Source organism: Girardinichthys multiradiatus, chromosome 20 (assembly GCF_021462225.1).
Source record: "Girardinichthys multiradiatus isolate DD_20200921_A chromosome 20, DD_fGirMul_XY1, whole genome shotgun sequence".
Taxonomy (NCBI): domain Eukaryota; kingdom Metazoa; phylum Chordata; class Actinopteri; order Cyprinodontiformes; family Goodeidae; genus Girardinichthys; species Girardinichthys multiradiatus.
Window position 1 is genome coordinate 32,910,261 of NC_061812.1, and position 141,833 is coordinate 33,052,093.

At 40.7% G+C, this 141,833-nt stretch overlaps 11 protein-coding genes across 18 annotated transcripts; 5 read left to right on the forward strand and 6 right to left on the reverse strand.

Annotated features, from left to right (window-relative positions):
• Positions 1 to 1,030: 1,030 nt before the first annotated feature.
• Positions 1,031 to 6,869, forward strand: lhfpl5a (LHFPL tetraspan subfamily member 5a). The gene is made up of 3 exons (XM_047348236.1): positions 1,031 to 2,159; positions 3,668 to 3,904; positions 4,377 to 6,869. Exons 1-3 carry the CDS (start codon positions 1,757 to 1,759, stop codon positions 4,382 to 4,384), a joined length of 648 nt encoding a protein of 215 aa, XP_047204192.1. The 5' UTR covers positions 1,031 to 1,756; the 3' UTR covers positions 4,385 to 6,869.
• On the reverse strand, positions 5,975 to 28,804 carry srpk1b (SRSF protein kinase 1b). 4 transcript variants are annotated; one of them, XM_047348230.1, is made up of 16 exons: positions 28,741 to 28,804; positions 27,437 to 27,491; positions 16,310 to 16,437; positions 15,166 to 15,274; positions 14,440 to 14,527; positions 13,551 to 13,638; positions 13,307 to 13,413; positions 13,002 to 13,167; positions 12,339 to 12,364; positions 12,026 to 12,245; positions 11,005 to 11,427; positions 10,261 to 10,355; positions 9,933 to 10,040; positions 8,978 to 9,047; positions 7,533 to 7,625; positions 5,975 to 7,304 (listed from the first exon to the last, which is right to left on the reverse strand). In XM_047348230.1, exons 1-16 carry the CDS (start codon positions 28,787 to 28,789, stop codon positions 7,120 to 7,122), a joined length of 2,010 nt encoding a protein of 669 aa, XP_047204186.1. In that variant the 5' UTR covers positions 28,790 to 28,804; the 3' UTR covers positions 5,975 to 7,119. The 4 variants fall into 4 exon arrangements, with proteins under 4 accessions (XP_047204186.1, XP_047204188.1, XP_047204187.1 ...); XM_047348232.1 differs by lacking the exon at positions 28,741 to 28,804 and adding an exon at positions 28,093 to 28,178; XM_047348231.1 differs by lacking the exons at positions 27,437 to 27,491; positions 28,741 to 28,804 and adding an exon at positions 24,568 to 24,653.
• A 1,445-nt stretch (positions 28,805 to 30,249) lies between these two features.
• On the reverse strand, positions 30,250 to 57,877 carry mapk14b (mitogen-activated protein kinase 14b). 2 transcript variants are annotated; one of them, XM_047348234.1, is made up of 12 exons: positions 57,429 to 57,877; positions 50,039 to 50,168; positions 45,423 to 45,481; positions 40,390 to 40,501; positions 39,824 to 39,853; positions 39,689 to 39,736; positions 39,490 to 39,604; positions 39,205 to 39,276; positions 34,292 to 34,371; positions 33,781 to 33,859; positions 32,864 to 33,037; positions 30,250 to 32,785 (listed from the first exon to the last, which is right to left on the reverse strand). In XM_047348234.1, exons 1-12 carry the CDS (start codon positions 57,545 to 57,547, stop codon positions 32,721 to 32,723), a joined length of 1,083 nt encoding a protein of 360 aa, XP_047204190.1. In that variant the 5' UTR covers positions 57,548 to 57,877; the 3' UTR covers positions 30,250 to 32,720. The 2 variants fall into 2 exon arrangements, with proteins under 2 accessions (XP_047204190.1, XP_047204191.1); XM_047348235.1 differs by lacking the exon at positions 34,292 to 34,371 and adding an exon at positions 34,740 to 34,819.
• A 1,966-nt stretch (positions 57,878 to 59,843) lies between these two features.
• On the reverse strand, positions 59,844 to 64,964 carry tmem167b (transmembrane protein 167B). The gene is made up of 3 exons (XM_047346598.1): positions 64,808 to 64,964; positions 63,213 to 63,344; positions 59,844 to 61,613 (listed from the first exon to the last, which is right to left on the reverse strand). The coding sequence occupies exons 1-3, from the start codon at positions 64,815 to 64,817 to the stop codon at positions 61,531 to 61,533; spliced, it is 225 nt and encodes a 74-aa protein (XP_047202554.1). The 5' UTR covers positions 64,818 to 64,964; the 3' UTR covers positions 59,844 to 61,530.
• Positions 64,965 to 67,901: 2,937 nt separating this feature from the next.
• Positions 67,902 to 73,173, forward strand: si:ch211-160o17.6 (protein FAM107B). Its single transcript, XM_047346285.1, is given in 6 exon segments — positions 67,902 to 68,023; positions 68,754 to 68,787; positions 68,955 to 69,114; positions 70,871 to 71,015; positions 71,100 to 71,140; positions 71,142 to 73,173. Coding segments are annotated over 6 exon segments (453 nt in total). The 5' UTR covers positions 67,902 to 67,999; the 3' UTR covers positions 71,191 to 73,173.
• Positions 72,128 to 77,458, reverse strand: b3galt6 (UDP-Gal:betaGal beta 1,3-galactosyltransferase polypeptide 6). The gene is made up of 2 exons (XM_047346284.1): positions 77,152 to 77,458; positions 72,128 to 76,064 (listed from the first exon to the last, which is right to left on the reverse strand). The coding sequence occupies exon 2, from the start codon at positions 76,058 to 76,060 to the stop codon at positions 75,041 to 75,043; it is 1,020 nt and encodes a 339-aa protein (XP_047202240.1). The 5' UTR covers positions 76,061 to 76,064; positions 77,152 to 77,458; the 3' UTR covers positions 72,128 to 75,040.
• Positions 77,459 to 78,725: 1,267 nt separating this feature from the next.
• On the forward strand, positions 78,726 to 96,292 carry LOC124856776 (dnaJ homolog subfamily C member 16-like). Its single transcript, XM_047347596.1, has 15 exons — positions 78,726 to 79,101; positions 79,284 to 79,350; positions 79,474 to 79,619; positions 84,808 to 84,983; positions 85,518 to 85,702; positions 85,864 to 85,968; positions 88,334 to 88,492; positions 88,634 to 88,764; positions 90,750 to 90,927; positions 91,114 to 91,296; positions 91,415 to 91,491; positions 91,772 to 91,852; positions 91,986 to 92,081; positions 93,442 to 93,612; positions 93,714 to 96,292. Exons 1-15 carry the CDS (start codon positions 78,869 to 78,871, stop codon positions 94,192 to 94,194), a joined length of 2,469 nt encoding a protein of 822 aa, XP_047203552.1. The 5' UTR covers positions 78,726 to 78,868; the 3' UTR covers positions 94,195 to 96,292.
• A 375-nt stretch (positions 96,293 to 96,667) lies between these two features.
• cdab (cytidine deaminase b) lies at positions 96,668 to 101,549 on the reverse strand. Its single transcript, XM_047347597.1, has 4 exons — positions 101,227 to 101,549; positions 100,479 to 100,590; positions 98,899 to 98,956; positions 96,668 to 97,130 (listed from the first exon to the last, which is right to left on the reverse strand). Exons 1-4 carry the CDS (start codon positions 101,411 to 101,413, stop codon positions 97,023 to 97,025), a joined length of 465 nt encoding a protein of 154 aa, XP_047203553.1. The 5' UTR covers positions 101,414 to 101,549; the 3' UTR covers positions 96,668 to 97,022.
• An 822-nt stretch (positions 101,550 to 102,371) lies between these two features.
• On the reverse strand, positions 102,372 to 109,439 carry LOC124857116 (trypsin-like). Of its 2 annotated transcripts, none has more exons than XM_047348238.1 (6): positions 109,318 to 109,439; positions 108,127 to 108,195; positions 107,865 to 108,015; positions 107,527 to 107,668; positions 103,366 to 103,617; positions 102,372 to 102,852 (listed from the first exon to the last, which is right to left on the reverse strand). In XM_047348238.1, the coding sequence occupies exons 2-6, from the start codon at positions 108,185 to 108,187 to the stop codon at positions 102,703 to 102,705; spliced, it is 756 nt and encodes a 251-aa protein (XP_047204194.1). In that variant the 5' UTR covers positions 108,188 to 108,195; positions 109,318 to 109,439; the 3' UTR covers positions 102,372 to 102,702. The 2 variants fall into 2 exon arrangements, with proteins under 2 accessions (XP_047204194.1, XP_047204195.1); XM_047348239.1 differs by having other exon boundaries at positions 108,127 to 108,198; positions 109,318 to 109,379.
• A 2,504-nt stretch (positions 109,440 to 111,943) lies between these two features.
• LOC124857236 (trypsin-like) lies at positions 111,944 to 121,586 on the forward strand. Of its 3 annotated transcripts, none has more exons than XM_047348417.1 (5): positions 111,944 to 112,213; positions 114,255 to 114,414; positions 116,924 to 117,065; positions 117,170 to 117,436; positions 119,446 to 121,586. In XM_047348417.1, the coding sequence occupies exons 1-5, from the start codon at positions 112,036 to 112,038 to the stop codon at positions 119,617 to 119,619; spliced, it is 921 nt and encodes a 306-aa protein (XP_047204373.1). In that variant the 5' UTR covers positions 111,944 to 112,035; the 3' UTR covers positions 119,620 to 121,586. The 3 variants fall into 3 exon arrangements, with proteins under 3 accessions (XP_047204373.1, XP_047204374.1, XP_047204376.1); XM_047348418.1 differs by having other exon boundaries at positions 114,255 to 114,378; XM_047348420.1 differs by having other exon boundaries at positions 114,255 to 114,378; positions 117,005 to 117,065.
• A 4,415-nt stretch (positions 121,587 to 126,001) lies between these two features.
• Positions 126,002 to 129,429, forward strand: camk2n1 (calcium/calmodulin dependent protein kinase II inhibitor 1). The gene is made up of 2 exons (XM_047346448.1): positions 126,002 to 126,899; positions 127,612 to 129,429. Exons 1-2 carry the CDS (start codon positions 126,731 to 126,733, stop codon positions 127,683 to 127,685), a joined length of 243 nt encoding a protein of 80 aa, XP_047202404.1. The 5' UTR covers positions 126,002 to 126,730; the 3' UTR covers positions 127,686 to 129,429.
• Positions 129,430 to 141,833: the final 12,404 nt, after the last annotated feature.

The window sequence follows — 141,833 nt, forward strand, 5'->3', positions numbered from 1 at the left end:
TTTGTATCTGCAGTGCCTTGATTGGTTTCTTTGAAAACCTCTGGAAATAAAGCTGAAAACCTTTTACAACATGTTACTGCCCAGCTCTTGTCTGCACTTTGGTCTGCCCGCAAACCACATTATGACAGTTTTAGGCAGGTGTGAAAAAATGCTGTAAACAAAGAATGCTTTCAAAAATGGAAGAGATCATGTATCTTCATCAATCAACAACATGCAGTGAGTGAACAAAAGACAAATCTAAATCAAATCAATATTTAGTGTGACCACCCTTTGCCTTCAAAACAGCATCAATTCTTCTAGGTATACTTTCACACAGTTTTTGAATGAAGTCGTCTGGTAGGTTGTTCCAAACATCTTGGAGAACTAACCACAGATCTTCTGTGGATGGAGGCTTTCTCACATCCTTCTGTCTCTTCATGTAATCTCAGACACACTCAATGATGTTGAGATCAGGTCTCTCTGGGGGCCATACCATCACTTCCAGTAAGTCTTGTTCTTCTTTACGCTGATGATAGTTCTTAATGACTTTGGCTGTATGTTTGGGTTCCCTCACTTAGCATTTTATAAATTCATAAAAATAAACAATCATCATTTAAATTTCTGAAAACACTCTTTGTTTACAGCATTTTTTCACACCTGCCTAAAACATTTGCACAGTACTGTACGTTTTGTCACCAAAAATGAGTCCCATGTCTTAACATGCTATTAAACATGGTATTAATATAGTAGAAATATTTGGGGTAAAATATGGCCTAGGAAAAAAAAAAGAAAAGGAAAGAACTGGACAAAGGTAATTTGGTGAAGTAGACACCAGTTTTATAGCTCCATCTAGTGGCTGACTGTGATACTAACAGAATCCTTTTCAATCTTTTAATTAACAGCAAATAAAAAGCGGAAGAATTAAGCCCTTTCTCTTCCCAAGTGGTCATTTCACTGAATTTGAACAACTTATATTCACTTAATAACTTAATACTCATTAAAATTAGATCTAAACATACTCAGTAAGAATAGGGAGATCTTGGCCTGTGTGAAAACAGTTCAGGATCCTGTTTCGACTCTTTTATTTTTGCTCATTTAATTCATATTTCTAATGGGTGTCAATTTGAATTGTTAAAGGATGCTTTGCTTCCACAGCACCTGGCCAGCTCACAAACACAATCCCTGAAAAATGTAGCTACTGTTTATCAGAAAGTCCTTGGGGAAAACGTGAGACCAGTTGTAAAATAAAATAAAGTCCGAATAAAATTGGAGGTGGTAGTGTTTTTTTTTTGTTTTTTTTTGTATAAGGTTATTTAAAGAATCTGATTAGCCATCCGTTGCTAAAATGTCCACCAATATTAATAAAATGTGTTAGGCGGCTGGTGGTGCTGGAGGTAAACCACTGGGCACGCTTCCACGGCCTGCGTGTCTCACTCTTCAGCGGATCGTTTAACCATTAATCATTCATTATGTGAAGACCACAGCCTCCCTGGGGAGAAACCCAACAACTAACAGAACCTACAGTCTCCGCATTAGGCCCAGTGATAAACCCGCCGCTACCGCAGCCCATCCGGTGGTTTTCAGGGACTCATCGCCTCTGCAGGGCAGATGAATCAGAGAGTATCTTATAGACTGTTTTCAGCACCGGGAGCTGTCCGTGGTTTTGAATCCTGTTAAGGCAAGATGAGAGGCGTCTTGGGATCGTACAATCAAACCAGGAGATTCATTTGAAGGGGGATTTAAACGTAACTGTTGGAAGAACAAGGAACAGTTCAGCATGCTCCCTGCTCATGAAGCGGCCAAGATCTACCACACCAACTATGTGCGCAACGCCCGGGCCGTGGGCGTCATGTGGCAGGTGTTCACCATCACCTTCGCAGTCATCACGGTGGTGGTGTTCATCCAGCCCTACTGGATCGGGGACAGCGTGAACACGCCGCAGGCCGGGTACTTCGGCCTTTTCCATTACTGCATCGGGAACGCGCTCACATCGGAGCTCACCTGCAAGGGGAGCGCACTGGACTTTGGCTCCATCCCATCCGGGGCCTTCAAGACGGCCATGTTCTTCGTGGGGATCTCCATGCTGCTGATCGTGGGGAGCATCGTCTGCTTCAGCCTCTTCTTCTTCTGCAACGCCGGGAGCGTCTACAAGATCTGTGCCTGGATGCAGCTGGCCTCCAGTGAGCGTTAGATCAAAGTTTGTCTCCAGCTCTATGATTTATTCTTGAAGCAGCTGATGTTGTAAACAGATGAACGGTACAGAGAGTGCGTTGCTTTCCCAGCTTTGCACATCCAGAAGCTGAAACTGTTGTCCAAGCCTTACAGTTATAACAGCTAAACTTAGATTTATTGTAGGATAATGACATAACATTGGCTCAGTGGTGCTAGAGTTAATCAAACCGTGAAAAATGTGTAAAAGGGTCTGAATTTAAAACCAGTATCTGGCAGTTTAGATGGCTGCCTCCTACAGACGCACAATCAGAAGTGAAACATGAGTGTGGCCTGGAAACATGATGCAGCTTGTGAACAGATGTACCTGCGAGAGAAAGGACTAGCCTGTAATGAAACAAGTAATGAGAGTAAAACTGAAGGTGTGCTGTTCCACGCTTCACTCTCGCTTTTCAGACCCAACACATCCACTGGGTTTCTTGTTTTTGCTGAAACACTGAATTTAGAAGTGTTAATGAGCAGCCTGTGATGTGGGCTGAATACATTAAACATTGCTAACTTAATGACAGATTGACCTAAATTAACCCTTGATTTAACAGAAATAAATAAATCACTTATTATTCTGAGATGTTGTCTGTTAAAAGTCTTGGTATTAGGAAGAAACATAAAATAAGCTGAGGACCTCTGAGTGTTAACATTAAAGTGTTTGTAAGCTTCAGATCTCAGACGTGTGAGATTTGGGTTTTACCTCATCATCTTAAGGAGAGATTGCACAAACCTGGCTGCCTGTCTGCAGAGTTAATAATAGATAACCAGGTTCGGCTTCCTCTGCTTCAGAGTTGCCAAGCAACTTAATATTGAGTGTTTGGGTATGTATATTTCTCTGGTCACATCCCTTCTTGTGGCTCCCTGCTTTATTATTGGCAACTGAAGAGGATAGTTTGCTATGCTGCCAGCACAGTGTTATCATTAAGTACCAATCATAGAGCGCTCAGAGAGAAATTTCACATTCTCTACATTTTGAATATCAATTTTCACATCTTGTCACTGATTCTTAGTTGGTTTTAGATCTGAACTTTGACTAGGCCATTCTGTTAATTAATGTTTTCTAACAAACTCCTGAGGCCATCACAGGACTGCTGTATTACCAATGTGATAGAAATACACACAGGTGGACTCTATTTATGAAATAGCTATTTTCTAAAGGCAGTTGGTTCCACTGAATTAATATTAAGTGCATCAGCGAAAGGGGGACTGAAAAAAACACTTTCCTTGTAAAAAGGTTTAAAAATAATGTATTATTTTCACCCACTTCAAAATGATCAAAATCTTTGTGTTGGTTGATCACAGAAAGTCCTAATAATATTGTGTGTGGTTGTAACTAAAACCTCAAGGCGTGTGAATCCTTCTGCAAGGCATTATAAGCACAGAAAGTCTTTCTCTCAAATTGTTTCAAACACAACAAATGAACACACGTTTTGTAAAGCTTCAAAATTCAACCACCTCTCCCACCTCTCAGGTACATGCATGGTGATCGGCTGCATGATCTATCCTGATGGCTGGGACTCAGAGGAAGTGAAGCGCATGTGTGGTCAGCGGACTGACAAATACACCCTGGGTAACTGCACGGTGCGCTGGGCCTACATCCTGGCCATCATCAGCATCATGGACTCACTCATCCTCTCTTTTCTGGCCTTCAGCCTGGGCAGCCGGCAGGACAAACTGCTGCCCGAAGACTTCCAGGTGGAGGAAAAGGGTAAGAAGATAGACGAATGGTGGGAAAATGCAGAGAAAGGAGGGGTATGGCTTCAGGGTTTTAAAATATATAAAGGAAAATAGATGGAAAGAGTCTGAGGAGGAATGACTTAAAATGATTCAGGTAGCTGCAAAACTGTTTTTTAAGTTTTGGTTGTAAATTCCTGAATAATCTTTACTTCTACCCTGAAAAAAGAAGGTAAGAACCACAGCATCCAGGAGGAATAGTCCAATTAAGATTAAATTTAGTACATATACATGTAGAGCCAAGCCAGTACCAGAGGGCTTAGCTGAACCTTTCTATCTAGCTACTTGACCTGAAGCATAACCTTTTCTTTGTGCTATATAATGCATTGATGCAGTAAGGTTGTTAAGGGCTTTTGTATTATGTTATAAATGATAAAACTCCTGATCCATCGACTAAAATGAATAAATCTGAGCTGACATGTCCAATTTTTTTCTCTTCACAACAGATATGTAAATCCCTGATGGAGGAGAGAGAAGATGCAACCAAGTCAACAACATTGAAATGAACTCCAAGGGCTCATGGCAGTAATTGGTAGCCTTGGTGTAAAACCTTCCAAAAACGACTCCAACAGAGTTCAGAGTTTCACTTTCCTCCGGCTTCAGTACAGCCTTGACTTCATTACTTTAAGGGATTTGATTATAATTTTATGTAAGCTGATGACAGTGGAGACTTCCAGTTAAGGCCAAAATTATTCATACCCCTGGCAGATTTTAAATTATTTTCATTTAACCAAGAAATTTCTTTCGCCATCTCTCAAAATATGATAAAACAATGTAAACGAAAGAAAAAAGTATTTTTGAACCCTCCTAAATATTTATTGGCCTTACACTAATCAAACCTTCCTTATAATTACTGGTCCGATATTTGCACGTTTCCACCTATGTTTAGAGGATTTCCCTTTGGTGATGAGCTTCAAGTCTTTAAGGATGGAAGGTCTCCTGGCCATCACCCTAAGCTTTAACTCCCTCCAGATTTCTTTTAAAAATCAGATCCAAGTCTAGACTCCGTCGGGCCACTCTAAAATGTAAACATTATTTCTAGAAAAAAGAAATGAATTGGTAAGATTAATTTAATCATAATCTCAGAAGGATATGAATAATGTGGGCAAAATAAGGTTTGTTTGTTTTTTTACCCTACACATAAAATACGATGTAGATTTGATTTTTCACCGGTTTTACAGTGTCCTACAAACATATTCACAGCTTTTGAATAAAACATTTTTTCATTCAAGAATCACAAATTTCAATGCATTTTATTAAAATGTTATACTGCTAAACAAAGTCACACACAACTGTAAAGGGGAAGGAAAATTGTACTTGGTGTCCAAATGTTTTTACAAATAAAAGCAGACGGGCCAGGATAAAAGCTGTTAAGTTTAAAGCAGATTTAGGTTAGAAATCAGAATCTCAGGCTTTAAACATCCCATGAAGCACTGTTAAAGCCATCATCTGATAATGGAAAGATGTGGCTGGGCAAAGAGAGCATTAATCAGAGAAGCAGCGAAGAGGCCCTTAGTAGCTCTGGAGGAGGTACAGATCCGCAGTTCCGGAAAGAAACTTTGACAAGAAAAAGTTCTGCACCCCACAAATATGAGCTTTATGAAAAACAAACAAAGTTGATTAGATTTTGCTGGCTCAGCTTTTTTAGATGTGCAAAGTTGGTAGAGACCTAGCTAAATATACTTGCAGCTGTAGTACTGACTCCAGACAGGCCGAATACAAATGAGCACCAAACTAATCAGATTTTTACTTGTAAAAACCGTCTGGTTTTAAAAAAAAATCATATTCTCTCCACATGACAATGTACTACTACTACGTTTGGTTAGTCTAACATTACACCTCACCACAAACTACACTCAGGTTTGTTTTTTTAATTTCACAAGATGACAACAAATTTCTAAGATTTCAGCAAGGAAAGGACACATCCTTTCAAATGCCCGTTTTACCTAAAATCGTATTGTAGATATATAAAAAAATGCTTTTTAAAACTTTCTGTAATTTGATATTAAGGAATTACGAAAAACCTTCAATTTGCCAGGCAAACTAATTTGGAAAAGTGTTTATTCTTATAATATACAGGGAGAAATAAAGAAAGATGGAAGACATGGACATAAGAAACTTGCATTAAAAATGTATGACAACTGTGAAGAAAGTCCAACCAATAAAACAATATCTGCAATTAGTACAATCTTGTATTAAACCAGCACATTCATGGGAAAATGAAAGTCTTGTACAGTTGGAGCTAAATTTGTTGCCTGATCACAAAGAACAAAATGTTTTTTTAAGCCCTTCAGGTAAAGCCTCCTTTGCTACTCGCTACCTTGTTCAGAACTTGCATTAAGCCAAACTCTTTGGTACAACATTCTGTACACTGGATGCTTATCCGTGTGTGGTTTGGTTGGACTGTCCAAGTATGACAGTGTTTATGAAACCGTCTGCAGAGCGGTCCATCCAGGAGAAAAACAATCCGTGTTCACACCCTTATACCAAATGCCGAGAGAAAATGTAAAATAATGCAGAATGTTGACAAAGAAAATGAATCTGGTTGTCAAGAGGGTATTCCTGGACACTGCATTAAAAGGTCTGGTTTCTAACCCTGTGGAGCTGTTTGTCTAAAAATTTACAAAATTTTTTTTTTTCTGTCCTTTTTGTTGATGGAGACGATACATCTTACGATGACAGTTCTTAAGGTTAACTGGTTCATTTTTCAGCTAATAAGAACTGTGCAGAAAATCACTCTGAACACAAAGTTTTAGGCCGAAGGAGAAGAACCTGGCGCATGATGATTGGCAAAGATTTGGCTCAACAGTGAACTATACAACGCCCTGTAGCTTTAATGGCCTAATGGCTTACTTTCAGATAGCATCTTACGCTTCTGGTCGCGGAGGAAAAGTGCAAATTTCAGTTCTTGAAGAGAAAAATGTGCACCAACGATGAGGCTGCGGTCAGAAAAAAAGAAAATAAATGCTAATTCATTCTAAGTACAAGGAGGGAGCATTACTGAAGGTTTTCCAATTAGTGAAATCCAGAACGGGACAAAGCCTTGACAGTGTTCCTCTCCGTCATTTGGATGTGTGAAGGTAGCCTCATACACAGCAGTACAGGCACGATGAGGATCCTGGGTGCAGACATGAGTGCATTTGCTGGCTGGGTTCTTTCACACTATAAAAGGGTAGCGGTGTGCAACCTTTAGGATGTGAGCCACGGATGGGAGAGGCATTGGGCTGCTGTGGCTCTCCTTTCAGGCACCAGGTCCAGCATGGGCAGCAGGAAGCTGCTGAATGAGTGGGCCTCCTCCTTGGACCACTCGTACTTGTCCACCAAGACGTCGAACAGACCCCACGGCTTCAGCTTGGTGATGTGCCGCAGGTCGCCTAGGAGAAACAGGTTTCATAAGTCTGGTTAAAGAGCCCAATCTCAGACCAACACCAAATAGCTGCACTTCATTTAATTTGCAGGTTCTGTCCTGAACCAAGCAGATGGCTGCTCCCTCGAGCCCTCACACGTTTAGCCTGAAACACTATCTTTTCAAAAAATACCTGAGAATATTTCAAAGTGAAACAGGATGAAGCTGACAGCTGGCGGAAGCCAGGTGTGTTTACCTTTCTTGGTGAAAAACTCCTTGGAGTATTTGCCTGCCACAATCAGCTTCCGAGGAACCTTGCCAAGCAGCTCGATGATGAGCGCTATGTGATCTGCAGGAAGCAGGGGGACAGGAACACATGGTGAAGAATCACAGAGACACAGACAGAAGCGCATACATGACAAAAAATTTGCAATAAAGATGAAATAATCACACCTCTTTAACTTTTCCACTTTTTGCTACATCCACAAAGCCAAAAATATATTTTAGGGGACTTTTACATGAGATCAACACAAAATAAAACATAATTGTGTAAGAAAAAAGGACACAAGGTTTCCAACAGAGAAGGATGCTTGCAGGTAATCTGGCACCAGAACCACTGCTCAGACGGATTGATCCAGGCCTGATCCCCCTTCGTTTTTTGGCTGCAGAAAGGTAATGTTTTAATTCACCGGAAATGTTTCCTAATTTAATGTTTGTAAAGATCCAACCTAGTCTCATCTTGTGTTTTCTTCACGCCTAAAACTTTGTGTGTTTCTTCCTTTATGTCCAGTTGGGCTTCCAAGTCATCCAGAGTGGAAAACCAACCAACCACCTGGGCTAAATAAGACAGCTAGTAATCCCCTTGCACAGAACGACCTTCTTGCCAGGTCCAACAGTTGTTGGGCAGACATTCACATCGTCAGCGGAGCTCAGAAACGAGACGGTCAGAGTTGCAGGAGAGATCTAGCCGGGTTCCCAGAAAGGCGACACAAGATCCCAGCCAAAAATAAGATGCTTTGGTTAGGACTGTTTTCTGAGTGGGAAGCGGCTGGATCTAAAGGGGTTCCTCCTTTGATTGCACCTTATGTTTCTCTCTCTGAAACTCTCCCCTAAAATTTACCTTAGTTAACATAAAACTTCCAACTATGTGCAAAATCCTTTAAAAAAATAGAAGAGAGCCCAACCAACCAACTCTTGGTAATGCAAGACTTCTTATTATCTAAATAAAAGCATTCATTTCCCTCACACATTTCTCCTTACATAGTTGTGAGATCATGTTTATTTCTTTGACTAAAGAATCACTAAGGTTGAACATCAGTGTAATTACTAGTTAGTAACCCTAAGAGTTAGTTCGTTCTTTTAGTGACAATCTCCAATTATCAAACCTTTTCAATTGAAAACTTAATTTCCCTTCATAATTACATTCTACTTTGTGTTGGTCTATCACATAAAGTCCCAATAAAATATACTAGAGCATGTTGTTGCAACTGACAAAATATAACAAAAAAGGGGTAAAAAAATACTTTTGCAAAGTACTTTCTGTAGGAAAGAAAAGACTACACCTTAAAGATTAAATACATTTTCACATTAATGTTTTCTTCCAGTCACATCTTTAAATACGTTAATATTTCAGGTCCTGGATTGAATCCAGTTCTGACACTTCAGCCAGATTGTCATTTGTAAAGGAACTCCAGAACCAACCTTCATCTCTGGAGTAGTCCTCTCCAGAGTGGGGTTCAAACAGATAATCTCCGGTAGCGAGCTCGAAGGCCTGTCGAAAAAACACATCTAAAATTACGGAGGACTTAATTACAGTAATATGAGTGAAGGCTATTATGTTTTTGCCTCTCTACAAATCTTGCAATCTAAATAATCAGAGGTGTCACTAAATAATGCTACATGTCAAAATCAGCTGTTGTTGCGTGAAGTGGTGACAGCCTGTCGATATAATGACAGGTTGTGACAACGATGAGCCCCTGCTGTTGGCTCATCGCTGGAGGACATCGTTCCAGGTGTAGGATAGCCGCAACGCCCCCTATGTCCCGGTTAAAAGCCGTGTGGGCTCGCTTTCTAATCACCCCTGTCTCTGTGATGCTACGCTGATGTCTGTTGTTTTCCATGCAGATGATTTTGGCCCTTTCCCAATCCATAATGTGGTTTTCCTATTTGCAGTGGTCCCGTTTGCGGTGTCAGTCTGTCATTATATCGACAGGCTCAGGCCTCAGGGAACAACAGCTGATTTTGACACATCACATGCCACCTAGTGACACCTCTGATGAAGACGTAGGTCTCCGCTGAAACATGTCAGGTATGTCCTCAAAGACCAAAGTGTTATGTCTAATTACAAAAAGAACCTAAAGACTATACTATATACAGACACAATGAACTTCAGTGAAATAATTATGTCTTTCTATAAAGGAAACAGAGATATAAAGCTACATTTCCTTTAGAATCAATGAAGATGAGGCATTTTTTCATACTCTACTTTAATCAGTCTATCTAGGAAAATGTATTTAATAAAGCATGACTTCCTGTTTCTCTAGAGTATAAAATAGGAAATAAACTATAAAATCACAAAAGTCAAAGCTAGACAGCTGCACTAAGAGTGGCATCCAAGTCAGAGTGCCCATATAGCAGTCCTGCGTTTGGGTTTTACCATGCAGGCTGTGCTCCAGATGTCTGCTGGAGTACTGTAACCAGCTCCGATCAGAACCTCAAGCGAACGGTATTGCCGTGTCTGGATGTCGTCTGTGAAATGTTTGTGCTGCAGAAACAATGTTGAGGTTTTAGTAAAACTCACAGATCCCAATATGAAGAAATGAGAACCACAGACATGTTGAGGTATATTTAAAGAATGGCTTGATCTCAGACATCCAAATAAAGCCTCTGACGACTTACTTGATCAAGACCGACCCATAGAGCCCCACCCACTAACAGCCATGAGTAGTTGACTTGTTGTTGATGGGTGCATCTTTTTTACTCACCACCCAGCAGGCATTGCCAAGGTCAGCGATCTTGACCTGCAGTTTGTCGGCGTTAAGAGGGTCCAGGGGGTCCACTAACATACTGCCTGCTGAACCTGGCAAAGAGGGGAGTCAGGAAACAGGCAAAAAAACACATGAGACTGGCACTGAATCATCTCTAACACCACAGATTACATAAAACAACACATCCAGGCATTTTCCTGGAGCATCGAGAGGAAGCTGTTGCTGCAATGTGTTTATAGTTTGCAGCAGGAGTCCATTATAAAGTTGGAAACGGAGAACATGATTTAATGTGTGAAGAGAAATAAAATGCAGTATTCTCACTGGAACGAGTTGTTCTGACTCAGTTTCAACACACTGTTTAGAACCTCAAACATTTTACTGTGTTTGACCACATCTGTGTTGCAGTTTGGTTCAAATCTGCATTATACATTATGCGACGTAACATTTCTTTGTTTTGTTTTTTTAGAGAAAATAAAAATACAGCATATTTCATGCTAAATTCTTTATATTCACATAACTTATCAAAGTCTAATAGTGTCATTTTCCATGTACATTGAGCAGATATTATGTGAGGGATTGAACTTGAGACATTTAAAATGTTTAATAAACAATAAATAATTGCCAGTAAAACTCAGTTTCAATGTGGAAATTCTGCACAAATAATTTTAATTTCATTGTAAATCCTCTAAGTTTATTAAATCACATTAAAAAGGGGAAACCAGTATTTGTTCTGTAACTAACCACTCTGGTTGTCCTCTTCTTCACTCCCCCCTTTGTTCTCCACTTGAGTGTCCATGTCCTCCATCTTCTTCCTCTCTCCTTCTCCGTCGTTTCGCTCCACAGTGACATCTGGGCTGAGTGAAGCAGGGAGCTGCTGCAGCCTGGGCTCGGGTTCTCCGGCTGAGGTGTGGCTGGTTTCATCCTTCTCTTTGTTACATAACGTGTCTGGAGTCTCTGCATTGTTTTCGGGTTGGTTCGCGTTCTGTTGGTCCTCCTGTTCCTCTGCAGACTGCTTGGTCCCATGCGTTTCTGAACTGTCCTTGCTCTCAGGTATGGAGGAATGGCCGTTGCAGTTGATTTCCATTCGGTTCTCATCCCCAGATGTTCCCTCTGCCTTTTTGCCATTTTGAGGTGTCAGAAGGGGCTGCTCGTCGGGAATGGAGTCTGCCGCAAAAACAGGCTGGATTTACCTCAGTTTGATTCAGTCATTTCAAAATACTTTCATTATTATGCTAAGCGACAGATCAACACAAAATGGTACATAAAGCTGATGTTGAAGAAATCAATACAGACTTCTCAAAATTGTAAAAGAAAAATTATAAACATTGTAGTATGCAATTCTATTTAGCCGCCTTTACTCTAATACCCCTAAATAAACTCCAGTTTAACTCCAGCGGGAGAGGAAAAAGATAGAAATATAGCAGATAGAAAAAACAAGTCTGGATTTCCAAATACTTTCCATACTTTGTTTTCTTTTCCCAGGGGCGGGCGGAAAGAAGGAAGGAAGGAAATGGGATAGGGAATAATCTGGAATGCAAATATTTGACCCTTCGTTACTTTTTTCCATACCGATCCAAACCTGTGAATTACCCACATAAAATTATGGATGTTTCCCAACTCCCTAGACGCCCCTTTTTAGCCAATAAAACGTTTCTTTGAACTTAAGCAAAGTAGATCACAAATGTCTTCTCAGACTCCTGAAGCTGTCAGAAGGGCTGATGCGCAAGATTCAAAGACAAGAACAGGTTTTAATGGCATTCACCTGAGCTCCTATTGTTAGCCACATCTTGCAGCGTTGAAGAGGTAGGAAGGACAGCCGAAGACGTATCTTCATTAGTCTCTGTCTCCTCATCATCATCTTCCTCTGCACCATCAGGCATCGCTCCTCCCTCCATCTCCTGAATCCTCTTCTCCAGCAGCTCTGCCTGCTTCTTTTGCTTTTTCTTCATCTTCTTTTTCTTGTTCTTTGACATTTTGGCAATCTAAGAATGAAGAACACGACATTGTAATCCGAACATATTTAATTCCCTGAGTCCTTATAAAAATTCTCAAATCACAAGAAATGGAAGACTTACGGTTTTGGGTGCTGGAGCTGTGCTCACTGTAGGAGATGGGAAATATCACAGGATAATAATTAGTGATAGGCAGCAAATTCACAGCATTAGTATTTTGTTCTGGTGGCTGAGATTACACCGGTTTTCCTAACAGACTGCCTCTGTAGAGGCACTGTGCTCAGCAGGAGTCTCATAAATTTCTTGGAGCGAGCTGATAGCAGCCAAAACCGATCCAGTGGTGACTCATGGAGACACGCAGCGCAGCTCGCTGCTTTTATTAGAAACAGCTTAGTCAAAACACTAGATCACAACACAGTATCATCAAATGCAGCACAAGTGATTATACCAAAGAAGTGTTCGCGTTATACGCCTGTCTGTAAATAAATACAAACTACACACTTTCTTAAAAACCACAGAATATACTTTAATGTCTGTTTAAATTTTATGTAAAAAAACAACAAAACATTAAAAGCAACGTTCTTTAGGCGCTTAGCGATCCAAAGTTTTAATTATCCACCAGGAGAAAGAACACTGACCGATCAAATTAAATGTATTAGTAGTAAAAGATATAACTTAACCTTAATTTAATGGTAGCGTAGTGTCTTGCTAAAAGAAAACTAGTTGGAAAAGAGAAGCACTCCAATCCAGATTTCTGTTCATGTGTAGAACATAAGAAATTGCTACCTGCAGATCCAGATGGAGGTGGACCACCAGACTTCTGCCATTGTGTGGCCTCAGCAGCCATCTTCTTAATGTAGGGCTCATTGACGGTCAGCAGAATGTTTTCAGGTTTGACGTCTGTATGGATGATCTTACACTTGGTGTGGAGGTAGTCGAGGCCCTGCAGAACCTACAGACAGGTCGGACCATAAAGAAGAAGGATCGTCTGGGTTAAATGTATTCAAGTGTAGCTTAAGCGAATAAGTCAGGTGTGATTAGTTAAATGGTGTGTAATGAACAACCCCGTTTTCTGGTTTGGAGTGCTCTACCTGTCGTATGATGCTTTTCACACAAGGTTGAGGCAGGCCTTGATAATTTGATTTTATAATCCACTTCAGAAGGTGGTAGCCCAGAACCTCAAAGACCATACATACATCTGAAGAAATCTAGGTCAAGGAAACCTCTGGTATAATATTAACAGTTGGCACAAAAAAACTAGCAATTTGCAGCCTTTTGTTTTCCCTAACATTTAGCAACTTTTTATCATCAAGCATTTTCCTGAGGAGAGGATACGAGTTCCATTCATGCCAGAAATTTTGAAGTCGTCGAGCAGCTGCACCACCTTCTCTCTGCTGGGGTCTCTGGGATCTGTGTTTCTCACCTGGAAAACATCAACAGTGATCAGGAATGTGGGAACTTAATCAAGTGGAGTATAGGTGAAAGTATTTTAGGGTGAAAGTATAACTTGACTTAACTCTTCACATATATTGTATAAAAAGACATATGCCTTATTTTTCCTCACTAACATTAAATCAGATTATTATTTTTCTTGTTTTAGGTCAGTTCCAAAACTCTGCCTCTGTTTTCCTTAAGCAAATTTGTAACTAATTTGTTGGTATAATTAGGAGCACTGTACATCTGGAAGACCCATTTGTGCCTAAGATTTAACTTCTTAGCTCAGATGTAGCTTCAGTGTTTCCACATGATGCTCTTTACTCGTGATGCCATCTATTTTAAGAATAGCACCAGTAGCCCCAGCAGAAAAAACATCCACACATCATGATACTGCCACCCCCGTACTTCACAATTGGGATGGTAGTTTCAGGCTTGGAAGCTTTCCCCTTTTTTCTCCAAATGTATCGATGGTCTTTATGGCCAAACACTGGAACTTTACTTTCATTAGACAACAGGACATGTCTTCAAATACTAAGCTATTTGTCCCTGTTTGTATTTGCAAACTGTAATCTGGCTTTTTATTTTGCTTTTAGAGTCATGACACTGAGTGGCCTTTTAGCCCATGTCAGTTTAGGATCAGAGTCATCTACTGATGGCTGAACATTGCCATATTGTTCATACTTGCAAGATTGATTCTTTTGATTTGATGTCAGACAGTGAGGAAAATGTTATGTTTGTTTTTATACTATATATTAAACACTTATGTATATGTACATATGAGCCTTACAGATTTGAGTAGCTTGATTTCATCCAGAGCCGTCTCTGTGTAATGTTCAGCACTTTTTACAACCTTCATGGCCACAAAGCGCTTCTCCCTGGGAATTACAAAAACTCGTATGACATATGTATCAAATGATAACATTACAAACATTTTCAGACAACCACTTTTTCAACAGAGTTGGAATAAAGTGACACATGTAGCTAAAATGCAGGTGAAACTAGTACTAAGAGAATATTGTCTTTGCCCATATAAAAACAGAGAAAGTTGCAGGTACAAACTATTAGCACCTCTGATGGTTTGGATCTCATTAACCTGGGAACATTTGGTACTGAACAACTTCTACTTGTGAAAACATATCTTTTGTGTCATTTCTAAAATAACAATAAGTGAATCCTACCGGTTTTCCAACCTGCAGCCAGAACACGCTCAGCTTAGATGCAACATAATTTCCAGGTCTAAAGCTCTAACCTCTGAGAAGCACTGCACTGACAGTAGCTGGCAGAATGGGTCGCCACTGCAGCGCCTTGTTTCCCCGCTGCCAGCTTACCGTTCGTCCCATAAACCAAAATCAGGTCTTTCGTGTAAATTTGAAAGAACTGTTTACAAATAAATCCTGAAGCAACTATGCTAATATGCAGCAGATACAGGGAACAATAGTTAAAAAAAAAAGCCTTCTATATTCAGATAGCTTAAATCTCAGGCAGCCAAACTCAAACTGAAGAGCGGACTTACTGGATGTCCCAGGCCAGCCACACGGTGGAGAAGTGACCCCAACCCAGCTTACGGATCACATGGTACCTCCCACTGAACAGGTCACCAATCTTCACATGATGATATCCACCTGACCAAATACATACACAAAGATGAAGATGAGGTGAAACACTGTGGGGGTATTCATAAACATTCAGGGGCCTGGTATCTAGCTTATATTAAGAGTCCAAATAATTTTTAAAGTATAAGTTTAAAAAACTAGGATCCATTTAAATAAAAATTTTAAAATCCAGTCCAGCGTGAATTTATGGCCAATGTCTCCACTTTGGACAGGCTTTAAATATAGAAGCTGGAAAAAACAAACTGCCAGGAAGGAAGGATAAAGGATACAAGAAAAGAAGGAATGTAGGACACAAGGATGGGAGGAAAGAAGGACACAGATGGAATGAAGGAAGGACACAAGGAAGGAATGACAGAAGGAAAGAGGGAAAGACACAGAAAGAAAGAAGTAAAACCAGAAAGAAGAAAGGAGGTGAAGAAGGAGAGACTTGAGAAAGAATGGGCAAAACAAAGCAAAACAAAGGAGGGAGGGAGAAAGACAGGAAGGATGACAGCTCACAAAGTTTAGATAATTGGACAGGAAATAGTCATTAATACAAATGTTTGACAATTCATTACTTTCCTCCATATTAATTCAGACCTAGACATTGTCGAAATCAAATTCCAGATTGCGTAGGAACCATGTTAAACTGGACTGTTTAGGTTAACTGTGTTAACCAGTGTTTGGCAAAAACACTTTCTTTTCTACAGCGTGGTACTTTCACAAACACTATTCTGAGCACAAATCCTCCTACTGTCTTATTGTGAAAAAATCTGAAAAGTAAATCAACAGCCCAGAAACATTAAAAGGACAAAAAACAAGAGAGAGAGGTTGTGTAAGGCAGACTGAAGCAGAGCAAAACTGAGATGATTCAAAGTTATTTGACCAAAAGCAGGTAAAAACAACAGAGGAGTAAAACTTTAAGCTGCTCTGTGGTATAAACATCAAGAACTAGCATAAATCTACAAATAAAGACTTAAAATTGATTCTACCAGTCAAGCAGCTTTATCCAAAACAAACAGATAGGCCACAGATATGATATCTGAAGAACAAGAGAGGACCTACCCCTGCAGTAATCGTTAGGATCCTCCTGTTCATCGTCATCCGAGCCCAGGATCTCCTCATCCTGCTCTGGAAGGGGAGAGTCCGCTTGACCATGCTGAGAGGCCCCTCCGCGACCATGAGGCTCTGGTCTGATTGGACGACAACAAACAGACGTAATGTTAGGGATGCAGAGACGAACAGTGGAAGGTCTGGACCATCAGTGACGGAGATAATACAGAAATACATTAAAGTATGCACCAACAGAGGCTCCTTAACTAACTGTAGTTAGTAAAAATCAGGTAAAACAGACACAAATGAACTCTGGTGAACTTGATATCTGCAGCTCTCACTTTTTCCACACATGCAAGATGAAAATCAAGACAGCAGTGGGAAGTATGATGTAGACAGTCTTAGTTTACACAAAAAACATTATTGATCTAAGCAGTGCATTACTAACGGGAATGGGGAAAAAATACCTGTTTATGTGAAAATAAGAATAGTATACTGTAATCACACTTGTACACTTTAATGACTACCTAAGTATTAGAAAATAAATGCCTACTTAAATAATCCAACATCACGGCTCCTGTGTTAAAAAAAATAAATAAATAAATAAATTGAGCTTCATTACATTAACTGTACAGAGGGGTAGCTATGGTCGATTTCACGTTGCTTTAAAACAGCAAGTATGAAAAAGTAGAACTGCTTATAGTGCAAAATAAATACTAAAACTAATTCCAACCCCCAAAATGAAGTCTGAAGTAAACAATGTCATTAAGTACTAACACAAACCCAATTTATATCCTTTGTCCAACAACTTTGTAGTTTTTGTACAGACATGACATGAATGTAAATGTTTGTCAAAGCTTATAACTTCTTGGTGCTGTCCGTGGTGCCATGTTAACAAGAAAGATCCATCTCCATCTCTCAATATAAAAATAAAGTTCTTGAAACAACAAGGCCATTGTCAGGCTCCCTCAGCCTTTAACAAAACGACTAGTTGAGCTGACCGCAACCTGCAACAACATGGACCTGCTTTAATAAAGCCGCCATCACAGATCCAGCGAGCAACATCAGCCTTGAAGTTCCAACTAGGTAACCAAATCCTCCTCCAAATTTGAACACAGATGCCGCGGTGACTGCAAGAACCTCTCATGACCAGCTTGGAAGTGTTTTCTGAAATAGGCTTTAAAAATAGCAACACCACAGAGTTACAATTACTGTTCTAAGATAATCCTGAAGAAAAAAGTACAATTTAATATTTTCACAAGGCTGGTTCAACTCAAAACAAATTGTTGCTTGTTTTTTTTGTTTTTTGTCTTCGTTTAAAGTTAAAAGGCCCAAAGAAATCCAGCATTTGTGGGTAATATTCCTAAGAAAAGTTAAAACCATTTAAAACCATTCTTTTTTGTGCACATAAGCCACTTGGATAAAAATTAAAACACCTACAGTAATAGTAAACAAGAAACAGTTTAAAATCAGAACAAGAACTAGGTTGTCAAGGTTCCCCTCAACAACAACCATAACAGAGCACTTGGATCATCAAACATTTTTAAACTATTTCTCATCTCAATGTGCAATTTTGCCAATCTGTACCTACATGAGATTTAATGGTTAAGATTTATGCTCGTCTTGGACCTTGAAGGGTCCAGAATGACTGAAATTAATGCCTAAAACGCAGAATTTCTGTAGGTTATGAATTCCAATTCTCATTGAAGTCTCGCTTAAAACATTAACCTTTAATATATTTTCAGTACATTCAATTCAGCATGTAAAAATTGTTAGCAACTGCTTTGAAGTATCTTAAAAATCAATAGGGTACAACATCTACACCACTGTAATTATAAAACACCCTTTAATGTTCAACTTCAAAATGAATTAAAAACAGGAAGTGCTTTTATTTTGAAGAACTGTTGGTCACTGTATAATGTAGATTTCACCTGTAACCCCTGCTCTGAAACCGTTCATCCTTTTACTATATAGCACATTACACAAGGCTGACAGACTTTTCTCGGATTAGTTGGAGATTATTACGAAACAGGGAACTAAAGCTGCACATAAAATCTTAAAAGTACGCAAGAAATTAAAAAATAAAGAGATTATATATAATATATATATACACAGGGACAAGTATTTAAATGGTATGCACATAACCAGCTTACTTTCACTGCTGATTAGATGACATAAAGATTGTTCAAGAGACTCTAGTCCCAGACCTCAAGTTCGAGTCGAGTCTAGAGTCTTTAGAGTCCAAGTCAAGACTGAAGTCTTTGCTTTTGCTGTTTAAACGTGACTCAAATGTAAGTCAAGTCAGAAGATTATGTACAGATGATAAAGCAACCAGTCTGGCCGAACAATTTGTCAACATGTTTTAATAGTTTAAGTTTTAATAGACCAAATATCGCCAAGTCAACCGCCTAAACTCCCCCGTCCCTCAGCATCTACAGTATGACAGCAACCACCACTTATTAGATCTCGCAACAAGTTATAAAACAAACTCAACTAAACGGGTTAGGTCTTCCTGAATTCCTGCTGGGAGGCTGAAGTGACTTCCTGACTTCCTTAAGTCAGGACATGATGTCAACAATAGCCACTGTGAGTGGGAGGGGCGCTGTCCTTGCAGTGGAGGACAGCACACCTCTGCAGGGCGGAAGCAGAAGATAAATCATGGCGATACTCTGAAGTAACAGAACTATTCTGCATAAAACATGACCTCCCTGTTCATTCAGACTTAAAGCAGAATTGCATTTATTGTTTCTGAAACATGGAACAGTCTAAATTTTATTCAGAATTTGAAAAAGGTCAAAATAAAACATCCATTCTAAACTAGGACCAACAGTAAATTATTTATAAAAAAGGACAGACATCTGATGCCAAAACCACATGATTGTGTATTTCCAAGTCATGTATGAGTTATGTAAGAGTTTTTAATCACCTGTTATTTTCAATACAATAAGTAGAGAGTTCAATGCCCTCTAATAACAACACAAGACAACAGGATACTTCAAGGACTTCTGAAACACTGGAGATACCTGCGCCCGTCTTGCTCTCTCTGACTGTCAAGGCATGAAGGGTGTAACAGCTCTTCAAATCCCTGCAACAATACATATCCTACCTGCAAGATGCACGGATGCCCATGGGATGGGAGGCGAGGAGGAGGACCGCGGAGTGAAAGTACTGAAACAGCCTCTCACTCCATCCGCCAGAAGAGAAAAATACGAGGGAGGTTCGGAAGTGGTAAAATGGAGAGGAGGCAGCAAAAACGATCAGTGCTGATGACTAAAAAGCTGAGCAAATATACTAAGAAGACAGAAGAGAAGGAGGAGAAGACAGAGAGGAGAAGAGTGGAAAGACGAGCGAGGAGAGGAGATGTGGTGAGACTGTGCTGCAGACCGAGTCCTGGACTGCAGGCTCCCACTACATGTGCCGTGATTCTTGCTCACTTTCTGCGCGCTCTCAGTTACTGTCTCTCCATTGCTCTGTCTGACCGAGAACTCTCCTTGGCTGTCGTCAGCCTCTGGCCCCACCCCCCTCTCACTGACAGCTGGAAGGTGATTGGGAGAAAGAGCCTAGCACTGCATTGCAGGTGAGGTGCGACAGTGATGCCCCTCCTAATCTGACCAAAACACCATTCTCCTTTGCCCCCACACAGTCCATCACCACCAACAACCTGAATCCATGGCCTTTATTACCTAAATGAGCATGACATATACATTTATTGTCCAATCAGGATCCAGAGCAGGCTCTTCAAACCATGATAGGGCCTACATAACGTGTTACCGTTTCACCTTAGAAATATCTTGAAACGTTTTTTAGAATGAATCCTCCAACTTTCCATGACAAAGCCGATGCACATGTACCTCAAAGAACAACACAATCAACAGCCACTACAGCAAACTATAAAACATACAGTATTTGACTTTTAAGCATCTAACCCCTGTAATGAAGGCTGTAATACTCATCAGCTGTCTCTGATCTGGTCCTACTATAAAAACATAACACACAGAACCTGTTGGCCCCCCTTCACAAAGATGTGTAAAAAGCCTGAAGTAAACTAAATATTCTTTATAAGAGGATTTGAGGAAGAAAACTTTAATGCGAGTACATTTATTTTTTGGGGGAAAAGCCTGTTATGAAATACATCTTAACAAAAATCACTTGTGGCACACGTTGGTACCCTCCTTTTGGCAACTTGTACAAAACTTATTCTTTTAAAAGATTTTTCACAGTTGGAGTATTTTAACTATTCCTCTTTGCACAATCTCTCCAGATAATCCAGACACCTGGGTCTTCTCCTCAGCTCACCTCACAGGTTGTCTATTTGACTTAGTCAATGACTGAAACGGCTATGTAGGAAGTGCTGGTTTTGGGTCTTTTTGATTTGGCCTACTAAAAACATTCGAGGTTTTCTGGGAAAGCCCATCAGATTTTAGTTTAAAATGTCCTAGTATTTTAAAGAGGTTTTTTTTTTTTTATGCCCTGCACTCTAATAAGGTTCATTTGAAAGAAAACAGCCATCATAGACCACCTACATATTCAAATAGTTTCATTTCGAAATTCTATACTTTTCCAAACACAAATTTCTAGATTAGGTAGATAGGTAGGACAAAAACCAATGATTTTTTTCTGGAATGCCACTCTTTGGTGCATTTCTCTAACAATGAGCTTTACCTTACTGTGTGAGGAATTGCACAAAGTCACTGATTAATAAATAGAAGTTCATAGAAATTGATTAACTTAAAAAAGTATAAATAAATAGAAAAATCTTCAGTTTTATTTATATCTAGGATTTATATCTTGGAAGCCAAGAGCTTGGCGATTGCTGTCTGTATGTGTGTGTTTCAGGCTGTTACACACACAGGCTCTTTGTAGTGACCAGATGTTGCCTCTCTCCTCATTTTAACCTTGACCATACTGCATTTCCTCTTTGCTATAAACTTAATATCAACTAAAGGCACAGGCATTAACCATTAGAACTAACAGACAATTAGTTTTTTTTTTTTTCCCCACCTCAGTTTCTGTTATGCCTGCACCGAGCCTGCTGCAGGCAGGGCGTGAGTAAAAGATATGAAGAGAGCAGAGATAAGCAGACGAGCAGCATCTTAATGCATTCTATCATTTCTAACGTTTGCACTACAACCATCATATTGGTAACTATAGCCATAATAACTGCACATACACTGCTCAAAAAAATAAAGGGAACACTCAAATAACAGTTCCTAGATCTGAATGAATGAAATATTCTCATTGAATAATTTGTTCTGTACAAACCTGAATGTGCTGACAACAAAATCACACAAAAATCATCAATGGAAATGGAATGTATTAACCAATGGAGGCCTGGATTTGGAGTCACACACAAAATTAAAGTGGAAAAACAGGCTGATCCAACTTTGATGTAATGTCCTTAAAACAAGTCAAAATGAGGCTCAGTATTGTGTGTGGCCTCCATGTTCCTGTATGACCTCCCTACAACGCCTGGACATGCTCCTGATGAGACAGTGGATGGTCTCCTGAGGGATCTCCTCCCAGACCTGGAATAAAGCATCCGCCAACTCATGGACAGTCTGTGGTGTAACGTTGGTGGATGGAGCGAGACATGATGTCCCAGATGTGCTCAATCGGATTCAGGTCTGGGGAACAGGCGGGCCAGTCCATAGCTTCAATGTCTTCATCTTGCAGGAACTGCTGACACACTCCAGCCACATGAGGTCTAGCATTGTCTTGCATTAGGAGGAACCCAGGGCGAACCTCACCAGCATATGGTCTCACAAGGGGTCCGAGGATCTCATCTCGGTACCTAATGGTAGTCAGGCTACCTCTGGTGAGCCCATGGAGAGAAATGCCACCCCACACCATTACTGACCCACTGCCAAACTGGTCATGCTGAAGGATGTTGCAGGCAGCAGATCGCTCTCCATGGTGTCTCCAGACTCTGTCACATCTGTCACATGTGCTCAGTGTGAACATGCTTTCATCTGTGAAGAGCACAGGGCGCCAGTGGTGAATTTGCCAATCCTGGTGTTCTCTGGCAAATGCCAAGCGTCCTGCACGGTGTTGGGCTGTGAGCACAACCCCCATTTGTGGACATTGGGTCCTCATACCATCCTCATGGAGTTGGTTTCTAACCATTTGTGCAGACACATGTACATTTGTGGCCTGCTGGAGGTCATTTTGCAGGGCTCTGGCAGTGCTCCTCCTGTTCCTCCTTGCACAAAGGCGGAGGTAGCGGTCCAGCTGCTGGGTTGTTGCCCTCCTACGGCCTCCTCCATGTCTCCTGGTGTACTGGCCTGTCTCCTGGTAGTGCCTCCAGGCTCTGGACACTACGCTGACAGACACAGCAAACCTTCTTGCCACAGCTTGCATTGATGTGCCATCCTGGATGAGCTGCACTACCTGAGCCACTTGTGTGGGTTGTAGAGTCCGTCTCATGCTACCACGAGTGTGAAAGAACCACCAACATTCAAAAGTGACCAAAACATCAGCCAGAAAGCATATGTACTGAGAAGTGGTCTGTGGTCCCCACCTGCAGAACCACTCCTTTATTGAGTGTGTCTTGCTAATCGCCAAAGATTTCCCCCTGTTGTCTATTTCATTTGAACAACATCATGTGAAATTGATTGTCAATCAGTGTTGCTTCCTAAGTGGACAGTTTGATTTCACAGAAGTTTGATTTACTTGGAGTTATATTGTGTTGATTAAGTGTTCCCTTTATGTTTTTTGAGCAGTGTATGTCATCTATAATTTGAGCTGGCAGAGATTTTATCAGCTGACTTAGATTAAATAAAAACTTTGTGTGAGCAGAGACTGCATCAGAGAATAAAAATATGTAAAAAGCCAGTAAAGACCAGGACAAGAGCTAAACATTGTACTAACTGGAACTTGGCATCATCAAGAGTTTATCTTGTAAGAAAAATATGATGAATGGAAGAGAAGTTCATGTTGGGGCGTGAATTTAGTTCAGAATCTTTAGGTGGTGGACTACTAAAACAAATTGATTCAGTTTTAACCTGTATGAATTAAACTTAGGACAGGTTCTTGTTAAAACTGAACTTAAACTTGGAGCTGTCAAGCCTAACGAAGGACAATGTGATGAAATTAACTCGCAAGCGCAACCTCGTGACATGGCCACAACTCAGGAACACATGTGACATAACGGCGTGTTTCGGTATCTCCTGCTTCCCAGCAAGTGCATTGTCTCCAGCCGTTTTGGCCAGGCTTGGATCCCTGATGCAGAATAAAACAAGGGTGCAGAAGAAGACATTGCTCCTGACGATAGATCTGGGCCAAAAAGACTGCTGTCCCAGCTCTCCCCCAACAAATAAAATCAATACAAAATACTTGACACGCAGAATGAAGGTGCAATGCACACAAAATGGAAATACAGGTAGCAGTAAATTATTTCACTATAGCATTCCAATCCTGACTGGAGGAATCAAAAAGGCTCAAAACAACATTATGAAAACTTAAAAAATCTGAATTAATTTCTATGTCCTCAACTAGCATTGTACTGAGACTCATTGCTCTGTTGAAGCATTCCTTAGTTCACAAAAACAACAGTTCTTTCTTAGACACGGCTTAAAAACCGCAAACCAGTTTTTACTGCCCGAAGTCACCCCAAAAAAGCTAAAAGAAAATCAGCAGACACATATTACTATATTTCTACCATGAACTGGACAGGAAAGGGAGAGGGAGTTGCTGTGAAACCTACAGTGTAAGAATATAGTGCTGAGGTGGGCTGCCGATGAGAAGAGAGATGATGGGTTACGTAATGAACCATAGCTACAGCTGGGAGAGAAGCAGTAGAGATGAAAGTAAACAACAGAGAGCAACAGCACTGGTAAAATCTCTGCATCATACAGGCTGCTCCTGCTCATTCTCCTGAGCTGAAATGCATTAACAGAAATTTGATTCAAAGCCAGAAAGTTACAGAAACAGGTGGTTTAATATCCCAGTGATGCAAAACAAACAACAAAAAGCTCAGAGTGAATATGCGAAAGACAATTAAAATATGTTCTTTGAAAAGCTGGAGGCGCAAATCCACAAGGGACATGATCAGTCCTTTTCTCCCACACTAAGCAGAATATACAAGCAGATAATCAGGTGCTCAGTGAAGTTGAAGCAATCTGCAAATGATACATCGTCCTATTAATAAGTGAGTCAGGCCTGGAGTTGGCTAATACCATCACCACAGTTTTAACAAGAAAAATGAAAACCAAGTTACAATTTTAAACTTCTTGACTGGTTTCTTCTCTAAATGCACACAGACAAATACTCACTTGCATGTTAGACCACTGGCAAGTTTCACCACAGCTATATTGATGGAGAAGATCCAGTCCAAGAGCCACATGACAAAGAAGACACAAGATTCCCGTTTTTCGCTTAAAACACTGACCAGTAAGGCCAAAATTAGGTGATGGAAAATCTCTCTCGACTCACAGTTGTGACCAGGTCTGCACTACACCCCCTTCGATCTTTAAATGCACTGTGGCTGCTGAGTCCCTCTCACCACAGCAGACACAAAAAGAGTGAGTGACACAAGAGAGTGAGAGGGAAGGAGCAGGGGCAGTGAAAGGCTGTGCAGGAGACTGGAAAATGCTAGGCTGCTTCCCAGCTATTCAAAAAGTAAAAGAAAAACACAGGAAACCTTTTCACTTTAAACTGCAACGCAATCACGGTTTCACATGTAACATTTGGCAGCGTGGTGAAAAGCAAGTCAGTCTAAAAGAGGGAATATTGTTTTAGAAAGTTATAAATCCAAAAGTACAGCAGGATGCTTTAAGGTGTTTTCTGGGCTCCACAAGATTCTCCATCCAGGTACGCAGAATCAGTTTGCTGGGTGTTCTAGTTGTGTTGCCTTAAAAAAGCTGAAACATGTACTACACTCTGAGAGACATCTCACCATTAAATCTAAACAAAGAGCCCCATTACTGGTACTATGTGCTTCACTTATCCTCTTGTGATGTTTTATCTGTCACTAAACATAATCAGCAAAAAAGCCAAACCTGCCGCACTAGTAAAACAAGTGCATTCAATAAATTAGAATAGCATTGAAAAATGTATGTACTTCAGTAATTAAAATCTAAAACTTAAAACACATAAACAGAGTGATTGAATAAGTTTTGGTTAATTTTGATGAAATATGGCTTACAGCTATGAAAACCAGAACTCGGCTTCTTGGAAAACCTGAACATTACAGAAACAATCATAACCAGACGGCTGACTTGATAATGGTGCAGGAAACAGTCTCAACACCCTCAACAAGAAGGGGAAGCCTCATAACGTCAAGGGTAAAGAAGTTGTTCAGCTAAAAGCAAACATTTTAATGGAAAGTTTAGTGAAAGGAAAAAAGTGTGGTACAAAAAGGCACACAAGGCTAACAACAGCTTTGAGAGGATTGTGAAGGAAAGTCCATTCAAGAATTTGGGGGAGATTCAGAAGTCGTGGACTGAACCAGAGATAGAGGCGCAGGCACCTTACTTGGTCCAGTGAGAAAAGGTAATGGATTGTTGCTTGTTGGTCCGAAGTTGTCTTTCCAGATGAAAGTAAATTTTGCATTTCATGTGGAAATCAAGGTCTCAGATTCTGGAGGAATAATAGAGAAGCACAGAACTCAAGTTGTTTGAGAAGTTTAAGCGGATGTGGGAAACGTCTTATCTTGGTGTTGGCCCACAGTGTTTTATCAAATCCAAGGTCAGCAAAGCCAGGATGCTGATTTTCTTTTTCAGCAGGACTTGACAACTACCCATGCTGCCAATAGTACGAATACCTGGTTTAATGTAGAGCTGAAACAACTAATCCATTTAATCGATTAAAATCGATTATTAAAATTGTTGTCAACTAATTTATTCATCGATTAGTTGCTTTGTAATCACGTTTTGCCGTATGCGGTCTATTTTTGAACACAATCTGTTACATTTGTGGCCAATGTGTGTGGCAGTAATGAGCCATTGAACGCTGTGATCTACCATTGGAGCAGTAGAAGAAGAAATCAGCTAATAGTTGGCCTTGTTTTGCATGACGTTCCACGCGCATGGATCAATACGCGGCACAAAAACCTTTGCACTGAGCAAGATGGCGGAGCACGAAAAGATACAGAAGGGGGACAAGTGAGAAAACAGAAGGAAAAATAACACGAACAAAGACATTGAAAGTATGGGAGCACTTCACCCTAGATGCAGGAAAAAGACGAGTGACAGGCAAGATATGCAAAAACGATCTTGCATGGCACGGAAGCACGACTTCGCTACATTAACATCTGAGACGAAAGCATGTCGGAGTTGAATACCATACAAATGAATACTCATTGTATGGTATTCTACCCTGTTTTTGTATTTTATTCCTAAAAATGAACATATTTTACACTGTTGAGCTCATTTGTTCCTTCCTAAACTGAGTTAAATAAATTGTGGTGAACTGCACAATTCTCTTGTGTTTTCCTTTTTCGTAATGAAAATGTGTTCTTAACTTATTTGGGGAAATAAAGGCTAATAAAACTTAATAATAAAAACCGATTAATTGATTAATCGTAAAAAGTAATCGACGGATTATTAAAATTTGTCTATTATTAAAATAATCGTTAGTTGCAGCCCTAGTTTAATCAACATGGTATCAGTGCTTGGTTGGCCAGCAAACTGACCTGATCTAATAGTCAAGTAATAAAGCAACCTTAGTAGAGCCACAGGTGGATCACCTCCATGACAAGCTGCATTAATGCAGTAAGTCATGCAAAAGGAGTGCCAAACAAGCACTTAGTGCATCTACTTTACAGCACCAAGACATACTTTTCCACAGGCTAGCAAATCTGTATTAAAAATCTATTTTGTTTATTGGAAATGTGTAACATTTCGTGAGAAACAGAATTTGGGGTTTTTATTATCTGTAAGCCATAATTTTTAAAATGAACACACTGTTGAAATATATCACACTTTGTGTAATGAATCTACATCAGTTTAACTTAGTGAACTGAGTCCCTGAAATAAAGCCACTTTTCCATATCATGGCATCTATTTTTTGAGATGCACCCGAGTTTCCCTGCTAACTCCTTTGTGATCACGGCGCTTTCTAAAACATCCTGCTCTGTGTCTCCAGAACAGAATAAAGAAACCAGTCATGTGAAAAGAAGGTAAATAGGAACTTTCTGGTTACTTTTTGCCAGGTTTCCTCGGCTTCGTCCTCTTCTTCCTCGCTTGTATCGCGAGAACTAAAAAGCAGAAAGAAAACAGGTCTGAGACAAAATCATGTTGTGTTTGTGTGACAAGGATAACACGACTCTGCGTATGTTCGGAGCTGTAAAGCCTGATATCAGTGAAAATACCCTTGAATACTCTGAGATGTAAAAAAAACGAACAATGACGGCTAAAATAAGCAACTATATAGTAAGCAAATTATTTAGCTTTGCGGTGTATTATGGGTAGTTTTAATTTAGCTGCTAATAGCAACTTTGAGCATTTCGCTATGAAAATAATTCTCACAAAATTAGTCATATTTGTTATTCAGAAGCTTGTGAGTGCATGACTTATTTTTTTTCACCTCCCAGACAACAAGGGCAAAATGTTTCAGCACAAACTGTCCACAGTGTGAAGCTAATGTTATAAAGCTAAAGCTAACATAATGTTACCGCTGAGAAAACACATCAGAGCGCATGGTCCACTTTTACTCTACACCGGTTCTTACATGCTTTGTTTTATCTCCTCTGACACCATTCATACAGCAAGTAATCAGCGCTAAGTGTCCAATGATAATGGGTTGTGAGTAACAGGTTCAGAATGTAAAAAGCATTTTGGTTTGGTTAGCAACGTTACCTTTCCTTTCCATGCTGAACAACCAGGCAAGTGCTGCGTTCAGTGGCAGTTGGAAATGTGGGGACCGTGTGAAGTGCGCGTACTTGGTTTAAAAGAATATGCTGTGTAGAGTATGGGCTGTAGAGGGCGCTGTGTTGTGAAACTTTCTATTCCTTGTTAATTAAACGCAGGTCCTAATTTCCTAATTTTCTTCGGTTTGGATTCTTCTTTTGCTTTGTTTTTTAAATAGGCGATATATGAGTTTAGTTGGTCATTTAAACCCTTTTCTTTCTGGTTGTTTCCCGACATTTACGGTGGGATGTTTTCGTACCGATCATGCCAACCGACGATTTACGGTAAAATGTCCTATAACTAACAGTTGAAGGTCGCTTAGAGGGGGTCATAATCTGCCACAGCCTACTTCAATAGGTCAACTGGGGACCAGAACCAATAATAATAATATACAATTTAATTAAACGCGAGATTTGGGGATTATCATTATTTTCCCACAACGGCTTATGAAATGTACAACGAAAAATACTGGTAAACAATGGTTCGAAATGGATGGCTTACAGATGCGTAATGGGCCAGGGGGCGAACTGACCCGAAGCCAATTATTCTTATTTTTACTTGTATCAATTTCATTTAGTTTTTACATGTATCATTTACCTCTCGAATCCTTGTTGTTCAAATTTGCTGTGCTTTGGTCCTCTCTCATTGTAAAATACTGGCTATTTTCAGGTTTACAACGGGTTACAACGCTGTGGAAGATTTTGGCCTAGTCTTCTATCCAGAATGATTCTAATTCAGTTACATTGAAGGGTTGTTTAGCAATAACACCCTTAAGCCATGCCACAGCACACATTTTGATCAGACTTAAGCCCAGACTTAGAACCATTCCGAGCTGGTCTAGCTGATGTGTTGCAGATGATTGTTTTGCTGCAAAAGGCAAGTGCGTTTAAAGTTGGGACCAGTAATTGGACTGACAATTCTCTCTCAGAACTTCCTGGTAAGGAGCAGAACTGGTTTCGTAGGCAAATGCTCAGGTCCTGAAGAGGCACGGCACCCCAAGACCTACTACTGCCACCATGTCTGACTATTATGTTATTGTAAAAGAAGCAGATGAAAGAGGATACCAACCTTCCAACAAGTTCCCCAAGTGTGTCACCATTCCACCAAATATTTTCCCAAAACACTTGGCGCTCATCATAATTTACTTGGCTAATGTCAGGTGGGCCCTTGTGTTCTTAAGGTCAGCAGTGGTTTGTACCTTGGCACGCTCCCATGGATGCAATGTTTGCTCAAGCCAGCTTCCCATCAATTTCAACCAGTTCCTGTTTCCTTGCTGAAGAAAAGCATCCCCACAGCATGAGGCTGCCACCACCATGTTTTACTGTGAGAATGCTGTGTTCAGTGTGATGTAGTGTTTTGCATAATAACCAAAAAGTAGTTTTTGCATCATCTAAGTAGTTTATTTTTCCACATTTGCCACGTCCTTTGCACGGCTTGTTGCAAACTGCAAACACTTTTAAATAACATTTACCAGATTATCCTGTTAAATTTTAAATAAAGAAAAATAAGATGAAGACTAGTGATCAACCAAGTACCCACATATAGCCTTATTTTGAATTAATTTGTATGACAGAACAGCAGACCATCTTTGCCCAAATTATAAATTAAACTACAACTGAGCCTAAAATAACATCAGCAGTACTCATTACACTTGCATGCAATTAATTTCCGAATTCTACTTTGTCTGGTGGAAAATTAGTTTCTATAAAAAGGATTCATGTCCAATTAGAAGAGACCAAGAAGGTGCTGAGTGCAGCAGAGGAACGTATTAAAGATACCATCAGTCGCGCGAATCACTGAGGCATCATTATGTATTTAACACCTTTAAAGCTGAGAGGTACTTAGCTACAATGCCAATATCAATAAAATATACATTAAAAAAAGAATATGATTTCACTGCTGGAAATGTTCCCGTGGTGCTCTAAACGGTGGTAGAATGCCCTTTTGTTCACTTAATATCAGAAATGTCCTTTGTAAAAATGTAAGTGTGGTGTGGAAATATAAATGCATTCATACACAGAATTAAATCTCAAACGCTCTGAAAGAGAGAAAATTAGGTTATGCTTCCCCCATGTGGCAAATTAACCACCAAACATCAACCCAATATTACAGCTTTGAAAAATAGTAGCCTTTATTTTCTGATGGTTTTGTATTTACAGATAGCATGGCCTTGCTTTCTCGGTACATTGGGTGAAGAACTCAGTAAAAAATACATGAACACATCTCAGGCAAAGCAAGCAAACCAAGTTAACATATGACATTGGGACCTGGAGAAAATAAAGGTCTTAATCTGATCGATGCAAATGTGTAAAAATGACAGTGGGACTTCAGGATCTAGTAGGTAAACATCTACTCATGTGCCCTGCTTGAATATTCCAATGTATGAACATTTCCGGTGCTTGTAATCCTTGTAACAAAGAGAAAAAAAAACACTCAACCCTATATAAATCACTGACATTGAAAGTTGATTCAACATGCAGAGTAAAATAACGCATCAGAAAAAATAAACACTACATGAACCAAACAGAGGAAAGTGAAAGAGATATGCAACTATGGTTGGATGACAAAGCCAGAGCAACTGTGGTACAACTTGTACAACTGGAAAATGTTTTCCAGCTTCAAAAACTGAATTCTTCACTGTAGTGGACTACAGGATGCTGTAAGCAGTGACTCTGAAAAGTACTCGTATACCTGGGACTTTGTTTTTATCTTACCCCATTATAACCACAACCTTCAATGTGTTTTATCAAGATGTGACAGACCAACACAAAGCAGTGCATAATTGTGCACAGAGCAAGAGATCATGTAGCAAACAGATGGAAGAAGGTTCTCCGGTCAGACCGGACCAAAGTAGGACTACATGGAAAATGTTATGCATAGTCAAAAGCAAACACTGAACATTACTCTGAACGCATCACCCCATGGCAAAACATGGTGGTGACAGCTGGTCAAAATTAATGGGAAGACGGATGTAACTATATATATATGACTAATGTGGATGAAAGGATGTTAGGAGCTGCGAAAGTGTCAAAACCCAGGTGAAGGTTCCCCTTTCAACAGGACCCTGAACACTTAGCAAGAGTTCCAATGAACTGACTGATCAAAGGATATTAATATGTAAGAAAGAATAAAGAAAATACATTCAAAACCACCTCTTTCTGCTTCACAATTATGCAATACTGTGTTGATCCATCAAACAAAATTCTTATTACAATACAGAAAATTGTATTGTCGTAATGTAACAAGATGCGAGAAAGTTAAAGGGGTATAGACACATTTTCAAGGCTCCAGATTTTTGAAAACGGTTTTTGTAAAGAGGACAATCATACTGAGAACACAACCAATTATAACATCCATACACTTTAGACTACTTAGCTCTCTCTGTCTGCTCAGATACACATGCTGTAACTGCAGTCCCTGTGGCCAATGAGGGGGAGGGGAAATCAGACATTTGATGATGCTTTTGGATACTGTCACAAGAGGCTCTCTATAAATAACAAAACAACCCTAAAATCTGACAAATAACATTCTCTTTTACATTGATATACAAACAACATAACAGGAGGATCATAAATAAAGAGCAAACTGGTGCCCAGAAACATTCAACACAAAATAAATGCAATATTGTTTATAAAATGCAATATGATTAAATTACAGCGTCAGCCGATGTTCTCATGGGGAACATCAGATGTGAATAAATTACGAAGCCAACCCTGTCTTCATCATGCTGCTGTGGAGCGTTCTGACCGCTAAAACATTCATTTTGGAGCTGAAGAAGTATTATGAATTGATGAGGAGAAAACAAAGATATGCATTTGATAAATATGCAATGCTCTCATAAGTTTTAAAAAAGAACCAAGTCTACAAAACCAAGAACTAATATAAAACCTAGAACAGCTTTTTTACCTTGTCAAAGTGAAATAATCTTATATATTTCCCCTCATATTCTGTACATACATGGTATAAATTACATACATTATCAACTTAGGCCATTTTAAGATGAACTCTGATAATCAAGTTCATACTGTTGAAGGGATTGGTTAAGTGTCTAGGAGTATTCTGATATGGTAATTATGCCTAAAATACTTATGTACAAATACTGTTTGCTGTAATATCTACACACAAATATTTACCTAATATTTGGAGGAGAAAAACTAATTTAAAAAATTTGTCCCCAGTTGTGCTAACTCCTAAGTATTAAAATGTATAAATGTGAATCGTCTGATTAATTTCCAGCACTTGTTTTCAGAAATTGGCATGTATGCTTTTTTTCCTCCAGTTCGATGAACATATCTCGAAAACTAAAAATTAAATGTTTGAAGCAAGACAAAAAAAGGAACAGTTTAAGTCAACCTCAGCATGTTGGGAAGCAATACAGGAGACATGAACAGGACGTCGAGATTTTTTGTTTCTGTTATCACAAAGTCCCCAAGATATGAATGACGGCAGGCACTTGAATGTCATGGTTGTGCATGTGAGCAGAAAACAATAGATAGTCACATGACATTGATAGTTTTAAAAGAGTGTTCCTTTGAAATACAAAACTAAATAAAAAGGAAGAAAAGGCTCCTCCCCACTCAGGATTCCATCTCATCATCTAAAGGTGGCGGCTCAAAGCTGAGTACCTCGTCATAGGTTAGGCCTGGGGGGGGGGAAAGGAAAAACACAATGAGTACACAACAGATTCTAATCCGACCCAAGTTCCCTCTTCCAAACTTACTCTTCCACTCCTCGATTTCCAGATCACGGCTTTCGAAGCTCTGGTCGTAGGGCTCTGCTTCTGGCTCGTCGTCCGGATCGTGGTACTGAGCGAAGTATGGGTGGGCCAGAGCCTCCGACGCTGTGATGCGCTTGTCTGTGTCCAGCACCAGCATTTTCTCCAGCAAGTCCACAGCTGAAACACAATGGTTGCATAATGGTTATGTAATATTTACAGTGAGGAACTCTGACAGGGTTGGACCTTTGGTAACAATCTAGTCCTGTAGGGTGTTTAACAGTATATCGTAAGTGAAAATTAATTGTTTGAAAGTTTTCCCAGACTGGTGCAGTAAACAACTTTCTTCAAAATTAACTCAAAATCAAATCTCAATCCAAATTTTAGCCGTTCGATACTTTATATCTGGAGATGTTGGTTTTAATTATAGAAGACATGGATGCAAGCGGAGCATAAGCTCTGCATAAATTAATTTATATGTTCAACTCTCATACTACGGCATGTAGTATTTGCCACTTGAAAGACATTTAGGAGGTTTTTGTGCTTTTTACTTCACAACTATGTGTTTGTCTAACACTTAAAATCCCACCAGAAAAGATTTCTGGTTTCACTGTGAAAAAATGAGGGGGTGTGCAAACATTTGCAAGGCCTGTAAAAGGTAAGCAGACATAACTAGTTTCTTAAATCCGATTACCCTATTTTGCCCGTTTTCTTAATTTATGACATCCTGAATACAATGAAATTTAATCTCAACATCCATCCAGCAGTTTCATATCAGCTAAATATTCCAATGCAAAAAGTAAAAAGTAAGGGGGGAAAAAAATACAGCAACTTTTAAAATAATGTTTGATGATGCCACTAGAGGGAAGCAGTGAGCCAGAGGTTGTCCAAAACCAAAAACCAACACTGAAAGAGGAACTTACCAAGAGGGTTGGCGCCAATGAACACATCAGCAAAGTTCCTCTTGGGCATGTGAGGAAGCGAATTAATGTAGTTCCTTGCCTGTTAAAGAGATAAGCAAAATAGGCTAAACTCTTAAAGCTTAAAAAAATAAAGCCACATTTTATCGTCACAATCTAAGATTTCTAGAAATGTTCACACAGCAACACATTCTGTTGCAACGAGATGGTGGCTCCAAACTTTTAGTCAACAATGTACACTCCAAACACTTCAGTTAGTACAAAAAAATCCCAACTCTGCACTAAATATAATAATGAAAACTAATCACATCACTCTGAAAAGCATCGCTGTGACAGGCATGGTGAGTCAGAAAGGAAACAGGGAAGAAGTGGAGCGGCAGCATAGAGTGGTGTGCCTGTTGGTAGGGAAGGGAAGTCTGCAGCTATTTGTTTGCAAACAAACAAACAAATCGACAGCTGCTGCTCGGCCCCCCGACTCTGGCTGAAGAAAGCCACCTGGGAAAGGGGGTCTCACCTCATGGCTGGGCATCCTGCTTATGAGAGAGGCTGGGGGAGTCCCCGTCAGGCGCATTATCTGCTGCAGTTGGTTTATATCTAAAGCTTCTGAGTCAAGGGGAATCATAGCAAGTCAACAAGCATGGGGGGTTAGGGGAGTTTGTAATTAAATGGAAAGAGGCAGATTGGAACAGGGCAAGAGGAGGTAGAACCTGAGTTCCTATATAAAGTAATCTTTTGACTAACACATAAAAGATTTATAAATCCTTTAACACTCAGCAAGGCTTAAAGATTGCTTGACAGACAAGGAAAGCAAAGGCAAAATAAGTCGCACTGCAGACCAACACACAGCTAGAAACAAAAGACGGTATAGTGTAAACACAAGAAAATAGGCAGACCACAGCTAAACAGAGGTAATGCACAGACAGGCAACGTAAAAACTGGGAGGGATGGTACTTGGCACTCACAGAATCTGAAGAGATTTTCATCAAGAGCTCGGGCCCTGGGGTTCCGACGAGCATCATTATAAGCTTCAACTGATCAATGTCTACCACACTGACATGAAGGAAAAAAAAAACAAAGGAATGGATGGACGGCGCTGATAAAAGGAAAAATGAGTGATAAAACATGCAAAAAAATAAGAAATAAACCAAAGCCTGGATTTAGAGCACTAAATGCAATGCTACACACCAAGCAGGTCTGAATGAGATACAGTATCTTTAAAGTCCTCAGAGCTTTTCAAGATGTCAACTAAGACTGAAAGCAGAAAAAAAACTCAGAAAAACGTGATTTATTATTGGTTTTGATACATTTACTCCATCCATTGAACGTCTTGACATTTGAGCACTAAATCTGTTTGACAGATGTCAAAACCCATTTGTCAGTGTTCGACACAGAACATTTTCTTTATCGACTGGTGTTTTTCATGGACAAAAGCTGCGACTTTTCCCCTCATGTTCCAAAACAAATATAATCCATACAGTCTTCTGTGACAGATATTCATCTTCCTGCAGCTGTTCTTGAACAGGTCTGGAATTCATTCCAATCTGCAGCTATTTGTGCCGTTAACATTCACGTCATATTAACACACTCAGCAAAGTTGTTTTTTGTTTTTTTTTTATAATTTGAATTGTAAAAGTTTTTTTTGTTGTCTGTATTAAAACAAAATCAAGAACAAAATAAAATACTCCAAACCGGGGGTCTCAAACTCCAGTCTTCCACATCCCCAGTCCTGCAACGTTTAGATGCATCCCTGGTATAACAAACCTAAAGCAAATAAACGGCTCTTCATCAGGCTTCTGCTGAACGCGATGACATGTTGAGGTTATTCAGCCATTTGATTCAGGTAAGTTGGAGCAAAGACTCATCTCACAGTAGTAGCACAGTGGGTCTTTGAGGACTGGATTTGAAGACACCAGCTTAAACCTAAAATTCACCATGGAGTTCATTATTTTGTTCTTCAATTTACATGCAAAACTGTCTGAACGCTCCTCTTTACATGCTCTTTGGACATTTTCAAACCGTTTCATCATGTGGACAATAAGTTAGATCAGGCTCTCATTAAGCAGAACAAAGCATAAAAAACTACAACAGCATGCCGTGCAAAGTTATTAAAATCTGGGGTTCTCAACAAACTTCAAATTGAAACTGGCTGGTGACCAGAATGGAGGCTCAAAAATCAGAAACTATCAGGTGGCAGTAACAACACACAGGTCACCAAGCGAAGAAGCCTCCACATCCCCATTTTCAGTAAAAGTGAGGTGTTTAAAGTGAAGTCAGAGGAAGCACAAAGATGTAGCAGCTATACAAAAACGAAACTATTGTTTTCTTCAACCTGTCTGGAATTGATTTAGGCTGCAAGAGAGAGCAAGACCTCAGTAGATAATAGAAAGGCTCAATGGAATATAGCGAAATTGCATCATTTTAACTGTTTTTTTAACCTTCAACCTGTGCTCGCCATGGAACATACTGGATGTGGATTTGTTGGCCCCATTTTGGAAATCTCAGTTAAAGTAAGCGTCTACATTCTGTAGAGTTCACGCAACAAATGCCATTTTAGTAATGTTAGCAGTGCTTATTGCCAAAATAAGATTCTAATCTCTGTAAGCATTAATCTTTGTTTAAAAATAGTCAAACCCTGTTTTACAGCCACCCCAGTCTTACACACGCCACAACTGCTTCGAATATAAAACTAATTATGTAAAAGATTGTGTAAGGCCAATCTTATAACTTATAATATAGTTGTTGGGATGAAATTGAAAGCAGTATAAGTAGCCAAGACCTTTACAGAAAATATTGAAGACTGGAAATAAATCTGTGCATCTCCTATTATTATTTAACTTTCACCCACCACGTTTTCCTTTCTTAAAGCAAGACCTTAATCTGGAAGAACTGAATCAGAAAACAGTGTGAAAATGGCCACGTACTGATGTTCTAGGGACAAGATGTAACAAAACAGCAACCCAAATCTTTTTAATCTGAACTGCTTAACAACTAACAGAGCACAAGATAATATTAACAGTGAAGACTATGCATCTGTCATTTAACTTTTAGCTTCTATCGCAAATAACTGAAATACAGTACGTTGCGAAAGTATTCGGCCCCCTTGAACTTTTCAACCTTTTGCCACATTTCAAGCTTCAAACATAAAGATATAAAATTCTAATTTTTTTGTGAAGAATCAACAACAAGTGGGACACAATCGTGAAGTGGAATGAAATTTATTGGATGTGTCAAACTTTTTTAACAAATAAAAAACTGAAAAGTGGGGCGTGCAATATTATTCGGCCCCTTTACTTTCAGTGCAACAAACTCACTCCAGAAGTTCAGTGAGGATCTCTGAATGATCCAATGTTGTCCCAAATGACTGATGATGATAAATAGAATCCACCTGTGTGTAATCAAGTCTCCGTATAAATGCACCTGCTCTGTGATAGTCTCAGGGTTCTGTTCAAATCGCAGAGAGCATCATGAAGACCAAGGAACACACCAGGCAGGTCCGAGATACTGTTGTGGAGAAGTTTAAAGCTGGATTTGGACACAAAAAGATTTTCCACGCTTACAAAATCCCAAGGAGCACTGTGCAAGCAATCATATTGAAATGGAAGGAGTATCAGACCACTGCAAATCTACCAAGACCCGGCCGTCCCTCTAAACTTTCATCTCGAACAAGGAGAAGACTGATCAGAGATGCAGCCAAGAGGCCCATGATCACTCTGGATGAACTGCAGAGATCTACAGCTGAGGTGAGAGAGTCTGTCCATAGGACAACAATCAGTCGTACACTGTACAAATCTGGCCTTTATGGAAGAGTGGCAAGAAGAAAGCCATTTCTCAAAGATATCCATAAAAAGTCTCGTTTAAAGTTTGCCACAAGCCACCTGGGAGACACACCAAACATGTGGAAGAAGGTGCTCTGGTCAGATGAAACCAAAATCCAACTGTTTGGCCTCAATGCAAAACGATATGTTTGGCGTAAAAGCAACACAGCTCATCACCCTGAACACATCATCCCCACTGTCAAACATGGTGGTGGCAGCATCATGGTTTGGGCCTGCTTTTCGTCAGGAGGGACAGGGAACTATTGATGGGAAGATGGATGGGGCCAAATACAGGACCATTCTGGAAGACAACCTGTTGGAGTCTGCAAGAGACCTGAGACTGGGACAGAGATTTATCTTCCAACAAGACAATGATCCAAAACATAAAGCCAAATCTACAATGGAATGGTTCACAAATAAACGTATCCAGGTGTTGGAATGGCCAAGTCAAAGTCCAGACCTGAATCCAATCGAGAATCTGTGGAAAGAGCTGAAGACGGCTGTTCACGAACGCTCTCCATCCAACCTCACTGAGCTCGAGCTGTTTTGCAAAGAAGAATGGGCAAGAATTTCAGTCTCTCGATGTGCAAAACTGATAGAGACAAACCCCAAGAGACTTGCAGCTGTAATTGCAGCAAAGGATGGCGCTACAAAGTATTAACACAAGGGGACAAATAATATTGCACGCCCCACTTTTCAGTTTTTTATTTGTTAAACACGTTTAACACATCCAATAAATTTCATTCCACTTCACGATTGTGTCCCACTTGTTGTTGATTCTTCACAAAAATTTTGAATTTTATATCTTTATGTTTGAAGCTTGAAATGTGGCAAGAGGTCGACCAGTTAGAGGGGGCCGAGTACTTTCGCAAGGCACTGTATATATACTTTTAACTACTAAATGTAACAAGCAAACATCTAGTCCTCTTTGATCTCTTCCTTACAAATAATCACATTTCATTCAGATGGGTTATGAGGAGGCAGACCAGAAGGATCGATCTTCATAAGAGCGATTCAGATGTGGCCAGAACATCCAACTCAAACAACACCTACACACAGGACATGCAGAGAAAGCGTGGACGAGTCAGTTACTTGCAGCAGGAACACAAATACATTACGCAATGGCCTGCCAGCCCCCTGCTTTTTGTTTTTCACAAGACCATGGCCTCAGAGGTAGGAGACAACATCTGCATTTCATTGTGTTTGCTTCTAAATAACATTTCCATCATGCATCTTTTAATACAATTATCCAAATGCCCAGATGCTGCTTGTGGAAGAGAAGCAGGAAAAGCCACTGTGTTATGGAGAGGCAGAACATAAAAAGGTGAGCCATGCACTAAAGGGTAAATCACAAGACTACTGTGTATTTATCACATACAACCATTTACAATCCTGGCATGCAACCTACAAACACTCTGCACTACTTCTGGCTTAGCCTGAACAGGACAAGATAATTATTGTGTTTGGAAGAGCTTTAATTGGACCTCAGGTTGGTTTAAAACGATTTAAGTTACATAAACAGTAAAAATGTCCTCCAGATATATAACACTGAAGAAAATATGGACAAGTAGTAATTTAACTAAGCATGGCAGTGACATTACTGAAAGGATACGGTCCGTGCCTGGAAAGAGTGTTCGTCCTGTCAGCAGCTCCGCCATGATGCATCCGACCGACCAGATATCCACTGTTAGGCATTAAAAACATGTATTAGCACCAGCATAATAATACATCTGTACAGATGAGGTGCACTGTAGCAAGGCTTAACAAAAGCTTGCACCAAATTAAAAACATCTACCATGGATTTTAACAGTTTAAACCCAACATTCCCAGCTATCCTTTTTAGTAAAGAAATCCCCACATTATGTTAATGTCAGTGTTAAACATTCAGACCACTTACCCGTCATGTTGTAGTGCATCCAGTTGAGCATGATCTCAGGGGCCCGGTACCATCGCGTGGCTACATATCCCGTCATCTCATCATCCGTGTGCCGCGCCAAACCAAAGTCAAGGATCTGATCAATGAGAAGACAGAACACCTTGCTGAGCACCACTTATTCTGTCATTGCCCCAAATCATTTACCTGAAATGTTCCTCACCTTAAGTTCACAGTCTTCATTAACAGCCAGGTTACTGGGCTTTAAGTCCTATAAAAGGTTAAAGGATTTGGTTCAGTCAGTATTTACAGAGTTTATTCAGAGTTTTTTGATATGATCAGCAGAACCAACACTTACTCTATGGATTATATCTGCTGAGTGGATGTACTGGAGGAGAAAAGAAGAGCAGAAAAATGATTAAACTCATCCTGGAATTATTGCAACTTTAAGAATTATTTTAGACTGTATTTACATATTTATCTGTAATATGTGGACACAATCGAAATTGATGTTCGTTAAATGTAAAAAGAAAATCCTGTTAGTTTGGATTATTACATTGCTTTTCTCTTTTGCACATGTTCAGCAGATTATTCAGTGAAAGACTATGATCTACAAAGGTATTTTTTTTTAGAAAAAGCAATAAAGGTTTATAAACTATAACTAAAGAAGCGTACACCACCTTCGCACAGGAAAAAATAAATAAAAACATGAATCATCTCCTTACAGAATCCTTTTACTCGGTTGTAAAAATCAAAACTTCACTTTATTAATTACCAATTTTAGCAATTTCAGTTAGTTAAAGCAACTTAAAACAGTTTTCCCCTGTACATACAGGATATTTGAAAACTTTAGAGTTTTAGAGACCGCTCTGGAGCGGAGGCAGCGTTTGTTTGAAACACTGTTTGAGTGAGACTCCTGCTAACCTTTAAGCCTCTGAGGATCTGGTAAATGAGAAACTGGACGTGGTCGTCTGTCAGCTTCTGACACTTGACGATGTTGTTTAGATCTGCTCCCATGAGGTGCGTCACCAGATAGCTGCAAATGAAACAGATAATCAGATGTGATCTGGATTATTCATGAGTAATCACTATAATAGTCATATGAAAGTTTCATCATGCTAAATTATTGTCCTTGATTGTGTTTTAACTTATTCGAAACTGGGCAGTTTGTTTTTAAGCTTCTACAAACTGATCTGGCCATTTATCACCACTTGGGCATCAGTTTCACTCAACTTGTCCTGATGGGTAAACTACATCTTAGTCTGTTAGGGGTGGAGCTAGATTCCAAACATGATGTACAGAAAGCCACAATTCGTGCCCTCTTTTAAATCAAACAATATTTCAAACCAATATTTTCAATGTCTTTGTATTTTTAGAAGAGGGAAAAGAAATAGCATCCTCCAGTTGGATTGGCTATAATATGCCTATCAGTTTCACGCATTCCTTTCCAATAGAGGGAGATTTGTTTTATGTTTTTCCATTTATTTATGTAAAGAAATTGACATTTTCTTTTTATTCAGCTTTCTTTAGCTTAAATAGACAAAGCCATATGAAGCTCACTAGACATTTAATTTTAAAGTTATGAAAAACATGACCTAGTATGGTTCATAGATGCTATTAGCTATAGAATGGTTATAGGTATTGTGATAAAGACTTCCCTTTGTTTTACTGTCTGACATAGTTGTTGCTAGCACTTACAGGCGCATGACAATAAATGAGAAAAATCATGGTTCATTTGTTTTATTTATTTAATTATTAAAACTGAAACTCATATTGGATATATTCTTTACATGCAGACTGATGTATAAAAACACAATGGAGCAATACATGATACGGCTCCTATCATCCAGTTAACATCAACCATGGAAACTTGGCCTTTTTACTCTTGATCCAGACTCTGGAATCTTGATCTCCAAATAAAAAATTTCTTTTAACTTTTACAGTTTTTTAGGACTTTGGACTACTAAGCAGTCCCGTCCCCTTTTCCTTTCTTAACCTAGGTAATATGAGTTAGAGGTCTCTGATTCAGGATTGGATCAACATGAGGATAGTGACAGTTGTTTCCCAGGTCTGTGGTGGCTCGCATATCTTTACTCGTACTCGTCGTCTTCCGCTTATCCGGGACCGGGTCGCGGGGGCAGCAGACTCAGCAGAGACGCCCAGACGTCCCTCTCTCCAGACACCTCCTCCAGCTCCTCCAGGGGGAGCCCAAGGCGTTCCCAGGCCAGCCGAGAGACATAGTCCCTCCAGCGTGTCCTGGGCCGTCCCCTGGGCCTCCTCCCGGTGGGACGTGCCTGGAACACCTCCCGGGGAAGACGTCCAGGAGGCATCCGGTATAGATGCCCGAGCCACCTCAACTGGCTCCTCTCGATGTGGAGGAGCAGCGGCTCTACTCCCGAGCCCCTCCCGGATGGCCGAGCTCTTCACCCTATCTCTAAGGGAGTGCCCGGCCACCCTACGGAGGAAGCTCATTTCAGCCGCTTGTATCCGGGATCTCGTTCTTTTGGTCATGACCCAAAGTTCATGGCCATAGGTGAGGGTAGGAACGTAGACCGACCGGTAAATTGAGAGCTTTGCTTTTCGGCTCAGCTCTCTCTTCACCACAACGGACCGGCACTGTGCCCCCATTACTGTGGCAGCCGCACCGATCCGTCTGTCAATCTCCCGCTCCATTCTTCCCTCACTCGTGAACAAGACCCCGAGATACTTAAACTCCTCCACTTGAGGCAGGAACTCCCCTCCACCCTGAAGAGGACAAGCCACCCTTTTCCGGTCGAGTACCATGGCCTCGGACTTGGAGGAGCTGATCTTCATCCCAGCCGCTTCACACTCGGCTGTGAACCGCCACAGCGCATGCTGTAGGTCTTGGCTAGAGGGAGCCAGCAGGACCACGTCATCTGCAAAAAGAAGAGACGAAATCCACTGGTCCCCAAACCAGACCCCCTCCGGCCCTTGGCTGCGTCTAGAAATCCTGTCCATAAAAGTTATGAACAGGACCGGTGACAAAGGGCAGCCCTGCCGGAGTCCAACATGCACCGGGAACAGGTCCGACTTAGTGCCGGCAATGCGGACCAAACTCCTGCTCCGCTCGTACAGGGACTGGATGGCCCCTAATAAAAGGCCCCCGATTCCATACTCCTGGAGCACCCCCCACAGGGCATCACGAGGGACACAGTCGAATGCCTTCTCCAGGTCCACAAAACACATGTGAACCGGTTGGGCAAACTCCCATGAACCCTCAAGCACCCTGTAGAGGGTATAGAGCTGGTCCAGTGTTCCACGGCCGGGACGAAAACCACACTGCTCCTCCTGAAGCCGAGGTTCGACTATCGGTCGGACTCTCCTCTCCAATACCCTGGCGTAGGCTGAGGATTGTGATCCCCCTGTAGTTGGAACACACCCTCTGGTCACACTTCTTATGAAGGGGGACCTCCACCCCAGTCTGTCAGTCCAGAGGCACTGTCCCCCACTGCCACGCAATGTTGAAGAGGCGTGTCAACCATGACAGCCCTACAACATCCAGAGACTTGAGGTACTCAGGGCGGATCTCATCCACCCCAGAAGCCCTGCCACCGCGGAGCTTTTTAACCACCTCTGTGACTTCAGCCTGGGTGATGAAAGAGTCCAACCCCGAGTCCCCAGCCTGTTTCCACCTCGGAATGCGTGATGGCAGGATTGAGGAGACCCTCGAAGTACTCCTTCCACTGCCCGATAATGTCCTCAGTCGAGGTCAGCAGTCTCCCACCCCCACTATAAACAGTGTTGGCGAAGCACTGCTTCACCCTCCTGAGGCGCCGGATGGTTTGCCAGAATCGCTTCGAGGCCAACCGGTAGTCCTTCTCCATGGCCTCACCGAACTCCTCCCAGGCCCGAGTTTTTGCCTCTGCCACAGCCCGGGCCGCAGCACGTTGGCCTCACGGTACCCGTCAGCCGCCTCAGGAGTCCCACAAGCCAACCATAGCCGATAGGACTCCTTCTTCAGCTTGACAGCATCCCTTACAGCCGGTGTCCACCACCGGGTTCTGGGATTGCCGCCGCCACAGGCACCGCAGACCTTACGGCTGCAGCTACGGGCAGCAGCATCGACAATAGATGCGGAGAACATGGTCCACTCGGTCTCTATGTCTTCAACATCCCCCGGGATCTGGTCGAAGCTCTCCCGGAGGTGGGAGTTGAATACATCCCTGGCCGAGGGCTCTGCCAGGCGTTCCCAGCAGACCCTCACTATGCGCTTGGGCCTGCCAAGTCTGTCCGGCTTTCTCCTCCTCCAGCGGCTCCAACTCACCATCAGGTGGTGATCAGTGGACAGCTCAGCCCCTCTCTTCACCCGAGTGTCCAAAAGATGTGGCTGAAGGTCTGATGATACGACAACAAAGTCGATCATCGACCTCCTGCCTAGGTTGTCCCGGTGCCAAGTGCACTGATGGACACCCTTATGTTTGAACATGGTGTTCATTGCACTACCACTCGGCCCGTAGGCTGAAATGATAGTCAGAGACCTCTCCCCAACCCGAAGGCACAGGGATACGACCCTCTCATCCACTGGGGTAAACCCCAACACAAGACGGCTGAGCTGGGGGGCAACAAGCAAACCCACACCAGCCCGCCGCCTCTCCCCGTGGGCCACTCCAGAGTAGAAGAGAGTCCAACCCCTCTCAAGGAGATGGGTTCCAGAGCCCACGCTGTGCGTGGAGGCGAGCCCGACTATTTCTAGTCAATATCTCTCAACCTCCCGCACCAGCTCAGGCTCCTTCCCTCCCCCCCAGCGAGGTGACATTCCAAGTCCCTAGAGCCAGCCTAAGCATCCGGGGATCGGGCCGCTGAGGTCTCCACCTTCGTCCGCCACCCAAACCTCTTTGCACCGGTCCCTCACGGTTCCCCCTGCAGGTGGTGGGCCTTATTGGGGGATGGCCTCGCGTCTCTCGTTCGGGCTTGGCCCGGCCGGGTCCCGCGAGGAGCAACCCGGCCACCAGGTGCTCTCCGACGAGTCCCGACCCCAGGCCTGGCTCCAGGGTGGGACCCCGGCTCCGCCGTACCGGGCGACGTCACGTGCCTCGATATTTTGGTCCTCATGAGGGATTCTTCACATATCTTTATTTAAAAAAAATCTTTTTTTTTTGTCCTTTGTAAAATTCAAGATTTGGGGGAGGGGGAAGAAATTTTATGCCATTGTCTTGAATTATATCACAGTTTATATAATATATCTAAATAGGTTTTACCTTCTGAATTCAATTACTGAACTAAATTAACTTTTCAATGATTTAATGCAATTTATTGAGATGCACCTGTTAAATACATGAACTTCTTCACCGAGTAAACTCCTAACCAAACACATACAAACAATAAAATGCATAGAAGAACACTTTTGTAACACTTTAAACATCTTGAAGTAAAACAGTGTGAAACAAAAACTGCTTTGTGATATTTAAACAGTTTTCGCTTCAATAAATGCCAACGCTGCAAACTGATGCACAGACCAATGCTCTAGGTATACGACTCTACTTCTAATATCCTACATTGATACCCAGAGATCAGTGATGGGGCCATCAGTGAGAGACTTGCTTCCATCTGATTTTCTGCAGCTTAAAAATAGTTTTTACTGCCTCCATAAATGTCACCGCCTAAATTGTCTCTGCGGGTTCATCTCACATTTCCGCCAATGTGCAACAAGCTGATGGCCCAACAGCGTGCAGCAAATTCAAGGGCGTTCATTGAGGATTCGAGACACGTGATACATGCATAGAGATGACCAGATGGCTGTTACCATGGAGACTAGATGTGATGTAAACACGTGTTCAACCCTGCATTCACCTTGGTACCCACTCGACACAAGCTGGGCTTACAAACTTTAAGCATATTTTGCAGCATTGGCATTAGTTGCACAAACGTGGAACACTAATTTGGGTTTGAACTCAAACAACAGAAGCGTAGACAGAGAGAAGGGGGGGTAGACTTACACGTCATTGAACTCCTCTAAGCTTTTTGCTGGCGTGAAAACATCTAAGAGGCCGATCACCTGCAGGGAATAATAAGTGAGTTGGTTAGTGATCTTTTATAACTGCCTGTACTTTGACATAAAGTTTAATAAGTCTGTGGTTTTTGATCCAAAGAAAGCATAACATTTTCACCCAGGTTGTTTGGGGGGAGAAACAACTTTGACATTTCTATTATTTCTACCGAGCACGGATGAGTTCCTACTGATTTTTCCTTTTCTAAATTCCAGACCTTTGCAGACGTACTGTACATTTTCCTGAATTATACCTTCCTTGTTTTTGCCCAGTTTTCTAGAGCCTCGCCTAGAAAATACCTGAAAAATAAACAGGTCCTGGTACCAGTATGTTCTACAAATCACGAAACAAGGGAACACAGATGTTAGCATTCTTGGTGTGATAAACAGTTTCAAGGCTTCTGGTAGACCAACTTATATCTTCATAATTTAAAAAAAAATACACACTGGATTACCCAGAACATTATTCGTTAAAGCATAGTTAGGGAACTTCTAACACCTTTCAAAAACGGCCAAACCACTAAACAGGTGCAGCCATTGACTCCAAACCAAGGTTTTATAAAGATCACCAGTGTGTGTGGAGGAAGGGACACCATCTTCCGGCTCGTCTTCGAACTTGGTCCCAGCTCCAGAGAAAATAAACAATGAAACGGCTTTATTGTGCTCATATTGAATTGGTTTTAACTTTCTCATTGGTGTCATGGATTAAAGTGAGCTCTGTGAGACATTTAGGGTCTAGAAAATTGTTTTATAATCTAACCTTTAGCCTTCTCTACAACCTTATCCCTGACGTGCCTGCTGTGCTCCTTGGTCTTCATGAAGCCGTTTGTTCTCCACAAACCTCTGAGGCCTTCACTTGCTGCAGCTGGATTTACACTGAGATTAAATTACACACAGGTGGACTCCATTTTACACATCAGGTGACTTCTGGACTGGTTGTATAGGGTTTAATTTAGGGCTATCAGAGTAAAGGAGGATGAATACAAATGCAGACAAAAAGTGCGGTCTGCACTTAAAGGATCCATGAATAACTTTCTTTTCACGTCTTAATTATTTGTATTGGTCTGCCACATCAGATCACAGTGATGTTTGTAGTTGTAAGGGTACAAAGTTCAAGGGGAAGGAAAAGTTTTTAAAGTCACTGTAAAATACTGTCCACGCTAAACCGTAGTTTTCAAGACGAGCAGGTTAATTTTTAACCTTACTAAAAGTATAGTCTGGAAACTCAACTATTTCTCCATATGCAATTCCTTTCTTTCATAGATTTCCAGATCTGGGAAATGATAAAAGCAAATTCCAAACTACTCCAGATCAAGTAGGAACCCTGACCCAAGTACAAGACCTAGATCTCAAACTGACCTAAATGTTTCTTTAGATTAAGTCTAACTGACAAATCTAATATCCAACTGTTTATGTTAGATGTAGGTCATGCGATGCGTTGGTTGCTGAGCTCTTTAATCATGCTAATGGGGACATTACTGAGAATAAGGTTTTCTACTTCCTTTGTGGTGAAGTGTGTGCACGAAGCTAAAAAACCCCACTGGTTAGGAGTCGCTGATGCACCCAAACAAAGCAAAATTTAAAGAAAAGTTGCACTTTTAACAGATTTTCAAATATTTACTTATTTATTGAATGACTTGGTGCTCTTTTAACCTCATCTAGAATCTTGTGAAGTGAATTTGCGAGTGCAAACAGGGAAGCGAAAAATGATGTGTTAAATGAAATGAACATGAATAAAACTGCTTTCAAGCTGCAGCACGATAACTCAGAGCACAGGAGAGGACAATTGTGCAAAAGCACTGCACATAAACTCCATTTCATGTTTCTGCAGAACCTGTTTATGTACACAATCATGCATGTATAAATACATACATAGACAAGCATGCATAATAGCAAACAGAGCCAACCCTGCCCCCATCCCTTAGAAAAGAGACTGCGATGGATAAGGTGCTGTGAAAACATCTAAGCGGCCCACCCACACGGTATTGTAACTCACAGCTATTGGTGGAGCTGGAGCCACAGCAAACAGCTGATAGGTCCTCTCAGACTTTCCAAAATAAAAACCCGGGGAGTCTCCTGGCAACAGCGTGAGCAAAACACAGAATCCCTTTTCTGTGCGGGTAAATCTTAAATTGGCATAAAAAAAAAAAAAACTGCACAGCTCTATGCTTTTGCTTCCTGTAAACATGAAGAAAAAGATCTCAATGGCATGCAAACGCCTTTACATTAGCGCTACAGTTTGATTTTATTATGTGAGCAGACTGTTCAGATACATTTTTTATATACAATATCACTGGTGTGCGTTTAGTGCAATGACTACACTAATCCCACATAATCCTCACTTCATGTAAAACCTGCTCTTCAAATGAATGCACAGACGTAGCGACAGTACCGCTGCTTTGTGCAACACTATTTCAAGAACTGCTCAACAAACATGTTGTATCTGTTACAGTAGTGAAACATGGGTGTGTACAGAAAACAGGATCTAGATATAAAAGTCATGGTGAGAGTGCAATGAATCACAACGAGATTTAATCAGGTTTAAGCAGAAAGACTCAGGTTCACATAAAGCTTTTTATCAACCAAGGGAGAAGGATGCATTAGAACATCATCTAAACAACTAAAAAAGTGCAGTTTGAGATGCTTTCTGAACTTCGCCTACTTCCAGCATTTTCTCAATGACTGAAGCTTTAGATCAGGTTTGTTAAAAAAACACATATTTTCAGTCATCTATTAACGTGTTGATCCCACATATATTGCGATGGTGTCTAGAGTGACTGAAACTTGGACTGCATTAGGGTGTGATTATTTTATTAAAGCGCATGAGCAATGGATACCGAGCAGTGTGTTACGTTACAACCGCTGACCTTAATGTATTTTATTGAGCCTGTGTGAAAGACCAACACAACGTAGTGCAGAATTATGAAGTGGAAGAAAAAAAAAAAAAAGAGACAAGATTTAATTCAATATTGCGAGACAAAGTGGAATCTTGGTCTCATCTGATCAGAGCACCTTCTTCCACATGTTTGGAAAATGCAAACAGAACTTCTCATACATTCTTCTATGTATGACATATTTGAGGAGTGCCTGACTAATTGATGACTAATCGACAGATTCTTCCACCTGAGCTGTGGATATCTGCAGCTCCTCCAAAGTTACCATAAAGGTCTTGGCTGCTTCTTATCTGGCTGCACAGTTTTATTTAGCACGTACCATCTTGTTTTTTCTTCATAATTATACAGTAATTTGTGTCGGCCAATCACATCCAATCACTGTGACCTTTGTACTTGTAAGGTGACAAAGTTCAAGGGGAAGGAATATTGTTTAAAATACTATCTAAGCTAAACCATAGTTTTCAGAATAGACTTTGATTTTATAGTGACCCCTGGTAGGTTTTTGTTTCCCAACAGACTTAACACTACTTAACACAGTGGTTCATTTTGTACCCCACTAAGTGTTACCAATAAAAGTGCGCCACTTTATTCCACAGGACTGTGCACAATACCAGCAAAAATAAAAATACGAGCCCTAACTTTGTCATAACTATCCTTACAATAATTATTATGCACAGCATTGTGCAAAACAGCTCTAATTTCTTAATGTTTTGATTCCAAAGTGTAAGAAACAATGGCTTTATTTCAATTTATAGCTCTTTGTTGACACTAAATTACAATGTGTGAAACTGCTATCTGACAATTTACACACACACATATATATGTAAATAGGAAAAAATTCAAAAAGTGAGGCAAAATCTTAACATTTTTTGAAAAGAAAAAAAAAAAAAAAAGGTAAATTTAAAGAAAAAAGGTATAAATTTAGACTTTTTTCAGTACAGTATCCATCTCTAGTTACTGCAACAGCTAGAAGCACAACAACAAGAAAACTCTTAGCAATGCAAATGTCTCCTCAAAGTAGATCCAAACGGCAACAGAGACTTGAAGGATTTTATGCACTACAGACCAGGAAACCTGATCCTAAACCAGAGCGGCCAATAGCTGCTGTCCGGCCTAACAAATCCAAACTTTTAGCTTTTCTTCCCAACTCTTTGCTGGATGCAGCAACATTTTATAAGAACTAGGAGCTGTGTTTGTGGCACTATTAGCGTACACAATCTAAAATGTAAAAAGTCCATACTTTTCCAGAGGCAAATTTGCAGAGTTCTCAGTCCTCTATGTCCATCTTGAATTTAAAATATGAATTTATGGACAACAGTTTCAGAATTCAGGCTTTAAAAGTGGTATCAACAAGAGAGGATGCAAGGCAGGATGAAGGGATGGAGAAAGGACACAAGGAAAGAACAACAAAAAGTAACAAGAGCATAAGAAAGGAAGGAAGAAAGAACAGAAGGACATGGACACAAGGAAGACAGAGACTAGGGAACTGAGGAAGGACATGGAATAAAACAAGGACAAAGAGTAAGACAGTAGAAAGGACACAAAGAAAGACTTGAAGGACACAAGGAAAGATGGAAAGTAATAAGGAAGGGACAAAGGAAGGCAGGAAGGAAAGACCCGAGGAAGCACACAATGTTCAGATAATGAGGAGGATGAACCGCAGGGGACTTACGTTCTCATGCTTCATGTGTTTGAGCAACCGCAGCTCTCTGTATGTTCTCTTTGCGTGGATGATGGACTGAAAAGGTCTGGACAGCTTCTTCACCGCTGCCTTCAGGCCCGTCTTCTCGTCAAACGCTGAACTGTGAATGAGCAGAATGTTTGAAACGTGTGAGATGAAGGAAGTCAATGCCTCAATGCAGGCGGCAAACAACAAACGCATCAAAAGCTCAATGTTTCAATTGATTTAGCCAACGGGATCCTTCATCTGACTCTGTAGGTGGTCACAACCTAGCAGACAAAGCAAGTAATTGCATAAGACAGAGTTCCTGGTTTCGGTTGTTTTTTTCATAGCTGAACCTGTTGTTGAACATCAGCACCACTGCAGATGGCAACAGGCATGTAAAATCTCCCTGTTATTTCTTGAAAGAACATTATTCTGTTCAAAGTACAGTCCAGATAAAGCAAAAATACAATTCTACATTTTCTACTTCAGTTTGCATGTTTTAAATCTATCTTCAGCAATCTTATTTGGATTAGAACCTAAAAAAAGTTGTACAGGGAACTAGAAGTCTGTTATCACACTTGCCTTATATAATAACTCATTCATTGCACTAGAGCTGCACGATATATTGAATCGCAATATCCGAGTGTGCAGTAGACTGAGGTAGAAATCCCTCTACATCATCAGAAAACAACCGTTTATCTAAAAGAAAATTTATTGGAATTAAGAATCTTTGCTTGTCATTTCAAATATTGCTACTTGATAAAAATGCGATTGTGGTTAATTACACTACAAAAATGAATTAAAACAAAAAAGGAGACTGCTGCACAATTTCCTCGCTTACAAAATGACTGCATTTAGAAACATTTACAAATACAAATGCATTTAAAAATAATTACTCATGAAAACTGCTGAACAGGATATTTAAAGAGGAACTAAACTACAAATCAACTTTTTTTAACTGTATAAACTGGGCCTTAAATGTGCTATCTTTATGTTACTGTGCTATTTTTTTTAAATTTCATGGAAACTTGTTTAATTCTGCAATATTTGTCCTAAAACCCTCTTAGTGCTGCGCTCTTTAGGTTAAATGGTGGTTACTGCAGTTGAATTTTCCTATTGGTTCAAACGGTACAGCTTGGCACATGCTTATGTCTCAGCCCACTGGTTTGGTTATAAAACCATCTCACTCAGACACGCCCCCTAGCGAATCAGGAGCAGGGATTGGTCCTCCACGGCCTCGGCAGTGCAAGCTTCGGGCATCGCAGAGTCAGCGCCTTGAGCCAGCAACTCGAACTGAAAGGGCTTAGGCCAACTGGGCTCCATAAAGCCTTTCTTACCCTGCAATGACAAGGGGGGTAGAAAAATCCTTCACCTCAAAAGATCTATTAATGGCGAAAATACTAGCGGCGCTCTGCTCGGTTTCCATGTTTCAATATGTGAAATTAAGCTAGCTGCCACTTTCCCTCGTCCTCCTGACCAAACCCCTGCTTAACCCCCTCCAATCATCCCCACACTTGGCCGTGCCCCCCAGTGTCTCTTGGCACCGCCCACTTTGGTGGCATTTTTCTAAATTATTCTGGGGGCAGAGTTATTATTTTACATGTGGTTTAGTTCCACTTTAAGCAGCAAGACTGATCAAACCAAACATGCATATTCCATAATGTTAATGGTAAAATGATTTCAAGTAGCCATGCCTTCATTTAAATCGATCTTCAGCTACTAAGTGTCAAATGTTAAACATTAGGAATTTTCTGCGGGGTTGCATGCTGTACAAGTAAATTGTTATCAACGTTTTTAATAAAATGCTCCCCCCAACACACAAAAGGTGGCAGATGGGTCTTGCATTCAAAACAAGCAACACATCTCTGCCTCTCCTGAGTTTGTAAGGAACACAAATTGCTTGAGATAACCCACATTCCTTCTAGGTCAATCACATAATCTGCATAGATATAAAGAGGATTGTGACACTAAGAGGAAAAAAAAATTTCTCTTTGGCAGAAATTATGCCAGGCTGCACGATTGTAGCACCGTTGCCCTGCAGCAAGAAGGTCATGGGTCCTATGGAGTTTGCATGTTCTCCTTGTAAATGTGTGGGTTATCTTCAGGTACTCCCATTTTCTCCCACAGTCCAAAAACAAGACTCTATTCCCTGCAACCCTGCACAGAAAACCATGTAGAGATAATTGATGGGTAGAAATTAGGCTAAAAGCTGTTATTACTGGTTCCCTTTTTGGTCAAAAAGCTTTGGCTAGACTATAAAGCTACTCAGGAATTGAGTCACTGATGAGCAAAAACATAAACAACATCCAGAGACAGAGCAGTCTACATTTCTTCTGGACACCTTAAAAAACACTTGAACTGTCAACATTTTAAACTACTGAGAACTCAACCCTAGCATTACTCCCAGCAATAGCAGGGTTAGTGGTAAACTATGACCCCGTTTGCTATGCATCCATAACAAGAACATTAAGATAAGGATAGTGCTTTTTTCCAGTAAGTCAGAGACAATCTGCCACACCCAATGTTGGAGGCTTGAGGAACAACCTCATGTGTCAGCAGTGAGGGAAAACCTGTACTCAGCATAATCAGCACTAAAATAAAAGAAAAATAAGCACGCGCAAAAAACCATGTTTGAAACTGCTGCTAATCTACAAGGCAAACAGAACAAGCCTAAGCAGACATCATCCAATTAGTCTGTGATAAAAGGAAGTGCAGTAACAAATGGCAATAAACTGGGAGCTGTAAAAATGAGCAATGCAGTGAGGCTGGCTTCATATGGAAGCGGAGAGCCAGGCTGCTGACTAACAGGCACGCTAAGTGAGCAAACACACAAATGTGTACTATAAATGACTGCTAGAGATATCTGTAATAATTGCAGTGTCATCTTTCAGTGCATTTTAGGAACCCACGCCTGGGGAAAATCTTTAAACCTGAGTCACATTGTTGTGTGAACTAGAACTGGGTTAGCATTTTTAACCAATCTGCATAAACGTACACATTATGATCTTTATCCTAGGCTGCTTGGTTACATTTAACTACAAAACCTCAGCAAAGTTTACCCGGTTTGAAAATATCCTTCGGTGAATTATTGCCAAGTTTGAATACATTATCACAACATTTAATATTAAAATGCAATTTTATTACACTAAGAAGACATAAAAACATAATTACAATCTTCTCTATATGTTGATTCTATTAGTGCAATCAATAGTATCCGTAGCATAAACTGTGTATTCTTGTGTCTTAGGTTTTGGCTGTTCATGTCCCTAAATCAAAAATTACAATAGTTTCATGAATCTGGGGCAAATTTGTTTTTCAACAGAAAGCCAAAGAGCATGCGATGTCCTTTTTGGAAAAGATAACTGTCCACACACAAGATGTCGGCCGGACGCAAGTTTTTCAATAAAACCCTGGTGTTGGTATGGAAATTATGATTTTTTTTTTCCAGTAGCTGGACAGACCACTCATTATCTGAGTTCCATGTTTTCTTTCAGTCCAAAGAAGAAAGACATTAGCACTATTAAATTCTCCGTTTATTTATTGCAAGTTATATCGTCATCATGACAATCACCAATATTACTGCATATTGCATGTTTTCCTAGTATTGTGAAGCCTTGACCACACTTCTATTCAACATGTTCCTATTAAAAAGGTCTTACTTTCCCCAAGAAAATTGGTCTACAGTCATAGATGGTAACATGCTCCCAGACAGTGCCGCAGCAGAAACTATGTCGTAATCCAGAAATCGTACTGACTATATGTTTTAGACGCCGTTACCACAAAAGCTTATTTGTATCAGAAAAGTTTGTTTCTGCTTTGAAAAATGGGGCTGGTTGTGATTTATTTAATGACAATTAGGTTTTGTGTCTCTAAAATATGCAGATATTTATTCTTTAAAATTAAAGAGCATCATTTTTAATTGGCTGCACAGTGGCACAGTTGGTAGCACTGTTGCCTTGCAGCAAGAAGGTCCTGGATTCGATTCCCGGCCTGGGGTCTTTCTGCATGGAGTTTGCATGTTCTCCCCGTGCATGCGTGGATTCTCACCGGGTACTCCGGCTTCCTCCCACAGTCCAAAGACATGCCAGTTAGGTTAATTGGTAACTCTAAATTGCCCTTAGGTTTATGAATGAGTGTGTGCATGGTTGTTTGTGTGTTGCCCTGCGATGGACTGGCGACCTGTTCAGGGTGTACCCCGCCTCTCGCCCAAAGACTGCTGGAGATGGGCACCAGCTCCTCGCAACCCACTATGGAATAAGTGGTAGAAAATGACTGACTGACATTTTTAATTGGACGCAACGGATTACAAATCAGGCCTTTCTTGCTAAATGTTTTTGGATGACTTTTGCTGCCACGACCTTAGTTTTCCTTTGCAGAGATTGGAGAAAATTAATGCATCGTTACATAAAACTAATACATGAGGGTATCAGTTTTTTTTAACCAGGTGTTATGAGTGCCGATCTTTTAAACTGTTTTATAATTTTATGACCGGAACAAACAGCAAGATGATCGAGAAAGGTAGGTCAGTGCAGCCTCAGCAGCTATTAAACTACCCTTTGAGAAACATGACATATTAGAACGAGCCGTTTTCCAGATTTGTTATCTCAGTGTATTTATACTCCTATTCACAATCTAGATGTGCTGTTCCTGGGTTCAAGTTATCAGATCTCACGACACACATCATTACAGAGTTTATGTCTTGCTGTCCTCAGAGTGATGTAATGCAACATTTACAATCACTCAGAGTTAAAAGTTTACCGGCAGGACAAATAGGGAAGCTGGGATGATTAAGTCAAAACTGGCCGTCAGGTTAAATCACGGTTGCTGTTTTTGCTAAGTAAACAGAGCATGCAGTTAAGAAGAACTTGTTCTGTAAAAAACAATGGCATAGGAAAAGACAGATTTTAAAACATGAAAAAGAAACCACTTGTTTAACGCGGGAAACAAATTCTCCAGGACTAACAGCATCCCGGAGTTATAAAATAAATGCAGCGATGCTGCAATATGCTCTGCTCAGAGGTAAGCAGAGCGCAACAAAAGTTGGTGATTTAAATAATTTCAAAAGCTTTTTGTGCGGTTGCACAATCTGAGCACAGTTGTGCCCCATCTTTATATATGACTGTGGAAAAATGAAATGTTTCTTTAAAACGTGTATGACCTCTGGCTCCATTTTGGCTTCATGCTTTTGTTGTTCTTAACGGAGAAAAGGAGACTTGATGCTTGTTTAAAGTATTCAACAAGGTCCTCGCAGCATTCAAAGTAAACTCTCTCTCCAGACAAACCTTTTACATTTGCTGAATTAGTGTGGCTTTTTAAATCAAACTGAGCAATGTTCGGAAATACAAAAGGCGTGAGACTGTTCTTATGGCGTGCGATTGAGACAAATATCGACTTCATTTCTTTTTCACATGCAGTATATTTGCATGAAGAAGTTGAGCAATAAAGTAGCGGCAACACCAAAAACACTCAATTGAGTGACAGAATACCAGGCATGCCAGAGGAGCTGATGGTATTTATACTTTTCAGATGAAGGGTTTCATCTGAGACTTGAGGCTGTTTAGACTAACTGACTGCAACATTTATGAGAGGCTGCTGTGGTAAAATAGGCTTTGAGGTTTCTAACAGAAAAGGTGTGAACTTGTTGCTCAGCACTAAGTAGGATATAAAATTATTTTTTCCATTTTTGTTTCCCCCTCCACGAAAAGCCGCCATAGCAGAAGACAACAGTGTGACAAGAATGTAGCCTGAAACTTAAAGTTTTATGAAAACACTGTTGCAGTAAGTTTATAAAGAAGAGTCGGAGGAAGATAAAAAAAAACAAAAAAAAAACACTTTGTGATGTTTAAGACATGGAGCCTCGTAGGACCAATAATGTCACATTTGATTGACCTTTGGGGGGACTTTATATGACAGACCCAGACAAAATACTGAATAATTGAGAGGTAAAAGGAAACAGGGCCTTCATGTTTTTTCAAAAGTAAAAATCTAAAAAGTATGAAATGCATTTGTATTGTGCTTCTACTTTGTAGTCACCTCTCCCTGCAATTAGTCTTTTAGAGAAATGCCTCAACAAACCTTGAACATCTAGAAATTTGTTGCAGCAGTTTACTTAGACAATAGCTCAATCAGACTGGATGGACAGACTCTGAACATCAATTTCAGCCTTGCGACAAACTTTTTTTTAGATTTAGGTCTGGACTTTGATTAGGCCATTCTAATATACAAATATGATTCTAAACCAAGGGTGGGCAACTCCAGTCCTAAAGAGCCAAGGTAATGCATGTTTTGAAGTGCACCTGCTCCAACACAGCTGAATTAATGCCAGTACATCATCAAGTACTGCAAAGCCCTGTTAATTGTCTCATTCAGGGGCACTGAAACAAAGAGACTGGAGGTGGCTGCCCCTAATATACCAAGTTCCATTCCTGACCTGTGTGGACTGTTCCTCGGTCCCCATGGTGATCCATTAAAAAGCTGTAGCATGAAGCTTGTGTGTGTGTGTGTGGGGGGGGGGGGGGGGGGGGGGGGGAGGGCTGTCTGCAAGACTTAAACAGATTCCTTTTATGTAAATAGGTATCTTCAGGACTAAATATGGGCATGCACTACCCTGGAATTCCTCACAGGGTCTGCATTAGCAAAACATATTACTAGCACAGCTGGGGGTGTTAAAGTTGGATCAAAGTGAGCAGAAAGTTATAGTTATGCCACTTTTCTATCATGATGACATAGTTGAGTGGAGGGCGTCACAGCTGAGGCCAAAACTTTACCGCGGGACTGTGACTCATCCGTGTGTAACACAACGGGAGAAAGGATGACATCATTCTAGAGTCATCATCATCTTCGGTCGGGTTCCTGTAGAACGCTGTGCAGGGGGGCAGGGGGCGGGGGGACTTTCTGAAAAACCACGTGACCTTCGGGTAATGTGCGGGCTGCAGCCAAATAGAAAATGCATAATGTATGCAATACACAGAAGGGTCAGGTAGTTAGTTCAATGAGGAAACACCCGTTCTCCATACGATACAAGTATGGACATGTCACCCAATCAGGAGGAGGGACCAGTATAGAAACGAAGGCCGTCTGCACAGTAGACACCATTAGTATCTCTAAACTTCTAAAAACAAGTAGAGGCGAGCATGGAAAAGCAAGCAACGGTGCACAAAACATAAAATATAGATTAAAATAATCTAATAATGCGAACCACTGTGGAAAGCGAACGACGTGGAGCTGTAAACAGAAGCTGCTTTTGGCATATCTTCCACGGGAGCCCTGTGCAAGCTGATAACCACCCCCGAAGAGAGCCAGGTCTCTGGGCCTCCGCGGGTAATGGGAAGCCACTCAGCCGTTGTGCAATCGCGCTGTTTGCTTTCGAGAGGACTCTGCTGCAACAACTACTCACCACACCGATCCGTAAGCGCCAGAGCCGACCGGAGACAGGTTCTTATAGCGCTGCGGTACTTCCCACACGGTTTTGTTGAGCTCCTGTCGATAGAAAATGGGTCTCTCCTTGTGCGACATTCCTGCGGATTGACCAACAGCAGCCCCGCGGTGACAAAACAAGCCCAGCGTAAACTTCTGCCCTCTTCTCCGCTCCTCCCTGCGTGAGGCGACGTGCTGTGCTGCCGCTCTCCCTGTGCAAACTCTAAAAATGAAGCACAACTTCACTCAGCCAGTCTGTGCAAAAACAAAAAAAATAACAAAATAAACGAGCAGTTGCGCAAAAAGGAAAATCCCCTTCCGCTGTCTCTGGGCTCGGAAACAATTTGGTGTGCAAAATGTTTCCGGTCAGGAAGCTCTCTGGCTGGCTTTCGCTGGATTTTTCGCCCTTATTCTGAGCTGGGCGCGAGGAACCCTGAACGCGCACGTACGACCGTCTCTGCGCGCTCACGGTAACGATAATGGTTTTCTCGCGAGATGATGCGGGCTATTTGGAAACAAGGGGATATCCCCTGGGGCGGGAATCTCCCTCAGTCAATAGTTAAACATTTCTACCTGAATGACATCTGATAAGAGCATAACCATGTCATAGACGAGTCAGACTGTAAATATGGATCACAGCTAAAATAAACTTGGTTATCGAATTTTTCAAATAAAGGATAAAATAATCATGTAGCGAAATCTTTAAAAACACACTGCCTTGCAGAAGTAATTCCTCTTGGGCTTTTTTCACTGATACATCCAAAAACGGCATTGTAGTTTGTTCTGATTATATATGATTAAACAAAACATTATTATTATTATTATTATTTACCGCAGAATCTCTTCTTGCAGGGAGTGCAAAAAACATTACTTATTACAAAAAACAGATGTAATCCAACCTAATTCAATACAAGTAAAGGCTACATCAAACTGTTATGCATTTCTTTCAAAGAGAAGCACCTTAAAATCACAAAGAGAAAGAAGTGCCTCAAGAATTATATTTTTAAGCTTATTCCTCAGAAGTGTTGCAAAAAGGGAAAAGGTAGTCTTACCCAATTCTGATTTAACGCTGGGATCATTGAACTATATTTTTTAACTGGACCTGGTATTACTAATACTATTATGATAAAATGTTTAAAATATAAGAAGGTAAAATACTTAACAAACTATTGCTATTGAGAGAGAGAATCTATGAACAGCTATTTTCAAGCCGTGCCACAGATTCTCAACTTGATTTTGGTCTGGACTTTGGACTGGGCCATTAAACACTAGAATATGCTTTGAGCTAAGTCCATGGTTTGAATTGCTCTCAGACAAAATTCTAGTATCTTTTATTTGCAAGATGTACTGTATGAATGATCATATCATATCATAGTTAACTATGATGTAGAGCAATTAGGTCTGGACAGATATATTCCCCCAAAATATGCATTGGTCAAGCACAAACAGACTCCCAATGACGTAAATAATCTAATTAATAGTTTTAGTTTTTTCCAGAACTATGAATATTTTTTTATCCCACATTAAAAGTAGAGAAAAAAAATCTGTCAGAGCAATTGTAGCTAAATGAAAAGTAGTTTTTATAATGACTAAGGTGTGGTAAGTCATTTCTTTAGTGAGGGCGTTTATAAATAGCTTTTGGTTTGTATTTTGGGCACACTTGTATTTTATCTGGGTCTTTTGAGGTAAACACATTTAGCATAAGGCAGCCAAGGCACACTAGTGATTAATCAGTTCGTAACTGCTTTATATTTCTCTGCTTTGGCCAATAAAAAGCCTGTAATGAATGCAATCGTTTATCTTAACACAAATGATTTACTTGAAAAGACTCAGCACTAATCTCAGTCTTAAAACTATGCTTTTCACTCCAATGCTGTTAAATTCTGAGCTGTGAAACAGCTCTAATGACTCTGAAAATGTCATTTCACAGATGATTTCTTTTTCCTAGTTTAAACAAGCCATCTCTATAATTGTCCAGAAAAGCTGCAAATCAGCAGATTTTCTTGGGGAAAAAAGTTGAAGGGTTGACTGGGTAAGATGGGAGACATCCATAAATCTTTCGCATATATACTTTTCTTGCTACTGTTTGAAGACATTGATGGCATCTCCGTTGTTCATTAGTAAGCACGTGAAACACACAGATAAATACAGACCTAACAACTAGATGGGAAATTCTTTGGGGGGTTTCTCCCAGCATGCATTAGAGGGCTTAGGGGTGAAAGCGAAAGTACCAAAACAATGTGTTATTTTGAGAAAAAAAACCACACTGACCACAATCGCTGTGAGCTGTTTTGAAACAGGTTGACAACCTGAAACATGAAGATGAAGGTATGTAGCATTATGATTCATGGGTACTAAAATTCAAAGATACATTTTTCAAACACCAGAAACAAAAGCAGTTTATAATTTTTAATCGAAACAGCATTGAACCTCCAAAACAATGCATCTAACAGTACAAATAATGTCTCACAAGTAAGGTCTGAACAACAGCAAACTGATCAAATGGCGTGACAACCATTGCAAGATGGCATCGCTTCTTCAGGCAAGTCGAATGCAGCTACTTTAACATAAGCTATATTTTCATTTGTAGCTCTTCTATGGCAATCTGCAAATTTGGTATATTTGTGGTAGATCCTAAACTGATTTGAAGTCCAGTTACGACATTAAAACATGTTTAGTATACATTTGTAATACCTTGTAAGTATTCATACCACTACTTCAGTGTATTATGATGGGATTGCATGCGACAGATCAACAGAAAGTGGCTCCTAGCTACCTGAAAGAAAATGTAGTTTTCAGATGGGTTTTTTCCCCCCAAATAAAAATCTGTGGTGTGATGTGCATTTGTATTCAGTCCCCTTCACTGTCTTTAGAGGTCATCCAAATAGTAAATTGAATCTTGCTGTGTCATTTAAATTCAGTATATATCCAGCTGTTCGATGAAGGCCTCAAAATTTTGCTAGAGAGCAACACAGCAGACAGGTTGGGGGTAAAGATGTGGAACAGTATAAAACAAATTTAGGTCATAAAACAATATCCCAAGCAAGTGCAAAGAAGAAGCATCGGAGAGGCTCATGATAGCTCTGGAAGAAGTGCACAGATCCATAGCTTAGGTCCAAATGTTTGTCAACCAGTATTAGTTGTGCATTGCACCAATATGGCGTTTATGGAAGTAGTGGTAGAAAGAAAGCAAAAAGAAGTCCTGTTTGCCACAAGCCATTAGAAAATTAGAAAATCTAGAAATTATTAACTCAGGAGGTCTGAACTCAAATTCACACCACATTTATTTTTATTTTTTTGTAAAGGGTGGATGATTTTCCAATCTGCTTCACAAATATGCACTAGTCTGTTTCAGTATATCACACACAATTCCAGTAAAGCACAACGAAGTTTGTTTTTGTAACAGGAAAAGATGTGAAAAGGTTCAAGGAGAGGAAAAAATGAACGGAACATAAACCTGTACAAAAAGTGTACTTCAAACCTGAAACATGTTTAGGAGATGTCAAAGAGCTCTAGTAAGAAAATGTACGAGATTAAAAGAGTTTCTGTTTAAAAATTGTGTAGACAAGGACATGTTTATATATTAGCTTTGTTTATCTTTCCCTCCGCCGGTGCTAGGAAAACCAAAACAAACAACAACATAACCGGGAGCGAATTAAATTATTCATTTGATTTGTTGCTAATTTTAAATTGTACACAGATAAAATGCATGATGAACATTTCACCCTTCAATCTTCTGTGTCTTTCAGTACAACAATAATCCTGTGAGCGTGTAAATCAAGACAGCCAACATTATAACCCAACAATAGAATGAAATCAAGCGAACCAACAGGCTCTCTCAATTGTATCTGTAGATTCTCAATGTCCCCCATGTCTGTAGTGCACACATATTCAAGAAGGAGTTATATGCCTAGTCACCAGGAGGGGGCAGCACAGGCTTAACATTTACAAGGGTCCAGAAGCCCAGTGGGGTTTCATCTGTCACTCAGAGGAGATCCCTACGGCGAGGATTAACACAGGACCACAGAAATGAGTCCGTTCCCAGCCAGCAGCCATCCAGTCTTTCTGATCGAGGGTGAATATCATTTCAGGAAGATGATGTAAAAGGCCATGATCAGGCAGGAAATTGCCACAGGGATGTGAAGCCTTGTCCCAATTATTGCAGCTGAGAATGAGACATCAGATGAAGGTTACAGGTCAACGACACACAGATACAGAACAGCAAAGAAAGACACAACAACCTAATGTACTTTGGGTAATAAGTGCTGACAACCCAATATGATTCCTGTGTTCTTCTCAGTCAAGAGGGTGATATTAACAAGAATAGCATGCTTACATTTTCAATAATTCATTCAAATGTAGACTCATCAACACACAGGTGAAACCAGTTCTTTCCATACACAGTATAAAAAAAGACCGCCTGTTTTTACTCACTATCTGACATTAGGTCAGATTACGCTTTTCCCATTTATAGGTCACTTAGGTTTATCAAAAGCATTTCACGTGGCTAAATGCCAAAATAATTTTCTATTACTTTCTTTAAATTTAGAAGTTTACATACACCAAGATTAGAATGCTTTAAACAATTAGGGAAAGCCCAGTTGATGATGCCATGGCTTGGAAAGCATCTGAAAGGTTAATTTACAAAATTTGAGTAAATCGTTGGAGACCTGTGGATGTGTGGTCTTTTGAAGCTAAAATTGAAGTGTTGAGCCATAAAGACCATTGTTACATTCGAAGGTCTAAGAGGGAAGCTGAGAGCGCCATTCCCACTGTGGAGTAAAGGGGTTGCGGCATGTTGCTGGAGGAGGGACATGTGCACACTTCACATAATCCATGGCATCATGGAGAAAGAACTTTATATTGAAATATTAAAACAACATCTCAAAAGACATCAGCCAGGATGTTAAAGCTTGGGCACAAATCGGCTCTTCCAAATGGACAATGACCCTCCATGGCATACCTCCAAATTAGTTACAAAGTGCCTTAAGGACAAAAAAATAATTATTATAGCGGCCAGAATAAAGCCCTGATCTCTATATCAATAGGTTTGTGGGCAGAGGTGAAAAGGTGTGTGTGAGCAAGGCGGACTACAAACAGAACTCAGTTACAGCAGTTCTGTCAAAAAGAATGGCCCAGATTTCCAGCAAACTACTGTGTGGAGCTTGTGGAAGGAGACCTAAAATATTTGTTACAAATCATACAGCTCAAAAGGCAATTCTACTCAATAAAAATGAAATGTATGAATTTCTAATTTTAAATAATTCAGACAGAAATAATTGAGATCATTTTGGAAATCATATGTGACCTAAAACAGGAAAAGCTTAGCTCTACTTTAATGTCAGACAGTGATAAAAAAAAAAATACATTTTTTTTTTTACTATGAACTGATGACCTGTCCAGGTTGTATTTCCTTCTACCCGATAACTGCTAGAGAAAGGTACCAACCCACCACCACCCCTCCACCCTGCAAGGATATGCAGGCTTAAACAATGGATGGATGCTCTTTATACAGTGTATATAAATATCAAACATATTTATTTTAACTAATAAAAAATAAGCTTTCCATTCATGTTATGATGCTGTTCTGTATAATGACAAAGCATGGCATGAAACACACGAAAATACACAATATAAACTGTCAAATAATTTTCTCACTAATGTCTATAAAGATACAAAGTTCACAATGAAGATGCTACATTTTTAACAACTGCAATATGTTACTGAGTTATTACACTGTTGAGGTATTTTACTCTTTGTTTACCTTTGTAGAAGACACCCCACACTCCTTTCTTCTCTGACAGCAACCAACTGTTGAGCCGAGGCACCTTTTTGAGATATGCGCAGGTGCAGATGAACAGCAGCCCAAACACAAGGATGCCGTCAAAGGAGTACACTGCAGAAGAAGACAAACCGACGTCATGAAGCATCACTTGAATGGGGACTAATGACTATGAAAAAATTATAGTAAACTAAGGGAATTTCTTTAAAAATAATGCTGACGTAACACTGATGGTGACATCTTTTTTAAACTATTACAAACAAAATGTAAAATAAACAACACACTTGATGACAAGCAATTTCACCTTCTCTCCACTCTTCCTCCAGACTCTCCAAACAGAATATAAAATGCATCTCCATCTAAAGAAATAACTTTGGACAACAGTCTCATCCATTTTCTCCTTAGCCCAGGTAACCTGACTCTAATATCTGTGATTCAGGAGTGGCTAAACAGAAGGGATGTTGCAGTTGCAGCTCACATCCTGGAAAAGTCTATGTGAGGTGGCCCTGAAAGTACAGACTCCAGCAGCAGTCCACTTTTTGTGAATCAACCCCAAACTCTTTAATGGGCTTTGCATCACAATTATCCCAAAGCTGCAGTTATCCCTGTGTTTGTACACTTATTCCAACCATGTTTTTTTTCTTCCACTAAACTTGCCATTTAAATTCTTGGACATAACACTCTGAGTAGCCAGCTTCTTTAGCAAAGACCTACCTTTGGTTTAACCTCCTTATGATGGGTGTCAATTACTTTTGTTGAAGTCAGCAGTCTTTGCCATGATTGTGCAGGCCATTTCAGTCATTCATTAAAACCCATTGTTTTATTGTATCTTATGCAATATTTAACATTTATGGAAGACTTTTGTTTGTTTGTTTGTTTGTTTGTTTTCCTTGACTGCAAGCCATATTCTTGAAAATTTCCAGAAAATAAATAAATGTTAAATCAGGGTGTGTTGAATGAATCTATATAATATATACGAGTTTAACTTTTTTAATGAATTACAGAAATACTAGTTGTTGTTTTTTTTTTATAATATTGAAATTGATTGAGACACACCTGCAAATGCGAACAGACTAGGCTTGGACAAAGGTTGTAAAGGCTGTTTTCATCAATTTTCTGCAAGTCAGTTTTAGGCAGTTCCATAAACATTTTAGGGTTAAGTCCACATCTGTCCATTGCTGACAAGATACCAGCCATAGAAACAGGAGAGATTTTACAGACTACATTCAGACACTTTAAGGTTAGACAGGCATGGTCCATCTGAATATCCTGATGTGTTTAAAGTTAGCCTCACAAACCAGTGGTAGTTAGCTAACTGCTTTACAATTTCCCACATAAATTGTAAGTTATATAATAAACCCAGGAAGCTCCACAGTCCGTCTGAAACCCTTAAAAACAACCAGATTAACCCGTATCATAATTAATGGGGTGTTTATTTGGGATTTCATGACAGACAGAAAGCAGTAACCGGGGCCACGTCTACAGCCCAGCTAGCCTTCACTAGCTCCGCTTCACAACTAACCCAACCTAAAACTGTCCTCCTGCCCTTAACCTGCACGATAAAGCAATGTACGTACCATTTGTCATAGTTGCAGTTTTGTCTCTGGCGACGTTATGTGACTTTTTCTTCTTAATAATTAACAAACCATCCTATAGTTTATTGGAAAGATATTCTGTATCGAATCCTGCTTACTCGCCTGACATTTCCGTTTCCCTGATTAAAGTCTTCCTTTACGTAGTACGTTTGTTGTTGTCCATCTGATACTACTGCCACCTACTGGAGTGTGTTGGTACCATGGAGGACCTATCTTGAAAAAATTAAAAATAAAAGCAGAAATAAATATATTTTGTTTTTCCTTTTCCTTAGACATACATTTTCATCAAGAAATGTATATATTTTGTTTTTCCGGAGATTAGGATCATGAAACATGGCGAGGATAACACCACCGCCTTTACAGAAATAAACATCTACTTTGTGTATTAATCCCCACTATCACATTAAAGTTTACCTTGTTGGTAAATTTCAGATTTTCTATTTATGGTACTGGGATAACAAATTAATGCCAGCAAATGTATAGGAAATATAATATGGATAAAAAGGAAAACTCATTGAACCTTAAAGATATTTCTTAAGTCTGCAAACCTTGACACCTGTTTGCAAAAACATGACTTACAATAAATAATAGCATTTCACTTCACTATGAAAAAAACAAATAAAGAGAAATCTGATATATGTACAGGACCATACAATGGCAACAATATAAGCAATCAATAAATAAATGAATTCAAAAATAAAAAAATAATATATATATATATATATATATATATATATATAGTACCATGTACTATAAGCATGAAAAGAAAATAAACATTTGCTTGCACTAAATGTCAGTCAGTCATTTTCTACTGCTTATTCCATAGTGGGTCACGGGGGAGCTGGTGCCTATCTCCAGCAGTCTATGGGCGAGAGGCAGGGTACACCCCGGACAAGTCACCAGTCCATCACAGGGCAACACACAAACAACCAAGCACACACTCATTCATACACCTAAGGGCAATTTAGAGTGACCAATTAACCTAACAGGCATGTCTTTGGACTGTGGGAGGAAGCCAGAGTACCCGGTGAGAACCCACGCATGCACGGGGAGAACATGCAAACTCCATGCAGAAAGACCCCCCGCCAGGAACCGAACCCAGGACCTTCTTACTGCAAGGCAACAGTGCTACCAACTGCACCACCATGCAGCCACTGCACTAAATGTGCTGTTCTTTAATTAAAAATCATATTAAATTTTGTTGATTGATCATTGGTCCCTTGTTTAAAAATTAAATGTACAGTACTCTGAAATCAAACATTTCTGCATATCCAAGAGTCTCACACAGCTATTCACAACTTGTGATATAATTTTAAGCTAGCATTATAAACCTAAAGTGAATGTTGAACATATTTGATGAAAGAGGGACAATAACCTGTAAAAGCATTTGCTTTTCAGCACAAACCAGTGAATAACAAAGAGGCTGTCCTGTATGGGGGACTGATCCTGACAAAATTAAAAATAAAAGCAGAAATGTTTATATTTTGTTTTTCCTTTTCCTTAGACATGCCTTTGTTCTTTTGACATTTCTTCGTCTCTCTTTTTCCTTTACCATACTCGTTTCTCCTTTATTATGCAAATGAGGAGGGCTGCCTTCTTCTCTCCAGCTCCTCTCCTATTGGTCAATAAACAGGAAGGAGGAGAATCCATGTGCAGGCCGAGGGTGTGTCCCAATTCAGGGGCTGGATCCTTCCAAGTGCGTACTTGTGGGCTGATTACGTCACAGCGCGGCGAGGAAGGTCTGTCAAGTGCGGCCGACAAATGTGTCCTTCTTTTGCCCGATTTGAAGGATGGGTTGTGAGTATCCTTCGCGGTCCATCTTTTCCCATGATTCATTGTGGGTCAAAGGGGTTTGGTCAAACAGGGGCAGCCATGGCGGACCACAGTGGCAAAAGCTGTGAGTAAACTGTGAAAAATTACACTTTCTGTGACACAAATGAACTTTTACAATGTTTTTAGTGCGGGAATATAACTATGTAGACATGAAAAATCTGCTTGATTTATCAAGACATCGCTTAATTTCAAACGTGCTCCGACGTGTTCAGAGTTTTCTGATCTCGGCGTAGTAACTGCGGCTTGCCTTGCCAGCAAGCTAGCCCCGGAGAGATTTGACCAGACTGTCGGCACTGAGCTCCCGCTGCCAGTCATCACAGTGAACATTAAACACAAGTGATTTCTAACAGTTTATATTAGTGTTATTTTAATGTATTGTGTCATTTGTTCGTGTAAGTCGATTTGACATTACAGGTGATATTAAAGTTAACCTGAATAAATGGACAATTTTATGTAATCCTACCATATCGCTGGGGAGTGTGATTGAGAAGAAATAAGATTTTAAATATTCATTTTTGATAAAGAAATGTGCTATATGTGTTTTTAAAAGTGTATTTATAATTCAGCTAGCATTATAATTTGTGATTCCAGGTACAGCTGAAGAGAAATACACTTTCAAATGCAAGCAAATCTCAGTAAAGAAGTGAAAAGTTTGAAAGAGCTTGTTTTAGGCATTTCTATAGAAATATTTTAATATGTTCTGCAAATTAAGACAAATGTAAAATTAAAAAAGCCTTTTTTTACACTGATATTAAGCAAGATGGTTTTTTTTGTTGTTGTTTGTATTGTTTAGGGACAAAGGAGCAGACGGGGCAGTTTATTAAGCTCAGGGGTGAGAACCACCACCTTTTTACTGGAGCTAAAAACTCAGCCACCGTGGCTTGGAGGTACAATAACAACATTCTTTGCAGTCAGTTTCTGTCCAGTTTGAAAAACTCCTATCTTTCTAACTTTCATAAATATCCATCCAGTGATTAACATACTTCTATTGGTTTCCCTTACCAACAAGGTAAACTAATGTGACAGTGGGGTATTATGGGCTTTAATGAATCAATACACAAAGCAGATGTTTATTTCTGTAAAGGCTGTGGTGTTATCCTCGGCATGTTTCATGATCCTAATCTCCGCGTACGCTGCTGCTACTGCAGCTCAAAAACAACAGAAGTTTCTCCTCTACTGATAATGGGGGTAGAAAAAAGGGTCATAAGACACTTAACAAGATTTGACAGAGAGGCACAGCTGCTCTGATTCACCTCACAGTTACTGGAGCTCACCGTGTGCAAACAGTAGAGCAAGCTTCTCCTGCATCATCTGTTTCTGTACAGTCCCTCTTCCAAAGCAATGCGTCTCTACCAAAACATACAGGTAAGATTGTTTTATTTAGATTAGTGCATTGCTATTTGATAAGGAAATTAGGCTTGGTACAAGGAAGCAAACAGATTTCCTCAAGAAAATGTAAAAAAAAAGAAAAAACAAAAGCCATTTTGAATGCTTTTTCTGGATTCAAGCTGCTGTGATTTAGCATCAATTCATCAGCCTATATTTCTTTTTCAGCAATCCTACTTTTTGTAAATCTTAAACAATGACCAAAGAAAACCTTTTTTAAGTGTGATTAACAAACGTTTAGTGAACACTCACAGTAAAAAAAAAAACAACTTTACTTACTCAACCAAACTTGTGTTGAAGTTCTTTTGTTTGTTTTCATTGCCAAAAGAATTAAGATTTCAAAATCATCGCAACTTTTTCTTTGCTTATTTTTATTTTACAAACTTTAGAAAGACGGGTCCTACTTCATGTTTCATTGTTCTTATTCTATCATATTTCTAAACTGCTGAACAAACCTACACCGTTTAATAAAGTCAATGAGGAATGAGGATTTGTGGAGTGTTTATAATAGAAATGTTTGGTTACTTGTCTCTTTTCTGTATTACCATGATCTTATAAAGATTATTAGCCTCTTTCATATAAAAAAACAAACAAAACAAATGCCGAATTTATTAGTTTTCATGCTTGATTTAATCTTAATAGATTTGCATTATTTTTTACTTATCTGTTTCCCAACTGAGGATGAGGCTGACCTCTATTTTTTTTTCAGGTAGCACAAAAAACTGGTCTCAGAAACAAAAGAAGTAAGATAATTATATTATATCCTCTTTAAATAAAAGAAAAGCCTAACTCGTTTAGATATTTTGCAATCCAACACTAATAAACAAGCCTCATGATTTATGGTTTGATTTCTCTGGCTGAGTTAAGCTCTGCTGCAGCACAGACACTGACGTTGAATTTATCCTTATAGCAGACAGAGCGCAGTGCTGGATGAGCCCACCTCACCAGGTGATTGAAAATCAACAACAGAAGGAAGATGACCTCATCAAACCACAAAAGCTGATAAATCCCATCCTGGCCTCCCTCCAACGGAGAGCTCTTCATCAGGAGCTGCTATTCTGCCACAGACAGTGAGGAAACAGCTTTCTGTCCGTTTAACCATAAGGTCCTTGCAGCTGCAGGTGGCTTCTGTATTATCACAAAAAAACATCTATAAGGAGGCAGTGATTATTGTAAAATAAGATAGATTTAGACTCTAAAATGATTTTAAACTTTTTTGTTCTATTTTAGTGGTCTTAAATCAAAGTTTTGTGTTTCAGGTTATTGATGTGCCTTTTTTTTTTTAGGAACCAGGCAGTTATAAATCAGGTAGCAGTGATGCTTCTGCATTTTATCTGTCCTTCTGTTTGAGTCTCTGAACCTGCTTAGGCTTTCCCAGTCCAACTGTCTTGGAGCTGTGGCCGTAGATAAGCACTATGTCCAGGTGGTATTTGACCGAGTCAAAGGTCCAACTCCCATCTGATAAGCAGGGGGTGCTTATCTCTTAACTAGGGCCAAGTGTTTTCTCTCCTGTTATTTTTTTCTAAACGATGAGGGGACTGTCCATTATTTTTATGGTTTGATCTCTGGTGGTGTGGATTTCTAAAGCTTGAGCATGTACAGAATCATCCACAACGGTCTAGAACCCCAGGTAAATTTTATTGGAATAAAATAATCTCACACTGAAATTCTGAGAAAAATACATCCCTTGATTAGAGTACATTTAAAAACAATCTCCAAAGATTATTTGTTTGCAAAATGTTCAGAGCCACAATTACAGGCATTCCTAATTTCTAGAAAAAAATTCAAGACAGCATTTTTCTAATTGTTTTACTCTCTTGAGTTGATCAGAGAATTTTAAATTAGTAAGCAATTGATTTCTGATTTCTAAGCGACTGTTCAAATTAGGATAGACAAGAGAACATGTCTTTTAAGTAAGGTTGATGTGTCTGAGGGAGCAAATGGCTTTAAGGAAATGGCTACTCGCCTAAATTTGCTTAACAGTTTCTGGCTTTAAACGTTGACTTGGGCCCTGACCCACATCTCTCAGTCCTGCCTGGATCAAGGACATAAACTCTTGCTCCCATACCCTAACTCCTAAACTTAATAGCCTTTGCTCAGTTCTGTATTGTTTCCTATCCTCTGTGCAGCTCTAAACCAGAAAAGAGCTTGACAAGGTTTCTATGTATCAATCAGAAGGGGTTTCAGTCCGTTGGGCCCAGCATGAATGGTTCTCTTGACAAGTCCTTCCTTCTGCTGCACCCTACATCCATGTTAAAACCACCAACACAAACAATCTGTTTTTGAAGACGAAATGTCTTCAATTTTCCTGGTTGAGACTGAGCCCAGTCATTCTTGGTAAAGTAAAAGGGGTCACAAAATAACTTGCATCTCACCCCATATGGATACTTTGTGATTGACAGCAAACTCCCATGATCAAGCTCTAACTGCAAGCAGGCGGTGCCTTCTAAATAAACAAGGGCACCAACTCCCAGTGGACTGCACATGTATAAAAGCAGTAGAAAACCTGTTTCAGGAACAGCTTACAGATAAGTTCTATTATTGATATGGTGCTGTGTCCCCCTTTCTCTGCTGTCCTATATGGCTCATTTCAATGTGGAGTGTTTTTGCATATATGCAGAAAGGGAGCAACAATATACCTTGGAGGTCTTGTCTCTCTAGGAGCCTTATTTTACATCCTTACACAGAGTTCCTATAATGAAGAAGGACACTGTACACTGCATCAACACTGATTTATGCATTGCATTCAAGGGGGAAAGCTTTGCAGCATTTCTTACTCATTTTAGAGACAAAGCCCTCTTTTTTTTTATTCTGTTGCATCTTCAGAGGAATGTTGCCACGAAAGAAGCCAGAGTTGGAACGTGTGCTTGAAAGCAAAAACAGAGAGCAGCTCAAGAAAAGGGAGCTGGCTCTTCAACCTTGCTCCGACTTAGAAGTGAAACTGCGCAGAAGACAGCAGAGAATACAACTTGTAAGCTCAACTTGCACAGCTTGTGAGCACAAGATTTCGCAACCTTTAAAACACACAAAAACATCTATGTTTTCTGTTTTGCAGTATGAGCTGGAGAACTGGCGTGAAGGCTTGAAGAATGTGCCAGTTTGTTCGTGTGAGACAATCCCTAAAGCATGTCCCACATTTTTCTTAATGTGTACCAAAGAGGGAAATAAAAAAAATCTGTGAAAATGTTGTTTCAGCTAAAAGGAGCATCATAATTTATTGTAAAACATCAATGAATTGTCTATACCCGCTTGTAAGTGCAGGGTTATGGTGGGAGTCTATCTCTAGCAGTCACTGGGTGAGAGGTACAACCTAAGTCATGTTTGGAAACAGTCACTGTCTGTGGGAGAAAGTCAGAGTACCCAGAGAGAACCCTCACATGCACGGGGAGAACATGCAAGCTCCATGCAAAAAGACCTCAGGCTGGGATTTGAGCCCAGGACCTTCTTGCTGCAAGGCAACAGTGCTACCAACGGCCCCACCATGCTGCCTTACTGGAACAGTGTCTTTTAGCTATGGTATTGCTAACAAGGTGATTCATCTTAAAGAAAACGAATCCATATGAAACATTTCATGTACAATGAACAGTTTACTGAAGGCTTTAAGTTTCAGCATGTAGTTGTTTCATTATGTTCTCAGGAGCAATTCAGCCTTTTCTTGAAACTTTAAAGACAAAGTGCTGTGAAAAAGTATTTGCCCACACCTGACCCCCACTAAAATCATTACTTAACTGATTCACAGTTTTTGTAACCGAGTTCAATTTCACTTGCTATTCCTAGGCCTGGTTACTACCAGACCTGTCGAATCAAGGAAATGTTAAAACAACCTGGCTGACAACATGAAGCAGGCTAAGGTATCTTTAAAAGCAATGGAGAAAGCATGGGACAGTGGTGAATGTTCCCAGGAGTGGCTGACACACTAAAAATAACTCGGACATATCCAGGAAGTCACAAAGAACCCAGAACAGATCTGAAGCACTGCAGGCCTCACCTGGCTTAGTTAGGGTCAGTGTTCATGATTCAATAAAAGGAGACTGGGCAAAAACTCTTTAAAAGATTACCAAAGTAAATTTCAAATGACAAAAACACATTTCCGTTTTTTAATAAAACATTTAGGGTGAATGATCACATGTGAAAGCAATCAGAAAAACCTCAGTAGATTAAAACTGACCCAGAATCTTCTCCAAGAATGCTGAGGACAGAATTACGGCATCATTCACCAAAATGCAACTTGAAAATTAGCTTAAACGTTAATCTTTTTACAGATTTTCTTGATTTCTTTGAGGATAAAACATATAAGACGATTTCCCCAAGCTTAAGCCCGACAAATCTGGTCACCAGAGGAAGTTGCATCACATGGAACGAAGCTGTTTTGTACATTTTGAAAAGTATTAAGACATTACAGACATAAAAAAAGAAAATGGAGAGTTTATGGTAAAGATAGTCACATTAGAGAAACATTACGGGATATTACAGGACTTTAAATGTAAGTCAAACAAAAAAAGGGGAAAAAGTGCAAGGTGTGCTGCTAACAAACATTCACAAGTAGCACAATAAGTACACTGACCCCTACTGTACATAAAACCCTCTCGTACTGCAAGGACGGCCTTTTCAACACATTATTTTCAAACATTTTCTTTTGCACAATTTTTGCACCATTAAAACAAAACCTTGTTTACCACGGTTCGTAAACAAGTTCTTAAAAATAAAACATTTCCCGTCCCTTATCTCTGTTCGTTCAGTCCAACACGTTCCGAAGTAACATCCACTGCACTTAAGTCCATACTGAGGTGCTGTGTTTGCTACAGAATAAGTTAATAATAAATAAATCACAAAAACAGTTGCTTTCACAAAAAATAAAAAGGCGGGAAAAAAAAAGCCAATACGGTAGGGTAAACTGCGGGTTTCCCTGTACGACAATACTAAGAGGACCTTTAAATGTTTCCCACGAAGGTTCAGCAGATGAAGCACATACAGATTTAGGTTACCGAGGTTGTAAACTGGAGATCACAGGTTCAAGCAGTTAACAACTCAAAAAGCAACAGGACTGACATTGACTGTTGAGTCAGGAGGCGAGGCCTAAAATAGGGCAAACCTACAAACTTTAGGTTCTAAAATTTCGGTGACTACACCAAAAAAAAAAAAAAAAAAACAAATGGTTACAGCTCAGTTTAAAAACCTCATCTATTTATGAAAACAGAGAAGAGTGTCTTAGTGTACAAATACCACATAAAATTATGCAAAGACTAAACAGACAGACCTGGACTCAAGCCTCAGCTACAATGAGGGTTTCAACCCAACATTCAGCTTCGTTGAATAAAAAAAAAACATAACATTACCTTTCCAAACTCTCACTAAACAACGTAAGATATCTGAAGATGTTTAAATACTTCCAAACTATGTAGTGAATATTCGCATTGTTCTTTCGGCTCACCCCTTGAGCTCCCCCTTTTTTTCATCCAAAGAGGTTCTACTTGTTCCTTTTAACAGGAACTTGTTCGGTTTTCCACAGCCAAAAAGGAAGCTTGGTGCCGGATCATTACGACACTTGAAACATCTTACCCAGTTCAAGTGTTTAAAACCTACATCTGTTTTGTTCTGAATTGTTCTGACTCCAATTATTTATCTTAGTGTTCCAACAAAATAGGGCATTAGAGTGCTGTGCACTGTTGGAAAAACATGAGACCGCAATAGTATTATTGAATAATGCAATGATATTAATCGCAGTTAACCAACATTTTCCTTGTAACTCTGCTCCTTTCTGTCATCAAGATGACATCACCACTCTTGGTTGCCAAGATCCTCATCAGATGTTGGCATTAGAGATGGTGAAAGCCCATCCGACTGGGCAAATATATTAAACACATTTTTAATAAATAACTAAAATATTACAGCCTACTGTGATGTTGCACACACTGAAATTGCACTGACTATTGCGATTTAGCATGTTGTGCATCTCTACTACAAATTGTTGGAAAAATTGGACCAAGTTAACTTATTAACTCAGTTTTATGTATTCATTTCCTTTTTTAAACTCGTTATAAACAACAACATGTGTTTGTGAAGGCTTTACTCAACCAGCTGATGTCTAACCTGAGTGGTAGCTGCAGCGTGGAGAAACAGCAGCAACAAACACCTGGTGTTCAAAAAGTATAGCCAAATGGGTTTTATTGTAATACTTGAAAGAAGTCAACTTGAATAAATAAATCTGAGAGCGGAGTTACTAATTATATGCCGCTAGACGTTTGACAGGCACCACGAGGTATTTAACCAGCGCCTCGCAGTGCTATATTTTTTGAACGGCAGGTGATTTCTAGTAAATGTCTGTTGACGTTACATTATTCCTAAGTGTGTAGTGATGCTAAATAATCCCCAGGTGGCACCTTTAATGTCGTCTATGACGTGCCAGGACACGCTGCAAAGTTCACGATTAATTCCAAACATGGCTTTCCATAAAATTAAGAGCAGAACGCCAGGAGGAAAGGGGTTTGTGCTATTCCAGTGTTTTTCTGACTCTTCATTAATGCTGAAGCTCAATGTTTTAACAGATTTTTGTTCATAAGTTTAAAAAAAAAACTAACTCTGGAGTTTTAAACATGGTGCTCAAAACATTGATTGTTTCTCAGTCTCCAACAGTTACTGCCAGCTCCTGATGAAAGCACTTCTTTCCTCTTGCTCAGGTAAGAGCTGGTGAGATAGCAACACCTTAGTGGTGCCAGTGCTTGTGAACGAGGAAACACAAAGAATAGTTCCCAAGCGAGCATTAGATTAACACTGAATCAGGATCAGTGGAAAAAAAAGTGCACTTTTCTGTTTTCACAAATGGAACCATGGTTTCCTATTAGAGTATTATTTATGTTCTGACATCTAGTACCAGTTATGCAATTTCAAAATTGTCCACTCAGATTGACATCTGATGGAAAAAATAAACATTCCTCAATTAATATTAAAATATATCTTATACGAAATAAAATTCCTCCCTTGTGAAAAGGACAGCAACTATGGAATCCCATCTTTTCTTTGGCAGCACTGTGAGGGTGGCACACTCCAGTCATAAATGTAGGACAACCGCAGCTTGACCTCCTCTTTGCAGAGCCTTCCGTCCCGCTGCAGAGTCTGGTGTTTCTCCAGCATATCCTCCAAGCTCTGCTTGTGTGTCACCAGGTATTTGTTGTTGCAGCCTCGCGACTTGTACTCTGTGTCAAAGCGTGGGTCGTGCGTCCGCCGTACATCCAACGGTGCAAGCCAGGCACCCAGTGACACGTCCTCGCTCTGCCATATCTTGAGGTAGCCCACATTAAGATGCACGTAGCGTACCAGGTCTGCTGAGAGAATGTAGCCCCCACCCAGGGCGTAGGGCAGGTAGTAATCGCAGAGGTCCCAAGAGCTTTCGCGCCACTTCCCGGCTGATTTCACACGGCCTCTCCCTGAAAAGAAGCCCCAGTACAACCTGTCTGGCTCCTTCCCCTTCAGCTCCTCTTTAAGGAGGTCCAAGCGAGCAAATGTGTCATCATCTGCTTTGAAGACAAACTTAAAGTCCACGTTCTGGTCCAACCAGGAGTACATGTGCAGCAGCTTTAATGTTAAGTTCTCATACGAATCCCGAAGGTCAGGGAGTAAGAGCAAGTCTTTGTGCCGTCCTTGCTCCGTGTTCAGATTCTGACGGTCTTCACTGGAAAGGCCTTGAGTCCCAACCACGAACATGGCCAGAACATCAGAGTCCCGTTTGGAAAGCCAAGTGCTGCGGATAATGCTCCTGCGTTCTGTGTACTTGGGTCCTGTTGTGATGAGGACCACGAGAAATGCTGACAGGTCTTTCGCAGCGGAGACAGGATTCTGGTGATCTGGATGGAACTGCAAAGACTTGGTGTGGGGAGCCAAGCCTGGAGGATCCAGGTGACCCTGTTTAAGAGTTTCAGATGTACATTTGGCCAAGAAAACAAGAACTACTGCAAAACTGCATACAGTACCAATGACCAGAGCTGTTTTATGGCGACACACCAGACGGAAGAGATTCATGGTGCTGAATGTAGGGAGAAGAACACAAATGTTTGTTAGTATTTGTGCAATTGGAAGAACCTGTTTGATTATTAAATATTCCACATTACATTTTGGAAAACAGCTTTCTGCTAATATGACTAATCAAAGATCTAGACTAAGGAATCATATATTTTTTTTTTAGAAAAAACATTTGCGAAGGGCTGCAGCTGTTTAATGCACACCCCTGCATGTTTGACTTAAGATGAGAATTTCTTGGTTTACACATATGACTGACTCAAACTAACACTCGGGTTAAGGGATAATATCAGCGTTTCTACATTTTGTCATGTTAAAATTACATACTTTTACAGACTACATTTTCCAGAGTTCTCCAGTCTTTGCTCATTTATGACGTTTTAATACAAAAGTTCCCAATAAATATAATGAGGACTTTTCTACAGAGCTCAGGCTTTCAATAAGGAATCAGCAATAACAGCAAAATGTTAGGACACGGATGGATGGATGGATATAAATGATTTGGCGCACAGATGGATAAACAAATAGAGGAATGGCTTGATTGAGGTTTGAGCTGATCAATGAATGAATGAATGGAAATAGATGGAAATAAAAGTTTGGATGCAAAGATGGATAAATAGGTTGATGGATGATAACTAGATGGATGGCTGAATGAGTGGATGAATGGATGGATCAAGGGAAGAGTGGATGACAGATAAATGGATGTGCAATTGAATGGATAAACAGAATAATAAATGGATGTATGATTAGATGGATGGGTGGATTAAAAAAGGGCGGATTGATGATTGGATGAATGAATAAATAGATGGATAAATGATTGAACAAATAGATTAATAGGCTGAGGGACCAATAAAAGTTTGGATGGATGGATGAACTTGAAATACAGTTAAATCAGCCCATAGTTGTCCAGACTGTGTGGGAACCCTGTAATATAACCCATCATAATAGATGTAGTTAAGGCTGTCCTTTTGACTTTAAAAACGGTCCAGGCTAGCATGATGCGGCTAAACAACCTACACATCAGCTGAGCAGTACATCCGGACGGCACAATAATGCTGTCAACAGATATCAGGTAAGGAAGATTATGTTTTTACCTTTGCTGGGTGAAGGTAGTCCGTCCCTAAATGAATCTGGCAGGTCGGGCCACGGAAAACAGCTGTGCTCGGCTAACGTTAGCTACCCACATAAAACCATCTGCGCACTTTGTGAGCACTCTACGCGGACAGCAGACACACACAGCCCGTTCATGCTGGTCTGATCAGGGGATTGGTCTGGTTCGAACAGAAGGCTTACAATAAAAAGGGTAGAAGGTTCATCTTGTGGGCTGATGTGTTCATCTTCAGCCTGGTAGTGAGAAACCAATCAGTGCTGGTGGCTCTGGGAAAGAGGAAACGGAAGTGAAGCCCCCAGTGCGTTTTTATTTCCCTCGGGGAAAGAAAGACCCAAAGAAAACCTTTAAATATGTGTAGCGAGATTTGGATACATGTAACTTTTAAGTTACTTGAACAAAAAAAAAAAAAAAAAAAACTCGAAGACGAATCACATCTTTGATTTGAAATAAAAACGACCACCTAGTTAAGTGGTGAAAATAAGTATGAATATTTGCGTTGTACTAAGCACATAAATGTTTGTGTTAATATTTTACATGATGCACCTGAAAACAAGAACGGGGGAATTTTACAAATATGAACGACGGCTGCAGACGCGAGCATGCGCATTAATAATCGAGATTTTATTTTGACTTATACCGGATGTTGTCTGGAGCCTACTTTAGAGGTTTCAAAATTAAAGCACAGAAATGTACATATGGATTTTTACCAGTTATTCACATACACTGCATGAAAATAAATTTCTTCTCACTGTTTGAAATTAAATCAGACCAAATCATTCTACTTAAGAAAAGTAAGGGTTACTTAAATTATTTCTATTTGCTAGAATATTGAGATAGACTTGTTCATATATATTTTTTTTAAATATTGTTTTAATTTTACTTCATACTCAGAAGTTTACATACATTTCCTTAGTATTTAGTAGAATTGCCTTTTAATCAGCCATTTCCGGTATTGTAGCACAGTCTGCTGGAATTTTGGCGCATTCCTGAGTTTGGAATTTTTCCAGGAACCTCCCAAGAGGTGGAGTCATGAGGCCGACTCAGAACTCTTTGGAGGAGCAATCTCTTCTGGACTAGAACTACACTGAGGTCCATCAGAAAGATTTGGAGAGTGTTGTCAAAGAGAGGAAGTTTCTGGGATCCCCTGCGGGATTTTCCGTGGATTTAGGCAGAAGACAGTGGATGAATGGATGAATCAAAACCAAAACCGAATCTGACCAATAAAACATAATCATGTTCCATGTATATTGAGAAAATTAAACACTGATTAGGCTAGATAGCATTTGTAAAATATGAACAATGTTAAGTGAGTTTCAAACACCAAATATTGTTTACGTTTATCATTGTTTGGTCATTCTGTGGTCCTTGCTGTCAAAACAGAAACTTTGGAAAAACATGTGCAGCGCTCGTTATTGTTCTTTATGGGTGTGTGTTTTTTTTGTTGTCTTTTTTCTTTTTATTCTGCATTTTTTTATTTTATTTAAAATTTTAGGACTCAGAAAGGTTTTATTATGACAATCCAAACCGGACGTTTTACGTCTCGTAGGTCGCGTCGTCTGACGCTTTCGATTTGCAGATGTCCATCATCAGTAGGGAAAATGATGGCCTTGTCGTAGTAAAGCGGTTGCATGTTGCCCGTACTTTAGCTTGACACTGGAAACCTTCACAGACCCGACCATGTAAGGTTTAATCTCCGCTGTATGATAGCTGCCGTGACGTCAGACTGTAACAGCAGCATAAAGATGATGACGGCTCGGAGCACTGGTTGGACCGCTCGGACATGTCCAGTCTCTCTCGCCATTTTTCTGCTCATTATTACTTTACATGTGGTGCAATCGACTTACGACTTTGACCCGTATAAGGTCCTGAGCGTCAGCAGGAGTGCCAGTCAAGCAGAAATTAAGCGGGCATACAAGAACCTGGTCAGAGAATGGTGAGTAACACTAGTGTGTGAGAGGCCATTATGTTCATTTGTGAGTGATCGGTCCTATCAAGCAAAAAAAATAGTGCCAATTAATACTGGTCATTTAATGCTCCTCGTAGTCCTATACTGCTAAACATGGTGCACTTCGTGGACCACGTGGTTTATGATGTCATACGTTGCTTTTTCTTTAGGCACCCAGACAAGAACAAGGACCCCGGTGCTGAAGACATGTTTATAAAAATTTCCAAGTCCTACGAGGTGAATGAAAAAACTGTCTGCATATCTTATACAGGCTGCACACCTGCTTGTTTTCTCGTTTTCTACTCAGTTTTATTGTCTTAAAGGAGACCAGTCTCCTCTCACTTCGTCTTTTACTCACAGATCCTTTCTAATGAGGAGCGAAGGTCCAACTTTGATCGCTATGGACAGATGGATGAAAACCAACCATTCGGACAGTCGCAACATCGCGGTTTCCGCCACTTTGATCACAGTTTCTACTTCGATGAGTCCTTTTTCCATTTTCCCAGGTTATTCTATTTTTTTTTTCAGTTGTTGACGTTGCAAAGGAGCTGGGCGCAGCCTCAGAGTGGACTTGACACCAAAATGTAAAAAAAATAAATCCCAGAACTGTCAGAAAAATCCACTTTAGTGATGGGACCTATGGCTGTCTTAAGGGAATTGAATCTTCAGCACCTATTCAGTCAAAGGCTCGTTTAAAGGATTGATTTTTGAAAATGTACATATTTCGAAGAACAAGCCATTTTATCTCTAATGGTAAATATATACATTTTGGGGAAACCTGGCATGTGTAGGTGAAATTAACTAAGTTTAATTATCTATTAAGTAAGACTAGTGTTTTTATTTAAAGGTGCAAAATACAACCACAGTATGTGTTTCCATAAAATTAGGTATAAAATACCAAAATATAAATATCAAATACCCATGTAGTCTTTACTATAAGTATTGTGTGCTTTAATAGCATTTTATTCTTATTTGTAATATAGAAACAAAATAAAGAAAGCAAAATATAACATTAGAGAAGAGAAAAAAGTGGACTTAAGTTGCTTTTGAAACCAAAATTACCTACAGCACCATTAAGTATAGAAATTAAGGCAACGCACCAATGTTAGTCAACACTTAACATTTGAGGAGCTTACGTGACCATCCTTTTCTCCTCTGTCCCACTGCATGCAGCCCGCGTGGGCATCACAGCCATGTGGCACACAGTGCCACGCACCTGCCGCATTTAGTTCCCTAAGTAATAAATATAATATAATTTAAAATTAAATTAGAAAGTATCGAGCGCAGTGCGTGAAGAGCATTATAGGCAAGCAAAGTACCGTAGTGAAAAACAAAGAACTGTTCTCACAAACTGAGACTTGAGTCGTATTGTTCAAGGTAAAAAGCCGTTCAAAAGAATCGGATTGTTCGTGAACGTCACATCACTAACCCACTTATCTGTCTAAAAGAAATATTCTTACTTTACTAAGTAAAGGTGGGAGAAAAAAAAACATCTACAAAGATCAAAGGAAGACCACCCCTACAAACTCCTTATAATTTGCATATACAGATTTTTGTTTTTGCAGATGTGCTCAACAACTCCAATGAACTAAAGTTATGAGCTGACATGTTACACCAGCAGTCGTACAAGTGGACATGGGGTTTACCCATGGTCCACGATAAACAGCATGAAACATCTTCACAGGACTAAAAGGAGGGTTTATATAAATAATTTCACTGTGGTTAATGTGAGGTAAGAAAGTGTTTGTTTGCATGTTAAATTAAGAAATAATATTTATTGTTATGATTGTGTTCCAATTTTAAGTTGAGTTCACCATAAGACCAGTTAAGATATTTATAAAATGATACAAATTAAATAGAACCTTGTGTGTATGGCGTCACATTCCTGCCAAAAATCAGAGGAGCGTATTAAGCAATCATAACACCGCATCTTTCAATCGAGAGAGCGCATAGCTCTGATCGCGGGCTTGCACCTTTATTCGAGAGTCTTTGAACGCAGCACGGCGAGCAGTAAAAGACCCCCCCCTGCACCCATCTGTTCGTTCTAGAAAAATTACGCTCTCTCGCTCTGTTTAGTGGGCGTATTTGTGCGTTGGGGGCAGAAACCCTTCTGATTGATCTGATTGGCCGGATTTTTACCTCATATGCGGTCGAAGCCGCACATGACATTGCCTTATAGGAAAAGAAGAGCAGGGATGAAGAAAACGAGGAATAAATAAGAAGGTAAGGAAAGGAAAAGCTGGTTGTTCACTGCAACACTTTTTTTTTTTTTTACCAGTGACATTTATCCAAAAAGAAATCAAGATTATTACAGATGTTAAGAGTGGTGTGAGACTCACTTCCTCTGACATCTCACGATTAACTCTTTAATGCTGTCCTCAACTGTATCAAACAACAATGTCAATAAAACGGTTATTATAATCAGCATCCAGAGTTTAGAGAAAACTTCCTCTCAGACACATACTGTTAGTGTTGTGATTTTGACATCTACAATTAGAAATTGTCTCAGGCTAATTAATTTAGCATATCCACAGCTAACTGATTGCTAATAAAGTAATCAATAATCATTCAAGAATCTTTACTGTCATTATGAGACCATAATAAAATTTTGTTGAGACATCCAGCTCAGAATGCAACATAGGATAAAAGTCAGAAATTTAAAACACTTAGAAACACATAGAAAAATAAGCATCCTTAGAGGACACCCTTGAAAAATATCAATAAAATAAATTGTCACCGGTAAGAAAATGTTGCAATCAACTTTTCCTTTCCTTGCCTTCTTATTTATTCCTCGTTTTCTTCAACGCTTTGAATCCACGTCACCTTCCCTGCTCTTCTTCTTCTCCCATAAGGCAAGCTCCTGTGCGGCTGCGACCGGATATGAGGTGAAATCCGGCCAATCAGATCAATCAGAAGAGTTTCTGCCCCCAACGTACAAATACGCCCACTAAACAGAGCGAGAGAGCGTAATTTTTCTAGAACGAACAGATGGGGCGGGGGGGGGGGGGGGGGGGGGGATTTGAATTTAAATCCTAAAACACGTATATTATGTAGATTTGCTACTAACAGACTGATATATACAGGTCCATCTCAAAAAATTAGCATATTGTGATAAAGTTCATTATTTTCCATAATGTCATGATGAAAATTTAACATTCATATATTTTAGATTCATTGCACACTAACTGAAATATTTCAGGTCTTTTATTGTCTTAATACGGATGATTTTGGCATACAGCTCATGAAAACCCAAAATTCCTATCTCACAAAATTAGCATATCATTAAAAGGGTCTCTAAACGAGCTATGAACCTAATCATCTGAATCAACGAGTTAACTCTAAACACCTGCAAAAGATTCCTGAGGCCTTTAAAACTCCCAGCCTGGTTCATCACTCAAAACCCCAATCATGGGTAAGACTGCCGACCTGACTGCTGTCCAGAAGGCCACTATTGACACCCTCAAGCAAGAGGGTAAGACACAGAAAGAAATTTCTGAACGAATAGGCTGTTCCCAGAGTGCTGTATCAAGGCACCTCAGTGGGAAGTCTGTGGGAAGGAAAAAGTGTGGCAGAAAACGCTGCACAACGAGAAGAGGTGACCGGACCCTGAGGAAGATTGTGGAGAAGGGCCGATTCCAGACCTTGGGAGACCTGCGGAAGCAGTGGACTGAGTCTGGAGTAGAAACATCCAGAGCCACCGTGCACAGGCGTGTGCAGGAAATGGGCTACAGGTGCCGCATTCCCCAGGTCAAGCCACTTTTGAACCAGAAACAGCGGCAGAAGCGCCTGACCTGGGCTACAGAGAAGCAGCACTGGACTGTTGCTCAGTGGTCCAAAGTACTTTTTTCGGATGAAAGTAAATTCTGCATGGCATTCCGAAATCAAGGTGCCAGAGTCTGGAGGAAGACTGGGGAGAAGGAAATGCCAAAATGCCAGAAGTCCAGTGTCAAGTACCCACAGTCAGTGATGGTCTGGGGTGACCGTGTCAGCTGCTGGTGTTGGTCCACTGTGTTTTATCAAGGGCAGGGTCAATGCAGCTAGCTATCAGGAGATTTTGGAGCACTTCATGCTTCCATCTGCTGAAAAGCTTTATGGAGATGAAGATTTCATTTTTCAGCACGACCTGACACCTGTTCACAGTGCCAAAACCACTGGCAAATGGTTTACTGACCATGGTATCACTGTGCTCAATTGGCCTGCCAACTCTCCTGACCTGAACCCCATAGAGAATCTGTGGGATATTGTGAAGAGAACGTTGAGAGACTCAAGACCCAACACTCTGGATGAGCTAAAGGCCGCTATCGAAGCATCCTGGGCCTCCATAAGACCTCAGCAGTGCCACAGGCTGATTGCCTCCATGCCACGCCGCATTGAAGCAGTCATTTCTGCAAAAGGATTCCAGACCAAGTATTGAGTGCATAACTGTACATGATTATTTGAAGGTTGACGTTTTTTGTATTAAAAACACTTTTCTTTTATTGGTCGGATGAAGTATGCTAATTTTGTGAGATAGGAATTTTGGGTTTTCATGAGATGTATGTCAAAATCATCCGTATTAAGACAATAAAAGACCTGAAATATTTCAGTTAGTGTGCAATGAATCTAAAATATATTAATGTTAAATTTTCATCATGACATTATGGAAAATAATAAACTTTATCACAATATGCTAATATTTTGAGAAGGACCTGTATATAAAAATGTGTTACTTACAGCTCATGAAAACCCAAAATTCAATTTCTCAGGGATATAAAATATTACGTAAGAATTTTAATACAGAAGTATCAGCTTGCAGAAAAGCATGCCTATATATCATTGGTCCTATGTCTTTTTCTAATACTCTTAGAAACTTAATTTGGGGTTTACATGACGTGTAAGGTATAATCATCAAAACAGAAATATAGGCTCGAAATATATAACTGTATCATTATGAAATTATTCTATATGACTTTCATCTTTTGATTTGAATTGCTGAAGTAAAATAACTTTTTCATTTTATTTTATTAAGATCCACCTGTAGAGATGGATCGATGTATCAGTAACGCTTGGATCCAACAAAATGATTTGGTCTTAGTATTGAGCCTTGAAGCCCACCTTTTGTGATATTCCGATAACAGAGAAATGACCAGTAAGCTGCACGCAGTGCTTACAACCTGAGAGATAATATGAAAACCAGCTGACGACTCGGTCTGAAAGGCCTTGATCTACACAGTCTAACGGCTTCCACGAGTTATTTCCAAACACTAGTAGAGGTAGCTGGAGTGCTGTGCTGTTTTCTGAACCAGACTGTTTGGGAGATACAGTACAGTTAGTTCTTTAATTGATTTATTAAATCCACGTTTCCTTCTATGACATCCCAAATCATTTTGACCATCTAGAAAAGGTTTCTTCTAGAAATCACTGCCTATTCCTTTGCGTCAAAATTGAACATTTTACCTGTGGTAATGATAAATGAGTTATAAACTCTATGCATTTCTAATTCTTACAGCCCTTTAAAGAGGTGCTGCTAATGGAATGTTTCTACCTAATTGGAGACATTTTTGACAAGCAAAGTCAAATAATCATTCTTGCTTTTTTTGTTGTAAAAAGGGATACATTTTGTAAGAAATTCAAGCTTCCAGCTTCTTTTTTTTTTTTTTTTTTTTTTTTTGGTGAACCCTAAAAGTCATATTTTTCTGTCTGATCTTGTTCCAGGTCCAGGGATTTTGCAGACAGCAAGTACATGCTGCACCATGCGCACTTTAACAGTGACGTTCTCCCAGACAGTTACAAGAGGCCATACCTTATCAAAGTGACTTCAGAGTGGTGCTTTGCCTGCATCCACATTGAGCCTGTGTGGAAAGAGGTGGCGATGGAGCTGGAACCTTTGGGTAAGACTCAGATTTTCTTTAAAAACATAACATAATACATAATTTTAGTCTACAGAGTAATTTAAATTTGCCATTTTAGCTGTTTCAAAACAGCATATGTGAAACACACCATAGCCTGTGAAATTGTTCTGGCTTTTCTGTTTTAAAATAAATCTATCCAATAAATAACTGGATAGTCGCATACTCAGACTGATATTTGCACTGGTCTTAGAAATATTTGTGCTGACTTGACAGTACTTTCTTCGCTAGGACTTGTTTTCCTTCATATTTATATGTGATCTAAAATAATCTAAAATAGCACCGTTTGCATGAGTACTGTGGCAGTTGTACTAGTGGTCATCAAGATTTGCTTTGATAAAATAAACATATCCCTGAAGCTTCTTTTTTTTGTACATATATTCATTTGGCTGTAGCATTTTTGTGAGATAATACTTCAAGCAGAATTTCAGATATGACAAAATGACCAGTAAGGGGGTTGTTAAGATTTTACCACTTTAGCATGTTGTATCATTATTTGTGTTAATGTTGAATTAGGCGTGGGCTTCGGCATCGTAGACCTTGGTTCTGAGCGTCGCTTGGCCAACCAGCTGGGGGCTTATCAGGCTCCCTCCATCATCGGGCTGGTGAACGGCAGGATGACCTTCTTCCACCAGGCTGTAGTACGGGAGCACCTGCGACAGTTTGTGGAGGATCTGCTGCCTCACAACCTGGTGGAGAGGGTAACTACACGTTCATTTCACCTTTACAAAGATTTCTGTGGAGTTACAGACTGATCACTGCTTCTATAGTTGATTCCTGTTAATTGTAAAGTGCATGGTGTTTTTATGTATCCAAAACCCGTTGTTTTTCTTTAAATAACTTCTATTATGTTCTTTTACAGATCAATGACAACAACTATCAGGCTTTTCTTGACAGTTGGCGTGTGGAAAACAAGCCCAGTTTGCTGCTGTTTGACGTGGTTCCTGTTGTGCCTCTTCTGTACAAGGTAACGGCATCTGCTGGCTGACAGACGACAGCAGTCTGAAAGAGGTTTACTGCGACACTCATACTGGAAATCTTTTAAATGGATATAATGTGTTATTAACCTTCACACACTGGTTGTTGTTCATCACTTGAGGAAGATTTGTTCTTTTATCTGTATGGAAATATCACAATTTGACAATTTGTAATGGTGTCAATGAAATGCTGCTTGCTTTAAGACCATGTTTGATCTTCTTCCCAGTTCAGATTCTCTGTGTGGTCATACAAACTGTTGCATATAAAGTACAGACCAAAGGTTTGGACACACCTTCTCATTCAAAGAGTTGTCTTTATTTTCATGACTATGAATATTGTAGCTTCACACTGAAGGCATCAAAACTATGAATTAACATGTGGAATTATATACTGAACAAAAAAGTTTGAAACAACTGAAAATATGTCTTATATTCTAGGTTCTTCAAAGTAGCCACCTTTTGCTTTGATTACTGCTCCGCACACTCTTGGCATTCTGTTGATGAGCTTCAAGAGGTAGTCACCTGAAATGGTTTTCACTTCACAGGTGTGCCCTATCAGGTTTAATAAGTGGGATTTCAAGCCTTATAAATGGGGTTGGGACCATCAGTTGTGTTGTGCAGGAGGTGGATACAGTACACAGCTGATAGTCCTACTGAATAGACTGTTAGAATTTGTATTATGGCAAGAAAAAAGCAGCTAAGTAAAGAAAAACGAGTGGCCATCATTACTTTAAGAAATGAAGGTCAGTCAGTCCGAACAATTGTGAAATCTTTGAAAGTGTCCCCAAGTGCAGTTGCAAAAACCATCAAGCGCTACAAAGAAACTGGCTCACATGAGGACCGGCCCAGGAAAGGAAGAGCAAGAGTCACCTCTGCTGCGGACGATAAGTTCATCCGAGTCACCAGCCTCAGAAATTGCAGGTTAACATCAGTTCAGATTAGAGAACAGGTCAATGCCACACAGAGTTCTAGCAGCAGACACATCTCTAGAACAATTGTTAAGAGGAGACTGTGTGAATCAGGCCTTCATGGTAAAATAGCTGCTAGGAAACCACTGCTGAGGACAGGCAACAAGCAGAAGAGACTTGTTTGGGCTAAAGAACACAAGGAATGGACATTAGACCAGTGGAAATCTGTGCTTTGGTCTGATGAGTCCAAGTTTGAGAACTTGGGTTCCAACCACCGTGTCTTTGTGCGGCGCAGAAGAGGTGAACGGATGGACTCTACATGCCTGGTTCCCACCGTCAAACATGGAGGAGGAGGTGTGATGGTGTGGGGGTGCTTTGCTGGTGACACTGTTGAGGATTTATTCAAAATTGAAGGCATACTGAACCAGCATGCCTACCACAGCATCTTACAGCGGCATGCTATTCCATCCGGTTTGCGTTTAGTTGGACCATCATTTATTTTTCAACAGGACAATGACCCCAAACACACCTCCAGGCTGTGTAAGGGCTATTTACCAAGAAGGAGAGTGATGGGGTGCTGCGCCAGATGACCTGGCCTCCACAGTCACCGGACCTGAACCCAATCGAGATGGTTTGGGGTGAGCTGGACCGCAGAGTGATGGCAAAAGGGCCAACAAGTGCTAAGCATCTCTGGGAACTCCTTCAAGACTGTTAGAAAACCATTTCAGGTGACTACCTCTTGAAGCTCATCAACAGAATGCCAAGAGTGTGCAGAGCAGTAATCAAAGCAAAATGTGGCTACTTTGAAGAACCTAGAATATAAGACATATTTTCAGTTGTTTCACACTTTATTGTTCAGTATATAATTCCACATGTGTTAATTCATAGTTTTGATGCCTTCAGTGTGAAGGTACAATATTTATAGTCATGAAAATAAAGAAAACTCTTTGAATGAGAAGGTGTGTCCAAACTTTTGGTCTGTATATATGCCAAAAAATACCATCTTAAGCTGACATGGTTACATTTACAGGATAGGATTATTCGGTAAAACAGAACCTAGTAAGTTATTTTGATGAATAGTTTTTTCATAATCCATTTTAACTTAGTGCTAAATTTCTATCCTAATATTAAAAAGAAGAAGAAGTTTGGTCATTTTTATTTTGTGTTGCAATACATTTCGCCATATTAGGTGTTTGACTGAGGCTAAAAATCATGGAATATTATATAAGAAGCAGACAAATAGTTTATCACTAATAGAACGTAAACGTTCCTTCATGGCTTCAAGATGGGTAATATTTTTATGTGGTGTTAAAGACGTCTTTACAACCATTTGAAAAATTAAAATTGAACCCTGTTAGATCTGTTTAGGTTACTCTGCTTTCATTTTGCCTACTCTTGTATTTCTTTTAAAACGTATTTTCATTTATTATGCCTCACCATCCTTCAGTTGACAGCATTTGCCTTCAGAGACTACGTTCGCTTTGGCTACGTGGATCAAGGTGCAACCCACAACACTAAGCTCCTGCAGCAGTTTAACATCAACACCTACGCTCCCACCATGCTGTTGTTTAAGGAGGACACAGAGAAGCCTGTAGACGTCATCCAGGTACACCTTGTATTCACTGAAGTCTAGGACTCTTTTTTTTCTTTTTTTTTTTAAATAAAAAGTATCTTTTTGATTTGATTTAGTTTATGCAATTTTTTTAAGGGAATAACATAAACTCGTCTTGACCTTTGCCTCTTTCAGGCCAGAGGCATGAAGAAACAGCTGATGGATGAGTTTGTTTCGAACAACAAGTTTCTGCAGGTGCCGCGGCTCATCAACCAGCAGCTGTTTGATGAGCTGTGTCCCGTTAAACAGTTTCACCGGCGGAGGAAGTAAGCAAAGTTAGAGCAGATTGTTGTTTTTGTGGATGGCTTCATTTGGCTCCTCTTCACTCTTAAATGAAAACCAACTTTTTCTGCCCCGTCGGCACCTCTTGTCTACGTGCAGATCTCGTTTTGGTGTGACTGATATTAGGATTCATTTTTTAACAACGTTATATTGTGTCAATGATGTCGCTGCCTACTTCATGTATGACCAGACTTGAAACCACAGCAACAGTGGACCAAAATCCATATAAAACCTGAAGAGACTGGATTTTGCCCATTCTTCTTTGCAAAACAGCTCAAAGTCATTCTTGCCACAGATTCTCAGTTGAATTTAGATGCAGACTGGGCCATTCAGACACAAACATTAATATGTTTGTGTCTGAATCATTCCATCATTGCTTTCACTGTATGTTTAGGCTTGTTGTCCTACTGAGAGGTAAACCTCTGCTCCCAGTGTACCATTATTCGCAGTCTCTAACAGGTTTTCTTCCAGTATTGCCCTGTATTTAGCATCATCTACGTTCCCATCAGCTCTGATAAGCTTCCGTGACCCTTTTGAAGAAAATCATTCTCACATCATGATGCTGCCACCACCATGTTTCACGGTGGGGGTGGTGTGTTCAGGGTGAATTACTGCCAAATATAGAAGTAGAAATATCCTTTATTGTCCCACAGTGGGGAAATTCACTGCACGGAGGAGCGCAGAGATGTGCAAAGAATCATTATTGCTTCATTGTGCAGCTAGGATGCAGCAGTCTGTCACTGAAGGAGCTCTCCAGTTCTTCAACAGCTTCATGCATGAGGTGGGAGACATTGTCCAACAACAATGTTATTTTTGCCAGAGTCCTGTTTGTCTCCCACCACCTGCACATGGTTGAGGGGACATCTTAGGACAGAGCTGGCCTTCCTGGTGAGCTTATCTAACGGCTTCTTCTCAGCTGTAGATAAGCTGCTTCTGCAACAAACTACACCACAGAAAATGACTGATGGAACCATAGAGTCAAAGAAAGTCTTTAGGACCACCACCTGCACTTCAAAAGATCTCGGTCTTTGGATTCCTCAGCAGGTAGTCATCTCTGACCCTTCCTGTATAGAGCGTCATTGTTGTGACCCGAGTCAAGTTTATTGTTCAGGTGAACACCCAGGTCCACTCTCAACGTCAGTTTCCTGGATGTTCACCGGTGTCAGTGTGGTGTGTCTGCGTCTGTGGAAACCCACCACCAGCTGCTTGGATTTCCCCGTGTTGGTCAGGAGGTGCTTCCACTGGCACCAATCCACAAGGTGTCCACTGTCTGTACTCTGAGTCTTCCTCACCTGTGATTAAGTCGACTATGGCAGAATCATCTGAGAACTTCTGAAGATGACAGCCAAGGGATGCAGAAGTCTGCAGTGTAGAGGGTGATCAGGCACAGTGTCAGCATAGTTCCCTGTGGGGCCCCTGCACTGGAGACCAGCCTGTCAGAGAAACAGCCCCATGTCCCCACATACTGCGGGCGACATGGGAGATAGTCCAGTAAGTAGTCCTGAAGGTGCAGTTTTTTGTTTGTTCTGAGTTTACCACGTTTGTGCACATATTTGCTGTGTCCCCTACAAGGGCTTTTCTGAGGGCTTTTTTCTGTACAGATGCACAACTAATAGTGTGGTGTTGGCAGATTCTCCCACCTAAGCTGTGGATCTCTGCATCTTGTCCAGTGTTACATTGGGCTCTTAGCAGCTTCTCTGATTAATGCTCTCATTGCCCAACCTGTTATTTTAGATGGATTTTAGATCCATGTCTTGGTTAGGGTTATAGTGGTACTATTCTTTCTTGGATGATACATTAAACAGTGCTCTATGAGATGTTCAAAGCCTGGGATATTGTTTGTGGATAGGTTTGAGGTTGTAATGTGGCAAAATGTAAAGAAGTTCAAAATGAATACAGTAGCGAGGCACTATATATCATGTTGGTATAAATTGTCCAGCAGGAAAATTTACTGTGACTGTTTTTTCAGGTACTGTGTGCTGCTCATCACTGGGGAGGATGAAGCTTTCCACCCAGGCAACAAGGCCTTTGTGGACTTTGCCACTGTCAACAAAAAAGACGTTCTACGGTTTGCATATGTCTACCAACGTCAGCAGCAGCCTCTCTGTCAGGCACTTCTACACACTCAGGCTGCCACCTTTCCTCAGGTCAGTTCATTCACAAAATCAGTAAATGTCAAGGACAAGATGACCCTGTTTTTCCCCCTCCGCTTCCGGAGCACAAAACGCTGGAAGTCGTATCAGATTTCTTGTTTCAGATTACAGACACACAATGTCTGACGTGCTGCGACAACCCCGTTTACAGTAAAAAATGCTCTCCAATAACACTGCCAGGTGGTGATTCTGGAGAGGCGGAGTCAGGCAGGCAGGGTGCTGTACCGCTCTGTGAGCAGCGGCTGGAACGGCAGCGAGGAGGACAAGTACCGTCTCCACGAGCAGCTGGAGCTCCTGCAGAAAGACCCCACCTACCTGAGCTCCGACACAACCTTACCAGAACTCAACAATGAGATGGCTCCAGTAAGTCATAGATGTGACCTGAGCTGAGTTTGGAGCCAGAAAGCCATGTTTTTACCTTGCACCATGTTGAATTTTTAATGGATGCTGCAGTTTGCTCTGTTTTTGATCTTGTCTCCAGATTTTTATTATTCAGTGGATGCATGCTGCTTATGATTACATCCTTCAAATATATGATGGCCTTCTCTACTCAAACTGGTAAGACAGTACCAGGAAGCTGCAGGATGCAATGCAAAAAAAAAAAAAACAGTGTTTGTTGAAACAAGATCAGAAGCTGCTTTAAGATCTTGAGGGTAGAGTTAGTCTGTCCTGTTAAAGCTGCAATGCTCCTCATTGAATGTGGTACAAGTAGGGGCTACGTTTTCTACCTCGGGACTTTATATAAAGTTACTAGTGGGGCAAATTACAGTCTACACTTGTGTCTGGGAATTTAAATGGTTTTTGTTTAAATAAAAATATATATTTTCTTTACTTTCAGGCGAGAGATGATGCCCATTCTGTCCTTGATCTTCTCAGCTCTCTTCATTCTGTTTGGGACTGTTATCATCCAGGCTTTCAGGTGAGATTTAATGTAATGCAATCGCTTTAATGAGTATGCAGATATTTAATTGTGTTCCTTAATGCCAACATCATAGTTCACGGTTGTTTAGAAGAGCTTTCAGCTCTGATCCCTTGTTTGCTGTTGTTACCAGTGAGCCAAGTGAGAGCAAACCTCACAAACCGAAGCCAAAGGAGCAAAACACAACTCAAACTGAGGATGATGCATCTAGCAGAGCAAGTACCTCAAGGTAATGCAGTTACATGAAATAAGCACAAGACACAGCCAAAATATGACAAATAGTACCTATTTTGTTTGGATATTTTGGATGATCTAATGGTATTGTCATTTCACAGAAACTTCTGAATTATTGTTTGAAGTTTTGTATTTCTGTGACAGTTTATTAAAATGTTGACCTTGATAAGGTAGGAAGGTTTTTAGAGTAATCATAGCTAACTAATGAATATAATATCTAGGTATTTCTTTTTTTTTTAGAATGAAACGGTTCAGTTTTAATGAAAATGCATGAAACTGGCATTACCGAGCTGACCTTGTTGAAGGGCCACTGGTCAGCAACATAGCTTTTCAGACTGTTTAATAAGTGTTCAGACTAGCTCCTACAGAGCATGTCTGAACACAAATGGCCCATGTTTTTGCAGCTCGTCAGTTTTATACAAACAATTCCTGGTTTAATTTTCATGACTGCTTATAATAGCTTTGATATCACTGTGTAATTTATCTCTCTGAAGTCAGAACAATGGAAGACCTCCTGCGATGGAACAGCAGAGGACATTTGCTACCACCTTGTGCGAGTTTACTTTTTTAATTGTGTTGTTTCTTTTGCTTTACAGCACTCCTGTCATGCTCAGTAGGAATACTGGTTGATCAGATATTATATTTCTTACTTAAATGTACAGAATATTCACCTTGACAGAAAGAAAATCTACTAATTGGAGTGAATTTATTCTTTCTTTTTGACATCGTTCAGTTTCTAACTAGTAACCAATGACGTGAGACATGGGCCCATTTGTGTTTGCCACGGGCTACTAAATGAGGATCAATAACCTCTACTAGGACTTTAATTGGAAGGGTGTGCTTTGGTCAGATGGGCCTAAGATTGAGCTTTCTCTGCAACAATCGCTACAGGTTTGTGTGGCACAAAACGAAGGATGAATGTGTGGAGGATCTATAATGCTGAGGGGATTTGGGGGCTCAGGAACCTTCTTAGAGTGAATGGTGTCATGAACTCAGGAGATATGAAATAAAGTTCTGGTGGACTGTATATGTACACTGAAAATGTATCATCATCATTTTTATCTTAAAACTAATAATTTCTTCACATAGGAGTGTTTTCGCTCTGAAAAATTGTGCTGAAATTTACCGTTTCCTCAAATTTTTCAGGATGAGTTTATGCCACAGTTAGAAATATGGAAATTATATTAGAGATTTTATTTACACATCCTTACCAGTGGCACATCTGTACCCCTTTCAACAGACGCATCAAGTATTCACAAATATATGTGGACAGATATCTAATCTGTAGGCGCATAACTTAGTGTTGCTCTTGTGTTAACTTTGCTCTCCTCTATTGTTTCCTGTGGTTTGTGCAGCCGTCCTCCAAGGAAGGACTTTGTGGAAGTGACCGAGCTAACAGATATCACCTACACTAGTAACCTGGTGAAACTAAGACCGGGTCACATCAACGTTGTACTGGTGCTCACCAATGCCTCCAAAAATGCTTTGCTCAGGAAGTTTGCAAAGGAGGTTTTCTCTTTCTCTGGGTGAGTCTCCGGGATGAATACACACTTCGAGATTTATTTGCTCTATTAAGACGTAGCCCATATTTCCTATTTGTAAACCGAAAATTCTTGTCCTACCTTAGCACTCAGACCCTCCACTTCTCCTTCCTTAATGCTGATAAGCACCGCCACTGGATGCCATTGCTCCTTCATTCAGCCTGTCCTGCGGGACCGAGTGAAAGCCACTTCGATGACGAGGAGTCATCAGACTACACAGGCCACGTCCTGGCCCTCAACGGCTACAAGAAATATTTTTGCCTCTTTAGACCTGTCTTCACCGGGGACGACCCCAACGACTCGTCATCTGACACCTCCGACTCCAGGAGGACATCACGGTCCAGATCCAGGTCCAGCTCTCACTCCCGGTCCCGTTCTCATTCCAGGGAAGACGGAGCCATGCCCAAAAGAGGTTCGACCAGGGCCACGAGCATAGAGGTCCACCACAAGCTGGACAGGCTTGGATTGTGGATGGAAAGGCTCATGGAGGGCACCCTGCCCAGATTGTATGTCTCATCGTGGCCTACATTAGGCGAAGCCTCCACCAGCTTCGCCACCGAGAGCTGAGGTCAGAGTAAAGAACAGCTGCACCTTCTGGTTTTGCCTCCTAAACAAAGAAAGCTTCAGAGCAACCATGATGTTTTCAGTTAACTGTTTAAGTTATGTTTGGTAAACGTAGCACGGTACTGATCTGTTGGCACTGATGGTGTTGGTGAGCAGCAACACCCTGCAGAGGAGTGTTAGGATAAAAAAAATGCAAATGTCCATATTGCTTCATCATATTCACAATCCGTATGAATCATAGCGCAGGAGATGTTCACTGCGTCTGGCTCTATCTAAGATTAACACCAAGAGGCAGTAGCAGAAAACTCCTGCTAAGTTAGCAGAAACATTTGTGTGTATATGTATTTGTTACGCTATTCTGTACCACTGGTTTTATTTGTGAATTTCATAATTACATGGACACACCCTGCTCAGTCAGGCCCAGATAAAAACATTGCCTACATCTAAACTGAATGAACTTGAAAATCAAAGTAAGTGCAAAGAAGAGGCAGGAAACACAAAATAACAAAGAATGAGTAGAAAATATCTGAGCAGTTCTGAGCAAAGGCCCTAAAGAATAATGACAGCTTCCAGGGCCAAGAAAGCTCTTCAGACACCCTGCCTTATACAGGGAATGTACATTTAGCCTGTATATTGGGTCATACAGCCAAGCATGGGATATTTAATGTCCAAAAGATGCAACTCAGGACCCGTATATCCCAATTTGGATGTATATGTTGGGCAAAAAAACAGATCCAGCAGCAAAAAAACTGTATGAGCTTATCTCTACTCATTTTTGTCTTAAAGTTGCATTAACAAGCCATATAAATACCCAGTAGAACTCATAGCTAAGAGAATATATAAAAAAAAACCTAAGAGAAAACAAAATTTGAAGCAAATAGTGGGTTAGCTTTGTTTGTGCTTTGTTTTGTTCTGCCATGAAAAATCTCTTTTCTTTATAAATATCAATTTGCTTATAGGACAAGCCATACATGGCTTTTTGTCTATCTTTCCTTTCTCCTGCCCCAGGAGTTTAATTGTTTGCTGTAACCGCTGTCTCTTTTATTCATTAGGTAAAGTCATGCAGTTTGGGAAACAGGCCTTTTTTTGCATTACTTAAATTATTTAAAAACCCATCAAGCCTCTGAAATGCACTTCAAGCTTTGAAACCCTTTCAAGTAGGACATCTCTTCAGAGTTAGATTTTTAGCATGTGGTCTGAAGGACTAGATTTAGGCTCAGAATTATTCATACCCATGGCAGATTTTAAACTATTTTTAAGCAACCAAGAAGTTTGTCTATAATTGGAAATAACACAACATCTTCCAAAAGATGGTGCACAAAATGAAAAATTTATTTTTGTTGTCTTTTTACATTTTAACAAAACAAATGGCATGTTGAATATTATTTAAAACCTTAATAATCTGTGAAAAGCCTTTAGGGATATTGCGGCAATCGAACAGCTTTTTTGATGTTTTCACTGATATTTTTGACCACTCATCTTTTGCAACAAGCTCAAGTCTTTGAGGCTGGAAGGCCTCCCTGTCATCACCCTAATCTTCCAGATTCCAGTCAGGCCTCCAGCTGGGCCACTCCAAAACATTATTACTTCCAGTCAGAGGAAACACCTTGGTCAAATATATGTTTCTTTAACTCAAAATCTGCCAGGGGTATGAATAATTAGCAGTTTAATCTTTTTCTCCTTTTGTCCATAATTTTTGGACCCGATGAATATTAAACTTTTATACACTGATCGTTTAAAAACTAAAAATAGTTTGGCTTGTAACATTTTGTTTGGAACGAACAATCCAGACATTTAATACCGTCTTTTTTTAAATCTTAACCTTTAACCTCGAAGTGTGTATGCTTGGGTAGCTAGACTTTAAAAACGCTGCTGGATAAATGTAGTCATTTTTTCCCACTGAATGCTTAAATATTTCACATTTCCTGATGTTGAACTTAACTGTTAATAACACATTGCTGCTCAACAAATGATTTTTTTTTCTGCTCTAACGGTACAAAATGAAAGAGGACTCATTTTCAAAAACCTTTTATTTATTAAAATGTGTGCATCAATTTCTGTTTTGCTTCTTGGAACTAATAAATATTTTTATCTACATTAACTGTGCATCCTAAGTTTTTAGTCAATGTTGCAAAACCTTTTGTATACTTAGTCAATTTTACAATGTAGATGCAGTTAATTTAAATGTCACAGTTAGGAGACAACACGAAAACAGTTACTAACCACAAATATAACTGCTGCTAAGCATATGCCCTTAACTGATAAAGCTGTGCAAAAAAAAAAATACTTATGGTGAATTTTTGTAATTGCAGTAACTTAGCTTTGCTGAAAAAAAAAATTAATTGGTAATTGAATTTTTTCAGAGGGCAAACGAAAATCTCTTGTTATAAATTATTGTTTTCACAAACTCACCAGGGCCACAATTAGTGCATTAGGCATCCCAAATAAATTCTTTAAAATAAACATATCTGAAGCATTTTTAAATTTATATGTAACTTTTATTGGATTATAGTGTATAGTAACGAGATCCATTTCTCTTAGACACCCTTCCACATGGGAAACATATAAGAACATGCTATTCAAATACAGCAGATGTGTGTTACACATTTGCCTTATTCACAATTTCATTTGTAAAACATCAGTTACTAATTGTTTTAAATAAATCACTATTCGCCTTAAAAACCAAAGCTCACAATTAGAGAACTCTAGCATATTTAGCAAATTAAGGCTACATTACTACAGCCAAACATTGCATCTAATCTTTCTTCTATCAGTGAACCTTTTTGCATTATAATACAAGCTCAGAGGTTGTTGGAAATGTTGGAAACCTTCTAGGACAGGTATTCAGGGCCAAAAGAGCCAGGCAGGAGCTCGGCCACAGTCATCTTCATGTATGAGCAGTCGGACTTTGTAAGATACACGTCCCAGTCACACCCAAACTGTAATTAAAACAATGATGAATTATATACAGTACAGACCAAATGTTTGGACACACCTTCTCATTCAAAGAGTTGTCTTTATTTTCATGATTATGAATATTGTAGCTTCACACTGAAGGCATCAAAACAATGAATTAACACGTGGAATTATATACTAAACAAAAAAGTGTGAAACAACTGAAAATATGTCTTATATTCAAGGTTCTCCAAAGTAGCCACCTTTTGCTTTGAAATGGTTTTCACTTCACAGGTGTGCCCTGTCAGATTTAATAACTGGGATTTCAAGCCTTATAAATGGGGTTGGGACCATCAGTCGTGTTGTGCAGGAGGTGGATACAGTACACAGCTGATAGTCCTAGTGAATAGACTGTTAGAATTTGTATTATGGCAAGAAAAAAGCAGCTAAGTAAAGAAAAACGAGTGGCCATCATTACTTTAAGAAATGAAGGTCAGTCAGTCCGAACAGTTGGGAAAACTTTGAAAGTGTCCCCAAGTGCAGTCGCAAAAACCATCAAGCGCTACATAGAAACTGGCTCACATGAGGACCGCCCCAGGAAAGGAAGACCAAGAGTCACCTCTGCTGTGGACGATAAGTTCATCCGAGTCACCAGCCTCAGAAATCGCAGGTTAACATCAGTTCAGATTAGAGAACAGGTCAATGCCACACAGAGTTCTAGCAGCAGACACATCTCTAGAACAACTGTTAAGAGGAGACTGTGTGAATCAGGCCTTCATGGTAAAATAGCTGCTAGGAAACCACTGCTGAGGACAGGCAACAAGCAGAAGAGACTTGTTTGGGCTAAAGAACACAAGGAATGGACGTTAGACCAGTGGAAATCTGTGCTTTGGTCTGATGAGTCCAAGTTTGAGATCTTTGGTTACAACCACCGTGTCTTTGTGCGGCTCAGAAGAGGTGAACGGATGGACTCTACATGCCTGGTTCCCACCGTGAAGCATGGAGGAGGAGGTGTGATGGTGTGGGGGTGCTTTGCTGGTGACACTGTTGAGGATTTATTCAAAATTGAAGGCATACTGAACCAGCATGGCTACCACAGCATCTTGCAGAGGCATGCTATTCCATCCGGTTTACGTTTAGTTGGACCATCATTTATTTTTCAACAGGACAATGACCCCAAACACACCTCCAGGTTGTGTAAGGGCTATTTGACCAAGAAGGAGAGTGGTGGGGTGCTGCGCCAGATGACCTGGCCTCCACAGTCACCTGAACCCAATCGAGATGGTTTGGGGTGAGCTGGACTGCAGAGTGAAGGCAAAAGGGCCAACAAGTGCTAAGTATCTCTGGGAACTCCTTCAAGGCTGTTGGAAAACCATCTCAGGTGACCTCTTGAAGCTCATCAACAGAATGCCAAGAGTGTGCGAAGCTGTAATCAAAGCAAAAGGTGGCTACTTTGAAGAACCTGGAATATAAGACATATTTTCAGTTGTTTTACACTTTTTTGTTCAGTATATAATTCCGCATGTGTTAATTCATAGTTTTGATGCCTTCAGTGTGAAGCTACAATATCCATAGTCATGAAAATAAAGACAACACTTTGAATGAGAAGGTGTGTCCAAACTTTTGGTCTGTACTGTATATATAAATGATACACTCACAACTCAATAAAAGGTTGCCAGCATGTGCAACTGAGCTACTTAGGCCTGTTTACAGCAATATGATTTACTTGAAAATATCTAGCAAAGTTGCCTAATAAATATGCAATGCCTAGAGACAAAAAAAAGTTAGTGAGTGTACAAGAAGAGATCATACCTCTCGCATGACCTGCCTGCAGCCCCCACATGGGGAGATGAACTTGTCACTCAAATCACTGAAACAACATAAATGGTAAGAATTTACATAGAAAACAGAAAAAAATGCATTTCCTCTGAAAATGCTGTGGGGATGTGCTGAATTGATTAACTGCTCTGTAGAAGAACATAATGTAAAACAAATGTAAAGCAAGCAAGAGTACTAATTACCATCAATATTGGAAGAACAAAAAGAGGGGAGAACTGTTGAAAAATTACTACAAAAGCACATTGAATACCAGTATGTTTAAGTGTTGAGTGGTATGGAAAAGGTGCAGTGATGTCTTTGCAGTAGAGCAATAGCAGTTATAGTGGACGGCCTCAAGGTTTATTGTGGGGATGAAATAAGTTTAAAATGCTAACAAGCAAATAGCATGTTATATGCCAGCATTAGATAAAAATGCTGGCCTTGTCTAATGTGATGATATAAGCATATTAGCTATCAACAGCAAACGTTTCTATAATGATAAACGTTTCTATATCTACTATGTTAAAAGCAACTTTTAAGCTATCATTAGATAAAATGCTTAATGTAACGCTAACATTAGTGAATATTGGTTACTATGCTGAAGTAGGATAATATACTATCAATAAGGCTGCAGTATGTAACTTTTGTTAAAATGTTTTTATATTTTTGTTAAAACTGTCAATATGTCCTGACAGTAGAATATAGGCAGACAATCTGTGAAAAAAAAACAAGCTTCAATGACTCTTCCCAGTGGTCCTACTGCCATTTGCAAAAATACACTGCTCCTGGTCAGGACCAACAAATCAGAGCCAAGAGGAACTTCTTAACAGTGTCAATCTGCTCGTGCATGCACTGCTCACACCCCTTCCCGCACAGCGCGTACTGTTGTTCTAGCTCAAGATTGCCTGTGTGCTGCTGCTGTGCCAATGGCATGGACAAGTCAAAGTCAAAGCATATCATTGACGTTTTGTCCCTACCAGTAAATGTGCCATAGCTGTGTATCCGCCGTCATCGGTGGCCTATGGTACAATGGACTTGGTCTGAAAGTTTGAACGAGCACACCTTACAGGTCCCTCCCCCTTGCTCTCTGCTGTGCTACAGCCCTCCCTCCAAAGCTCCTTCCCCACAGCGGAGCCTGCCGTCAACACAAAGGCTAGTAATCAGGGCCACCGTTGATGGTGGATAAAAAGGTATGGCGCAAAAAGGTAAGGCCCTGCATCAAAGTTATTCTTGGGCCATAAGTGCCAGGAAGGTCTGGTTGCCATTCATGGGAATTGTGATACATCTATAGTTTTTTTTTTAGATATAAGACATTTAAGCACTGATTATAATGAAAGTGAATGATAGACTGGTTGTGAGTTCTCTTGTCGACGGAGAGATGGGGAAGAGTAGAAATCTTTTAAGAAAATGCATATTTCTATGTTCTTTAAAAAAATGTGTGAAATTTGCGATATTTTGTTTAGGTTTGGTAATGCGGAAGTGATTACAGCATGAAAACAGGGTAGATTCCGGTATGACAGAAAATACATCGAACTTTCCAGACATCAGCTGTGTTAGTCAGAGATGCAAGTTACCTAGCAATTGCAATGGCCCTGAAGTCTTTGCAGCCTTCTGACACTGCTTTTGCAATAGCATTCCTTTCAGCACACACTCCCAGATTGGAACTTGCATTCTCCACGTTACAACCTGCCAGAGGTACAAATAGACATAATGTATGGTTCTGTAAAGAGACCCTCTACAGGCCAAAAGCGTATTTACCTTTTCAGGTCTTCTCAAATAATTACTCTCTGGGTCTTTGGACTCACAGCTGTTTGTTATTCACCTCTCACCCTTTACCCCACCCCCTCACATGATGACAACAGGTGAATTTGTGATGTCTAGCCACACTGACAGAACATCTCTATCTGTGTACAAGGTGAGGTTGACACAGGTGATATAGAAGCAGAATGCATCTATATCACAAAAGGAAGCTTGGGATACAGTCAGATGGAATCATGAAGCTGCGTCACCTGAGAAGATTATTGATTGATGGGCTGGACTATCATCCCCTTCTCTAAATTTTCCACTCAGTTAACTCTCAGGTAATAATTAACATAGTTTGGAAGCATAAACATAAGAACAAACCTAAATATGTGTTGTTTAAATGATAAATATACCCAGAGTCAGAACTGATTTGTCTCAGTGTAGATTACATAATACTGAACACAATGTACCGGTCACTTCTCATACTCTTTGAGTCCAGTTAAAAGCAATACTACTAGTTTTCTGTTTTCCTAAAATAAAATTTGATCTCTGTTCATCTTACTTTTCAACACAGCTTACCCGTAAACACACGGTTGTCGAGGGTCAAAAGTGCAGCTCCCACTCTGAATTTGCTGTACGGAGAGTAAGAATACTTTTTGGCCTCATCGGACTGATGGATCAGTTTTTTAACTTCCTCCTGCGACAAGTGTCTCAAGCTTTGGTCCTTAGTATGCAACACCTTCTGTGTGGACTTGACTCCATCCATACTGCCTTCTTGATTTTGTTAGTTTGTTTTGAATGTCTGAATGAAACTGATGTAGCTGTGCTTTAAATGTAAATGCGACTAAGGAAAAGGGAGAGAGGGTGCAGTCACACAGCCAATTGTTTCCTGGAATAAAAAGGAAGGCGGTTTGGATGGTGCAACCTTTAATGACTGTTAGAGGGTATGGTGCAACAAGAGAAGTTTCAGTGACTCTTCTGAACTTTGATCTGTGTTGGTTGACTGGAAAACTGACTTGCAATTCCTCGAAAACGTTTTCATTCCCCCTTTAACTTTTTTATATTTTGTCATTTCCAGGATTGGGGGGGATTTTGTTGGAATTTTATTTCACTGACGAACACGAACAACACATCCATTTAAAGAAAAAAATAATCAATGGTTTTCTAATTTTTGTGGTGTGCATTTGTAGTTACCAAACCTATCAAGACACTGTCACCTAAAGTGACAGCAGGTAAGGAGAGCATTTCTTAGATGAACTACCAAGAAGCATGTTTTTACTCTGGAGGAGCTGCAGCAAGCCACTGCTCAGGTGATAGGGTGATTATCTGAGGATCTGCCGGCATGCCAACCGTCAAACCATCAATCCTAAAAGGAACAGTGGCAAGAAGAAGAAAGCTATTGTTAAAAAAAGTCTTAAAACGTCCTCTGAGGAAGAAGCCACATTAGGAACACAAAAAAAGATGTGCCACACACACACACACACACACACATATATATATATATATATATATATATATATATATATACTCATATATTACTTATAAAACTGTGAAGAAACATGTATGATGGGAGTTTTAGAATTTTGATCTAGATTATTCCATTGTTGCTTTTGTATGCTTAAGGACTTTGACAAAATGTGGAAACTTTAAAAAAGTGTGAATACTTTTCAAAGAGCAAAACGACAGAAAATGACGAATCAGTTTGAGAAAATATGTATCTTTATTTTACCGTCTTTTTTATAGTTTTTTGAAGAATTGTTTGAGGAAAAAACTCCCATACATAGAGTCTCTTGAAATTGTTTGAAGTGTAGTTTAAAACAACACTGAAAGTGCATTTATTTAAAAAGTTGCACCTCTCAGGATTGATGTGTTATAATAGTAGTAATGTGAGTTATATTCATTGATAAGAATAAGTGTAAAACTTTATACTCTGTAAGTTATATTGTCTGAGCAGATGTATTCAAGTTTATTAAGACAAACAATCAAACAGCCTTTTGATTTTCAGCATCCATTCAAAGATTCATCTCAGGAGTCTCTTCTTAAGCTGATGGATGGTTAGCTGTTCTGAATGGCCCAGTCGATCCATGAGATGTAGTTTCTCACATTAGTGTAGACGCCGGGGTAAAAAGAATAGGCACAACCAATGCCCCACGACACAATGCCTTCCAGTTTACCGTTGCAGACAAGCGGTCCTCCTGAATCTCCCTGGAAAGGTCAAATGAAGGGGATATTTTAGAGATAAATTGCTGTTCAGTTTAAAGTGGCATTTAAAAAGAATTTAAGTAGGTAAGTTTGTAAACTTTATTTCTATAGCGCTTTTCACAGACAGAGTCACAAAGTGCTTCACAGTAATCAAAACAAACAATATAAAACATTAAAATGGAACAATACAAAGTGGCAACATTGGGTCCATTGAGGCTGGAATGCTTGTCTAAGCAAATAGGTTTTAAGGAGCTTTTTGAACACATCTACTGAGTCCAGAGAGCGCAGCTCAAGAGAAAGTTAATTTAAAATCAGGCTTTTTTCCAACTCCTGCATTTTCTGTTAGCAGCTCCACTTATTGTGCTCACCAGCAGCAGGCAGGTTCTTTTCAGATAATCTGATTCAAAATCCCACTTTTCATTTTCCTTGGAATTATTTAATACCAGAAAGCAAAAAGAAAATACAACCAACTCATCTGCTGCCACAAATGTTTGGTGCATTGCTTTAGTTGCTCACCTGACAGGAGTCTCTCCCTCCTTCATTGGATCCAGCACAGATCATGTTGTTTGTGATCCTGAAGTAGTAGTAATGCCAGCAATCTGCGAAGTAATCCACATCTACAGACCTCAGTTCAGGGGACAGGCTTTGGCCGTAGACCCAGGTGACCCCCCAGCCGCTGACTGTGCACCGAGCAAAGTTTTGCAGAGTGCCGGTGCGGGGCAACATCACTGGATTCACCGCTTCGTTGATGACAGCAGGGCGGTCCAGCTGACCCACAGAGGAAAACACCCTTCAGTTAGTCATCTCAAAAAGCTAGCAATGCATGTGAGCTGCTTCTCAGTAACAAACCTAGATCCACATTGCTATTGTATAATTTTGCCTACATTAAAATACTTATGAATTTCCCCCTGTAATACTTTATAATTTAGTGGCAGTGGGGAATTACGGAGTGTTATAAAGGTATTCAAAAGAAAACAAAAACAAGATCCCTCACGGTTCCCCCTGCAGGTGGTGGGCCCACTGGGTGATGGCCTCACGTCTCTCGTTCGGGTTTGGCCCGGCCGGGTCCCACAAGGAGCAACCCGGCCACCAGGCGCTCTCTGGCGAGTCCCAACCCCAGGCCTGGCTCCAGGGTGGGACCCGGCTCTGCCGTACCAGGCGATGTCACGTACCTCAATATACTAGTACTCATGAAGGATTCTTGAACCGCTCTTTGTCTGACCCGTCACCTAAAGCCTGTTTGCCATGGGAGACTCTACCAGGGGCATTTAAGCCCCAGACAACATAGCCTCTAGGATAATTCGAGCACTCAAGCCCCTCCACCACTTTAAGGTGGCGGTTCAAGGAGGGGACCGTGAGGGACCGGTGCAAAGAGAATTGGGTGGTGGACGAAGGTGGAGACTTCAGCGGCCCTATCCCCGGATGCTTAGGCTGGCTCTAGGGACGTGGAATGTCACCTCGCTGGGGGGGAAGGAGCCTGAGCTTGTGCGGGAGGTCGAGAGATATGGACAAGAAATAGTCGGCCTCACCTCCACGCACAGTATGGGCTCTGGAACCCATCTCCTCGAGAGAGGCTGGACTCTCTTCTACTCTGGAGTGGCCCACGGGGAGAGGCGGCGGGCTGGGGTGGGTTTGCTTGTTGCCCTCCAGCTCAGCCGACTCGTGTTGGGGTTTACCCCAGTGGATAAGAGGGTCGCATCCCTGCGCCTTCGGGTCTCTGACTGTCGTCTCAGCCTACTGGCCGAGCGGTATTGCGGAGTACCCGGCCTTCTTGGTGTCCCTGTTGGGGGTGCTGGATAGTGCCCCTCCCGGAGACTCCATTATTCTGCTGGGGGACTACAACGCCCACGTGGGAAACGACAGTGACACCTGGATAGGCGTGATCGGGAGGAATGGCCTCCCTGATCTGAATCCGAGTGGTGCTTTGTTATTGGACTTCTGTGCTAGTGAAGGATTGTCCATAATGAACACCATGTTCAAACATAAGGGTGTCCATCAGTGCACTTGGCACCAGGACATCCTAGGCAGGAGGTCAATGATCGACTTTGTTGTCGTATCATCAGACCTCCGGCCACATGTTTTGGACACTCGGGTGAAGAGAGGGGCTGAGCTGTCCACTGATCACCATCTGGTGGTGAGTTGGATCCACTGGAGGAGGAGAAAGCTGGACAGACTTGGCAGGCCCAAGCGCAAAGTGAGGGTCTGCTGGGATAGTCTGGCGGAGCCCTCGGCCAGGGATGTATTCAACTCGCACCTCCTGGAGAATTTTACCAGATTCCGGGGGATGTTGGAGACATAGAGTCTGAGTGGACCATGTTCTCCGCATCTATTGTCGATGCTGCTGCCCATAGCTGCCGCCGTAAGGTCAGCAGTGCCTGTCACGGCGGCAATCTCAGAACCCGGTGGTGGACACCGGCAGTAAGGGATACTGTCAAGCTGAAAAAGGAGTCCTATCGGCTGTGGTTGGCTTGTGGGACTCCTGAGGCGGCTGACGGGTATCGTGAGACCAAGCGTGCCGCCACCCGGGCTGTGCCAGAGACGTAAACTCGGGCCTGGGAGGAGTTCGGTGAGACCATGGAGAAGGACTACCGGTTGGCCTCGAAGCGATTCTGGCAAACCGTCCAGCGGGGGAAGCAGTGCTTCGCCAACACTGTTTATAGTGGAGGTGGGAGGCTGCTGACCTCGACTGAGTACATTATCGGGCGGTGGAAGGAGTACTTCGAGGATCTCCTCAATCTTGCCATCACACATTCCCTGGTGGAAACAGACGCTGGGGACTCGGGGTTAGACTCTTTCATCACCCAGGCTCAAGTCACCGAGGTGGTTAAAAAGCTCCGCGCTGGCAGGGCTTCGGGGGTGGATGAGATCCGCCCTGAGTACCTCAAATCTCTGGATGTTGTGGGGCTGTCATGGTTGACACGCCTCTTCAACATTGCGTGGCGGTCGGGGACAGTGCCTCAGACTGGGGTGGTGGTCCCCCTTCATAAGAAGGGTGACCAGAGGGTGTGTTCCAACTACAGGGGAATCACACTCCTCAGCCTCCCAGGTAAGGCTTACGCCAGGGTATTGGAGAGGAGAGTCCGGCCAATAGTTGAACCTCGGCTTCAGGAGGAGCAGTGTGGTTTTTGTCCTGACCGTGGAACACTGGACCAGCTCTATACCCTCTACAGGGTGCTCGAGGGTTCATGGGAGTTTGCCCAACCAGTCCACATGTGTTTTGTGGACCTGGAGAAAGCATTCGACTGTGTCCCTCGTGATGCCCTGTGGGGGGTGCTCCAGAAGTATAGAATCGGGGGCCCTTTATTAGGGGCCATCCGGTCTCTGTTCAAGCGGAGCAGGAGCTTGGTCCACATTGCCGGCACTAAGTCGGACTTGTTCCCGGTGCAGCCAAGGGCCGGAGGGGGTCTGGTTTGGGGACCAGTGGATTTCGTCTCTTCTTTTTGCAGATGACGTGGTCCTGCTGGACCCCTCTAGCCAAGACCTACAGCATGCGCTGGGGCGGTTCGCAGCCGAGTGTGAAGCAGCTGGGGTGTAGATCGGCTCCTCCAGGCCATGGTACTCGACCGAAAAAGGGTGGCTTGTCCTCTTAAGGTTGGAGGGGAGTTCCTGCCTCAAGTGGAGGAGTTTAAGTGTCTCGGGCTCTTGCTCACAAGTGAGGGAAGAATGGAGCGGGAGATCGACAGACGGATCAGTGAGGCTGCCACAGTAATGGGGGCACAGTGCCAGTCCGTTGTGGTGAAGAGAGATCTGAGCCGGAAGGCGAAGCTCTCGATTTACTGGTCGGTCTACGTTCCTACCCTCACCTATGGCCATGAACTTTGGGTCACGACCGAAAAAACGAGATCCCGGATACAAGTGGCTGAAATGAGCTTCCTCCGTAGAGTGGCCGGGCACTCCCTTAGAGATAGGGTGAGGAGCTCGGACATCCGGGAGGGGCTCGGAGTAGAGCCACTGCTCCTCCACATCGAGAAGAGCCAGTTGAGGTGGCTCAGGCATCTATATCGGATGCCTCCTGGACGCCTTCCTCGGGAGGTGTTCCAGGCATGTCCCACCGGGAGGAGGCCCAGGGGACCGCCAAGGACACGCTGGAGGGACTATGTCTCTCGGCTGGCCTGGGAACGCCTTGGGCTCCCCCCGGAGGAGCTGGAGGAGGTGTCTGGGGAGAGGGATGTCTGGGTGTCTCTGCTGAGTCTGCTGCCCCCAAGACCCGGCTGCGGACAAGCAGAAGACGACGAGTACGAGTACAAAGATCAGGTACATAATTTGCAGCACTTGCAAGATATTTCTGTGAATTTGAAAAGTGAAAAATGGCAACAATGGAATTACACTGTTGGTGCCATTTTTTAATAGTAGTAGATCCAATAGTAGTATTAATGTATTAAAACCTAATGAAGATTAAACAAACAATGTAATATACACAGGGTAGCATAAAGTAGTTTGGCCAGTGAAACAAAATTTTCTCATGCCTAGCTAAAGACATCGAGTAGACTTAAAATTGTGTATTAACATATCTAACATAATACAGTTTTATTTCTAACTCTGTGTCATTTTGTACATAATATTTTTTAAATTACAATGTATACTGTTCCTCTAATTGCTTATTCAAAATGATGGTCTCTCAACATTTTCTCCATCAAAACATTTCTCTGAACAGAGTTCTCACAGTGGATTTTCTACCTTAAGAAGCATGATGTCGTTGTCAAGGTTCCAGTAATTGAACTGGTAATGTTTGATGATTAACAAGACGTCAAATATTTGCTCAAATCCCTCCTTCTTATTGATGTTGTGCTCGCCCAGGACCACTTTCATCAACTGATTTCTGCAGAGGTAAAAAGCATGCAATACGTTTTATGGGGCTTATTTAAAGACACCTGATTAGACAGATGTAATTTAATGTTATTTATTTCTGTCACATGAAAAACTGATAATGATATTGAATTTTACGCGTTAATGCACATTAACTGATAGATTTTAATACTTAGGTGGTGTTGACTGGTGAAGCTGCAGTAACTTACGGTCTCCAGCAGTGGGCAGCAGACACCACCCACTGTGGGTGAATCAAGGTGCCTCCACAGAAGTGGGAGTCTCTGTACAGGAGAGAGACTTGGTATTTGATAGAGTAAGGCTCTATCACTGTGCCACCAACAATTCTGTTATCATTCTCAACTAAAAGAGACAAAGAAAAACAAAACGTTCTTTCTCTTCCACACAACTTTACATTTGCATTCAGGTCCACTGTGATATCCTGACAAAAGGACAATAGGCATTATTTCTCACCTGCCAGGTTAGTGACAATCAGGATGAGCAGTAAGACGAGACAAAACGGAGCCAGTTGCATCTTATCAGCTACTTTAAAAAAATACAGGCAAAAATCAAGCTACAACCAAAAATCTCATGGTACGGACAGAAGCATTGTGCTATTTATATACCGAAAGAAAACTAATAATGACATCACTTTGCTGCAGTTTAAACGGCATACTTAACAACAGCAACACAAGTAAAATAAATCGTAGAAGTAAAATAATTTCCACAGAGCAGCAAAAAACATGATTATCAAATAATGCATGAGATTTCAGGAGTAATGCCCAAAACATCATGTAAAGTAACATAACAGAGCATAATGTGCCATAATGCTACAAAACATAAAACAATAGATAACACAACATTTATTTACATTTCACAATTTAACACAACATAATGCAATTTACATAAAAATGTTCTGACAAAATAAAATGTAACATAACATAAAGTAATAAAGTGTCATGTAAATAACGCAACATTTTCATACATTTTATAACCTAGCGTAATAAAACCTATGTAACATAATGTAATGTAACGCATGGTAAAATAACAAAATGTAACTTTATGTAACATAAAATGACACAGAATGATACAACATAAAGCCAAATAATGCAACATAACATACGCCTGAAGAAAAGAGCCCAGAGATATTCATACCCCTAGCAGATTTAGCTTTGAATTAATGTTTTGATATTATCAACATGTTTCTTCTGACTGGAAGTAACATTAATCTTATAGAGTGGCCCAGCTAGGGTCTCTGAGACTTAAATTTGATAGAAAATTCACACAGGGAGCTAAAGATTAGGGAGATGGTTAGGAGGCCTTCCAGCTTCAAACACTTGGAGCTCATCACCATAGATAAACCATCAAAACACCAATGGAAACATGCAAAAAGCTGGTTGGAAATTATAAGGGTTTGATTCCTTTATTGCCAATAAAGATCTTTCCATTGATTATTGGGAAGGGTATAAAACATATTTGACACAAAATGTTTAAATGTTTTATTATACTCATTTACATTGTTTTATTATTAAGAGATATCTATTTTATTTCCCACCAACAAACAACTTATTGAACGTTGAATGAAAATAGTTTTAAATCTCAAGCTGCAAAAGATGGGAATAACAGTGGCACTGCTAATTGATGATGATATGTAAGCTGTCTCACCTTATCAACAGTTGCGTTAGAATCCCCCCAATGTCCAGCTTTAACATGCACTAATACAATCCCACACATCACACGTCTGAGAACTGTCTGGACTCTTTTATAGTCTAAACAAGCCTGTCCCTCTTATTATCCCTCACCATTATTAACGTCTCTGTCACATTTAGAAAGGAGAGAGTCTGACCCAGTACTTGAAGAAAAAAACACTGCATCCTTTTCTTTTATTACACCCTTTTCTTTCAGGGGCCTTTGTTCTCACAGCTTCAGCCTATTGTTCAGCGTTGCAGATAAATTGGATCTTTGCAGACTTGAAACCCAACAAGCCAGAGAAATGATAACCTATACTTGTTTGACATGTTTTTATATCCAGCGATGTTATAAAGAGCCCTCTAGTGTTCAGTCAAGGTGAGATGTGGCAAGAGATGACTGCAGTCATTCTTTACTTGAACAAGGAAAAGCTTTTTTCCCCCCGTTTCCTGTAAAATTGGTCAGAGAGCAAGAATTCTAAGCTTCTTTGTCCATCTCACGTTGACTCATGATCAAATCACTAATCATGTTTATGATTAATAAATTGTCAAAGCTCTGTGTTTCTAACCCTTCTCCAGCTGTAATGCACTCTAATGTAACTTCCGTCTTATTTCTTCTTCCCTCACAGCCTTTTTTTTTTTTACCTCCCGTGGTTTCTGTGATTTATTTCCAAAGAGAGTTTGCTTTGGTTTTTAACTCCTAGCCTACATACAATCGACACTCCTCAAGATGTCTTTCCACCTGTGAGGGTGGAAGGTGATAGCATGCTCAGCTATCCCTTGGGTGCCAAGTTGCTGTGACAAACAGTGTGCCTTTGTGCCCAGTGTGTTTGTTACACTAGGAATGAGGTAGACGCCTTGAACAAAGCTCTGAGTTAGGCTCAAAGTTATAATAAAAATTTTGTGGGAAACATTTAAGCAGAAAAAAGAAAAGAAACACAATCAACAGTGCTTTGAACATTTACCTGAACCCCACATTCCACATTTTGTCACGTTACAACTACAAACATCATGGTGTTTCACACAGACGTGATATACCAACACAAAGTAGTGCATAATTAGGACATGAAATGAAAAGGATACATAGTTTAAAATTTTTACAAATAAAAATCTGAAATGTGTCTTTTGGTTTTTCACCTAAACTGACAGAACAGGCAGAAGAAGCATTAATCAGAGAAACAGTCAGGAGGCCAACAATAACTCTGGAGGAGCTGCAGAAACCCACAACTTAGGTGGGAGAATCCATTGACACGACAGCTATTAGTTTTGCGCTCCACATATCTGGCCTTTATAGAAGAGCTGCAAAAAGGAAGCCATCACTGGAAGAAAGCCATAAAACATCTGGTTTAAAAGATTTAGCCCGAGCCATGAAAGGAACTCAGCACACCTGTGGAAGAAATTAAACTTTTGGACCTTTATGGAAAAAACTAGCACTGCACATCCCCCTGAAAAAAAAAACCCTTGACACAAAGTAAAACATGGTGGTATCATCATTCTTCTGCAGGGACTAGCAAGCTGAGTAAACTAATGGTTTTCTAAGTTTTATTGATATAAATAAATGTATTTGTATTTGTATTCAGCCTATCTGAGTCAATACTTTGCAGAACCATTGTATATAGATCCTGCTTTCTATTTATTTTGTTCCATCAACTCCGACCAGGTTCCCAGCTAGGTTCAGTTTAAATAAATTCAATTCAAAAATACTTTATTAATAAAATATTAAATTAATGATGAATAAAATATTATATAAAAGAAAAAAAAACATAGAAACAAAAGATTTTGGAATGTCTTTTTTTTTTTTTTACCATTTTTTTGCTGTATTTTGGAAAATGGTTTATCTGGTGTTGTGTTATTTTGCAGCTTTAGGCCACAGTAGCTTTGACTTGGGAAACACCTAGCATTGGAAGGCCGCACAAAGTCCCCTTTCCCTTTCTCTGGATAAAACATCAATTATTTAGCGGGCTGTAAATGTGGAACAAGAGGAGGTCAGGCGACCACCCCCCACACCCTCCACACACAAACACATTCAGACACACGCCTTCTCCCCCGCACCTCCCGTTGTGAATGATGCTGAATTGCCAGATGGCTCATCATCATCATCATCATCATCATCATCGCTGTTGTAGTTGTCAGGCTGATAATAAATTCTTATCATTGCTGACACAGATTCAGTAATGGCTGATGAGTCAGAGAGAGCCACTTGTGTGTAAAATACCTCTGTGTCTTTTTCACTGCTGTGTGAATCTTCCTGACAGTACACAACAGAACCACATGGAGCACAGAAATAAGCACACACACACACACACACACACACACACACACACACACACACACACACACACACACACACACACACACAGAGATATTTCAGCAGGGATAATCCTGGATGATGAAACATTGCATGCTGATAAAGTATAGATGAACCCGCCCGGGGACAGTACCATCTTTGTTGCTATGGCAACAACGTAAGGCCTTCAACAAGTCAGGGGGGGTCAGAGGACAGACAGTTCTGATAATAAAGACCTTCTGAATGTGAACTTTGTTGTTTTTTTATTTTCTTTTTCCCTTCTCAGTCAGTCCCGGAGTGACCTTGCCGCTTCATGAAAACCAATGAAATTAAAATCGTTTTTTTTAACAAGAAACCTAAGGATGAAGATTGATTAGAATCACTTCCACTGTTACCAGAGAAGAAAGAATGAGCAGTCGGGCCGACAGAGAGCACGCTGCTTGTTTGGCTGCAGTGGTTCAGCTATTTCTATATATATATATATATATATATATATATATACTCAAAAGTAACATCCTTGTCTGCTATACGATGAACCTGCTTATGTGTTTATTCTGTCTGCTCCTGGATCTAACCTCGGTCCACAGTGAGTACTTTTTTGTGATTTCATTGTTTTATGAAAACCATAATTGGAAAGGCCAATGTATCTTTGGAAATAATAGTTTAATGTATCCTCTTTATTTTTACACTCTAAAAAACAGGGCAAATTCCCTTTGGATATACAAAAGAAATTTTTTAATTGAATGTGGAATGTAATTTACAAAGTCTTTAAGCTCACATTTGCTGGTGTCTAAGTTAGTCAGATGATAAAGTTTGAATGTGTAAGACAAACAGACAGCTGCCTTGCTTCTTAACTTTCTGGTTGTGAGTCATTTTTATGCATCTACAATGCAACACACTGCTGTAAAAAAAGATGCATTGAGAAGCAGAAGGAGCCTCACTATTTCCACAGCCGAGCTCCATAAGGTGAAAAGCTGAAATATTCTTTTAATTTGAGGGCTCCAGTGGACGTTTTGGAAAAAATGTCCGAGACTGCATGTTATCTAACCTGAAAGGTAATGGAGCAGCAGAGAAAGCTGGTATTATTTTATAGATCCATGAAAGGCTCTAATGTGCCCAAATAAAGTATTATTGATTAAAATGCACCAAAATAGACAAAAACAAAATTCACTTTGACACACTTTAAATTTATTGTCTAGCCAAAATTCAACCCAAATTATTCATTATCTTTTCAGTTATGCTGACAAACTTCAGAGTTCACCATATAAAGCAGTGGTTGAATTTATGTCTTATTACTAGAAATGTGTTTAAGAAATCCATGATTAGTCATAATTCTAGATTAAACTCTGAAATTAGCCTTAAATGTGAAGATTTTATCTACGAGGTTAGTTTATTTATATTCTGTGCCTCTCCTTGTGTCTAAAGGCTGTAAATAATAATAATAATATAAAATAATAATATCACATTTCAACCAAATTCGCTTCTGATTGGGCGATCAGCACCACAACACGACTCCTTCCTTGGAATCACCGCATGCCGGCTCCCGAGACACAGACAAATATTAGGAGTCGCAGAGAGAGAGGTGAAAAAACACAGATCCAACAAGAAGCTTTGCCAAGACAATTCAGAAACAAGTCTGATCAACTTGCCAAATTGGATTGCGAAGAATATTTTGTTTGCATCACAGATTTTGCTTTGCTTATCTAATTTTAGTGGGAAGTTCCTGCAAAGTCTTACAGTGTTTTTTCTTATAGACCTCCAGTGAGCTCAACTTAACTGTGGCTTTTTTTGAAAGTATTTTTTCGGCATGCCCAACTCCAGTGAGCCAACAACCGGATTTCACACTCTATTCCATGGTGGCAGTTCTGGTGTGTGAAATAGACATACTCATTTGTTCTTTCGGTCATGACCCAAAGTTCATGGCCATAGGTGAGGGTAGGAACGTAGACCGACCAGTAAATTGAGAGCTTCGCTCTCGATTGATTTAAGGAGAGGAAGCTCTCTCTCCTTAAATCATGTTAAAACAAAAATAATCCCTATAAATTACAGTGTGGGGTGGATATTAATAATTTCAAGAGTATTTGTATTCCTTCCCATTGTGTTGAGTAGTTGCATGTAATGATCCTCACATCTCTTCTGTCTCTGATTGTGCAGCCTGAGGTCAGAGCTTTATGGTTTAGCAGTTACATAAGGCTGGCATGAGAGTACCTGCTGTTATATTTCTGCAGCCAGAGTGATGTGGTTACTCGGGGAGGCTGCGTTTCATTACCTTTATTGCACCGCGGTCCCCCACATTATAGAAATGTACCAATTCTAATGCTGGGTAAATTAACTTGGAGGGAGCGGTATAAGGGGGATAAGGAGGAACTCTACGGTCATATATTTTTCCTACTCACTTGAGGAGTTCTATTTTGAAGGTGGACTTAGACTGTCTGTTAAAGCTTTCCAACCATGCAGCTTCATTTGCTTTTTTTTTTTTTTAGGTTAGAGCGATCCTAATGATTCATTGTTAGTCCAATTTACCAGGACAGATTTAGAATAAGTGTCCATAAAGGAATAAAAATGATAAAGAAATCTAAATGTAAATATGATACTAGTATACACCCTGTGCTTGTGTTTTCATGCAGGCCGAATGCTCATGCAGAGCCGCATAATAGGCGGTCACGCTGCTGCACCAAACTCCATCAAATACATGGTATCGTTGCAGAGCACAAGCAGCCAACACTTCTGTGGGGGATCACTAGTTCACAGGTACTGGGTTCTGACTGCAGCGCATTGTAACATCGGGTAAGAGTGTTCAACAGCTGTAATCATCTAGAACTATGAGCTTGAAGGATACCTTTTTATTCTGGGAGACTAGCTTCCAACAATTGCAGACAAATCAAAAATAAATCAATATATACATGGAGGGCTTGTGTGTAGTTACTACTTCATCATGTTGATGCCAGCATCTCAAAAATGCAATAAATAAAAACTAATGATGCAAAGATATGAAAATATTCGGTACCCGATATTTACAGATATTACATACAGTGTATTATGTATATTTCCCTACGCTTTCAGCACTATGAAAAAACAACCATACCACTGACATTGCTTCTCTGCTTCTCTCCACTCCACCCCTCCCATAACAAATATGGCAACAAGATGGAAATGAACATTGCTTGTAAATATTTTACTTTGTGTTGGTCCATCATATAAATAAAATCCTAAAGTACAACAAAATTTGTGTTTTTTTTATCATCACAAAATGTGAAAAAGGTTTTGCAAAGCACTTTTCATGTTTGGCTTTAGTTGAACCCTAATTATTTTTTGTATTTGCTAGATAGTTTGTGGTTTGTAGCCCGAGTTTGCTGTGTTGATCCTCATTTGGTATGATAGGAGCAGATTTGTATAAGCAAAAAAAATAATAAAACCCAGTTCTGGTACAGACAGGTAATGTCACGGTGATCTTGTCCTTTGGAAGTCAAACTGCTCACAAACAGATACAGTTGAATCAGCTGACATTGGTGCAGCATCATTTGTGTGTTTGTATGTGTGTGTGTGTGTGTGTGTGGTGTGTGTGTGTGTGTGTGTGTGTGTGTGGTGTGTGTGTGTGTGTGTGTGTGTGTGTGTGTGTGTGTGTGTGTGTGTGTGTGTGTGTGTGTGTGTGTGTGTGTGTGTGTGTGTGTGTGTGTGTTAAACACAGAGTGACGGTGGAGTGTCATCTTGTCTAGTTCCTGGAAATCGTCCATATTTCTGTTGCACTGACCCAGTCCTGCCAGCTCACAGTAAGCCATTGTTCACAACCATCCAGCTGCAGTCACAGTCAACCCTCTTCCACATTCTGAGTTGGAAAATTTCTACACTGCTCACACATTTTCCTGTATGCAATCTACTTATTCAAACAAGTACAAAAATACAGCGCAATTATTAGGCATGTTGTATTTCTGAAGAATTTGTTTTTGACAACTGCATTGCTCTCAGTCCATCCAATACGTTAACACACCTCAAACCTAAATATTTAAGAAAGTAAAAGTGAGGTTTTGTCTTTCTTAGGAGAATAGCTATGTGTGCACAACTATTGCATAACATTAGGTGTACAGAGTTATTATGCAACCAAATGAAAATTTCCATCTCACTTGTTTATTATTATCTGTTAAATGAGAGTAATAACTCAAAATTTACAAATAAACATTTCTGACAGGTGAAAAGGAAAACAGTGACCAGCTACAGTTCTGAGCCCTGCATTCATGGAGTCAGTTTCTTCATCAGTTGAGATCAACTGATGAAGAAACTTGTTTTAATGACAAACAGTAGATGTCGGCCAGAGGGAACTTTCTATGTTTGTATTATGCATGTTTATCTGTGTTTGCTATGAACCTGAATCCAATAATATTGTTTACTGATTTGGTTATTTATCACAAGTCACTTTTCACCAATATTCAGTCTATAAAATCTTTAAAAAAATCTGTCTTCAGATATGTATTGTCCCAGTCTGAATGTTTAGACTTCTGTGGTGTCGTTTCAGCCTCCATTGCCTTAGAAATGTCTCTGAGCACTGAACACCTTTTAATTTTGGGGTCTCCAGGTAGCCAACTGTTCTCGAATATGCCTGCACTGAATGGGAATGGGTCAGCTTCACATTTAATTCTTCTCTATTCTGTGGCCAGAAATTAGCTATTTTCTTTCTCAACACATTTGAGACCCTGTTGACTATTACCAACAAAATGATTGATGGTTCTGTGATACCCAATATTTTGGCAGTTTTAAGAGGGCTGCATTCCTCTGAAAGACTTCATAATTTTTGACTTTTGATACAGTGGGGAAAACAAGTATTTGCAGATTTTGCAGGTTTTCCCTCTTGCAAAGCATGTAGAAGTCTTTAATTTTTCTTATGGGTACTCATTAACTGTGAGTGGTGGAATCTAAAACAAAAATCCAGCAAATCACCTTGTGTGATTTTTAAGTAATTCATTTGTATTTGTAAAAAAATAAAAACTTCTACATGTTTTGCAAGAGGGAAAACCTGCAAAATCTGCAGTGTATCAAATACTTGTTCACCCCACTGTATATGGTGTTGATCTCTTTAGGTCTCACCTTCCCTCATTACACAAATACACATCACCTCATTTGCTTAAATCTTAAATCTGATAAGTATTCAAGTTTGTACAGTTTGGAGTTGAATAACATGCATAGAAATGATATTGTTTAAATGCTCTCTTGCCAAATTCTTGTGCATAAAGTATACACTTTATCATGTCTGTTTGATGGTGAAGGTGATGTTCTGTACAATGAAGACATATGTGTGTTTTAGGGAAGATCAGATGATGATAGTGGCAGGTGACTACAAAGTAAATATCTTCGAGGGTACTGAGCAGTATGCTAAACCCCACAGGCTGGTCACTCATCCCTTGTACAACAGCAGCACCAACAATGCTGACATCATGCTCATCAAGGTACAGCAGAGATTTACATATATATACCATTTTACTGTGTTCCATCACTAATTAAAACCTTTTTCTTACCACAAACTGTCCTCCATTATTTGTTTTCTGTCCAGCTGCGTGCCCCTATGGTCCTGAACAAGTTTGTATCGCTGGCGCCTCTCCCCAGACAAGGGACAGGCGTAGTCGAAGGCCACCTGTGTCAGGTGTCTGGATGGGGCCACAATAGTGTGGGTGGAGGCCAGGTCCCTATTGAGCTCAGGACGGTCACAGTGCCAATTGTTTCAGCTGCGAGATGTAACAGCAGCGACTCTTTCGATGGCAACATCACGACAAACATGATCTGCGCCGGCTACCAGTCAGGAGGAAAAGACGCATGCAAGGTTTAACATAGGGCTGTTAGGTGGTGCCCAGTTTAACCAGTTTGGACTTACAGGGTTGTTTTATGCATGAAAATACATGAATTCACTTTTCAAAAAATAAACTCCTGTTTTAATGGATATCAGTTAGCACAATCTTCTTTTTTCATCTCACAGCAGAGTATAATCATAACCCAGTTTTGGGGAAGCTCATTTCTTTGTAAGATGATACAGTTCCTCATATCAGCACATGATGAACAGTCATTTCAGTCTGTTGCAGAGGAAGAAGAAAAGCATCAGAAAAGCTGCAGATTTTACTGCAAACAACATGCTTAAATGCTGTTGTATGTTATGGTTTATTGATTGTGCTTATTAATGTGTCTTTTCTTTCTCAGTCTGTAATATGAGAAGAAAATGACCTCAAATACAATTTGTGATGTACCAGTAGTTAACACAGAATTTCCCTTTGTGAAGAAACCTACTTACTTACCTCTAAGACTTAAATTTAACACTGTACTGGGAGACTTTTAAGAAGTTGGAAAAACAATAACAACTGATTTAAAGTAATGCGACGATGTACCTTGCAAAGGTATTCATTCCCCTAAAACTTTTTCACATTTGTCATCTTACAACCACTAACTTCAACATATTTTGTTGGAATTTTATGTGAAGGACCAACATAAACTAGTGTATATTTGCAAGGTGGAAGGAAATTATGCACGTTTTTTCTTTACAAATATAAACCTAAAGAGTCTTCGGCTCCCTAAGTCAACACTTTATAGAGCCACCTTTTTATACGATTCCAGTTGCAAGTATTTTGGGGTAGGTTTTCACCAGTTTTTCAAATCTAGAGAATGGATTTTTTTCCAGTCTTGTTTTCTGAATCATAAAAGCTTAACGAGATTGGATGGAGGGTGTCTTTGAACATCAATTTTGAAGTTTTGCCACAGATTCCAAACGAAAGTTAAATCTGGACTTTGACTATGCCAGTATAAAACATGAATCTGCTTTGATCTGCAATGTGTTGCCAAACAACAGTTTAGTTTTGGTCCCATTTGACCAGAGGACCTTGTTCCACAAGTTTCATAGCTAGAGGTAAACTATAAATTGGACTTCTTATGGCTGTCTGTCCATATCGACTTTCCTCTTGCCACTTTTCCATAAAAGCCTGATTTGCAGAGTGCACAACTAATAGTTGATGTGTGCTTGAGCTGGGGATCTCCGCAGTCGCTTTAGAACTGCCATGAGTCTCTTGGTTGTTTCACATTCACCTATGTTCTCTAACAAATCTCTGAGGCCTTCACAGAACAGCTGGATTTATTCTGAAAATAAATTATACACAGAAGGACTCTGTCCTCTAATTAAATGACTTCTGAAGGTAATTGTTTGCAGTTTTTTATTAGCAGTATCAGAGTAAAGTGAATGATTGAAATCCATTGTTGGATTTGATGTTGAAAATCATGTATCATTTTCTTTCCATTTCAAAGTTGTGCACAACTCTGTGTTGGTCTAAGCAATAAAATCCCATTAAAGTTTTTATTTGTAACGTGACAATATATGATAAATTCAACTTCAAACCTCAACAGAGTGGGAATTTGTTTTTCTGTTTAATTGCCTATCATGAACTTTGGTTAACAGCATTGAACAACCCTGTAGAAAAAAAAAAAAAATCCAAACACAAGTGTACATAATTTTTCATAAAGTTATCAGATATTTTTGAAACAAGGTTTGAATTTCAATACAATCACTGAAAGCTATAATTTATTAAATGCAATATTTCATTCTGTACAGTAGGTCTTTTTCATTGGATATTGTTTGTTCAAAAACTGAAAGGCACATCAAATTAGGTAACGTTATATTTGTACACTTGAAGATAATACAACAAAAGTGACTGAGACATTTAAGCCAAAGGATTAGCAAACTCCTGCTGAAATGTTTTCCCAAAGGTTCAGCACTATGTGAAATCTGAAGGTCTCATCACTGAGGGGACTTTGTCACTGTAACTGATAGAGGGTGTGGTTTTGTCTTTGCAGGGAGACTCGGGCGGGCCCCTGGTGTGCAGGGGCCGGGTGTACGGCATGGTTTCATGGGGCAATGGGTGCGGCGACGCTAAGTTTCCTGGTGTGTACACCGCTGTGTCCAGATTCCGCCGCTGGATCGATCAAACTATCTACGGGCAACACCTGCACTGTTTTGGATACAGATGAAGCTGATGAGTGTTCTCTTGTTATTATACCAATATAAAAGCAATGCATCTTTTGCTCTGAAAGATTATAGTTTTAGGAAATGTCTTTGTCAGCTACCACAGTTACAGAGTTTTCTGGTGTGCTGTTTTCACAAAGTTCACAATCTGTAAGAAAACACAATTTTATGACGATAAATACCATCACTTAGCGAAGAGTGCGATATTTGCATTGTTTTCAGTAAAGAAAAGAGCAAAATATATTTAAAAAAACCCTGAGAAAGACACTTTTCATGGCATCATAAAAATTATATCCTTTTTTTGTCAAATTAAAATACAAACTTTAGGGTATTGAGATTTATGTGATAGACTAACACAAAGCAGTGCATAATTGTGAAGTAAAGAAGTACTTCACTTTCAGTTTTTGTTACAAATAAAAACCTAAAGAAGAACCAGTGCAGCGAACTGCTCTTCTATGAAGATCTTTGGTAGAGAACATTAGTGAAGAAACAGCATCATGAGAACCAAAAAAAAGCAGCAGACAGGTCAGGGTTCAAGTTGTGGAAACATTTAAAGCAGAGTTGGGCTATAAAACCAAATCCTAGGCAACGAATATCTCACAGATCACTGTTCAGTCCAGAAATTGACTATTACTATGGGACATCTAGAAGATGCTGTTCACCTAAACTGACAGGCCAGGCCAGAAGAGTATTAATCAGAGAAGCAGCCAAAAGGCCCTTGGGGGAGATCCACAGCTCAAGTAGGAGAATCTTTTGACAGGGCAATCATTACTTGTGTGCTCCACAAATCTGGCCTTTGTCGAAGAGTGTGAAGAAGAAAACACTTGTTAAAAGAAAGCCATAAGAACCACCATTTGCAGAAAATATCTTTGTTCTGCTACGAAGAGACCAAAATTGTGACAAAAAAACACTGCACATCAACTCTAGTGTAAAGCGCTTTGAGCTGTTGGTATGACTGGAAAGGCGCTAAGCTCAGTTCATTTACCATTTTCTTCAGCAGAGACAGCAAAGCTGGTGAGAGTTGATGGGATGTTGGACGGAGCAAAACACATGTCAATCCTGGAAAAAAACCTGCTAGTAGGTGCAAAAGACTTGAGACTGTGATGGAGGTTTACTATCCAGCAGGACAATGGCCCTAAACATACAGCCAGAACTAGAATGGAATGGTTCACGTCAGAGTACATTTGGCCTAGTCAAAGTCCAGACCTAAATCCAATTGAGAATCTATGCCACAGATGCTCTCCATCTAATCTAACTAACTGCTCTAGAGTAAAGAAAAACTGACAAAAACTAAAATATAGTGAATAGCATCAGTTGTTTTTTTTCCACTTCACAGCTATGTGCTACTTTGTGTTGGTTTATCCCATACAATATAAAGAAGTCTGTAATTGTTAAATGACAAAATGTGAAAAAAACTTCAAGAGGTATGAATACTTTTGCTAGGATAATCGGCTCTTTCATCTAAAATATGTCTTATTTGATTTAGAGCCTAAAAACTATTATCCAGTTGAGTTGACAGCATAAAAGCATTATTCTAATGTGAAGAGCTGCTTTCCAGATCATCTTGCTGTTAAGTCTGAAGGGAGTAGGTGTGCCATATCTGATCCTTCTTTATGAATAGAAAACGTGTAAAAAGTCAGCTCTGCTGCAGGCTCACTTATCATCTTTCCTTCCATTGTCCGCTAAATTATATTGAGTTTAGTTCTTCTGTGAAAACATGATTTTTGTCTTTTGCCCCATCACTGAATGTGTGGAGGCCTCGCTTCATCTTGTTTACTCTGAGGATATATTAGTGTTAACAGAAGCCATCAAAGTGTGGAAAACTCCTATTAAATAAAGTTCTCCCCCATGGGTAAGTTTGAATCTTGCCAGTTTCATCTGATGTGGTCACTTTATAACAGGTATAAAGTTGGCATCCAATGCTTTCAAAGTAGATTACTTCAGCAATATAAAAAATATTGGACACTATCCGGACAACGTGTTGTTTCAGAGCAAGGGAATTACAGGTCCTTCTCAAAATATTAGCATATTGTGATAAAGTTCATTATTTTCCATAATGTCATGATGAAAATTTAACATTCATATATTTAGATTCATTGCACACTAACTAAAATATTTCAGGTCTTTTATTGTCTTAATACGGATGATTTTGGCATACAGCTCATGAAAACCCAAAATTCCTATCTCACAAAATTAGCATATCTTTAAAAGGGTCTCTAAACGAGCTATGAACCTAATCATCTGAATCAACGAGTTAACTCTAAACACCTGCAAAAGATTCTTGAGGCCTTTAAAACTCCCAGCCTGGTTCATCACTCAAAACCCCAATCATGGGTAAGACTGCCGACCTGACTGCTGTCCAGAAGGCCACTATTGACACCCTCAAGCAAGAGGGTAAGACACAGAAAGAAATTTCTGAACGAATAGGCTGTTCTCAGAGTGCTGTATCAAGGCACCTCAGTGGGAAGTCTGTGGGAAGGAAAAAGTGTGGCAGAAAACGCTGCACAACGAGAAGAGGTGACCGGACCCTGAGGAAGATTGTGGAGAAGGGCCAATTCCAAACCTTGGGGGACCTGCGGAAGCAGTGGACTGAGTCTGGAGTAGAAACATCCAGAGCCACCGTGCACAGGCGTGTGCAGGAAATGGGCTACAGGTGCCGCATTCCCCAGGTCAAGCCATTTTTGAACCAGAAACAGCAGCAGAAGCGCCTGACCTGGGCTACAGAGAAGCAGCACTGGACTGTTGCTCAGTGGTCCAAAGTACTACAAAGTACTTTTCGGATGAAAGCAAATTCTGCATGTCATTCGGAAATCAAGGTGCCAGAGTCTGGAGGAAGACTGGGGAGAAGGAAATGCCAAAATGCCAGAAGTCCAGTGTCAAGTACCCACAGTCAGTGATGGTCTGGGGTGCCGTGTCAGCTGCTGGTGTTGGTCCACTGTGTTTTATCAAGGGCAGGGTCAATGCAGCTAGCTATCAGGAGATTTTGGAGCACTTCATGCTTCCATCTGCTGAAAAGCTTTATGGAGATGAAGATTTCATTTTTCAGCACGACCTGGCACCTGCTCACAGTGCCAAAACCACTAGTAAATGGTTTACTGACCATGGTATCACTGTGCTCAATTGGCCTGCCAACTCTCCTGACTTGAACCCCATAGAGAATCTGTGGGATATTGTGAAGAGAACGTTGAGAGACTCAAGACCCAACACTCTGGATGAGCTAAAGGCCGCTATCGAAGCATCCTGGGCCTCCATAAGACCTCAGCAGTGCCACAGGCTGATTGCCTCCATGCCACGCCGCATTGAAGCAGTCATTTCTGCCAAAGGATTCCCGACCAAGTATTGAGTGCATAACTGTACATGATTATTTGAAGGTTGACGTTTTTTGTATTAAAAACACTTTTAATTTATTGGTCGGATGAAATATGCTAATTTTGTGAGATAGGAATTTTGGGTTTTCATGAGCTGTATGCCAAAATCATCCGTATTAAGACAATAAAAGACCTGAAATATTTCAGTTAGTGTGCAATGAATCTAAAATATATGAATGTTAAATTTTCATCATGACATTATGGAAAATAATGAACTTTATCACAAAATGCTAATATTTTGAGAAGGACCTGTACTAAATGTTCGGCTATTTAGTTTTACGTATTTTTGAACAAGTTATTTAGAGAGTATAGGACAAGGAAGAAAAATTATGTATTTATGTTACAAATACTCATTCGCTTAAACCATGTATATATATATATATATAATTCTTCAGAAACGCGACAGCACATTTCATGCAGGAATGCAGCATAGGAAACTTCACCTTGTGCACAAGGAAGGGAACACAGCAGAAAAATGCATCCATGGATGATGAAATGTATGTATGGATAAATGAATGATAACTTTATTTGGAAGACAAATAAATTCTAAACAGAGAGGAAAAACAATCTTAAATTAATCTATCATAATAACTCTATCATAGTAATGTGACATAGAAACATGGCAGTTAAGCTTTATAACTGAGACTGCGCAATACAAATTAAATGAAATACATAAAAAAATTGGAATATCAAAAAAGTTCAATTGATCCTTTTCAAAAAGGAGTGCTAACTAAATGATACTACTGTTTAACTGATCCTACATATAAGTATATAAAACATACATTATCCCTAAACATTCATACCTGAATCATTAATTTGTCATCAATGGCATAGTTATACAGTCTGCACTATCTATAGTAACTTATGTAATTAACCTATCATTTATATCACTGCTGAACAGCTAACACTATCTATAAACATTTATACCTATAAACACCATGTTGAACTACTACTAAATGATTATACCAGCTGTTGTTCTATTATAATATATATATATATATATATTTATATTATGTAATATATGGAGTTAATTATATTTAATGTACAGTACAGCCATTATACCATCCACTGGTGTGCAACTCAAATCCCCTTTTAGTATTCCAGGTAACACTAAGTGATTTTTATATTGTGTTTAAACTGAATCACATTCATATCTTTTGAAATTCACTCCACAGGCTGCTAGACACACATTTTGTCCCTGCTTCGTGTTTTATAAAACATAGCTGTCCCCTGCAGATCCTAACCTTATTCTTTCTTACTGGGAACATTTTATTGGTCTTTGCATTATTTAAACAGTTTTATGCACATGAGCAGATGCATATCTTTCGACATTTCCATCCATCCATCCATCCTGGTCGCCACTACATTTGATTCAATTCAGTTTAATTGTATTGCACCTATTCACAACACATGTCATCTCAAGGCACCTTTGCCAACAAATTCTAATTAATTAAAAAATCTGATTCATTTACAGAAATATACATTCAAATTGCTCCAATCATACACAGATTAAAATTCAATACATTTGCAATTCAATTTAGTTTATTATGCCAACTGGTAAAACGTTTTCTACCAAAGGAAAAGCAGTCAACTACATCAAGTCACTGACTTTGCGGAAAATATTTTTGACAGAAACTTGCTCCTGATATCCAACCTTATGAACTCTGTGCTTTTGTATATGTTAGCGCAAAACTCTGCATAATCATGCAATGATTTTTGGTCCAGAACATATTTTGCTTTACTCAACACACTCTTTGGTATTTTTGCTTTTACATGCTTCCATGTAGGCTTTTAGCAGGTTATATGGTCCAAAATAATGCCCAATCATTTGTTCTCATGCATCCTTTTTATGGTTAGATATTAGTGGGTAATTGTGAAATGGGATTAACATTATACATGGCTGTCATCATTTTCACAAATAAAAATCTAAAAAGTGTGCCGTGCATTTGTTCTCAGCCTTGTTTACTCTAATACACCTAGATAAAAAATATATTCAACCAGTTGCCTTCAGAAGTAACATTATTAGTAAATAGTGTTCTGTACTTCAGTGAATGTAAAGCATCATCAGATCATCAGGGAAAAGTTGTGAGGAAGTTTAAAGCAGGGTTATAAAATAAAACTGAAATGTTCAGCCCACACAGAAACTAACATCACCCTGAACATCCCTATGGTAAATAATACATAAAATAGATATATAGAATAATATTGGTGGCACCATCATGCTTTAGGAATACTTTCACCCAATACTTGCAGTGAACACAGTTTGTGGTTGTAATGAGACATAAACGAAAGGTTCAAGGCACATGAACAGCTCTGAGCGGTTGTACACTAGAATGGCTAGTTTCCTCTGGCTTATCTTTTGGCAGGTTAATTTTAACACATAGCATTTAGACATACGCTACCAGACATATAATAAGACTCCACTTAAAGGTGCACACATAAAACACCAATGAAGAACAATAAACACAATGAAAACACACCTGACACAAGGCATGACAGAGTAGGTAAAGCTCAGAGTGGCAGTAAAGGGGGCCTATGTTACCATGATGGACAATTAAACACGCCCATATCTAATTGACAGGCTTATGTCCAAAAACTATAGCACATATAAAACTTTATTAAAATACCTTTGTCCAAAGACCTTTTGCACATGTTCGACATGTTGAGCAGGCTTTAGTCTTACACATTGCACATATTATAAATGAATCAAGGACTTTAGTACCTTCCTATTGCACAGAAGGTTTTTGTCCTCCTAAAGTTTGTGGTTTTTATTATGATAACATGTAAAGGGTTCAAGGGGGAATATTTTTGTAAGATACTTGATCACTGAATAGCCTTTTATTACTCAAATTGTTTGACCATGTATTCATATCAAACAATGAAGGGAGAGAAGTCTATAATTAAATGAATGCGATGTGAAAAAGTGACAACTGAGAGTGCACTAAGGGGCCAAATGTCACATCCCCAGCTAATGAAAATACTGCCATCCTCTGGTCAGCTTTGTCCCTGCTAAACAAACATCCTCGAAACCCACCACGGCACAAAAAAAGAAAAAATATATAAAATCGTAAAGGAGATCTGACAATTTGATAATACGCCCATCTGGTTTGGTTCAGAATTGGGGTGTATTTTCTAAATCCTCCATTATTTGATTTCTTTTAGTAGAGAAGGAGCGTTTTGGTTGTCTCCAGCTGGACGCTTCTGGGCTGCACCAGAACCCCCCTCCCTATGCACAGCTCCCTCGTCAGGTCTCCCCGGGATCGGTGTTTTGCATCGCTCCTCGATTTGCATTTCTTCCTCCGATTTTCTGTGCGACGGGTTCAGCGGGCGCTCCTTCACGGCTCTTTTTTATACGCGCGCCTCCATTTCCACAGCAACATCTATACGCGCAAAGAGAGACAGAGAGCGAGAAAAAAGGAAACGAAAAAGCATCTGGAATTTTAAATAATGTTGCCTAACCTTCATTATCGGGAAAACCGAGGACATTTTTGATTTCCTGTTTTATTTTCCTTTCTTTCTGGTGCGTACCAGCGGAGCTAGACACGTGTCCTCGGGGTAAACAAAAAGGGCTAGGTCGTGTCAGCGGATCTCGTTGTTTCTTTCCTTGTGTTGTTGTTTTTCCCCTCCTCTATTTGTTACCGAACCACTGGGTTTAAGATTAAGCTCAAGCTTGGCCACCATATATATATATATATATATATTGCCTATTTTATCTGGCGCGCCTTGGTGTTTAAGACGCATTTTGGAGATGTCGGAAGTGTTGCCTTTCAACGAAGAGAAAATGAGTCATTATGGAAATGAGGGCGACGAGGGACACCTTTCCTTCACCTGTCGCCTTCAAGACACCAACAACTTCTTCAACGGCTCACAGAACAAGCGTCCGCCGAAACTCGGACAAATTGGCAGGAGCAAAAGGGGTAATTATACAATTAAGACGTTTTTTTCCACTGTCTCCCCTGCTTATGTGGTGATGTGGTGAATGCTGCGCACTTTTGGCTGATGTGCACCATAACTGAGGCTGCAACGATCTGTTTTTTTCTAGACCGACTTAACTGGGTGCAGAAATCTATTGTTTGGATGCATGTGTGTTGCGTAGATTGTTAAATACTTCGCATTGCAACACAAGTTGGATGCGCACTGCGTTGCCATTTGGATATTGCTCAACAGAGTTGTGCTTAACGCCTGAGCCCCCTTCCCTCGCCCCACTACTTGATGAAAGGTTGGCATGATTGAATTTTCTTTGAGCTGGTGCATTTCTGATGAATGTCTTTGCATGATGCTCTTTAACGCATTCTTAATACAAAGCATAAAAATGCGATCGCACATAAATGCACGCAATTACATGCATAAACATGGCAGACATGCAAGTAGTACACCTGTGGGTCTGCAGCAGAGCCACTCACACATGCACATATGCAGAAGTGCATCAGAAGCACTATTATGCACTGGGCTAGTCTCACATGCATGCACGCATCACTTCTTGCTCATGCAGCACTGGGCTTTTCATGCTCTCCTGTCAGTTGATGGTGAATTTGCAATACGCCACACAACGATAAGACCCCTCCCCCCCCACCTCTCCACCCCCACCCTCCTTATCCTCATTAACTTTCCCTCCCCTGTCATCCACAGTTGTGATCGAGGATGAGAATGGCGACGATGAGGCAATGAAAAATGGAACAGAGAAGACTTCCGGAGAGGCTTAGAACATCCAAACCCATCAAAAGACAATCCACTTTTTTTCTATTGTGATATTTACCAGTTCTAATCCAAAGACACTGTATATAAGCACTTTCTCTCATGTGGCAGCAAGCAAGTACTTCCACGCCCTCCTCTTCCCAGTCCGTCATGACTAGCTGGATGGATGGATGCACAAAGGGTCCAGGGTGGGAGGCAGCAGCAAAAAAAAAAAGGAGACCCCCAGGTGGACCCCCATAACACATATACACAAGAACACCCCTGATTACAGGGTTTCGCCATAAATCCAGTCACAGGAGAGGAGACTGGGGGAGGAGGAGGTGGGGTGCGGGGGGTTGAGGTGAAGGATGGAGGTGAAGCTGTCAAAATGCAGAAATCAGGGAGAGGCTACAGAGGTAGATCTATTATAATAAACTAAAGCACACACTTCTCCTATATCTTATCAATCAAACCTTTCTGGTCTTCGTTTTTTGAGTGAGGACAAACGAATACCGGAGTTTTGTAAATATGGAAAGGGTAGCCCATATTTTGTTGCACAAAGTGAGAACTGGTAAACTGGTTTTGTTTCATGTTGAAGACTTCATTTATTCTGGAAACCTTGGGGAATATGTCTTTTTGAAGTGACGTAAAGCCTAAGGGAGTGTTTTGTTCTTTGGTTGTTTTTTTTTGTTTCTTTTTTGAATGTTAAGAAAAACTTTGAGCAAATGAGAGTGATGTTATTTTCCACTTATGGATTCTCGATGTTGCCTGAGTGTTTTTGTTACCATACTTTGCAGCTATAAAGAGTCATTTCTAAACAGTGTACTTCCCACCTGTTTGTAAACTTACCCAGGCTTTCACCTGGATTGATTGATTGATACTGTAACTTGACTGTAAAAACCCTATTGATGAAACAACTATTTATATTGCATTGTGCATTATTGTGTGTGCCAAATTCATGGGGTAACAGAATACCTGTTCTTTTTGTGCTTTATACATTTACGTGTTGATTTCAGTCGTTTCCCTTGGGTTGCCATTTTTTCAGGGCTCTTTTTGGTAAAAACACTTAAAGTACCAACTCATGCATGGCGAATATGAATTCATGCATGCATGGCAGCAGTTCTGAAACTCTTGTGTAATCTTGAAGCACCTCGTATACAGCTTTGAATGACAAAAACCTCAAGAAACAGTCTTAATTCTCCGTTGTACTGTACGACTCTCGCTGATTTGTACAGTGGCCTAATATCTTGTAATAAAGATTATGATACCGTACTATTTACTGTAAGTGTTGATTGTGGTTTACAATAGGGAATGATGTATTTGATGTTGCTTTTTGTTTAAAAAAAGGAAAAAAACCTCGATCTGTAGCAAAAACATGAAAATATAGTTTTGTATCAGAGAGTTAAAGACAGTAGCAGGTACCCTGGCTTACCTTTTGGACATGTTGCTTGTACATTTTCTCCTGTTGTTATTGTATTGCCTATCTGGCTGCCAAGGAAAGGTGAAATCAGCATTTTTTTCCACTGTGAGAAAGTAGCATCCAACTTTTTGGAGAAAGATCGGATGTGGAAGAGGCACAGAATGAAGAGCGGATAATCCCATCGAGAATCTGAGATGCACACTTTGTCCTGCCGAAACAAAGGAGAGCTCAAACAGTTGCACAACAGACTATGATCTAATTAAGTGCTACAGTTCAGCGAAAATATCTTTTTTTTGTGGGGATAATGTACAACACTGCTTCCCAATGCAATAAATGTCTGTTTGCATTAAAAACCTCCGCTTTCTCTCTTTAATCAAGTCCTCCCTTTAAACTCCGCCTCTGCCTGGGATATTGGGGGCAACCTGGCGTGAGGAACGCTGATGAGACGTGACATTTCCACCTCTGCCATGGTGACTGAATGATTCATGTAGTGTGACGAGCCTCCGTTAGCGCACGGCATCTTCAGCCTGATTCTCCGAGGAACATACATGAAAACATGCATCCAAGAACTCGCATGTCCATTTCCTCTCCATCTGCAGGCGAGAAGAACATATTGCTATTCTCCATAACCACCACCATCTCCTCTCCTTCTTATCTTGACAGACATGAAAGGGGGTTCCTGAACCAGGTACCATGGTAACAGGGGCACCTTGCACTCTATGGGTGCTGCGGTGAGTTTCTGCTCAGAATAGTCTTCCCTGAGCCTCGGCTTGATATCATCACTATCTTTAATGGAATTTTCTCCATTCTCTTATCTCTGCCGTTTTCTCTCAAGACCCTCTATTCACTAAGCAGTATGACCGCGTTATCCCTCCAAAATAGTCACTTCTTTCAAGTCGGCAGTCAACCGTGACAGGGCTGGCTTCTCTGGCAACAAGCTGTCCCCCTCACACAGGATCAGAGGATGTCACATTTGGGTAATAATGGATCACGACTGTCTGTGTGATGGAGCTTTGCAGTAAAAATGATTTGATGAAGAAGCAGAGTAAACCAATGGACGTGGTCAACATATAAACCAAAGTGTGTGTATAAAAACAACAACTTATTAATAACAGACATGACTTATTGAGGTTACTGCAATCTCAGCGGCAAGCCAGAAAAGCTAATTTTAGTAATTTCCAAAGAAAGCAAATAACTTGAGATGCACCAAGAAATCAGTCAGACATTTAAAAACCCCAGCTATTTCTGATCAGTGAAAGTCCCATGCATCAGACCTAAGAAAAAATTATTTTTGTCACTCTTAAGATCACTGACTAAATACATAATTCAGTTTTAAAATAATAATTGAATGTATTAAGTCACAGAAAGAAATTCCTGTGTCTTACCCTCTTGCTTGAGGTTGTCAATAGTGGCCTTCTGGACAGCAGTCAGGTCGGCAGTCTTACCCATGATTGGGGTTTTGAGTGATGAACCAGGCTGGGAGTTTTAAAGGCCTCAGGAATCTTTTGCAGGTGTTTAGAGTTAACTCGTTGATTCAGATGATTAGGTTCATAGCTCGTTTAGAGACCCTTTTAATGATATGCTAATTTTGTGAGATAGGAATTTTGGGTTTTCATGAGCTGTATGCCAAAATCATCCGTATTAAGATAATAAAAGACCTGAAATATTTCAGTTAGTGTGCAATGAATCTAAAATATATGAATGTTAAATTTTCATCATTACATTATGGAAAATAATGAACTTTATCACAATATGCTAATATTTTGAGAAGGACCTGTATCTGATCTATCTTAAAAGATACAAAACTGTCATATTTTTAAGGGCCGATTTGACCCACATGCAGAGACACTCGACGACAGAGAAGAGTTTTAGTTGGTTTTATTGCAAAGCGAGGAAACTGGCCAAGAACAGCTCTGGAACTGGGACCCCACACATAGTTGAGCTGTGTAACCCGCCAGGGAGAGGATTCAGAGTCTGGAGATGTAGGGTGTGTCTGCCCACTGAAAGCTCAAAGAAGTTTGATCCAAGCTGAACCAGGCGCCAGGGGGGGTGGATAGGGTTTGTGCTGCAGGCAGGAGCTCCTGAGGGTCCATGATTGCCAGCTGGGTTCAGTCCAAGTTAGGAAACAGTTCCAAAACAGCGAGTCGAAGGTTCAGGTTCAACTAAGCTCAGGTCCGTAATCAACACCTGGAGAAGGCAAGAGAAGGAAACGATTAAGCACAAGGATTCCTCGGAAATCAATCTTAGAATTCTCTAGACAAAAACAGGCCAGATTGTAATACCACAGAGGGCAAAACGCTCAGGCAAAGAAGTGCTGGAAATCTATCCTCTTAAAGCTCCCCGGCTGATGGAATAACGAGCCGCACTGGGTGCATCCCCCCGGTGTCTCCCAGCTGGCGGCACCTAGTGGTTAGAATGGGTTAGCAGCAGGCAGACAGGAGAAACAGACTCTGACACGACACCACCTCCCCCTCAACGGCCGCCACCCGGCAGCCCAGAAAGAGCAGCCCGGGAGGCCAGGAAGTCACGGACCAGAGAGGGGTCGACGATGAAGGACCGGGGTACCCAGGAGCGATCCTCCAGACCGTAGCCCACCCAATCGACCAGGTACTGCCATCCACAATCCCGTCGATGGGAAGCCACGATCCGCCGGACGGAATAGACCGGGTGGCCTTGGAACTCCCGGGCGGGTGGAAGGGGCTCGACTTGAGGGCAGAGTGAGCTGGTCGGGACAGGCTTCAACTGAGATGTGAAACACAGGCTGTATGCAGAAACTGGAAGGTAAACGTAGGCAAACAGAGGTGGGTCCAACAAGGATCACAAGTCAATGACTTACTGACCGATGTACCTGGGAGACAGTTTCCTGGACAGGGATTTCAGCGGGACGTCTCGTGAGGCAAGCCAGACCTTGTGACCGGGGCGGTACTGTGGGGCAGGAATGCGTTGTCTGTCCGCATAACGCTTGTTCTGTGCTGCGGTGCGGTGGAGCACCCTGACGGTAGAATCCCAAATCTGCCTGCACCTGCTGACGTGATGTTGGACTGATGGAACAGCGATGTCAGCCTCTTCCGAAGGAAAGAGTGGCGGTTGGTACCCCAAAGAGACCTCACAAGGAGTGTGACCGGTTGCAGTCGAGACAGTATTCAACCCACAACAGGTGGGTGCTCCATTCTGTGGGATTTGCTGAGGCAACACACCGCAGAGCCGACTCTAGTTCCTGGTTGAGGCGCTCGACCTGGCCATTGGACTGGGGGTGGTGGCATGAGGTCAGTGACACTTTAGCCTCCAAGGCAGCGCAGAAATGTTTCCAGAGCTGGGAGGTGAACTGGTGCCCTCGGTCTGAGAGCAGGTTCAGAGGGATGCCGTGGAGGCGAAAAACATGCTTGACCATCAGCTTGGCGGTCTGGAGTGCAGATGGTAACTTCCGGAGGGGAACCAGGTGGCAGGCTTTGGAGAACCGGTCAACGATCGTCAGGATTGTAGTCATCTCGTGGGAGTTCGGCAGACCCGTGGCGAAGTCTAGGGCGACGTGGGACCAGTGTCGCTTGGGGACACAGAACGGCTGGAGCAAGCCTGCAGATGGTTTATTTGACATCTTGCTTCTGGCACACGTGGTGCAGGCGTTAACATACTCTCTGATGTCTCTATGTAGAGAGGGCCACCAAAAGCATCTGGAAACCGCGGTAATGGTTCGGCTGACTCCTGGATGAACGGAGAACTTGGCTGAGTGAAACCAGTTGATCAGTCAGGGCCACACTGTGGCAGGTATGTAGGTCCGTCTGGGGGGCCCTGTTCCCGGCCCAAGGTCATCAGGAAGGGCTTGCTGCACCAGGTCCTCTATCTCCCAGGTTAGGGACCCAATCGTACAGCTGGGCGGCAAGATGGGGACTGTTTGTTTCTCCGAGTCCTCGGGATCAAACTGGTGGGACAGAGCGTCAGGTTTAAGGTTCTTGGAACCAGGTCTGAAAGAAACAGACAAGTTAAAACGGGAAAAGAAAAGTGACCAACATGACTACTGTAGATTTAGGCGTTTAGCTGATTGGATATAAGATAAGTTTTTGTGATCTGTCCAAACCAGCACGGGATGTTCAGCGCCCTCCAGCCAGTACCGCCACTCCTCCAGGGCTAACTTGATGGCTAAGAGCTCCCTGTCCCCCACATCATAGTTGCGCTCGGCGGAGGCAGGCGGCGGGAAAATAAGGCACACGGGTGAAACCTTCCATCTTTGTCCGAGAGCTGGGATAGAACCGCTCCCACGCCGGTGTCAGAGGCGTCCACCTCCAGCGTGAACTGCTTCGTGGCGTCCGGATGAATCAGGACTGGAGCTTGAACAAACTTTTTCTTTAGTTGGGTAAATGCAGCGTCGGCCTCTGGGCTCCAAGTATAAGTCACCTTGGTGGAAGTCAGTGCAGTCAGTGGTGCCGCTGTCTGGCTGTAGTTACAGATGAATCTCTGGTAGAAATTGGCGAATCTGAGCAACTGCTACAGTTTCCTGCGAGAATCAGGGACCAGCCAGTCCTCCAGGGTCTTGATTTTCTCCGGGTCCGCACGAACCTGTCCACCCCTCCAGGACAAAACCAAGGAAGCTGATGGATGACTGATGAAAGTCACATTTTTTGGCTTTCACAAACAGTCTATTCTCGAGCAGGCGCCGAAGAACTAGACGAACGTGGCGGCTGTGCTCCAGGAGACTTCTGGAATAGAACTGGACCTTGTGCTGACATATGGTATTGAGTGTAAAGACATAACAATATTTTCTCATAACCCTGTCCTGTCTGACCATTTTTTTAATAACCTTTGAGTTTAATTTAACCGAGTACTCCACACCTGAAAGAAAATTTCACTATAGTAGATCATTATCAGAAAATGCTGTAACAACCTTTAAAGAATCTGTTCCACTTTTAATTTCTTCATTATCACAGAAAAACACAGTGGAGGGCAATAATTGTGTTTCTTCCCCTTCACAAATTGATTCTCTTGTTCATAGTGTTACTTCATCATTGCGTGGTGCATTAGACAATGCAGCCTCCTTGAAAAAGAAGGTAATATTATTCATAGGAGGCTGGCTCCCTCCCTGGTTTAATTCAGAGCTGTGTACTTTAAAGCACAATGTTAGAAAATTGGAGAGAAAATGGTGCTCTACACACCTAGAGGATTCCTACTTAATCTGGGAAAATAGCCTACTGTTGTATAAAAAGACACTTCGCCAAGCCTGAGTAATCAGAAATATTAGTTTCATCTAAACCATCAACTTCTATGTTAGACCCAATCCCGACCAAATTATTTAAGGAAGTGTTCCCTCTGATTACCAGCCCCATTTTAGATATGATTAATCTATCCTTAGTAAATTGATATGTACCACACGCTTTTAAGGTATCTGTAATTAAACCTTTACTTAAGAAACCTTCGCTTGATCGAGATGACTTAAAAAATGACAGACCTATATCCAATCTTCCATTCTATCACGGCCTGAGACAGAGAACCCAAATTCAGCCAAACACAAAGTGAAAAGTTAAAAAGTTTATTCAGTAACTCAGGATCAGAAAGCAGGAGGGCAGCAGTCACTTTCTACGAATCCCCGAGGACAGAGATACGAGTTAGTGGCTGAATAAAACTAAGGATTTGCAAAGAGTTAGATAAAGCCACTAACCTTCTCAGTCTGGGAATGAGGCGCAGAATCCAGAAGAGGATGTGATCCAGACAGTTAATGAGGAAGAATCCAACAGACTGAAGTCGGATTGCCGGCTGATCCAAATCCTCAGGGGAATCAGCTGAAGCTGTGACCGGAACAAAGAGAGCTGCGATTGTCCTCTTGACAATAATTCCAGGCGGACTTGAGAGCCAGGCGGGCTCAGGCTGAATAAACCAGTGGCTTGGCTGGGGCGTAAATCCAGGGACAGAAACAGAGTCGAGTTCCAGGGCTAGAGGCGTCAGACAAGGGGCAGGCAGAGGCATGAAACCAGAGGCAGAAAACAGAGTCGAAATCCAGAAATCCAATCCATCAGAGAAGGGGCAGGGAAGATCTCAGTGCTGCATTTCATACAGTCGATCACAATATTCTCTTAGAAAGGCTGGAATATGCTGCAGGGATCAGGGGAACAGCGCTAGGCTGGTTTAAATCTTATTTGTCTGACAGATTCCAGTTTGTTCATGTAAATGATAAATTATCTTCAAACTCCAGGGTTAATTGTGGAGTACCACAAGGTTCAGTACTTGGGCCAATCCTCTTTACTATATATATACAGGGGTTGGACAATGAAACCGAAACACCTGGTTTAAGACCATAATAATTTATTAGTATTGTGTAGGGCCGCCTTTTGCGGCCAATACAGCATCAATTCGTCTTGGGAATGACATATACAAGTCCTGCACAGTGGTCAGAGGGATTTTAAGCCATTCTTCTTGCAGGATAGTGACTAGGTCACTGCGTGATACTGGTGGAGGAAAACATTTCGTGACTCGCTCCTCCAAAACACCCCAAAGTGGCTCAATAATATTTAGATCTGGTGACTGTGCAGGCCATGGGAGATGTTCAACTTCACTTTCATGTTCATCAAACCAATCTTTCACCAGTCTTGCTGTGTGTATTGGTGCATTGTCATCCTGATACACAGCACTGCCTTCAGGATACAATGTTTGAACCATTGGATGCACATGGTCCTCAAGAATGGTTCGGTAGTCCTTGGCAGTGACGCGCCCATCTAGCACAAGTATTGGGCCAAGGGAATGCCATGATATGGCAGCCCAAACCATCACTCTGGGCATGCAACAGTATGGGTGGTACGCTTCTTTGGGGCTTCTCCACACCGTAACTCTCCCGGATGTGGGGAAAACAGTAAAGTGGGGAAAACATGGACTCATCAGAGAACAATACATGTTTCACATTGTCCACAGCCCAAGATTTGCGCTCCTTGCACCATTGAAACCGGCGTTTGGCATTGGCATGAATGACCAAAGGTTTGGCTATAGCAGCCCGGCCGTGTATATTGACCCTGTGGAGCTCCCGACGGACAGTTCTGGTGGAAACAGGAGAGTTGAGGTGCACATTTAATTCTGCCGTGATTTGGGCAGTCGTGGTTTTATGTTTTTTGGATACAATCCGGGTTAGCACCCGAACATCCCTTTCAGACAGCTTCCTATTGCGTCCACAATTAATCCTGTTGGATGCGGTTCGTCCTTCTTGGTGGTATGCTGACATTACCCTGGATACCGTGGCTCTTCATACATTACAAAGACTTGCTGTCTTGGTCACAGATGCGCCAGCAAGATGTGCACCAACAATTTGTCCTCTTTTGAACTCTGATATGTCACCCATAATGTTGTGTGCATTTCAATATTTTGACCAAAGCTGTGCTCTTACCCTGTTAATTGAACCTTCACACTCTGCTCTTACTGGTGTAATGTGCAATCAATGAAGACTGGCTACCAGGCTGGTCCAATTTAGCCATGAAACCTCCCACACTAAAATGACAGGTGTTTCAGTTTCATTGTCCAACCCCTGTATGTTTCCAATAGGTAAAATGATCAGGCAGCATAGGATAAATTTTCACTGTTACGCTGATGATACTCAGCTTTACTTATCCATAAATCCTGATGAGCCCAACCAGTTAGATAGACTACAAGCATGTCTTGAAGACATAAAAACTTGGATGACTTTACATTTTTTGCTTCTAAATTCAGACAAGACAGAAGTTGTCATCCATGGACCGGAGTCGTCAAAAAAGAAACTGCTTAGTCAATCACTTAACCTGGATGGCATTAAATTGACCTCCAGTAATAAAGTAAAAAACCTTTGTGTTATTTTTGACCATGACATGTCATTTAAATCCCATATTAAACAGGTTTCTAGGATTTCCTTCTTTCACCTCCGGAACATTGCCAAAATTAGAAATATTCTATCCAGGAGTGACGCTGAAAAACTGGTCCATGCATTTGTTACTTCAAGGCTGGACTATTGTCATTCTTTACTATCGGGACGTCCACAAAATGTAGTTAAAAGCCTTCAGCTGATTCAAAATGCTGCAGCAAGAGTTCTGATGAAAATTAAAAAGAGAGATCACATTTCTCCTACTTTAGCTTCCCTTCATTGGCTCCCTGTTAAATCCAAAATAGAATTTAAAATTTTCCTCCTCACATATAAAGCCCTTAATGATCTAGCTCCATCATACATCAGAGATCTGATTGTTCCATATGTTCCTAACAGAGCACTTCGTTCTCAGACTGCAGGTTTACTGGTGGTTCCTAGAGTCTCTAGAAGTAGAACGGGAAGCAGATCCTTTAGTTATCAGCTCCTCTCCAGTTGAACCAGCTCCCAGTTTTAGTCCGTGAGGCAGACACCCTGTCTACTTTTAAGGCTAGGCTTAAAACTTTCCTTTTTGATAAAGCTTATAGTTAGAGTGGCGTAGGTTATCCTGAGCTATCTCTGTAGTTATGCTGCTATAGGCTTAAGCTGCTGGAGGACATAATGACCACTTTCACCCTCTTCACTACATTCTCACACTACTCTCCAATTTTGCATTATTTGCTGTTATTTCAGCTTTTAACTTTATGTTCTCTCTCTTTTCTCTTCCTAGAAGCTACACCTGCCCTGACTCTGGGTCTACCTGTGACACCTTTCTGGAGGGTGGCATTGTCCAAGTTTCTGCTGGCAACAACTTAATGCTCACCCTCTACCGATGATCCACATGGCCTGGCCCTGTCTTTCAGTGTTTAACCCTTTCTCTCTCCTTGACATAGCTACTGACTGAGCTTTTACTGTGACTAACTCTGTGTGCTTTCTTTCAGACTCTAATCTTGAAAACTGGCTCAGAGTTAATCTGTTCTTTCTTTCTAGATGAAACGACTAAAGGAGCTACATCCATTAACATTTACTTTTCCTTCCCATAGAAAGTACTGCTGGATCAGTGCTTCTGTGTTCTTTTTGTGTCTCTGCTCTGTTCTCTCAAACCCCCAGTCAGTCATGGCAGATGGCCGCTCACACTGAGCCTGGTTCTGCTGGAGGTTTCTTCCTGTTAAAAGGGAGTTTTTCCTCTCCGCTGTCACTACATGCATGCTCAGTATGAGGGATTGCTGCAAAGTCAACGCCAGTGACTGTCCACTGTCTCTACATGCTCATCCAGGAGGAATGATGGCCGCTCACACTGAGCCTGGTTCTGCTGGAGGTTTCCTCCTGTTAAAAGGGATTTTTCCTCTCCGCTGTCGCTACATGCATGCTCAGTATGAGGGATTGCTGCAAAGTCAACGCCAGTGACTGTCCACTGTCTCTACATGCTCATCCAGGAGGAATGAATGCTGCAAGTCACTGACTCGATGCAATCTGCTGGGTTTCCTTAGATAGAAAAACTTTTTATTCAATTTGAATAAATAACTGAATCTGACTGCACTGTTCAATGGTTAGGATTAATTGGAATGTATGTACCTGACCTTTGTGAAGTGCCTTGAGACAACATGTGTTGTGAATTGGCGCTATATAAATAAACTGAATTGAATTGAATTGAATTAAGATGTCATTGAGATACACAAATACGAAGATGTTCAAATAGTCTCTCAGCACGTCATTTACTAGAGCTTGGAACACCGCTGGAGCATTGCACAGTCCAAAAGGCAAAACCAGGTATTCAAAATGTCCTAGCGATGTCTTAAAGGCTGTCTTCCGCTGATCTCCCTGGCGGATTCACACGAGATGGTAGGCGTTACGGAGATCTATCTTGTTGAAAATAGTGGCTCCATGGACTGGCTCAAAAGCCGAAGCTGAAAGTGGCAACGGATACTTATTTTTTACCGTAATAGAATTTAGGCCTCTATAATCAATACAGGGACGTAATGTTCCGTCCTTCTTACCTACGAAAAAAAAACCCTCCAAGGGGAGAGGAGGAGGATCGGATAATGCCTGCCGCCAGGGACTCGGCAATGTACCTCTCCATTACCTGCCTCTCCGGCCAGGAGATCTTATAAAGCCAGCTAGCGGATAATGGGGCACCAGGAAGGAGCTCAACGGCGCAGTCGTAGGGTGGTGGGACGGTAGTGACAGGGCCTGGGACTTACTAAACACCAGCTTGAGGTCACGGTAATCAGAGGGAACCTTGGCCAAATCCGGATGTTCCTCCACCTCACCCTCCTCTACAGGTGGTCTAGGTTAAACGGCAGACTGTAAGTAGGATGAAAAACATTTTTTGGACCAGGCGTCAACTCGCAGCTCAGCCCAATTTAAGTGAGGGTTGTGGAGCTGCAGCCACGGAAACAAGTTAGGGTTGGACAGGGTTCATGCTGCAGGCAGGAGCTCCAGAGGGTCCAAGGATTGCCAGCTGGGTTCAGTCCAAGTTAAGAAACAGTTCCAGAACTTTTGGACAGGTCAAATAGGTTAGTGTTGTTTTTGTTAACGATGATGACCAAATGATTTCATCAACGCCCCTTTTTTACATGGGAATAATGAGATGATGAAGAGATCAACATGGCTCTTGGATGACTAAAACATGACGAGACGTGTGTGAGTTTTCTTGACGAGACGAGACTAGACCAAAATGTTAGTGGGTGGTCTGTCAGACATTCAAAATGTATGACATTTCTGCCTATCGTGCATGCAATTTGTCAGTAATAAGTCCTGTTAACAAACCATATACATACAATCAGCTTGTGATATATTTCATAATAAGCTTAAAGTTTTCCAAAGAACCTTTGTCGCAAATAGGCTGCTAACTTCATGCTAAAGTTAGCTTGGTTGCACTAAGATCAATTCATTAGCTTACGTGGGTTACTGTTGTGTGAAGAATATGCAGGGAATTTTGACCAGGCAGCAAGTGTGATGAGTTGTTATATTGACCCATGTTTGAGTGACTGTCTGAAACATGGAGGGAAATGCTTCTGTAACGTTAGCAGCACGTTTATATTCAGTGACGGTGCGGCCATCTCTTTGTGTGTTTATGTAAGGGCACGTGGCGGTATGTTAAACAGGTCAATTTATGTGTGCTTTGTTGTCATACGAAGGGTCTGCTAGCTTTAGGCTAAAAGCCACAAGAGTACGTGAGTGACATCTTCAGCCCCAACCATGACCTGTTCATTTGTGGTGGGCTTACAATAAAGATGGTGGACACACACACACACACACACACACACACACACAAAAGCAAAGAACAGTACAGTACATATATATTTTAATTTTGGCCATTGCTCATTAAAGAAAGATCGGAGGGCTTAAGTACAGGGTGGGTGCCAGTCGTGGTTAATAAGCTATCAAATTATATTTTTGTTTTGCTTAACGGTTAAGACCATTCTGTTTTCTTATTTTCTTAACATGGTAGAATGTTGTAAAATGGATGTTAAAAACATGACGTGCAAAATAGCAAAATATGTATGTATGTATATATATATATATACGTGTGTGTATGTGGAACACTGGACCAGCTCTATACCCTCTACAGGGTACCCGAGGGTCCATGGGAGTTTGCCCAACCGGTCCGGTCCACATGTGTTTTGTGGACCTGGAGAAGGCATTCGACTGTATCTCTTGTGGTGCCCTGTGGGGGGTGCTCCAGGAGTATGGAATTGAGGGCCCTTTATTAGGGGCCATCCGGTCTCTCTTCAAGCGGAGCATTAGTTTGGTCCGCATTGCCGGCATTAAGTCGGACCTGTTCCTGGTGCATGTTGGACTCTGGCAGGGCTGCCCTTTATCACCGGTCCTGTCATAACTTTTATGGACAGAATTTCTAGGCACAGCCAAGGGCCGGAGGGGGTCTGGTTTGGGGATCAGTGGATTTCATCTCGTCTTTTTGCAGATGACGTGGTCCTGCTGGCCCCCTCTAGCCTAGACCTACAGCATGCTCTGGGGTGGTTCGCAGCCGAGTGGGAAGCGGCTGGGATGAAGATCAGCTCCTCCAAGTCCGAAGCCATGGTTTTCCACTGGAAAAGGGTGGCTTCTCCTCTTTAGGTTGGAGGGGAGTTCCTGCCTTAAGTGGCGAGTTCAAGTATCACGGGGTCTTGTTCACGAGTGAGGGAAGAATGGAGATCGACAGACGGATTGGTGGGGCTGCCGCAGTAATGGGGGCACTGTGGCAGTCCGTTGTGGTGAAGAGAGAGCTGAGCCGAAAAGCGAAGCTCTCGATTTACCAGTCGTTCTACGTTCCTACCTTTACCTATGGCCATGAACTTTGGGTCATGACCGAAAGAACAAGATCCCGGATACAAGCGGCTGAAATGAGCTTCCTTCATAGGGTGGTCGGGCACTCCCTTAGAAATAGTGTGAGGAGCTCGGCCATCTGGGAGGGGCTTGGAGTAGAGCGCCTGCTCCTCCACATCGAGAGGAGCCAGTTGAGGTGGCTCGGGCATCTATACTGGATACCTCCTGGACGCCTTCCTCGGAAGGTGTTCCAGGCACGTCCCACCGGGAGGAGGCCCAGGTGACGGCCCAGGACACGGTGGAGGGACTATGTCTCTCGGCTGGCCTGGGAATGCCTTAGGCTCCCCCCGGAGGAGCTGGAGGAGGTGTCTGGGGAGAGGGACGTCTTGGTGTCTCTGCTGAGTCTGCTGCCCCTGCGACCCGGTCCCGGATAAAGTGGAAGATAACGAGTACAAGTGTGTGTGTGTGTGTGTGTGTGTTCTTTAAGATATGGTATCTAGATTTGATTGTTTTGTATTTAGCTGTAGACCTTTTACAGGAGGTGATCTTTGTATGCAGAGATGAAGAATACACAATTTGTTTTTCTAAAACTAGACTAAAACCTTTTCCTTGACTAAAACTGGACTAAAACTATCACATATAAAC

Excerpts from the sequence above, each read along its gene's own strand:
- lhfpl5a (XM_047348236.1), top strand. The coding sequence starts at position 1,757 with ATGCTCCCTGCTCATGAAGCGGCCAAGATCTACCACACCAACTATGTG. Across the intron at positions 2,160-3,667 it reads CTGGATGCAGCTGGCCTCCA|GTACATGCATGGTGATCGGC; the intron begins GTGAGCGTTAGA and ends CCCACCTCTCAG.
- srpk1b (XM_047348230.1), bottom strand. The coding sequence starts at position 28,789 with ATGAGAGAGGACCAAAGCACAGCAAATTTGAACAACAAGGATTCGAGA. Across the intron at positions 16,438-27,436 it reads CCGAGGAAACCTGGCAAAAA|ACCAGAGCCTCATGGTCGCG; the intron begins GTAACCAGAAAG and ends TCGTCCAATCAG. Across the intron at positions 11,428-12,025 it reads GGCTAACAATAGGAGCTCAG|ACTCCATTCCCGACGAGCAG; the intron begins GTGAATGCCATT and ends TTTTTGCGGCAG.
- mapk14b (XM_047348234.1), bottom strand. The coding sequence starts at position 57,547 with ATGTCGCACAAGGAGAGACCCATTTTCTATCGACAGGAGCTCAACAAA. Across the intron at positions 40,502-45,422 it reads TTAGAGGAGTTCAATGACGT|CTATCTGGTGACGCACCTCA; the intron begins GTAAGTCTACCC and ends TTTCATTTGCAG. Across the intron at positions 32,786-32,863 it reads GGAAATCGAGGAGTGGAAGA|GCCTAACCTATGACGAGGTA; the intron begins GTAAGTTTGGAA and ends CCCCCCCCCCAG.
- tmem167b (XM_047346598.1), bottom strand. Across the intron at positions 61,614-63,212 it reads GTGGGGTGTCTTCTACAAAG|CTGCAATAATTGGGACAAGG; the intron begins GTAAACAAAGAG and ends TCTCATTCTCAG.
- b3galt6 (XM_047346284.1), bottom strand. The coding sequence starts at position 76,060 with ATGAATCTCTTCCGTCTGGTGTGTCGCCATAAAACAGCTCTGGTCATT.
- LOC124856776 (XM_047347596.1), top strand. The coding sequence starts at position 78,869 with ATGATAGCTGCCGTGACGTCAGACTGTAACAGCAGCATAAAGATGATG. Across the intron at positions 79,351-79,473 it reads AAATTTCCAAGTCCTACGAG|ATCCTTTCTAATGAGGAGCG; the intron begins GTGAATGAAAAA and ends TTTTACTCACAG. Across the intron at positions 85,703-85,863 it reads CTCACAACCTGGTGGAGAGG|ATCAATGACAACAACTATCA; the intron begins GTAACTACACGT and ends GTTCTTTTACAG.
- cdab (XM_047347597.1), bottom strand. The coding sequence starts at position 101,413 with ATGGATGGAGTCAAGTCCACACAGAAGGTGTTGCATACTAAGGACCAA. Across the intron at positions 100,591-101,226 it reads CGACAACCGTGTGTTTACGG|GTTGTAACGTGGAGAATGCA; the intron begins GTAAGCTGTGTT and ends TACCTCTGGCAG. Across the intron at positions 97,131-98,898 it reads GCAGGCAGGTCATGCGAGAG|TTTGGGTGTGACTGGGACGT; the intron begins GTATGATCTCTT and ends TTTTAATTACAG.
- LOC124857116 (XM_047348238.1), bottom strand. The coding sequence starts at position 108,187 with ATGCAACTGGCTCCGTTTTGTCTCGTCTTACTGCTCATCCTGATTGTC. Across the intron at positions 108,016-108,126 it reads GATTGTCACTAACCTGGCAG|TTGAGAATGATAACAGAATT; the intron begins GTGAGAAATAAT and ends TGTCTCTTTTAG. Across the intron at positions 107,669-107,864 it reads GCTGCCCACTGCTGGAGACC|AAATCAGTTGATGAAAGTGG; the intron begins GTAAGTTACTGC and ends TTACCTCTGCAG.
- LOC124857236 (XM_047348417.1), top strand. The coding sequence starts at position 112,036 with ATGAGCAGTCGGGCCGACAGAGAGCACGCTGCTTGTTTGGCTGCAGTG. Across the intron at positions 112,214-114,254 it reads GGATCTAACCTCGGTCCACA|GCCGAATGCTCATGCAGAGC; the intron begins GTGAGTACTTTT and ends GTTTTCATGCAG. Across the intron at positions 117,066-117,169 it reads CTGACATCATGCTCATCAAG|CTGCGTGCCCCTATGGTCCT; the intron begins GTACAGCAGAGA and ends TTTTCTGTCCAG.
- camk2n1 (XM_047346448.1), top strand. The coding sequence starts at position 126,731 with ATGTCGGAAGTGTTGCCTTTCAACGAAGAGAAAATGAGTCATTATGGA. Across the intron at positions 126,900-127,611 it reads AATTGGCAGGAGCAAAAGGG|TTGTGATCGAGGATGAGAAT; the intron begins GTAATTATACAA and ends TGTCATCCACAG.